At 37.8% G+C, this 123303-nt stretch overlaps 7 protein-coding genes across 9 annotated transcripts; 1 reads left to right on the top strand and 6 right to left on the bottom strand.

The window, feature by feature from the left end:
* Positions 1 to 1670: 1670 nt before the first annotated feature.
* On the bottom strand, positions 1671 to 22426 carry usp31 (ubiquitin specific peptidase 31). The gene is made up of 16 exons (XM_081388392.1): positions 21760 to 22426; positions 19195 to 19332; positions 16068 to 16162; positions 15904 to 15996; positions 11496 to 11631; positions 11120 to 11267; positions 10189 to 10363; positions 9900 to 10011; positions 9668 to 9762; positions 8891 to 8968; positions 8317 to 8446; positions 7005 to 7124; positions 6519 to 6744; positions 6250 to 6408; positions 3617 to 3769; positions 1671 to 3311 (listed from the first exon to the last, which is right to left on the bottom strand). The coding sequence occupies exons 1-16, from the start codon at positions 22288 to 22290 to the stop codon at positions 1813 to 1815; spliced, it is 3888 nt and encodes a 1295-aa protein (XP_081244518.1). The 5' UTR covers positions 22291 to 22426; the 3' UTR covers positions 1671 to 1812.
* A 6917-nt stretch (positions 22427 to 29343) lies between these two features.
* On the bottom strand, positions 29344 to 48328 carry kctd5a (potassium channel tetramerization domain containing 5a). The gene is made up of 6 exons (XM_081383172.1): positions 47919 to 48328; positions 43415 to 43523; positions 43209 to 43300; positions 40510 to 40605; positions 33168 to 33293; positions 29344 to 31703 (listed from the first exon to the last, which is right to left on the bottom strand). Exons 1-6 carry the CDS (start codon positions 48138 to 48140, stop codon positions 31674 to 31676), a joined length of 675 nt encoding a protein of 224 aa, XP_081239298.1. The 5' UTR covers positions 48141 to 48328; the 3' UTR covers positions 29344 to 31673.
* Positions 48329 to 52527: 4199 nt separating this feature from the next.
* On the bottom strand, positions 52528 to 65163 carry pdpk1a (3-phosphoinositide dependent protein kinase 1a). Of its 2 annotated transcripts, XM_081383153.1 has the most exons (14): positions 65044 to 65163; positions 57739 to 57963; positions 57519 to 57561; positions 57284 to 57421; positions 57024 to 57168; positions 56846 to 56943; positions 56493 to 56568; positions 56324 to 56392; positions 55801 to 55897; positions 55539 to 55712; positions 54461 to 54657; positions 54089 to 54146; positions 53171 to 53323; positions 52528 to 52904 (listed from the first exon to the last, which is right to left on the bottom strand). In XM_081383153.1, exons 1-14 carry the CDS (start codon positions 65065 to 65067, stop codon positions 52812 to 52814), a joined length of 1590 nt encoding a protein of 529 aa, XP_081239279.1. In that variant the 5' UTR covers positions 65068 to 65163; the 3' UTR covers positions 52528 to 52811. The 2 variants fall into 2 exon arrangements, with proteins under 2 accessions (XP_081239279.1, XP_081239278.1); XM_081383152.1 differs by lacking the exon at positions 65044 to 65163 and having other exon boundaries at positions 57739 to 58082.
* A 3104-nt stretch (positions 65164 to 68267) lies between these two features.
* Positions 68268 to 74047, bottom strand: LOC308689763 (BEN domain-containing protein 5-like). The gene is made up of 7 exons (XM_081363676.1): positions 71168 to 74047; positions 70427 to 70704; positions 69744 to 69871; positions 69500 to 69535; positions 69298 to 69344; positions 68570 to 68777; positions 68268 to 68453 (listed from the first exon to the last, which is right to left on the bottom strand). Exons 2-7 carry the CDS (start codon positions 70633 to 70635, stop codon positions 68326 to 68328), a joined length of 756 nt encoding a protein of 251 aa, XP_081219802.1. The 5' UTR covers positions 70636 to 70704; positions 71168 to 74047; the 3' UTR covers positions 68268 to 68325.
* A 10050-nt stretch (positions 74048 to 84097) lies between these two features.
* On the bottom strand, positions 84098 to 91560 carry il21r.2 (interleukin 21 receptor, tandem duplicate 2; the record flags this gene model as incomplete). Its single annotated transcript, XM_081374284.1, has 6 exons — positions 84098 to 84601; positions 85413 to 85497; positions 85615 to 85702; positions 89911 to 90079; positions 90259 to 90410; positions 91542 to 91560. 6 exons carry the CDS (start codon positions 91558 to 91560, stop codon positions 84098 to 84100), a joined length of 1017 nt encoding a protein of 338 aa, XP_081230410.1.
* Positions 91561 to 102700: 11140 nt separating this feature from the next.
* Positions 102701 to 111783, bottom strand: il21r.1 (interleukin 21 receptor, tandem duplicate 1). Of its 2 annotated transcripts, XM_081383528.1 has the most exons (10): positions 111613 to 111783; positions 110332 to 110405; positions 109267 to 109570; positions 108785 to 108905; positions 108288 to 108396; positions 107970 to 108166; positions 107212 to 107357; positions 106872 to 107122; positions 105849 to 105942; positions 102701 to 103980 (listed from the first exon to the last, which is right to left on the bottom strand). In XM_081383528.1, the coding sequence occupies exons 4-10, from the start codon at positions 108882 to 108884 to the stop codon at positions 103288 to 103290; spliced, it is 1590 nt and encodes a 529-aa protein (XP_081239654.1). In that variant the 5' UTR covers positions 108885 to 108905; positions 109267 to 109570; positions 110332 to 110405; positions 111613 to 111783; the 3' UTR covers positions 102701 to 103287. The 2 variants fall into 2 exon arrangements, with proteins under 2 accessions (XP_081239654.1, XP_081239655.1); XM_081383529.1 differs by lacking the exons at positions 108785 to 108905; positions 110332 to 110405; positions 111613 to 111783 and having other exon boundaries at positions 109267 to 109432.
* ube2ia (ubiquitin-conjugating enzyme E2Ia) lies at positions 110208 to 121220 on the top strand. Its single transcript, XM_081383552.1, has 7 exons — positions 110208 to 110635; positions 112909 to 113003; positions 113395 to 113478; positions 114076 to 114148; positions 114250 to 114359; positions 119624 to 119703; positions 119792 to 121220. The coding sequence occupies exons 2-7, from the start codon at positions 112938 to 112940 to the stop codon at positions 119850 to 119852; spliced, it is 474 nt and encodes a 157-aa protein (XP_081239678.1). The 5' UTR covers positions 110208 to 110635; positions 112909 to 112937; the 3' UTR covers positions 119853 to 121220.
* The last annotated feature ends 2083 nt before the right edge of the window (positions 121221 to 123303 follow it).

Genomic DNA, 123303 nt, shown 5'->3' with positions numbered 1-123303 from the left:
TCTCATATTACAATATTTATGAAATCAAAAGTTCGACAAGTGTGCAAAAAAGCAATTAAAAAACGGAAAATTCATGCTGTTTTCGTTTAAAAAAAGCAGACATTGATAACCAGACTCATCTTGTTTAGCAACAGTCACTTGCATAGTTAAGTGCATGCGTCAATGTAATCATGCAATACCGCTTTGTACAAATACTTCTTCAGTGCACACATAATATGGGCCTGTCGCAAAAAAAGAAAAAAGAAAAAAGAAGCGTGCTACACATTAGGTTCATTGCTAAAGTATCTATTTTAAGATATAGTGTGCTAAAAGGGAAGGGTTTTTGAGACCGAAAAGCAGCACGAAAATGAGAACGGTTCAACAGTGGCGTCAGCACCACTTGGATTAATGTTTTAATTACAGGGCAGCAAGCTGAACAGTGGCCAACGTAATAACACCATTATGCTAATGTAACAATAATGACTTGTTTAACCTTATATTTCTCCTGTCATATATAACATTTTGAATGAGTCCAAATTAACTTGTCTGAGCTTACTCGAGATGGAAATATATTTATGCCGTTGACAAGTATGCGAAATAAACAGGCCTTTCTGCAGAGCCATTTCAACTGGGTATTAAATCTCAAACTCTTGGCACAAAAAAAAAAAAAAAAAAAATTTAAAAATGAAACCCCATTATCGTGGTGGGGCATTACAATCCTGAAAATGATTTTGATTTACATTGATTAAATGTGTTTCATTACTATTGCATATGCACAGTATTTATCTTTTAAATAATTTTTCTTGAAACATTCCCGAATAGAGAATGTCAATATATCTGTTCTCCTACAAAGTGTTGAAAACTATTGCACTGGTTGTCCACAGATAAATATGGAGATAAAAACCTTAGCAGGGTTCAACTCCAGCTCACTCAAGCCCAAATGAAAACTGCTCACGTATATCGGCATTGGATTTGGCGGGCATGAAATGGTTCAAGTATGATTATGTGGCTTTCAAAATTTCATTATAAAAACAAAGATATACAAAACAATTTCATGCAGGGCTTACACTGCCTCCATTAATATTCAGATAAAGAGATCACACAGCATTTTGCTGGAATAAACTAAATAGATTGAGTTTAAAGATTGTCCTCCACTAATTTACCAATCGAAAGATCACATTCACACAGCAATATCAGCTATCGGCACATTTCTAAGGGCAGTAATGCTACTTGAACACTTGTAACTGCTCTTGTGTATAAAAGGATAGAGTAGGGGTAGGAGAGCAGCCTTTAAGAGGTACCAATGAGATTGTACACTGCTGAACCCCAGTAAGTCTACAGCTTCAAATGCGGCCAGGTTTCATGATGTTACTCTTCTCGATCTCATACTGTATCAGTGCCAGGGGAACACTGGACTGTAAATAGCACCAAGTGTAGATGTGGAGTGAATTGGTACAGTACTCCAAGGAATAACGCAAGAATCTAATTTCATCATAAGTGGCTTGTCCAAAGAAAAAGGAATGGTACCAAGATAAAAAGTATTGTACATATTGTCCATTACATCTAAGCATTATTCGAGGGAGAAAAAATATATACAAAGTGCTAAGTTAAAACATTCCTATTCAGAGTCATGAACAGTAGTAGATTAATTTACCATACCTTGCCAGAGGCAACGATTTGGTTCCATGGCAGGATAGAAAGGCGCTTTCTGATAATTTACATATTTTCTTTGAGAAAAGTAAAATACAGGTATATACTATATACTTTATATTCATCTTAGGCACATCAAAAAATAGCTGCATTACAGAAAATAATGGAACTGCTATTCAAATTTCATTGAGGCGTCTGTGTTGGCCGTGCAGATGATTGCATGCTGGAAGAAAGCTTTCTAGAGGATGCCACCTTTTCAAGGGGCCTTTTCCCATTGATGGGAGACTGAAGACTAGTCTCAGAATTGGAAGACTTAGACTTGCCTACTGGTAAGAGAGAGCGCTTGATGGGAGTGGAGGTCTTCGAGGACTCTTTCTCATCAGTAGCAGCCTTGCTGGAGCGCGGCTCCGGAGAGACCTGCAGGGAAGAGTTTCCCGAGCCTTCACCCTCGTCAGTATTGAGTTTGTTCTGGCTGCAGGACTTGGCACTCCTCTCGACAGCCTTCTTGGCGAGAATCGTGGTCTTGCCCAGATCGGCCGACCGCCGAGTCTCTTTCTGCCGAAGCGCGCTCTTGAAAAACGAGAGTCCCTTGTCCTCAGATTTGCTGCTGCGACGGAGGTCTCTTGAGGAGACGCTTGGGGAGCGCAGGCTGGTGACTGAGGAACTACTGCTGGAGCTTCTCACTGGCCTCCTCTCGGGCCCGCTTCCTTCAACAGTTCTAGGTTGGGATGTCCGTGGGGTGCCACTGACTCTTGACTTCTCTGCAAGGGGACTGGTGTGGGCCAAGTCCTTGCTGGAGCCTCTCTCCACCAGCTTCTTCTTGCCAGACACAGAGTTTCTCTCAGCCACCGAGGAGCTCTTCTTGGATGTGGGTGATGGAGAGGCAGAGGATTGGGGCGTGGAAGCAAGGGACAGCTTCCCCTTTGTGCCGCCTGACACTGGAGACTCCTGTGCCTGCAAGGACTCTTTCTTTCTGGAGGGCGTTCCTGAAGGTGTACCCTTGGTACTCTTGGGAGAATCACTCTTCTCTTTTAGATTGGTCGCTTTGGTGCCCTTTGCTTGAGGGTTGGAAGACACTTGGGAGGATGGAGATTTCGTTACAGAAGAGGTGCTCTGGCGCTTCTTGGAGGGCTTCTCTTGGTCTCCCTTGGTCTTGGTGGAGCTCTTCTTGCTGGAGGACCCTTCTGCTTTCTTCTCCGACCCGGAGCTCTTATGCTTCTGCTCTTTGGAGCGCACTCCGAGAGTATTCTGGTCCACAGCATTAATCTGGTTGTTGTTGTCAATGGGCTCACCTTTAGAGCTCTTCCTGTCAGCCTGGGTTGGAGCTCTACAATAGGCCTCATCAAGGATCATTTTCCCATTGCTGTCATCACTACAATTACCCTCCATCATAGCCAGCGGGGCCTTACTGCTGGGCTGACGTTCATGTCTGCTGTAGCCACCGAAGCAAGACGTGGACACTTTGTCGTCACAAGCTTCTCCTATCCTCTCTAGAGGAGGGGAGGAGCGCGAGTCCAAAGAGAATCGCGAGGGCGAATTGGACCTCATTTGTAGTTTTGCTGACAGAGACCAGGAAGGTTTCATCCCGTTTTCACTGAAAGCCAGAGGACTGGTAACCGACGATCTAGAGGACAAGCTCTGCCGTTGAATGCTTCTCACGAAGGGCCGCGTTGAAAATCCTCCTTAAAAAAAAAAGGACAGAGAGATTTAAACTAATGTGCTGGTAACAGACTGAATGAAAAGAGCATTGGCATGCAGTTTTGTCTTAACTGAGCAAGGCGGGAGATCCTGTGTTAGTAAGCGCTAAAGCTACAAGAGAGAGAAGACATAATAAAGAAAGGCAAGAGTAAAACACTGGCACAATACACAGAATAAGAGGACACAAGGAAGATGAGGGCAAAATATGGTACTACTTGGCTTCTAAATATTTATTAAAGACATCGGAAAGATAAACATCCATGTTAAGAGGCATAACGATGTTCCTCACCATCGTCTTCACTGCGATCACCGGGAAACTCCACTGACTCTGCCAATGAGATCAGAGATGTGCGTCTTGAGGAGGCTCCAGAGGCCAGGCTGGGCGGCCGGCTGCCTGGAAGCCGGTTAACCCAGTGTTCACATAAAGATGAGCTGGTGGAGCCTGAGATCACATCCAGGAGTTACACAAATCCAAAAACAAGGATCTTCATTTAGAGGGCCATGTTTTGCACTGTTGTAAAATTTTATTTTTTCCCCCAAAAAACATGTTATCCAAAATTTCTTTACCAATAAATAATAATAAAAAAAAAAAAAATAGTAGCACGTTTTCTGTTCACTCTCTGACTCGTAGAATTAAATGGGCTGTTTTGATACTGTACTTTTCATATGTAGTGATGGGCTAACCTATTGACTAACCACTGTGGCCATCAGGGTTGTTGAATACTGAAATAGATAGTTGTTGGTCACATGGCAGTTACTGCCATACAACGTGTGATATTTTTTTCCCAAAAGCAGTTTAGGTTAGGTATTAGTAGGGCAGGGCGGTATGACAGTATATATCATGACCACTGAATAAAATATATCCGTGTAGCACAGTACTACTTAAAGTTATATAAACTAGGGCTGTCAAATTTAGCGCGTTAATAACGCGTTAACGCAAAATCATATTAACGGCACTAATTTTTTTAACGGACGATTAACGCAGCGCGTATTTTCTGTTTGACCCGTGGCCCAAAACCTAGTTGGAGAAATGCAGATACACAGTGTTGGCAACTTAGCCACATTGCAGACCCCTTTAGCGATTTTTTTCCCTTCAACAAAGCGCCCAAACCTTATTTAGTTTCTGAGAATATACCGGTACCGCCGGTACTGCTCTCCCAGCACGCGCGCGCCTCTCTCTCTCTCGCTCTCTGCGTCTCACGCGGAGGAGCAGCGCTTTAATTCAGTTAAACACAGATATTATGTTGCTTCTCTAATTTTACAAATATAGCCGAAATCAGAGCACGGATATTGTCTTTAGCTTATGTGTATTTGATTTCACCAGACGACGGCTCGATTATCAGAATTTTTGTGCAGATTAACGTCTTGGAAGGGAGAGCTGGTTATGTTTATTTGGTCGCGTTTCAGTCACCATTTCAAATTCATTCCGTTGTTTGACAACAGAAACAGTAAAATATACGTTTTATTGAGAATGTATTGAGAATTTAGCTTCATCAAAATGGGCACAGAGAGAGACAAACTACAATGTAATAATAAATGCTAAATGTACATTTAGCATTTTCAGAAGAGCTGCCCTGTCATGCAAAAATCTAATCATGTTTGTGTTAGTAAATTGCTCAGTGCAAAGAAAGAGAAGTAATGGGAACCTGGTATTTCTTTTTTCTTTCTACATGTGTCTAATAGACATGAACAAGTTCTTTGAAAAACATCTATGACCTTTGAAACATGTCTCGTCTTCATGCTATATTGACTATGGTTTCAATAATAAACATACATTTGCATAAAGCATCTATATTTATCAATGCCCACGTTGATTAGAGTATTACAAACTTGAAAAGTATTAATTTAAGGTATATTTAGAACAAATAAAAAATGTGCGATTAAATGCGATTAATCGCGAGTTAACTCATGACAACCATGCGATTAATCGCGATTAAAAATTTTAATCGATTGACAGCCCTAATATAAACATAAGAGTAATAAAGAAACATGCATGAATGAGAAAGTAAAGTTGATGTTGAGCGCAATAAGCTGTGAAAAAGAACTCAATGCAGTTGGTGCTAGCGCTGACAGACACACAGCTAAAGCCTGTGCACAAAAAGTGGCCTCTTTCTGACAGCATGCAATCACAAATTCTGAACGATTATTATGTTTAATAAAGTTATTAAGCGCAATACAATGTGAAAAAGAACTCCATGTGGTTGGTGCTAGCGCCGAGTGACATACAACCGAAGTGCGAGCACAGAAAGTTGCCACTCTCAGACAGCATGCGATCGCAAATTCAGTTCTCTTTCACGTCTTATTGTGCTTGAATGGTCAGATAGATGCACAATAATGTCAAAATGCCCGTTGTGTGGAATATTCCTGTGAGCATATAGTCGGTTATGTCTTAAATTAACAAACAGTTAGGTGAAATACGAATTAGATCTGTGCATTCGTTCTTAAAGGGACAGCAGACTGGTAAACTGTGCTGTTAAAGAAAAAAAAAAAGTATGTCATACATTTTAATAATTTCAATTTTGGGGTTCCACGAAGTGGAAATAAAACTGAGAAACCATGATAGAATTTTCATTTTTGGGTGCATTTTTTTTTGTAATGTGCTCATGGCTCAGATGTCAATATTATGACAATTTTGAATGACCCAACTACATCTCCATAAATGAGCTGGAGGCCCATCAATGCAAGATATATGTTTAGACCGTACATCAAACTCTTAATATTTTTAATTGTTAATTCTCCAGAACATAATCTCTAAAAAGGCTCTTAAAAACTGTCATACTAATATGAAGCAGTTTCATTGGGCTGGAAAAGAGGGTCACTTGGATGATCACATGCCAGCACCTTCACAAGCCTTCTAAATGAACAAGACAAATGAGTCAGCAAACTGTGTCAACCCAAAACTTAACAAGGAACAGGAGTCACCTGCAACAGAGCTGTTTGCCGACCAGGAGGGAATAGTTGTCCTCCTTTGATAGAACAGAATGTATGCAGTCTGCTGACAGACATCCTCATCAGCTATAGGCTGAACCTCACTGTCATCAAAGCAATACCACTGCCCATCAATGGAGTTCTTACAGTACGCTGTTAAGAGTAAAAACAGGGAATGAAATATCAAAACCACCAATCAAGCCGTTAATACAATACTATTTTGAATACAACACTGAAGTTCCTATTTCTCTTTAAGGTGTTACCTGTGTAATGCCCTCCATGCATATTTCCGTGATGGTTACACACAGCATAGAGGTCATAAAGGTAGTCGTCTGGGTTTCGGCCAAGTCCGTAAGGTCGTCTCCATGGTGACCAGTGTGAGGGTAAGCTCCAGCTGCTCTGGCTTCTCTTCACCACATGGGGTGCCATATCCATGCCAATCAAAGGAAATCTCACCATGTTTTGCATCTTAACCCTCCTATCCCCTTCCTTAAACATAAGGCCCACATATTAGTAAGTAGGCAGTCATTTAGCACACACATTTATCCAAAGATATTGAATAGGAATGCTAACACATATATCTTTCCTGGTAGATATTCATGATAACCAATGGATCGCCCCCTAGTGGGGTATGAACCTTTAAGTACTAGTCTAGTCTAAACTTTAACCACAGTCCACTCTAACACACATTTGCACTGCATGTTGGGAGCACCATTTGCACAGGTGATGTGATTTGATTAGTACAGCACCTGTCTAAACCTCTTGAGATGCAAAATGAGAACATCAGGCAGGGTCCACAGGCTGAGTTTGATCCGACCCTGTTGCAGCTGCCTGCAATGAGGGCAGCGCCAGGCATCGTCTGGGGCCAACTGGGAAGCATACAGGAAGCAGACGTAAACAAAATCAGTCAGAGGGGTTTTACATTTTACAAATCTGGCTGTTTCTTCATTTTCCTTAAAGCACAGCCAGCTCCAGACCCTTTCATAATTGCCCACAGCCAGCTCTGGCTAACCACAGTGTATATTTATACGCTATGTGGAACTTAGGAACCAGGGTTACAGATGTGTTTGCAAAAAAACTAGCAATTTTAAAACAGCACTGACAGCAGAAATAGAGAAACCTTGACATATGTGTCTACTAAGGCAGCTCTAGAGAAGTGGAAATTAAAGGAGTGTGATAACTCTTTTAAAAAGACAGTTCACCCAACAATCAAAATTCTGTCATCATTTACTCACCCTCACATCGATCAAAAACTTTCTTCCGTGAACACAAAAGGAGAGTTTTAGCAGAATGTTCGAGCTGCTCTTTTTCAAAACGAGGAAAGTGGATGGGAGGAGTCAAGCTCCAAAAATGACAAAAGCATCATAAACAGCCTCTTGTGAAAGGAAGAGACATACTGTTCACAACTGGCAGGTTTGGTCCAGTTAAAATTAACTCTGGTGTGTTTGGTCCATTAGTGCGCACCAAACAAGCACTTCCAAACGAACTTTGATGCGGTTTGGCTGAAAATGAACACAACATGGACCAAAGACATCTTAAACAGAATGCTCAAGCACACCTTATTTTTCTCGTCATAGGCGCTACGTTGCCCATTACCGTTCGGTACAGGCATCAGAACCGCCATCTCCTTGTAGCAGATCTTCAGTTGGTGTGCAACGGAGGAATTCCTGGTGCTGTTTTGAATCCTTTACACATTTTACAAGTTCTCAGCTAGTAAAAAAATACCGTCGTATGTATGCACATACAAGTGCATTTAGCCAAGCACACATTATTGTTTTGGATGTTCGTTAAGTTCCATCACAAAATATACATCATACAAGCCAAACTACAAGTGTGAACACACCCTTAAATTGCTATTCACTGAAAATCTCGTTCGACAGCCTTGGTCTCCTTTCATTTTCTTTCTATGAAATAGTTTAGTAATCTCTCCTTTTGAGTTCCACAGAATAAAGTAAGTCATACGGGTTTGGAAGACATGATGTTGAGTACATAATGACAATGACATAACTACATAATTTAGGGCGAACTATCCCTTCAGTGTGCACCAAGCCAGACTTTTACCTGCTCCTCTTTGGTGTAGAGCTGGAAGCACTGAGCGAGGGTGCAGGCCTGCGGCTGATGGTGCTGCTCTCTGTGCAGATACACACTCTCAGCATCAGGGATGTACTCTTCCTCAGTGTGTCCAAACAAACTGCGGGAATCAGAACAAACACTGGAGACAAATCTCTAACCAGACTAGTCATGCATGACTTCCTATCCTATGACTTCAACATATTTATTTTGTCTCTGCAAGATATTTTTCCAATAGTCTGCCAGAGAATGTTTAATACATGCACGCGTGTTGAAAAAAAGTTTAAAAAACAAGCGCACATTCAAAAGTGATTGCAATATCCCACATATTGATTGCGGCTCCCTGATGCCCGCAAATTATATACAATATTCCCCCCTCTTTCACCAATTCAGAAACCCCCTGCAGTTCCCTCATGAACCTCCAGGGGTTCGCGAATCCTAGTTTGGGATACCCTTATCTATTTTAATGACTCAATTTTAAAGTGTGGTTTATTTTTCCAAATATATTGGGGGTCACTATATAAAAACTACAGAATAGTATTAATTATGGCTTGGTTTTACTTACTATTCCTTGGTCTCTTTGTCCCACTCCACTACAATTTTAACATGAGGAGGTCCTCCTGGTCCACAGGATTTATATGCTCTACAAAGGAGAGATTGAGGAAATAGGATTTATCAAATTAGTGATATAGTGATACAGATTACATAACCAATGAAATTTGTTGTTCTTCAGCACAACCACATTTTGATTATTTGAAACGCTATTACATCTATAAGATGTTACGGGGGCGTGTTATAAATATTAAGAACATGTTCAGTAGGTCAAACGGCCAGTGGAGTTTCTGATGAAGTGCTTCAACGTCAGTCATTACATGCTAAAGCAATGAGCGCTAGCTTTGCCACTCAAGTGCCTGTCAAAGCCAAACATCCCCAAGTCAGGGCCTGTCAACATAACTTGATCTACAATAGCAGTGAAAATAATTTTTATGCTTGGCTGAACTATCCTTTTAACAGATGTTTCAGTATCCAAAATGAAGCAGCCTAGTTTTATTTTGTTTTATTACATTTGTTTAATCTAATAATCACCCTTCCTGCAACACTAAAGCGGTTATAAACTTTTTATCTATGCTCATTAAAACATCTAGACTAATGTGATGTCTTTGGAGGTTTGTGTAGTTAATGGCACTTTAATAAAACTACTGAGTATTGCTGGCTGCACATGTAGCCAGCGGAAAAACTGTTTATGTGCACCAATGGTGAAACAATGTACTTGTCTTTTAAACCAGTCAGTTGGACACCTGAAATTTAAGTTCACACAACACAGTGGTCATGCATAACAAACCTTTCCACAGTGGGGTGACATAGTGGCTGCTCCTCTTGTGGCAAAAGATATGTGATCCCAACCACTCCGACCACACGCAGACTAAAAGGTCCAACCTAAAATAATCAATCCGATTTATTAGTGCAAGTTGTATGCAAGACAAAAAGTATTTATTTGTATTGATCCCACCAGACTAACATTAATTAAAACAAATAAATAGCTGTATTTTAACACCAGCAAAAGTATCACTGACCTGAATGTAAACCCCTGGCCTTAGTAGGTGACGCATTTTCTCAAGAATTTCTTTCTGTAAGACATCCCATGTCACACTGCGCTCTAGATACAGTACGAATGGAAGACCAAATCTGCAACAAACAGATTTTCCACTTACCATCTTGTATTGTCTGGAGGTTTTTGCATTCATTTTAAGACATTCTCCACATAAGATGTTGTGTCAAATATAATGGAAATTCAACTGATGTGTTAGCATGAGGGAAAGACAATAATCAGGGTGTTTGACTGTTTTCGGCTGCTGCTTTTACCTCCGTCCTTGATGGCCAGTGCAGGCTCTGTTACAGATCAGCAGAATCATTTTCTCACATCCAGTGTTTTTGTTGGGTGATGCTGGATTCATTGCACCCTGCATGAAAGATGGTGTTCGGCTGGTCTCCGCTCCATATTTCAAATTGTTCTGATTCAAATTTGCAAGGAGGCTCCCTGGAAATCGTTAAAAATGTTACTTACATCGTTTAAAACAAAAGAGACAGAACTAGTAAGAAGAGATCTAAGCTAAATTAGTTCCTATGTTTTCAAAGACAAAGGACTATCTTTAGTTTATTATTAGTTATGTTTCAATAAAGGCTGATTGGTTATGATTAGGATTATTTGACATGACTATACAGTTTTTCTTAAGCCCAAAGTATTCTTCGGTTTTTACGTGTACACTAGGGTATGCGTACAGCATGAGTGAGTGACAAAAATATTGTCATCAGCATGGCCTGATTTTTCTAACCGCACATACTCCGTATGCTCAGCTCACACAATTGCCATGAATTCTTTTTTGCACCAATTAGTTGGTTCAAACTAACAGACTAACTTTCGACTGTTAAATAACATTAGCCTGGCCCGTTTTTAATGTTGAAAAAGAAACTGAGACGAAACAACAAACTCTTGGAGATACAACAACAATAAACGACAACGTTGAAGAGTGATTGTGTAAAGGGGTTAAGAGATACACACAAAAGTAATACAATACATTTTCATCTGTAATAACTTCTGGAGAGAAATAGCACAGACCAACACTGGATAAAGATGAAATGTTCTAGTAGCATGCGTTAACCAGCTATGTTCACGCTTGCTACGAAACGGAGAATATTTTGAATACGTGTTTGGCTGTAGGCCTACAATAAGTGTTTGCGTCAAAACTGACGTATACTTTGGGCTTTAACCAAAGTGCAATTAATGAAAAAGTACCTCTTTTAGAGCGAATGTTTTCTAATCTAAAAGTCTCAGGAGTTTCAAAAGCAAAGACTGAGTCACTCTCTTGAATGATATCAAGATCGTCGTCATCGTCACAAAAGGAGCGGTGGAAACCGTCGTAATACATTTCAGTCAGGACAAACTGCACAGACATAAGGCAAACAAACAGGAAACGGCTTTGGTTGATGACGTTATATGGGAAGACGAACACACAAACAGCAATTACTGTAACCCTCCATCAGTGCCCACACTTCAATATTAATGGAGAATCAATATTGTATTCAGGGAAACAGCAAAGGCCTTTAAACCAAGACTTGAATGATGCAAAATAACACGTCGGTACTGTGCAAAAAACCTTTGGAAACTGCACCTGGTCTGGTGGGATCTTGGTCTCACGTGATACGGCCTCTCTCAGTCTGGACACAGTGCTGTTGAGTGGTACGGCCACACCAATCCTCATGCAGTGAGAGTACTTGCCTTGATAAACCACGGTCACATACAGAGGCCTGAGGAATGTCAAGTGATGAAACAAATTAATCCAAAGCAACTTTTAGTGCACAGAGACAGCCACCCTAGAGCAAACAAGGGCACAATAATGAAAGGTCATGGATCGCACCATGAAAAGTTCAAACCTACAGCCTTTTGGTTGCCAACCCAGATCATTAACCATTAGTCCACATCACCACCTAACTAGGGCTGTCAAACAATTAATCGCATCCAAAATAAAAGTTTGTTTTTACATAATACATGTGTGTGTACGGTGTATAGTTATTTTCTATATATAAATACACAAACATGCATGTATATATTTATGAAATATTTGCATGTATATACTGTGTATATATATTTATATTATATATAATTTATATTATATATAACTTTTATATATAAATAACACATTTTCTTAAATATATACATGCATGTGTGTGTATTTATATATAGAAAACAATTATACTCCGTACACAGAAATAAATTATGTAAACACAAACTTTTATTTTGGATGCGATTAATCACGATTAATCGTTTGACAGCCCTACACCTAACTAGGGATGCACGATATATCAGTATTGGCCGATATACATGTTCAATTTTAATGTTATCGTTGATAAATAATGGATTATTTCCTTCAGCTGAGGCAGTTCAGATGTGCACCGTATCCCATGATGGTTTTGAATTGCTTGAAATATTATTTAAATCACTTCAAAAAGGAAAATAAAAGTCAAGTGCAACATGTGCAGCACATACCAGTCTTAAGGTTTTTTAAGACTTTTTGGGCAATGTTGCTGGGCAATGTTGTTGTCAACGGGCAACCAGATTAGACACAGGGCCCACGACCGATCTAAATTATCCAGATATAAATGTATTGCCCATTTTCAGTGGGAAAGTGCCCAAGCAACAACCGCTCTGCAAGATTGCCCAGCAACATTGCTCAAAAAGTTGACCTGTGTATCATCACCTTTAAAGGCTACATTAAAATGAGAACATTATAATTGTGTGCTGGGAACATGGCTTTTAATGTTGAGACCTTTTTTTTTTAAATCAGACACTCAAATTCTTTAAAAATTTTGATTTAGATTTATCGGCCAATATATTGGTTATCGGCTTTCAAATATAAATAATTATTGCTATCGGCCAATTTTTTTTTTTATATCGGTTTACCCCTACACCTAACCAAAAACTCAAAGGGTGCGTTCTCCCCAAAATGAAAACTTCCATTCATCTTCCAAACACAAATGGAGATATTTTAATGAACCTCAGAGATTTCTGTCCCTCTACTGAAAGCCCACACTCAAAAAGTGCTTCAAAAAGTTCATGAAGACACCATAAAGTAACCAATGGGAATCACTTCACATGCAACAACAAACTTCAATGGTTACTGCTCGCCAAGCAAGCATGTTTGAGTTTATCATATTTGATGAGCTCTATGTATGTGGGTTGATCATTGTTAATAATGTGAATAAAAGCCTAAATTAAATCTGTTCATCACATAAAGCAGAGATGGGCAAACGTGGTCCTTGAAGGGCCAGTGTCCAGCAGAGTTTAGCTCCAACCCTAATCAAACACACCTGAACGATCTAAACAATTTCTTCAGGATTACTAGAAGGCTACAGGTAGGTTTGTGTTATCATAGATGGAGTTAAACTCTGCAGGACAGTGGCCCTCCAGGACCGAAATTGCCCATCCCTGATAAAGCAATTGTGTCTCTTCAGAAGACTTGGATTAAACTGCTCGATACATATGGATATCTTTTACGATGTCTTTATGAACTTTTGAAGCTTTAAAGTTTTGGTGGAATGGACATTCAATGGAGGGACAGAAATCTCTTAGGATTCATTTAAAATATCTTAATTCCTTTCAAAGATAATTAAAAGTCTTATGAGTTTGGAACGACATGATTGCGAGTGAATGATGACAGAATTAGCATTTTTGGGTGAACGATCTTTTTAAAAAGTAATGTTATTATATTCTTACCCGAAAGCATCTTCTAGAATTTAATTTTAGTGAGAGTTTAGAAAAAGAAAAAACATTAATTTAAAATCCAAGCAGATACACCGTAATGCACTACTTGCCGTCTTTTTTTTATAGCATTCAGCAGCCTGTAAAGACTGAAAGCATTTAGCATTGCTTTAATGATGCTTGATCACCTCTCCAAAAGCATTAGGAAGCAAACTCATCTCTAAAGAGGAAACGCAGTGTGCAGTGGCCCCAGAAGATGAACACTTACTGGCTAAATCAACAACTCTTCCTTAATATCTTCCCACGTGAAGTGGCATATCAAGGAAGGGTAGGGAATAAATGGCCTATGAAATAATACACAGAGATAACAGCAATTGCGAAGCATTGATAAACAGAATTAAGGAGAGGGCAAATGAAATCTACTCCCACAGACTGTGACGGCCAGGGCAACTATAAGTCAGCGCTTAAGTTGCACATCGTTGAACTTCAAGACGAAATTTCCTCTTTCTCGGATCAGTCATTCTTCATGCTGGCAGAGCATAAGCTCTAAATCTACTCTCTCTCTGCACTAATGTTTTTCAGAGTGGAGAGACGCCGACAGTGCAGAAAGCTACTGTGGGTGGACGGGTCAAAATAGCCCCGATTCCTCTTTATGATGTAGGACTTCTTGGATTAGGGATGATATGAAATCACTGGCAGGGTTTTACAAAATAATGATGTGGAAGTGAATCCTGGCCAGCTATTCTACTCTCCCTGGGGCTATTATTCACTGGTCCATCATCTCTGATGTACTATGAGGGGCAGGTGGGCTGTAAATCACTGTCTGTCTTCTAATAGTACGCCTTCTTTAATCATTAATGTGTACTAAATTAAATTCAGCAACTTAAAAATGCCTCTGGATTAAATCAAGTGCTCTCCTTGATCAACCACTTCACTGGCCTCTTAAAAATAGCATCACAGCACCTCAGGAGAGAAGCAGAACTGGATAATTGGAAGGGAAAAGTATATTTTTAGCACCTAAATCAAAGAGAAAATAGCAACTTCATAACTTTTGTATTTTATGAAGGAATATTTTGAGTAAAAGGAATTTAAGCACAGTAAAAAAAACAGACATATCTGTAGTATGCTTGTCAGTTTCTACAGAAAATGTTGAACCAATTGGTTTAAAACTGATTGCTAACCACCACAACTGGAAAAAGAGCAGCAGAAGAAGAGACGATCTATGCACCAAACCAAAACAACAGTTCAGATCTTGCTTGCTAGAAGCCTATGTGCTTTGTGATGCTTTTTCCTGTTGTACCAAACTCATATCGAACCGTGACCCCAAAAAATTGAGGTACGTAGCCAACTGCAACTGTGATTTCTGTGTAACGTTATTAAAAATACTATTAAAAATACTATTTGACATGGAACAAACTTCACTCATGTAAATAAGAGCAATAACTTTTCTAAAGTCCTATAACAAAAATATGAGATTCACACCTCTGTTTTTAAAACCTCCACTTCACTTGCTCCAAAAACTTCCATTTTAAGGTTTATTACAATGGAAGATTTTTGGTTTATTACAATGGAAGATTTTTGGTTTATTACAATGGAAGATTTTTTTTAAAGTAATTAATACTTTTATTCAGCAAGGATGCATAAAAATGAACAAACGTGACAGTAAAGACATAATGTAACTAAATATTTCTATTTTAAATAAATGCTGTTATTTTGAACTTTCTATTCATCAAAAAAAAATGATATGTATCACAGTTCCCACACAAATATTAAGCAGCACAACTGTTTTCAGCCTTGATGATATATAATAAAAGTTTCTTAAGCAGCAAATCCACATATTAGAATGATTTCTGGAGGATCATGTGACACTGAAGACTGGAGTAATTGATCACAGAAATAAATTTGATTCTAAAATGTATTTTAAACTGTAATGTTATGGTTTTTACTGTATTTTTAAAGCAAATAAATGATAGTGAATGTTAGTGAGGATATATCGTGGGCTGTGACACAGATCCACCCCAAAGTTTCCCAGAGTTAAATGAAGCCATTAGCTGTATTTGAATGTAAACTGAAAGTCCATAGCAGACTAAATTAACAACATCATTACAGCAGTCAGGAAATCGAAAGCTTAATCTAAACTTCGCAGAGATGTCCGAACATATTTCTTCATATTCATCCTACCCCTGATGATCAGCCACGTCATTAATAAAGACATGACGTGGGTCAATCTGCCTTTATGTCACTACAGATGAAACATGTTGCTGTCGTGAAAAAACAGAGCAAGGAAATTAAATCAGAGTCTCTCTGACATCAGTACTTACCGTGAGTGAGGTAATGGAATCGGGAGGGAGATGCAAAGAAAAGGATCGAAAGTGTTGCTCTGTTTCTGGCAGTGGGGACAGGTGAGCGAGGATCTGGAATCAACAGAGGTCACAGTGAGACAAATATTTAAGTACAGTCGACAGACAGACATGAATGATCATACCTGTACTGAGCTTGAAACAGCTCTTGGACAAATGAGCCGGCTGAAAGAGGAGGTGAGGGTCCCTCTAATGCTCCATCATCTTCCTCAATAGGTGGCTATGGTGACAAACATGAGAATGTTCACAATACTAATACCAGTAACTCAAGAAAAACATAAACATTTACCACACTAATAAATAAAATGCATCTGTACGGAGCCCCTAAAGGGACATGGTGAACCGCATTTACTTAGTTATAAGTCTCGAAATGTCCCGCTTAAACAGCAACTGACAGTAGCGTCTTGAATACTGTCTGTGTGGGAGTCAAGCTCATACTCTCTTACCAGTGACCAAAGTAGGTAGCACTTTATTTTACAGTCCTGTTTTGCATGTACATACTGTATACTTAATTACAATAAATGGTACTAACTAGGTACTAGTCTTAAAGATACACCTAATCTTAACCCATGTAAGTACACTGCAAGTACATTGAAAGTGCATGTACTGTAAAATAATGTGCAACCCCAAAGTAATATCAAAGATGGCAACGTCCATAAAACTGAAAAGTCTTATCACTTTTTACATAACAAGAGTCCAATTGAGCCATGAGTTCATCGTCAAATCTTCATTAACCGTCAGCAGCTTCAATGTAAGCGTGCTAGACGGACGTGTTTAACCGTTGTAGGCATCTCGCGCACACACACGTGAACAAAACTGATGGGAGCAGTTTCGGTGGAAAACTGACTGGATCTAAAACCTTCAGATGACACACAGCTCATATCTCTGTCTCTGTAAGTTACCGAAACCACACAGTGTGGTGTTCAGCGCAGAGCGGCTCTCTCACGCTGTGTGACGCGACTAACTAGTTGTCCAGTCCGGTCGCGTACACACAGCACGGGTTTTCCGAGAATGTGGTTGTGAGTCCTGGAAATGTATACGGTTTTGGTTATAGAATGCGGTTAACTTGTCACTCCCGTAAATAATCATACTATGTGCGAAAGGAATAACGTATTATGAACTAGAATACAGGACTGACAACCGTATTCTGCTGCTATGTGAACGTGGCCTATATAATAATTCATATAAAACTTGTGAACACATGATCAGATCACCATAAGGAATGTGTCAAAGGAAATTTCTTAAATAAATTTGTACTGGACAGTTCATGTGCTTTTTGCATGCTGCACATACACAACCATTTAAAAGTTTGGGGTAGTAAGATTCACTTAGATTAATAGGCTTAATAGATATTAATAAGTATTAATAGATTAATACTTCTATTCAGCAAGAACACATTCAATTAATCAAAAATAACAGTTTAGACATTTATGATGACGCAAAAGATTTCTATTTCAAATAAATGCTGTTCTTTTTAAGTTTATATTCATCAGAATCCTGAAGAAATAGTATCACGGTTTCCACAAAAATATTAAGCAGCTCAACCGTTTTCAGCAATGATGATAAATGCTTCTTGAGCAGCAAATCATCATATTAGAATGATTTCTGAAAGGATTATCATGTGACACTGAAGAAGACTGGAGTAATGATGCTGAAAATTCAGCTTTAACATCACAGGAATAAATTACATTTTAAAATATATTACAATAGAAACAAGTTATTTGAAATTTGTAATAATTATTCACTATATTCAAGTTTTTACTGTATTTTGATCAAATAAATGCAGCCCAGTGAGCATAATAGACTTGCACTTTTAAACCATCCAAAACGCTGCTCTTATTTGTTTCCACTGTATGTATGCTACTGAAACTTTGTAAAGAAAAATCTGTAGGATGAGTTAAAATTATTTTCTATGGTAAATCAACATAACGCCACAAAAAAATGCTGTCAACTGATCTTGACTTGTACTGACCCAAGAACATTCCTTAAAAATCCAGAATTAACATGTTAGACCTGAAAACATCTACTCAATCTAAGGGCACAGAAGAACTGTTGTCAAACGTCAGAGTAAAGGTGCATGCATATGATTATGCCGCACCATAAAGGAAGAACTTGAGTAAATAAATAAACCCCCAAGACAGTGTAAGTGATTGATAATCTGAGAGACTGACATTCTTTTATAAGTTTAAGATTCCAGCTAAGCATCTGACTCTCCAGGGCAGTGCAGTCAGTCAGCCAGGAAACTGTCAGCCTCGTGCTCCTTGGCACAAACTCTAAGAAACCACAACGTACATCTAAATCAATCAGACAAGCTGAATGACCTCATGCGAGGATGCAAGTGGCTGACCCTGACCAGGACACCACAGGCTGTAAAAAGAAACCAAACGAGCCCTCCTCCAAACAGGCCATAGGATGTGACTTAATGTCCCATGTATTTGATATATAATGCAGAATTTAACTCTTAACTCCTAGCGGCCATTCCAGGGCAGAATGGCCCTATAAATCCAGCCGCGTTTGGCTCTTCTCCTGTTCTGCCATTTAAACTATTGAAATCTCAAGCTTTTATAGACCTGCCGATACAATCCCCCTTCTGTGCAACCTTTGTAAACAGCAAGAGTGGTTAACGGTCTCCAAATTCAGCTGACCTTAAAGGTGCTCTAAGCGATGTTGGGTGACGTCACTTCTTGTTGACATTCGAAGTATTTGTGCGTTCCTTCTCCTTTTCCCTCTTCTTTGCTATTTGTTCATCGGAACGTCGTCTCTTTAGTCGTGAGTCGGCCATATCAAAATTCAAGAGAGTATAATTCTAATGTTAGTCATTGTCTAGGACGTCTTTCCTCTAGCTAACTTCCCTCTTCATGCTTCTCTCTCCACCACTCCCCACACCCCCCTTCATGTGCATGCGCACTAACCCCCCACCCCCACCCCCAAATCATTCTTGTCGGTAATTGGCTGGAACACTGTTTGTTATGTTTCGTGGTCCAGGCTGGGCCAGTTTGTTTTTCTTGACGTTTGTGGAGCCTGTGGTGTCTACAGAGACCGTGGTTTTTTACAGTGTGTTCAGGGGACAGGCAGCTAGCGGATAGTGAAGAGATGTTTGCTGTACGTGATGAAAAATGTCTAAATGCCTAAAAAACGCGTGACATCGCTTAGAGCACATTTAAGAGGAGAAAACTAGCCTATAACATCCTTAGACTAAGTAGCTATGCACCAGCAAAACATTCAGTCATTTCACTATGACATCAGCAATACCTTTATAGAGGCTATGATGTTAGGGTGTACGAGATGGTTGAGGTCTTCATGGACACGGTCCAGTAGCCAGAGAAGGAACTCCTGGGCATCGTGCTGGGCATTTCCCCGGTACTGCATGGCACTCTTGGCCACAGCATTCTACCAAAACACACACAGTGTTAGTCAAGTTTGGAACAACAAGGCATGAATGTTTCTGATCTCTAGGAGCAAGAACAGATATGGAACAGTTCCAGTCAGTGTTGACAACTGAGCTTTTTAGGGGTTTACCTAGTGTTTTTAACCCTATAAACCCTACCCTTATACTGCATCATATTTGATACATGAATTTCTAAGGTCTCTAAATTACCTCAACATAATCAAAGCTTTGATGAAAAACCTTTTGTACACAATCGACTTCATTCTTTCTGTCGTCTGATTGATAGTTTTGTTTTTCAAAGAAAAGGCATTTTAGTATAATTGTAAAAATGTCCACCTTAAGGTTGAGGTCATTTGCTGTAAAATCTTTAATGGGTTTTATAAAGTAAACTTTAGAATAACATATATTGTTACTAATATTTCAAAAATTAACACTTACTGGACTGAAGCAACTTAGGCTTAATTGATTATCCATAAACAAAACAATTTGTGCATGTATGATACATCAGTCTTTTGAGGAATGTTTATTTGTACTGTTCATCGCAGTCATCATTGTATTGCATATCATTATTTTTTGTTCCTCAATTAAAGAGCTTTGATAATATAACTGAGCACTGTTGGGATAAACATATTTATATGCATTTTATGCAAGTAGTCTGCTATAATGTAACAAAGATCTCACTGATTTACATTAGAAGCTAGAATTTCCTCTTACTTTTTGGCATATACTTTTTGGCATTTTTGGGCATATAAATAACATCTGCACCAAACTGCATATTTTTGCTTAGTTTAGTTGTCCTCTGAATAGGACTGGGGTGTTTTTTTCCCTCTAGCATGAGCTAGAGAACATGGGCCACAAAAGCCTGATGTTTTAAACACAACACAAAACAAAACTCACATGCAAACTTTTTTCATGGCTTGCTTATAGTTGTAAAGTGTGATATGAGAAACTATTTAAGTGTAGGCAAATCTTTGAAGCTGACTAGTAACCAAACAAGTGTGATTGCAAAGATATAGATATATATATATATATTGTGTGTGTGTGTGGTTTACAGACATAAGTAATGAGAAGTTAAACATTTCCATTAATCACTTCTTTTGAATGCTTTCTTTCTGAGAATAAGAACAAGTTCAAAACGAACTCACTCGTCATATAATCGGTTCTCTGCAAATTACGAAACAAACATGTCAAATTCTCGGCTTATTGATTTAGTGAAGGTATTCTTTGACTCATAAACGCTCAAACTGATTCAGTCCAATTCAACCGTTGTTTGAATAATTTTTTTCTTTTCTTTTTTAAGGTTGGCATGAACCGGATGTTGCAATACTCTTTTCTTCCCTATTGCGACATTTATCAGAGTGAAATGCTTCTCAAACAAGAATTCTTCTTAAAAAAATGCTTCTCAAACTTTCATGACGAAATGCCGCTTTGTCTGCCGCGGAGCTTGCAGGGTCTGCAAAAGTGCGCATCGGCCCAAGTATATTTTGGGCTTAAGTCTACAAGACTGCAAGTGCACATGAAGTGTGGCATTTGGGACAGGGCTAGAGAAGAAAAGTCGATCCAAAAGGGAGGGGAAGGTATTTTTGATTAAAGTTTACGGTTTCACTTTATTTTGATGGTCCCTTTAACACATTCTGTTGACTATAAGTAACACTGCACCTACATGTCTACTAACTCTCTGAGTGTTGGTGGAGTATTAGTAGACTGGCAGGGTTAAGAGAATAAGTTGACATGTAGTTGCAAACTAAGTTACTTATAGTCAGAATGTCTGTTGGCAGACCATCAAAATAAAATGTTGGCAGATATTATGCTACTAATACTCTAAGTATTAGTACTCTTAGTTGACACAAGTATTGCAAAGATACTTATAGTCAACAGAATGTTCAAAATTGACCATCAAAATAAAGTTTTACCAAGATTACAGTGCACATGAATTAAAAATAATAATTATAATTAGTAGACTGGTAGGGTTAATGACATGTAGTTGTAAAGTTACTTATAGTCCGTAGAATGTTGGTTGGGGGAGCATCAAAATAAAAAGTTGGCAGATATTAAGCAGACAGTCTACTAATACTCTAATGAGTTAGTTGACATGTAACGTTAGTTGCAAAGTTACTTATAGTCAACAAAATGTTCAAAATTGACCATCACAATAAAGTTTTACCAAGATTGCAGTGCACATGAATTAAAAACAATCATAATTATGTGCAGGGACGAATCATTTATAATAATTACGGCAAAATAACTCAATTGTGATTTTCAAGGTGACATGATTCATTGAAAAAGATCCGACTTCCACAGAGCTATGAAAGAGACGAGTGTAATTTTTTTGGTTAAGGCAGATATGTAAAATATCTCCAGGTGTGTGTGTGTGTGTTTTTGTGTGTGTGTGTACGACGTCGTCGTGATAATCCTTCGCGTGAACTTACTTTGAAGTCTCGACTGTGCTGCGGCGTGTACTCAAAAGTCCACAGGGCTCGGACCAACCCCGACAGCTGCTCGGTCACCTCTCCTTTGTCCTGGCCGCCCTTCCTCTGCACGACCCCGTTCGTCTTGGGTTTCTCCTCGTCGTCCGTCTGATCGCCTCGATACTGCTCCAGCGCCAGATACTCCGCGAACAACTCCGTGTTGCTCAGGCACTGCAGAATAGCGTTCATGAAACACGTATTGCCGTGGTTTTTCAACCCGGACACACCGGGGATTTTGTCCCCGGACAGAAACCCCCCGCAGTCGCTCTCGTCCGACGCGACGGACCCCTTGCCTTCTTTCTTGAAGGCTGTGAACCCCCCATCGTCCTTGTCGCCCACGGGCGCGTGCAGCTCCGAGCTGAAATGCGAGAGCGTGGACAGAGTCTTCAGGACTCTGCTCATGAAACTGCCCACGGAGCGCACCGAGCCCCGGCGGAACAGCTTCTTGCTGAAGCCGGACTTCTTCTCTTTACCCGAAGCTTTGCTGGACATGCTTGAAGTGTTTAGGGCATCCCCTCTCTCAGTGATAATCGAGTGCAAACGCTGGCTGCTTATTTAGAGCATGAAATCGACTCAAGATCTGGCATGTTACTTCTCAAAGGGCTAGCTAGCTGGAGGCAGTGCCTCTATTATCCAAGTGTTTGCTTCAGTGACACAACCCGAATTTGCCTTGAGAAGATGCATTGTGAAGCGCTCACGCCTGCCACTTTTTCAGATATTAAAAACCTGTTATGTGAAGTTGGCAGTAACCTAGCATCCGGTTATTAACTTGCAGCTGGTTGTCAACCATCTACAACACCCTGTATTATATGTTCACTGGCTCCCCGGTATTACTCGCTACTAAACAAACCGTTTAGGGTTGCACGCTGCCTATAATCCAGTGAAGTGATTTCTACTAGCTAACACAGTGGCTAACTAGGCCTGCCGAGGCTAACCGTTTGCCATGTCCATGAAACGACGGGCAAAAGTTAATTTCTACCGGAGATCCTGTCCAGCATCAGCATCAAACGCGCTTGACTGACGCGCGTGATCAAACGCTGTAGGCACGCAGATCACTGTCATAATACAGGACAGTGGTTAGCTCGCGCTGCTAGTGCGCTAGCAGCTGCCGCTTCTTCATGCATAATTGAACGATGCACTGCAACTCCACCCAGGCAATGACGCTCTGTTCCGATAGCTAAATATGCGAAGGCGAGATACTTTAGCTTGTTTTTTTGTGTCTATTTAGATTTTGAAGTCCATCCGTCGCACCGACCGCTTTCCAGCGCGAGCCCGATGCTACAGGACAGCAGCAGCAGATGCGCGCGACCGAGCCAGAGTTCGGCGTGCACCGCAAATCCGTAGCGTTTTCGCGTGTTCTCGTTGACTCGGCGGTTTTCTTTTAGCCCGTGCAGTTTGAGCCCAAGAAGTCTGGTGGATTCCGATAGTGATAGTGGTGTGTTGGTGGGCCGTCTTGTCCGCGAGAGCTTTTCTAAAATCACTGACACTGCAGGGCGCGGCGGTGCGCCGTGACGTCACAGCCCAGCAGCAAGTCTCGTTCAGGTAGTTTCTGGCAGCTACTGTTGTTAATGGATTAGGGGTGTCCTCAACCCCGAACGAGTCATAGGCTTTATTTTTCACTATCAGACTACTCTAACGCACTGGGTAGTGCACTACATTAACATAATGTTTTAAAACACGGTTTACCATTTTATGTATGTCCTTATGTAAGCCTCCTACTGGGTGGTACCCCCTCAGCCACCCAGTATAAGGCTTAAGTACGCCAAGGCCTTTATCAAACCAGAATTGTGTTCCTTTTACGCATATTATACTAGATATTATGTTGCATTACTTTGAATAATATTAAATTAACTTAAGAACAACCAGTGATGTGGAACTGCAACTGACTAGCAAAGATACTATTTAAAACATGGTCTTTGTTTACACCACAACTTTCGCCAATTCAGAGGGCAATCATAAAGAAACTTTGTGAGAAAGATTTAATGTTAAACTTTGTCAACAGCAAAGATTCAGGAGTAGAAGACAGTGACAGGACTGAGGACACTAAGCGTGCACACTTGTCCTGACCAGCAGCACTGTGCAATATCCGTGTGAGAATGTGAGAGGATATCTGAGGCTCTGTCGGTTACAGTTGCCACAAAGAGGGCACAGAAACCTGTTGTAGATTCATTTAGAAATCTTGTCAAACAGGATTTCAGCGCAATTAAATTTTGTGCTTTGGGAAGCAGCCTACTTCATGGTTTTGCATAGATCTATCTATCTATCTATCTATCTATCTATCTATCTATCTATCTATCTATCTATCTATCTATCTATCTATCTATCTATCTATCTATCTATCTATCTATCTATCTATCTGTCTGTCTGTCTGTCTGTCTGTCTGTCTGTCTGTCTGTCTGTCTGTCTGTCTGTCTATCTATCTGTCATTCATTTTATCTAAGGTATTTATTAATAACATGTAAGTTGATGTTGATATTTGATAATGTAAATATGGTATTTATAGTACAAACACATGCACAAGAGAACTGAGATGGGTTTTGGCCTGCTGCCACAGATGATCCAGTTGTTACATATTCAAGGTCATTTGACTGAGGTCTGGTGTAACACGAGACTAGCATCTCTATCCAGCAGAAACCTCACGGTGCCTCTCTCCCCCTGCAGCCCATCCGTCCTGCATAACACTAGATCTACACACAAAACCCTTCTCTTCTGCATGGCAATACAGAATGGCTGGGATGCTCAATATAGGACATGTATTAAAAATGTATGACCTTTAATGACTGTTCATTTATATCTTTATTGCTTCCCCCCCCCCCTGTGGATTCTGGTAATTCTGTGGATTCTCAAAGCACTGCATGATGTATGTCATCCAAGATCAGAAGCAGAAAATGACTCATTTATTTCAATGGCAAGTCATTTATCACCTTTTCATGTAAATGACAAGGTAAATAACTCTGAAAAAAAAAAAAAGACATACACGTTATATCATCAGTTATATCATTATGAGAGAAAACAATCTCTCCATAAACTTCCTTTGGCAACAAAACCACTGTTTTTCTTACTGGTATTTAATCAGGTTAAGATGTAACGGCAAATTCTCTTTAATAATGCTTACATCTTGTGTTGCTTCCCAACAAATCTATCACTTCTGACATTTTGGCCAATAGAAATCTGAGCTTGCTGCAGGTTTTGTGGAGGGATTGGCTGGCTTGTTGCTAAGAGTCAAAGTGCAGTAACTCATGGAGGAACAGGGCCTTCCCACACTGCTGAATAGAGCACGCACCCTGTAAGCAGAGAGAGATACACAAGGCAGAAGAGCGTGTCGCAGCTTGTTGAAATATCATGGGAAATTGCACAAGCGCACCTGTACCAAGCTCCCTGGATATGCATGAGCGAATGCACCCCAATGTTTTGTGCAATCAAACACATAAAAAAGGACACGTTTGTTAAAAACCAATGAGAGTATTTATGAATGCCCGAGTACTTATGATTTAACTTAGGACATTGTAGTGGGTGGTGTAGGTATTATTATTATTATTTTTTTTTTTTAAGTGTCCGGGATCTCCAAAGGGCCACAATGAGGGTGCAAGGAGGTCTGTGAAAACTTTTAGAGAGTGGGTAAAAAAGTTCAGTTTAGAATTTTTGTGGTTTTATTCTCACAAGATTGTGATTATTTTATTTATACAAAATGAACTGAAATCTAAATCAAATAGTTTTTAGCTCGCCTTCCTTGCAAAGTACAACCATGGACAAAAGTATTGGCAGTGACAAATTTTGTGTTTCACAAAGTTTGCTGCTTCAGTTTTTGTGGTGTTGATTTTTTTTTCGAGATTGATCAGATGCTTTTTAAATAATTGCCAAAAGCTTAATAGCCCACAAAAACCCAAATTTCAGTGTTTTTTAGCCCTGGTACAAAATGACCAGCTAGCATCACTTCACTAATCATATCGTCAGCGCTATCATTCTGATTGGATTATAAGAACAGACTGATTGATATAAAAGGAAGGAAGTGCTGCAATCATAGTGTTTAGGGATGCACCGATATGAACATTTTGGAAGATACCGATAAATCTTTATATTTGAAAGCTGATAACCGATATATTGGGCGATATATATCTAAATTAAAATTGTAATATCATTTTGAGAGCCTAATTACAAAAACAAAAGTCTCACCATTAAAATCCATGTCCCAAGCACACAATTATAATGTTCTCATTATGATTTTATGTAGCCGATATGACAGACTTGTGTTGCACTGAACTGGATTTTCCTTTTTTGAAGCGATTCCAATTATATTTCAAGCAATTCAAAATCATCATGTTGAACAGTGCGCATCTAAAGTGTCTCAGCTGAAGAAATTATTTATCGGCTTTAATATATCGGCCAAATTTTTTTATTGGGCCGACAATGATATCATTAAAAATGAGCATATATCGGCCTATACCGATTTGGTGGCCGATATTTCGTGCATCCTTAATAGTGTTCTTGTGTTACCAATCATGGTTACCTCCAAAGGTTTGCATTAAAATGGCCTCACATGCAAGGGAATTGCAGCAATGAATATTTCACCTGAAAGAACCATTAACTGAATCAAATGAGAACTTCAAGGAGAGAGGTTCATCTGCATTGAAAGCGGATTCAGGACAACCCCAGGGTGTCCAGCAAGCGCCAGGACCATCTCTTCCTGAGGAGTCAGGTAGAATCATGTCATCACAGGTGCAGAGCTGCTCAATATTGGAAGATGGTGGGTGTGAGAGTATCTCCACGCATAGTGAGACCAAGACTTTGGACAACGGAACGGTTTGGTCAAGAAGGGCAGCGAAGACGACACGTCTTTCCAAGAAAAGCATCAAGGACAGACAGAAATTCTGCAGGAAGTACAAGGACTGGACAGCAGAAGACAAAGTTATTTTCTCTGATGAAGCTCCCTTCCAACTGATTGTTACATAATGAAATATCGATTGGAGAAGAAAAGGTGAACGCTACCATGAGTCCTGCGTCGTGCCAACAGTGAAGCATCCTGAGACTATTCATGTGTGGGGCTGTTTTTCATCCAAGGCCGGGAGTGGCTCAAAAACACCAAAACACTGCCAGGAATACAGAATGGTATCAAAATGTCCTGCAAGAGCAACTTCTCCTAAAGACACAGATGCAATGTTGTGCTGATCCGTGCATGACAGAGCTCCATATCACAAGACGAGTGATAATGAAGCGACTCGGACATCATTACATTGAAATTTTGGAACTCTTAATTTCATAGAGAACCTGTGGTCAGTCCTCAAAACATGAGTGGACAGGCCGAAGCACAGAAATTGTGATGAACTCAGAGCACTAATAAGCCAAGGATGGATGGCCATCAGTCAGGGTTTGACCCAGAAGCTGATATCCAGCATGCCAGAGCAAATTGCAAAGGTTATGAAGAAGGGTAAACACTTAATATATTCAACAGTCAATATTTTACAATGTTTTTGCCTGTAAAAAGCCTTTAATTAATAAATATATATATATAAATATATATATATATATATATATATATATATATATATATATACAGTTGTGCTCAGAATTAATCATACCCCTGGTAAATATGATCAAACATGGCTGTAAAAAATAAATCTGCATCGTTTATCCTTTTTATCTTTCATTCAAAAAAATTGGCAAAATCCTAACCTTTCATTGAAGTAAAAGAATTGAAAGTGGGGGGTAAATCACATAAAATAAATGTTTTTCTCCAAAACACGTTGGCCAAAATTATTCATACCCCTAGAATGTTTTTATGAATAAAATATCTCTGAAGTATATTCCCATTACTATTGACCTTTTTTAGCACACCAGGGTGACTAGGAACATGAAGTTGTCCAGCTATGACTTCTTGTTTCACAGGAGTTTAAATATGACGAATACACAAAGGCCAGATTCCCTGAATCATCCATCACAATGAGTAAAACCAAAGAATATAGTTCTGATGTGCAGCAAAAGAATTGAAAATCCCCATTTTGACCATCAGGGCAATAATTAAGAAGTTATAATCAACTAAAGATGTTACGAATCCCCCTGGAAGAGGACGTGTGTCTATATTGTCTTAATGGACGGTGAGGAGGAAAGTTTGAGTGGCCAAAGACTCTTCAATAATCACAGATGGAGAATTGCAGAGAATACTTGAGTCTTGGGGGTCAGAAAGCCTATTAAAAAAAAAATCAAACAACCCCTACATTCCCACATGTTGTTCGGGACAATCTTTTCAAGAAAAATCCTCCTCGCTCCTCCAAAAACAAACTCCAGCATATTCAGTGGTCAGACACGACTGGATCTTCAAACGGCACAGGGTTCTGTGGTCAGATGAAACTAAAAAAATAGCTTTTTGGCAGCAAACAAGCTAGATGGGTTTGGTGAACACAAGGATAAAAAGTACCCCATGTGTACAATTTAATATACCATTGGATCTTTAATGTTGTGGGCATATTTTTCTGCTGGAGGTCCTGGACTTTTTATTCAGATACATGGCATCGTGGATTCTATCAAATATCAAAAGATAAATCAAAACCTGACAGCCTCTGCTATAAATCTTATAATGGGCCGTGGTTGGATCTTCCATCAGGACAACAGTCCAAAACAAACATCAAAATCAACACAAAAATGTGTTAGGGAGCACAAAATGAAGCTTCTGCCATGACCGTCCCAGTTCCCTGACCTGATGAGTGGAGTGAACTGAAGAGAAGAAGCACCAACATGGATCTGGGAATCTGAAGGATCTGGAGAGATTCTGTATGGAGGAATGGTCTCTGATCTCTAGTCAGGTGTTCTCCAAACTCATCAGGCATTATAGTAGAAACCCCAGAGCTGTTATCTTGGAAAAAGGAGATTGCAAAAAGGTATTTAATAAAAGGGTATGAATAATTGTGGCCAACGTGTTTTGGAGAAAAACAATGTGATTTCTCCCCCCCAATTTCAATTCTTTTACTTCAATGAAAGGTTAGGATTTTGCCAATTTTTTGAATGAAAGATCAAAGGGATAAACAATGCAGATTTATTTTTTACAGCCATTTTTGATCATATTTACCAGGGGTATGATTAATTCTGAGCGTATATATATATATATGCTTTAGTACAATGACAGTATATAATCTATTTTAATTTTTTTATTCATTAAAATATATGGCTATCTTCATATTTACATTTTTGGATCATCATTTTATTTTGCAAGCCTTTTGGGCCAGAAAACACCTGGTTTAGGATCTACGTTATCTTACATGTTTCAACTCTAAAATACATAAAAAAATGCCCTCTGCTGTGCCAGTTGTGTCACTACAGCGCAGCATTTCTTGATGTTCACAGGCTTAATTCATACCCCTTCCACCAATGTCCTGTACTCATAGATCATAAATTCATAATATTTCCAGCAATTTAAATCTCTGCTCAAAACTTTGAAGTGATACTTTTTTTTGTCGTTGTTTTATGCATTTAAGCCTGCGTTAAAAATGCAGAAAGGATGCATCATATCAGTATTTCAAGTAGAAGTAAAACATAAGGAAAAAAAAAAAACACTTCAGAATTCAAAAGTGTTTATTTAGTTTGACCAGGTTCTAGCATTACCATCATATACATTTTCCCCGGTCGTAACTTGCAATTACATATATAATATACTATGTGAATACACAAATTGTAAGCATAAAAAAAATACAAATACAAAAACATGTTATAGGATAATAAGTATAGGAACAGCAGTGACAAAGTGGAGCAAAAGACATTTCAGTCCGCTTCTGCCCATTTTCAAAATACATTTTGCAGATTGCACGCTTTTAATGGAGAAAGGCATGACATCAGACACCCATGCCCGCCTCAGGAAAAAACTAAACTGGCGCCCATCAGAAACGAGTTTATGTAAACGGGCAACTGAAATATTGACCGTGGCTGACAAGGGTCCAGCAGGCATAATGGAGACGTGTGATCGGTGCATCAGTGTGCACATCCTACTCTCTCCACCAAGATCTGGGAGGCAGGACGTAAAAAAAAAAAACCGAGTTTAAGGGCTGCAGCGCCCTACACAGTGATGATAACCATCACTCTCCAGTGTCTCGGCCTGGACGTCAGCTGTGAGCGATGGGTGTTTTCAGTGCGCTGTCTGGATGCCATGCACTGTGTGGAGGCTATAACAGAGGCACATTTCACCACGAGACACTGACTCAGTGAGCAAGCAACAGAACACTCCACTGATAAGGACCCAAACCTCCTCTCTAGCTGCTAAGACACAAGGTTGACAGTAACTAACTAGGTAATTGAGAGAGGATATGTAAACATACAGGTCTTGAATGAACCAAACTAGAATGTGGTGTCACATAGTCAAGGTAAGTAAACGTGTAGTATTATTGTTATAAAACACTAGCCATGTAAACTTCGCCTTGATCAGGCAATATATAGAGATCGGATGAATCTCTGCAAAAAATTATAGCTTGTATTCCACTAGTAAAAGCCCTTTGTGTGTGTGTGTGTGTGTGTGTGTGTGTGTGTGTGTGTGTGTGTGTGTGTGTGAGGATTAGGAAAAATAACATGCACTGAATATTATGCTCTTTAGTCTATATACACCATGTCAAATAGATATGCTTTTAGCCTAGCAAAAGTGATGTGTTATTTCCCTGACCACAATTCCAAATGAAATTCAGATCTTGTGTGGGTTCATTAAAGGCAACATTGTCAAAATATTATCATTTTTTAAATTAACTACAGGATTATGTATATTTTGAATCTAAATTCAACTTGAACAAGTTGAAACAAAGCAAAAAACTGCAGTGTTAAACTATGTGGATAATATTTTTTCACTCTTCTAGAAGCGCCCTTTCTGTCTCCATCACTTACCAAAGTGTGAACAAAAGAAGGCTTACAACACCACTAATTAACAGTCACTGTCATGTAAGTAAAGCGTTGTTCGAAACGGTATTGCCAAAACAAATCAGGCTCGATTCCTCTGTAGCCTTGCCTTAATTCTCCAACTAAACCAAATCTAGCTATAAACATCTCTTTCACAAAGTCAACGCGTTTCATTTGTTAACAGTGTCAGGTGTTTTTTTGTTTTTGTTTTTAACTTAAAAAAATTCCAGTTTAACAAAAATCCTCATGGAATGAAAGTGGGGATGGAAGACAAACATTTTTCTGTTCTGTTTTTAACCAACTCAAGGCAGCAACAGTAAAACCTCACAAAACGTGAGGAAACTTTGAGGCAAACTGTTACGGATGTTCTTTCACCCTTCTGGTATAAAAACTAACACTACGCAAGTCAAAAAATAAAAACAAAAATCAATAAAATCAATATCTCATCTGTTCCTACAAACATGCTAAAACAAAAATCCTTGCTATAAAAATCCACCATTCCTTACCAGTCAACGTTATACATAAGCCATCTGAATATTGTAATCTCAATCAAAAATACTTTTTCCACTCTCTTAATTATAATTTCAAATGATGAGATTTAACTTCCTGGCATAATATACAGTTTTAAATATATATATTTTTTTTTTCTTTTTTGACAAAATTGCTCACTGGACCAGAAATGACGTGATAAACATATTTTGTGAAAGTCGATTAGAGACCCTGAGTAAATATGATTGGACCAGACGTGATTGAGGCCCTTTTTGCTCAGCTTACTAATGACATGCATATTCCTACCTTTCAAACAAAACCATTCAGATAGATCTCAAGATGTCAAGAACCAACAGTCCGGTATAACTGTGCAGGCACAAACAAGTGTCTATTCTAAATCGAAACAGAACATCCACTTTAAATAGGTTGTCATCCCGCTTGTCAAATTTCTCTCTCGGTGTGATATGGTGCATGTTGTTTTGCCCGGCAACTGCAGGACCGGAGGAAATAAAACAGTTGTTTCACATTCGAGAGCCTTGTTCTTGAAGAATCTGTAAGAGAGGAACAACTGTTAATGGATGGAGTGGATGATGAAAGTCAGCATGTCTAGATAAAACAGGGGGAGACTTATTAAATATTCAAAATAAGATTTAAAATTCATCAAAAAATAAATAAATAAATCAGTTCGGTTCATTTCTGCACATCACTTCAACACTGAATCGACTGGCATTAGTCTCAAAGAAGTATCTGCAGAGTACATATAATTTATGAAAACATTTTAAATTATGTAAATAAACATGTCTGTATGCTTAAAATAATAATAATAATAATAATAATAATGGTTATTATTGTTAACTAAAATTATTAAAAACATTTGTTTTAATATGAAATGAAATACAATATAAACGTTAGTTGAAAAACTTTAAGTAAATGAATATTAGAAATGTTACCTTGGCAATAAACTACAATTTAATTAATTAAATAAAAAAAAAACACACACAAAACTACTAAAAATCAACCTAAATTAATATGGAAACTAAAAATAAAATCTACATAATAAAATATTAATAAAATTACAATATAACAAAAGAAAAACAAATAAATATATTAGTTTTTTTTATATAAATAATATAAATATTACAAAAAAAATAAAAATTTCAACCAAACATATATAAAAATAAATATATATATCATAAATAAATATTTCATCATAAATATATATAAATATATAACTATAACTACTTGACTAATGGCAGTTTGGTTGAAATTAAAAAAAAATATAATACTAAAAATATTTACCCTTAAGGCATTGCACAGCAAGTAAATAAATATGATACTGAATCTAAAAAACATATGAAAATCATAAATTACTTTTTTTGCTATATCCCCTGGCCCTAAACGTGAGGCCTTTGCCTATTTGTTCAAGCGATTGCGTGGACCTCACAGGAAGCGTACAACAATGCCTCACTCCAATGTGTTTATTACAGTACATGACCTCTGTTGACCTGGGGGTGGGGGGGGGGGCATTACATATTAAGCAGGTTTTCCATCATTATCTGGGAGAAAAAAGCAGACTAGATGAGCTAAGGATATAATTCTAGGGCTTTCTAATAGGCACGAGTATAGCCAGACAGCATGTGGCAAATTGAGCACTAGTAACAGAGACTCAGAGAGGGAGGGAGAGAGCGAGCGAGCGACACTGCCTTCAGCATTCAGCAGAGACCTAATTATCAGCTTAAGTGATATGTAAATGATGCCTCACCAAGAAATACTGAAAAAAAAAAAAAAAAGTAATTCCACATCCTCAGTGTGCACAGCAAGCAGGGAAACAAAACACTCAGGCATGAACACATTTGATCTGGTTAATCAACTCTTTGAGTATTGTTATGCCATGTGACCATCTGAAGAGCAGAGCTGTGGGATATTTTCTTACGATCTGTGCGCAAGTGACTATTTCTGTCCGTGCACGAGGGAAGAGTGCATGGGAGACTGTAAAAGGGTTCTGTTATCCTCACCTTGGCCTTTTCACTGGGCTCGCTGTTTGTGCCGTATGACTGATTGTGCAGCTCCTTAGAGACCACGCAGAGGAACTCAGCTTGATCCTCATTTCCATAGTTGTACGAAGAGCCGATACTAACCAACTGCCAGGAGAGAGGAAAGGAAAACACATGACGACAGTATTTCCATAGTGAACTGATTTGACTATGATAAAATACATTCAGTTGTTGCTGGTAATAATGTGTAAAACCGCAAAAATCAAAAGAAAATAAAGAAAAAAATGTTTGCATTAAAAGTAGGGTAGGCAATTTGTTTTACAAACATTTTTGTTATACTGGTTGATACTCTCTTCTCATCCTGATAGCAATTAATAATAAAAGTGGTCTAGGGGTGGGCGATATGGCAAAAATATCATATCACAATTTTTTTTTTCAGGAAAATCACGATTCTTTTTCATGTTGGTTTTACTATTTTGCAGGTGACTGAGCATTACAGCCAAACTAATGTCCCTATTTTAAAAACAAAGCCTTACAAGGTAACAAAATGTAAAGTAAAAAATAACTGCAGACATTTAGGCCAAAGTGGCGAAGATAAAAATCTTTGTCATTATTTGCTTTGTTATTAAAAAATAAGAACAAATGTACACACTAGTACACATACACAACTTAATATACATAGGACTGGGTATCGTAAAAAAAAAAAATAATTCAATACCGATACCGATACCTTCACTTCGATACCGGTTCCTGGACGATACTTTTTTCTATACCAATTTTATAAAATAATAATAATAAATAATCCGTTTTAACAACATTACCTCAAAAAAAAAAGTTTGTTGACTTTTTTACACTCATATTTTGAGTATGTAAAAAAGCACCAATGTTAAAGTTTTCTATGTATCCTAATCATTTAACATGTATTCTTTAAATTAGCTCATTGTTTCTGCCTTAACTGTTAATGCATTGTTTAACAATGAAACTGAATGAAAATTTAATTGAAATGCATTAGCCTACTTACACACAGTCACCTCTGATAACAGATCACTCTAAATTGTAATTTAGACACATGCATTTTCTGTAAAACTGCTTTGAAACGATATGTATTGTGAAAATTGCTATAGCTACAAATAAATGTGAATCGAATTAAATAGGCTACTGGGGGCGGAATATATGCCTGGAATATACCTAGGGTTGGGTATCGTTTTTTTTTTTTTCGATACTGGCGCCAAATTGCTACTTTTAAAACGGTAACGGTGCCTAAATGGTGCCCGAACCAATACTTAAAAAAAAAAGAGAGCCTCAAAACGACGGTGAATGACATTAAAGAACTTTTTTTTTATTGAAAAAAAAAAAAATGAAATAAAAAAATTCTTAAAACTGAATATATAAAAATTTTAGTTTAAATACAAAACACAACAGATTTACATAAATTCACAATAAAACCTAAGCCACCTAACCCAAATACAATAATTTAACACTAAATAACACTGCAGTAGCCTACTAATAACAGCAAAGTAGTCTTGGTATTCTTGGTATGCTACAAACCAGCTTTAAATTTCAGCAATTCTTTTCACATTTTTTGCCTTCTCTGGCCAAATACGACACCTCTCCTGACTTATTGCATGTCCTGCACAAGGTGAGCGTTATTTTAGAATGTAAGAAGAATGCTGTCATGTTTACAACTGTGGCAATAAACGTTCATCAGGCTGTATTTTCAAAAGTACGTGAGGTTCACGGCTCTATTGTTGCAGTAAACTTGCACAAAGTTCTTGAATAAATAATATATTAGATGTACGCCGGTCTGTTATCGTATCCTCGACTTTACATTTTCACAATAAACATGACGCGGAACAAATAACGAACTGTGATTGGTTGCGTTATGTCAGTCAGTCCTTGGCTGATATTTTTATTCTTAAATACATGTAAGTGAATGTGTTTTGTCATTTAAGAAACCTTTATAATGATCATGATTCATGTTAGTTGATCTATAACGCACAATGGGCGCTATTACGCACTGCAGTTTAGAGAATTTAATCTGTCAGGCTACAACACGTTAATTCATCCACTTCTCCCTAAATACATTAAAGTGGTTTTTATACTCATGCTGGTGAAGTATGAGAAGAATGTGGTTGAAAACACTGAAAGTTGTGATGACAGAGCTGAGCGCATCTGTCTCTCTGGCTCAGCGCCAGCCAACGCGCGGACGCAGATTTGAATTTAGAAGTTGATGATCACGCGATCTGAACATTAAGCACACTGGTGTGAACAATCGTACACGCTAAAGGGTTAACTAGCAATCACATGCGGTGATGATGTTTCTTGCATCCGTTTCGGAGAACCAGAGGGTAAATATTTCAACCGACAGCTGAGGCATTAAAGTGGCACCGAAATGAGGCACCGAAATCTGCGTTTTGATTCGGTCCGGTTACTTAGGCACTGGTTCCATATCGGTGCCCGGTTTCGGTACCCAACCCTAATATACTAATGAAATAATGTATTTAACAGTGGCATTCAAGAAATTTAATGAACAAATATGGGTCAATTGTGACCAGGAACTGTCTGGTTAGCCACATTCTTCAAAATATCTTCTTTTGTGTCCAGCACAAGAAAGAAATTAATACAGGTTTGGAACAACATTAGAGTGAGTAAATGATGACAGAATTTTCATTTTTGGGTGAACTATCCCTTTAGGAACAAGCAGCAGCATATTTACTATTAGGCTACTGTCTCTTTAAGACCGGACGCGACGTGTCTAATATACATGCATATGACACGCACCAGATTTTCTCTCAAAATTTCTCTGTTTGCTATCACTTTAGACATAAACAATTGTGTTTATGTAAACCTTGTGTCTATTTGACAGTATTAGAGATAACTTGTAACCAGGCGCTGTTTGACAGGCTTTTAGTGTGTGCACTTCGGTCACTCGGTTTAGTGTGACACAGAAACTTCCTCACACCTGCTACTGACTAGGGGTGAACACACTCGAACACCGAACCCCACATTCGCACCACAAATTACATCTTGTCCCTTAAACAAGCTAAGCGTAAAGCCTACACTTTGTTTCTGTGCTACCCTTCCACCACAAGCGCACGCATATGCAAAAATAAAGGCAAACAATGTTTAGCATGCTAGTCAAATAAAAGCAACCTTCCAAAATCATTTTCCTCTGCTCCTACTAGATGCACTGATGATATTGATCTCAACTTTAAACATTCATAGCTGCACCCTTTAAAGCAAACATTACATGCATCACTAAAAAACTAGAGGTTATTATATAACCGATACCAAATACATGCATGTTTATGTGCCCGTCTGCCCGATTGAACTGATATTAATTTATGGTTTTCTGTTTTTTGACAATTATAACAGCACTGAACACTTTTTAAATACTGTAATTCCTGCAATTACACTCCCTCCTTGCATACAAACCAAAACACACTTCTACAGCAATAAATAGAGTCTGATCGAGTCTGAAAGAGTACAAAACATTAAAAAAATATAGTGCAGTGTCACCAAAGTGCCTTTTTTAAATCTTTTGATCAACAAACAGGTAATGAATATGCATGTAAAATTATAACAAATAAAAACAAATATAAAACATTCTAAATAACCTGAATTACTACTTAAGTGTAGCTTAATAATATCCCAGATTCATCTTTTTATTTATAACAACAGCATTAATATTAACATCAGGAACAATTTACTTACAAAGTCTAATGCTTTCAAATGGAGAACATAAAATAAAGAACAGTGGAGTCTATCAACTCCCCATAAATGTAAGCATTCGTTTAAACTGTAGTTTTAAAAGGTTTGTGTGTTGTTCAATACACTAAAGGAGTAAAGAGAATGGAACACGCTGAATTTTGGAATGGAATTTTGCAGAAATATAAACAAAACAGCAAATTACATCCCATTCCATCTCATCAGGCATGTTATCAGAAATAATCATTTTTAGCTGGTCTACATTATGAAATACTTGCCGACAGAGCGCTGTTTTTATCTCTGCATTTACACATACACAGAACTTCTCTCATATTCTCTCAATAATTAATCATTTCCACAGAGCTGTAATTATTTAGATGTTCATTAGTGAAATAAAGGTTATATAGTAGATGTTTATATTACCGGTATTTAAGAAGTTTAAAATGAGTGGATCGTGTTAAGAGCTGCATACGGTGGCCATGCTGGAACATTCCTTCCATCAAAATGAATGGCACAATGAACGCAACTTTACATGACTAATGATGAGCATAGTCAACAGAGAGAGAATTAAATTCAGCTTTTTTTATTTCCAACATGCACTCATTCATGGTTACGTTACGTCTTTATTATGTTTTTATAGACATAGAAAATCACTCACTGCTCTTGACTGGTTAAGCCCTGAAGCAACTCTAAATATTCACTGTGCTATTAAATTAAATATACAATATGATAAGAGCAGCAATATAAACAGTAGCTCCTACCTAGTGTAACAGACAAAATAAGGCATGAAAATAACTGAAGGAAATATCTATTATTTTGGATTCTTTGCCCAATATTTTTAAAAGTTAAAAATGCAATGAAAGTACAGGTATCGGTAATAATCGGTATCGGCAAGTACTAAAAATAAAAGTATAGGTATCGGACTCGGACTTGGTCTGGAAAAAGTGGTATCGGGGCATATAGGCTTGTATTTTAAAAAAATTCAGATTCATTAAAATGACTGAATTTCATTAAAGTCTAATATTAATACAATTATACAAAAATAAGCTAATTTAAAATGTATATAATAATGTATTAGTAAATGTTAAAATTAACATTAACAGAGATTATGCTTTAGAAGTGCAGTTCATTATTTGTATATGTTATCTAATGAAACCTCATTATAAAGTGTTACCAAAATAAGAAATAAATAAAATAAAAACAGCATTTTTGGTTTTCAGCCAAGAGCATCCAGAATTTTCATTTCGGTGTATCCCTAATTTTTATTAAATAAATAAGCACTTAAAACACTTATAGAAACACACTTAATAGTAAGACAGAATTTCAACAACATTAATGGCAAAGTATTTTCCAATCTAAATATTTAACACCTGTTATGACGGACGGATGATGACATCTAACGCTGATGGAAACAACAACCCAACAGTGTATCTATTGGTGCTTCCATCCACAGCATTTTCAAAGGTGCATTACAGGGAATGCCTGGCATTCTGTCACCTTACAGCTGCCCATATAGGGTAACAACACTTCAGGACGAGCCAAAAGCAGGTCAGGAGAGCCCACACACCGCACTCGCTGCACTGGGGAAAACCCTCCTATACCACACGGTTCATTCATTGGTCAACGCCACCTCTTCACCACATACAGACAGAAAAACATCCCCATTCACTACAGGAGTTTTCAGTGGATGGGTGTCAGTTCATACAAACCTGAGCTGAGTTGGTTCATAGGTTTTATGAGAAAGAAAAAGCATTGATTTAACTGGCAGGTAAAAAAAAAAAGAAGTGTTTTGCAAACTGCCGTAAGATTAGTCAAATTAGCACCCCCAAAATTTGAATCAGTAAGTAACATCTAACCGCTGGCTTTAGATCACAATGTCCAAACCATCACATTTAAAGAACAGCGCATTAATCACGGTTGTTACACCCCGTCTACAACAGATGACCACAACAGCTTTAGTCAGTCACTAACACAGACCAATCAGCTGGTAACTATATATCCAGCAATGCCATAGCCAATGCCATATGCCGAGCGATAAATGGCTGGTGTTAAATTATATACCATTTTGTCCAAACCACTATAAAAAATAAATAAAAAATGAAATCTCTTATGCTCACCAAGGCTGCACTTGTTTGATAATATCAGCAAAACAGAAATATTGTGAAACATTACAATTTAAAATACATTTTCTATTTGAATATATTTATTCTAAAGCCATTACGCCAGTCTTCAGAGTCACATGATCCTACAGAAATCATTCTAATATGCTGATTTGCTGCTCAAGAAAAATGCATTATTACTATCATCAATGATGAAAACAGTCGTGCTGCTTGATATTTTTGTGGAAACTGTGATACAATTCAGAACTCTGAACAGAATGTTCAAAGAACAACATTTATTTCAAATAGAAAACTTAAAACTTTTGATCAATTTAAAGAGCACCTATTATGGCATTTAAAATGTTCCTAATATTGTTTTAGAAGTCCCCAACAACAGTTTTGCATGCATGCAATGACAAAAAAGACTTTAGTTTTCTTATAATATGCATTTATTTTTACCTGTTTTGACCGCGATTCTCAAATGATTCGTTTAGTGAATCACTTTTCAAAACCCCGCCTTTATGTGACGCTAATCTGCGGTGATTGGTCCGATGATGTTAGCAGTGTTTACAGAGATAATACTTATTGTTTAACACGGAGTACAATGATGCTTTTATCAATTAAATTGTGTTATAATAATGATTATAGTCCACTGCTTTGTAGTTTGTAGTAAAACATTTAAAATGAGATAAGGAATTTAATGTTATGTTAGCGAGCATAGCCCAGAGTTCATATTGTAAAAGCACAATCAGTCTTTGTTTGCGTTAGCCCGAGGCATAAACCTAACGTTTTAAAAAAAATAAAAAAATAATGCAGTTACGAGGTATTACTCTATTCTTTAAGACAACTCCGAAAACAACGACAAACACTTCACATATCTCAATACAATTGTCATTGAAGACCTAGAAGCTAAACGGTGCTTACACAACAAACCAAATAATTATTAAGCATGCTACATAAAACATAAAAGCAACAATTATTAATAACACTTACAGGTTGTGATACGGAGGAGGAAGCTGATGCAAATACACTTAGAACTGAACCTTCCTTCAATATCAGCCGGCTCGCGAATCCAAGTTTGATTGCATTTAAGTTGGTAAAGCAACCGTCTTCAAAATGGCGCGAACAAAGCACAAGGCTCGGACTATACTTCTGTGGTATAGTTGCATATGAATTGTAGCCACTTAGTCTTCAAATGCTTCAGAACACAGCGTCTCGTCGCCGTGATGTTTTCAAGTTTTCCCTGGCCTTGGAGCGCAGTAAGTGGGCGTATCGTATTCAAATAACTTGACGTCATCTAGTCAGAGAAAAAGCTTTGCAGGATGTTTTTGTTCACTTACATCTATGTTACACACTACATGAAAGGTAAATTTCAAAATTCCATAATAGGTGCCCTTTAATGTGTCCCTTTTCTGAAAAAAATATGTAGATATCTTATTGACCCGAAGTCTCGGCCACGAACCGATATAGTACAGATATTTTGAGCATCTCCAATTAAAATTCCTCAGAGTATGCTAAAAACAAGAGAGTAATCCCAGTGTTGTGTTTCTAATCACCTGTTCAAACTTCCAGCCATCTGACATGGTGGAGACCATCTGTGTCAGTTCCTCCTCCTGACACTGTAGGACTCTGTAGACGTGCTTCACAGGGAGCTGAGGGCAGAACAAAGACTTTGTGAATGCAAAAACAAACTGACATATTATTATGCAAAGTCAAGGGACACTTTTTCTTTTTGTCGGTGTCTCTGATTTAATTGTAAAATTATTCTGTCATTCCTGCAGAGCTACAAATGTCATCAGATTAAGGTGCTGAGAAGGCAGATTTCAGAGGACACCTTTGTCATGGGATACATTTTGAAAGGACCATGCAGACCGGTTAATATGTTTGTTTTGAATCAGTGGGCCTAATATGAAACACAAATACAAGTGTGTAAATTGTATAATGAAGAAAAAATATAATAATAATAATAATAATAATAATAATAATAAAAAATATATATATTTATTTTTTCATTATATATAATTATATATATAATTAATAATAAGTATATTATAAATAAATAATAATAATGATATATATATAATTATTTATTTTATTTATATATATATATATATATAATTATTTATTTTATTTATATATATATATATATATATATATATATATATATATATAAAATAAATAAATAATTATATATATATTAGGGCTGTCAATCGATTACAAAATTTAATCGTGATTAATCGCATGATTGTCATGAGTTAACTCGCGATTAATCGCAATTTTTTTATTTGTTCTAAATGTACCTTAAATTAATACTTTTCAAGTTTGTTATACTCTAATCAACATAGGCATGGATAAATATGGATGCTTTATGCAAATGTATGTTTATTATTGAAACCATAGTCAACAGAGCATGAAGACGAGACATGTTTCAAAGGTCATAGATGTTTTTCAAAGAACTTGTTCATGTCTATTAGACACGTGTAGAAAGAACAAAGAAATACAAAGTTCCCATTACTTCTCTTTCTTTGCACTGAGCAATTCACTAACACAAACATGTTTAGATTTTTGCATGACAGGGCAGCTCTTCTAAAAAAGCTAAATATACATTTATTATTTATTATTACATTAGTTTGTCTGTCTCTATGCCCATTTTGATGAAGCTAAATTCTCAATAAAACTGTTTTCATTGGTATATTTTACTGTTTCTGTTGTCAAACAACAGAATGAATATGAAATAGTGACTGAAACGCGACCCATTAAGACATAACCAGCTCTCAGCGCGAGACGCAGAGAGAGAGAGAGAGAGAGGGAGAGAGAGGTGCGCGCACGCGTGCTGGGAGAGCAGTACCGGCGGTATCGGTAGATTCTCAGAAACTAAATAATGTTTGGGCACTTTTTAGCGCAATTTTCCCCCGGAAATTGCGCTTGTTAACTCATGATTTCTGTTCTGTGCGTCTGTGCGCACCAATCTTGCACTTCAAGCAGTACTCCTCAACCAGACCACCTAGAGACTTCGGGTTTTCGGCATTATGTTAAGGAAGGTCTAATCTCGGGAACGCACAAAAAAAATCCAGGAAAAGATTTACTATCTCTTAGTGTTGTGATCCCATGAGGTGAGAAAATTGCGCTAAAACACTCACCGAGTTTTTATTACTTGTTTGAAGGGAAAAAAACGATAAAGGGGTCTGCAATGTCGCTAAGTTGGCAACACTGTGTATCTCCATTTCTCCAAGGGGTTGGGCCACGGATGAAACAGAAAATAATTAATCGCGCGTTAAAAAAAATTAGTGCCGTTAATATGATTTTGCGTTAACGCGTTAACTTTGACAGCACTAATATATATATATATATATATATATATATATATATATATATATATATATATATATATAAAACATTCCAATGAACATTTTACACAAGAAGTGTTTATGAAAGATTTGTTCTGCTCATGTTTCATTAAGTGCTGATGTGGAAGCTTGTTTCCAGCAGGGATTAAAAAAAAATTTAAAAAGGCATTTTTTTCCCCACAATTATAACTACTTTTTCAGAACTGTAGATTTATATCCCGCAATTCTGACTTTTTTCAGAATGGCGAGTTTATATCCCACAATTCTGACTTTTTTTTTCCAGAGCTACTAGTTTATGTCCCGCAATTCTGACAATTGTTTTTCACAACTGCAAGTTAATTTCCCGCAAATCTGAAAATTCTTTTTTCAGAGCTGCAAGTTTATATCACACAATTCTGACATTTTTCAGAATGGCGAGTTTATATCCCACAATTCTGACTTTTTATTTTTTCCAGAGCTACTAGTTTATATCACACAATTCTGGCTATTTTTTTTTTCAGAACTGCAAGTTTATGTTCAATTCTGACTATTTTTTTCACAACTGCAGGTTTATATCCCGCAAATCTGAAAATTCTTTTTTCAGAGCTGCTAGTTTCTATGCCACAGTTCTGACTATTTTTCTCAGAACTGCGAGTTTCTATTCCACAAATCTGACTATTTTTTCCAGAACTGCAAGTTTGTTAATTGTTTACATCCCGCAATTCTGACAATTTTTCTTCAGAAATTAGTTTATTTCCCACAAATCTGACACATTTTTTTCAGAGCTACTAGTCTACATCCCGCAATTCTGACTACTTTTCTCAGTATTGTGAGATAAACTCGCAATTGCGAATAAAGATATGAAAGTGAAAACACTTAGATTAGTTGTTTTGTTAAATATGACGTAGCACAATCTTAACATGACTTACCTGAGCCGTCTTACAATCCCGCTCCCTGATTTTGTCTTTAACCAGTTTAATCAATGAAGTGATATTGTAGAATTCAGCCTCTTCCAGCACACCTGAGAAACATTTTACAGATGAAATGTTAAAATAAAAACAAGTTACAGCTGAATTTGAAATCTAACAGCATGTCCAGACATATCTTAAAGTTCTTGATGGCATTCCCATCATACCTTCCTCTGCAAGGCCTCTGTTCAGCACCAGCTTCCCGTGCCTCAGATAGTTGAGCACCGGACCAAAATAAGTGGGATCACGGTCTATCAAATAAGCACCCGTGTCATCCTGGATGAGGAAAGAGCGTTATCAGTACCATGATGCTTGTCTCCAATGGGATTTCAGCATAATAAACATCATGCAGATCATTAAATCTGGCTATAATGATCTGACACACCACCTTTTCAGATAGTTTGTTCAGATTACAGAACATTTTAAAAGAAATAACAAACAGTGTTTTATCAGTACTCAAGAGTATCTGACTTTATCTGGACTCAAGGTGTGGCTGACATTTAACATACATGCTGCAGAGCCCATTGGGACGCTGATCCATCTCCAGCACAACATGATTACCACGGATCAATATTGAGGTCAGAGAAGAGAGCTTTATTCCACAACATTTACCCTTAAAAGAGAGCAATTGACAAGAGCAACTTCACAGTTAAAATGTCTTATTTCGTAACGAAAACATCTTCATTTATAAGAAATATTTTTGACTAAGCAGAGCAACATAAGAAATTCTTTGTCTTTTAGCAGCTTTCAACTGTCGTTGCCCTAATAAATCATGCATACTGACCTTTAAAAGTTTAAAAGCATGCAGGCAACACTATTTCTTATTGTGTCACATAGAAGAAACTAGATCATTAATTTAAAAAAAGACCAGTATATACTTGTATGACATGATAAATGTTCATATTAGTGCATTCACGAATTAAACCAGTTTAATTGGCTGGTAATTCTATTCAGGATCAATTCCTGCAAATTATTATGCATTGTGTGTGAGTATTAAAAGATTTGTAGTAATTAACTGTTTTGCTCACAGCTTAAAATAATAAGGTATAGGCATTTAACAACCAATAACACAATAGAAAAATCGAAAATAATAAATTACTAAATAAAAACCTATTTGATTTCACTAATATTCAATTATTATTTACAAAGTAAACTGACTAACAGTTTTCATTGTTTACTATAATACACAAACACTTGTGAAATATATATATATATATATATATATATATATATATATATATATATATATATATATATATATATATAAAAACAATTATTCTACTAAACCATATAAACAATATCAATATAATTATGGTTTAATTGGATAAACACTAGTTTAACATAATAATTAATATATTTAGATAAGCACTAGTAAAATATTTTATAGCATAAGATCACATACTTAAAGGCCCACTGAAGCGCTTTGGAACGCGCAGCTTTGTATGAAGCATTTACGTAATCTCCATCGTAACAGGAAGCTAAGGCGGGACATATTGAATGGCCCCTCCCTCTTTTCAAATAGCCAATAGTTTGCCTCACAGACTGCAAGTCGTACTTGACAGCACCATGGAAGCGAATCCGAGCGCTGAGTAGACGTGTAGTATATAGTAGACGTGAATAAATTCTAGCAATTTCATTCTTAAAGTCCCCATGAAATCAAAATTGACCCTATTTACTTTGTTAGCGCATATTACTAGTCTTGTGGTGAACAATTAATCCGTGCAAGAAAATATTTAAAAAAAAAAAAAAAAAATTACCATGGTAATCTTTAATCAAAATCTGAAAATGCCCCTCCCCTCTGCATTGGAGGACCTTCTCTGATGACGTAGGTTTGAGGAATTGGTTTGGGCAACGCTTAACCACTCCCCTCAAACCGTTAGTCTACTATGAGTAGAGATGGAGAGGAGGAGCGCTAGAGTAAAACCCTGCCCTCTGTTCAATATTCCTTTTCACTGGGAAATACGTCACAACACTGGAGAAAAGTCGTTTGCAACTTCCGGTTCACGGGGACTTTAACCAACGTACAGTTGGAAAATGGAATAAACCGAGCTCACATCTCCAACCCATATTGCTCAGTGACGTGTAAATGGTTGCTTTGGCCAGGTGATATTTATAGCATAGGGGGCGGGGCTTGAGATTATAGAGAGTATTTGATTGGACAGAAGATGTGATGAGAAGCTGAAGTCCGTGGTGATGTCATAAAATTCTGTGATCCATTTTAGCAGAAGTGAAAGACTAAGTTTTGAATGCTTATATCTCCTAAATGCGAATTTTGTCATTGTTTTTGAACACACCAGCTTATTCATAACCTTGAGGCTAACATGTTCATACTAAAGGCTTAAAAACTAAAAATTAATTCAATGGGCCTTTAACATTATATATTTTGCATTGTATATTGATGCATTAGATATTATAAATGAACAATGAGCAAACTTTCCAGCAATAATCAGCATTTAATAACCATATAATGTTATTAATAAATAAATGATCAAGAAGTGTTCCTTCATAATGCATTAGTGTTAAAATATTCAAGTCAATATATTCATATTAATGTTAATATTATTAATGTTCATATTCATATTAACTCAAAATATTCATGTTAAAATTGCACCGGAAGTTATCTTGACACGAACCAAGATTAATAAACGCTGTAAGAGTATTGCATATTATTAATTCATGTTAACTAATGATTTGAATTAACGGTAAAGACTTATTATAAACAGTTCCCAACATTTCAATGGTTTATAGCTAGAAACAGTCAGAAAAAAAGTGAAACTGTTACAGGTAAAAACTTGTAATCTTTGTAATATAACACTGAAAGTTCTGCATTTAGCACTTGACATGTAACGTTAGCATGCAAGTTTGTGCTGATATAATAACTATAGGCGATGTATTTTCATATTTAAACGAGCTAACGTTAATGCTACTCAAAATATACTACACGCAGCCTCTTTAAACATATCTGACAGACTAAAGCTAACTTTAATTGGTAACGTTAAACAAGCCACATCAAGTGTTATCAGTTAAGCTAAGCTAGTAAGCGGAGCTCCATTGACTGTAACTTTACTAGCTAGCCGTCTAGCTACAATATTAAAATTAGGGTTGGGCGGTATTACGGTAATATCGGATACCGCGGGATCTTAAAATAGCACCGGTATCAGTTTCAATACCGTCATTACCGGCACTTATATAGCCTATAATATATATAATTTATTTATTGGCTAAAAAATGCTTATGTGTGGTTGCAGTTTGGCAATATTTCTGGTTCCAACCGAATGAGAAGGGAGAGGCGGTAAATACTGATGAGGCAATTTGTAAATTGTTCCATAAAAAGGTGACCGCGAGAGATGTAAACACCTCTAACCTAATGTCGCATCTCCGAAACTACCACCCACTCACTGCTGCCAGGATGCATTTTGTTCTCGAGTTCATTAAATAAGCGCGTTGTTTCGTATTGGTTAAAATATTATAATGTTATTTTTTCCATCTTTCTTGATTATGAAAAGTGAACAGCACAAATAAGATGGGATGCATCGGGAGTCAGACGATTTGACCACTTCAATAAATTTCGTTTTGTAAAAGGCCTCTTTAAAACGAATTTCGTTTTGTATAAATTCTATCTTAATTTTAATAAATTTTTCATCAACCAATTGCCTATATATTTAATATAATCATGACATGATGGGCGATGGCATGCCGCGGTCACTTTAACCGAAACTTGGAGATGGCGATCGTCAATTTCTTTAAACAAAACAATTCAAAACGAAAAGAAATATAGGGTAGCCTACTCTCTGATTAATCCATGATGTGCATTTCTCTCTATGGCGTTCACAGAGATGGCGATCGTCAATTTCTCAAAACGAAAAGACAAAGGCCACTCTGATTATTTAATCCATGATGTGCATTTCTCTCTAGGCGCGTTCATACGGAGATGTGATCATCAATTTCAGCAAACGAAACCATACAAACCGAAAAGAAATAGACTAGCCTACTCTCTGTAATCCATGATGTGCATTTCTCTCTATCGTTCACTATGGAGATGGTGATCGTCAATTTCTTTAAACGAAACAATTCAAAACGAAAAGAAATATAGTCTGATTAATCAATGATGTGCATTTCTCTCTATATGCGCGCTCACTACAGAGATGGCGATCGTCAACTTCCACCTTTACAGAAAAGTTTTATTAAAAATCAAATGGACACGCGTCACCGGATTACAAAGGCACTTCTTGCTTGTTGCACGCACACAGTATTATGTTGAATAATGGTGGGCTCGGGCTCATAATAACAGTTAATGCCGTCGACCGGACTCAGACACAACGTGCACGGCTTGATTTTTTTTTTTTTTTTTTTGCCCGATCTGGCATTCAGTTTCTGAACTGTGTAGGCACAAACCAACAGTTTGGTGACGCCGTCTGAGCCCATTATGTCATCATTTTTAATTAGTCACGGTAATACCGTATACCCCGGTAAAATTGGGAGGGGGTTTGACGGTATCAAAATTCGAATACCGCCCAAGCCTAATTAAAATACATCAATATAACGAAATGTTAGACTATAAACCCATTATTTTGCGTCTACCCAGTTTAACTGAATTGCCTAAAGTCCGGATACGTGAAGTCGCGGTTAGTGTTCACTGTCATGCTAGTGAAGAGCTCGCGGTATAAATACCTTGTCAGAGTCGAGGTCGGGGTCGGCCTGGCACAGGCGGTACAGGAAAGATTTCGGGTCTCTGCACAGCGTTTGTCTCGTCGTGAGAAAGTACGTGCCGCCGACGTTCAGTCGAACCCATTTGGACGAGCCGCTTCCGGACGGCTGCAGTCTCTCACCGGGAAAAAGAGCGGGACACCTCCGACCATTCGAGCCGCTCGGGTCAGGGCTCTTCTCCGCCATCCCTCCTCTGCGCTCCCGCTGCCTTGACTGTCGACTGATGGAACTAGAGCAGGAAGTGTGTGAGGGGAGTTTGAGAGCCGCTGTGCCCTGAGCCCTCCCTCCCTACACAGGCTCCGTCACCACACACACAAAGCTGTCTATCTAGACAGCACTTTTGCCACCCAAGAATACTGCACGCGCCGTGATGCGCCTCCTAGCTAGGCAACTCTCTATACGGTTGGAACAATTATGTCATTGTTGTTTAGGCGTTTAAAACAGCCACATGATTATAGACATACATTTATGACTGTCAAAGTGTGTATTTACAGTAGTATTAAACACTAGTGAAACCACTTAGTAGGCTACTTAAGTTGTTTAGTCAGATGAACACTTTTTTTTGTCAAATTGTTCATAATAAAATGATTTTGGAGACAGATAAGTATGGAAGCCAATTTCTGTCACATAAAGGCATGCTTTGGTGAGTCATAATTACAACATAAAAAGTCAAAATTGGTGTGAGATAAAAAGACCACAAAGTAATTACCAGATGAAAAGCTGAAATTATGAATGACTAAATCAATTATGACAAGGTAAAATTGAGATAAAGAAAAGTCAAAATTATGAGGGAAAAAAGTCAGTTAAGACAAAACATCGAAATTATAAAATACATTCATAAAACTCTGATGATAAACCACGTAAAAATTCTGCCATATCATTATGAAAGTCGTAATCTTTGCCATCATTGACTCATAATTTCATCTTTGTTTTGTAATAATTTTGCTTTTCGCCTCATAATTATGACTTTATTTCATATTTATGGCATTTCATCTCAGAAACCTTACTTTTTATGTCATAATTATAATTTACAAAAGCATGTTTTTTTTTCTTATGTGATGGAAATGGTCTTCCACTGTGATATAGACAGTATTTGTATGGTCTATTCAGAAAAACACTAGTAAAATAGTTCATATTTCCAGAGTTTGGTTTGATAAACACAAGTAAAACAGATAACATTTCAATAGTTTAATCATATACAGGTAAAACAGTTCATAGACAGTTCAAATAAAAGTTCATATTTCAATGGCTTAGTTAAGTAGTGATTCAGTTCATATTTCTATGATTTAATCAGATTATCCTTTATCTGCGTCAGTGCTATGCAATGGTGTTCTCATGTGCAATCAGTATAGAATGAAGATCATTTGAGAGAGCCGTGTGAAGATTGATCATACAAAAGACAGTACAGTGAATAGCAGGCATTTATCATCACTTGATGGTCCTGCTATTGCTAAGTGAGATGCGTTTCTCATAGCTGATGTTTTTCTGCGTAGGAAATGCATGTGGGCATTCTCTCACTGTATATGTTTACCTAAGACCTGGAAAGCTGAACAGCGAGTTCATTCAGTGTGACCTGATTTCAGCGCTGCAAGATGTTGAGAAATGTAAACAGCCAGCATGCATGAGAGACCCAACTGTAAAAGACAGGGAAAGTCTACTGGGAGCTGTTGTCTTAGCACTGCTGTCTTGCACATGCTACCAACAGTCTGTCAGAAACAGAAGCAGAAAGATCTTACTCTTCATGTACACTTTTATTATGAGACTTTATTTTCTCCTCAACATCCTCCAGTTTCATTAAAGGTTTATGGAAGCTTGTTTCTGTCATGGAATAAAAAAATAAATAAAAGAGGTAATTGCGACTTTTTATTTTTTTATTGAAAAAATGTAACTTTTTTAACTTGCATTTGAGAGTTAAGTCAGAATTATGAGATATAAACTTGCATTTGCGAGTTATAAAGTCAGAATTATGAGATATAAACTCGTAATTGCGTGTTATAGTCAGAATTATGAGATATAAACTCGTAATTGCGTGTTATAAAGTCAGAATTATGAGATATAAACTCGTAATTGCGTGTTATAAAGTCAGAATTATGAGATATAAACTTGCATTTGCGAGTTATAAAGTCAGAATTATGAGATATAAACTCGTAATTGCGTGTTACAAAGTCAGAATTATGAGATATAAACTTGTAATTGCGTGTTATAAAGTCAGAATTATGAGATATAAACTCGCAATTGCATGTTATAAAGTCAGAATTATGAGATATAAACTTGCATTTGTGAGTTATAAAGTCAGAATTATGAGATAAAAACTCGTAATTGTGTGTTATAAAGTCAGAATTGCGAGATATAAGCTTGCGATTTTAAGTCAAGTCAGAATTACGAGATATAAACTTATATTGGCGTGTTATAAAGTCAGAATTTGCGAGATATAAGCTTGCGATTTTAAGTTAAGTCAGAATTACGAGATATAAACATATTTGCGAGTTATAAAGTCAGAATTATGAGATGTAAACTCGCAACTGCGTGTTATAAAGTCATAATTGCGAGATATATGCTTGCAATTGCAAGTTATGTCAGAATGATGAGATAAAAACTCGTAATTGCTTGTTATAAAGTCAGAATTGCGAGATATAAGCTTGCGATTTTAAGTTAATCAGAATTACGAGATATAAACTTATATGTAATAAAGTCAGAATTATGAGATATAAACGCATTTGCGAGTTATAAAGTCAGAATTATGAGATAAAAACTCGTAATTTTGTGTTATAAAGTCAGAATTGCGAGATAAGCTTGCGATTTTAAGTTAAGTCAGAATTACGAGATATAAACTTATATGTACGTGTTATAAAGTCAGAATTGCGAGACTTATATAAGCTTGCGATTTTAAGTTAAGTCAGAATTACGAGATATAAACATATTTGCGAGTTATAAAGTCAGAATTATGAGATGTAAACTCACAACTGCGTGTTATAAAGTCAGAATTGCAGGATATACGTTTGCAATTGCAAGTTATGTCAGAATTACGAGTTATAATCAGAATTACAATATAAACTCACAATTGAGAGTTATAAAGTCGGAATTACGAGATATAAACTTGCAATTCCGTGTTATAGTCCGAATTCCGATATAAACTCATAATTGAGTTATAAAGTCAGTATTGTGAGATTTAAACTTGCATTTGCGAGTTATAAAGTCAGTATTGTGAAATATAAACTCACAATTGTGAATAGTCAGAACTGCAAGATATAAAATCAGTCAGAACTTTTTTCTTAGAATTGCGAGTTGATATCTTACAATTTGGACTTTATAATTAGTAATTACCAGTTTATGTCTCTCAATTCTGAGGGGAAAAAAAAGTCAGAATTGTGAGATATAAAGAGTTAATATCCCGCAATTCTGACTTTATAACTCTCAATTATGAATTTATATCTTACAAAAAAAAAAAAATCAGAATTGTAAGATAAAAAAGTTGCAATTATTTGTATTTATTTATTGTTTTTTACTCCCTAGTGGAACCAAGCTTCCATAAAGGTACGTAGAAACCAAAGGGCATAAACATTGAATCTGATATAATTTTAGTGACCTGATTAGGACACATAAAAATCTTGCAAAGAATTACAGCAATCATTCACATTCAAAGGCAATATTCAATATTTACAACACATGGCCCCTGAATCTTAGAATTTAAATAATACAAGGTACTACAGGCTGCGCCACTGCCAGCAAATAATCTTATATAAGAATAAAATTATACAAGGTGCAAATCCAGTAACACGGTGTTACTTTCTGAATAATACATCATCTGTACATCACAGTTATTTTCGGTGACAAACCCAGTCGAATTATAAATACACAGTTGAACAATTCCTCAAAAAATGCAAGGAGGAAACGCAACAGAAGAGGAAAAACACACTTCTGTGCTTAATTCTCACTTGGTTACAGCATTTTCGCCTGCCTGTGCTGGACCAACATCCTTTTCAATGTACAATAAAGCGGTTAAAAACTGCATCTCCGAACGCGGCCCTTATTTACAGTTGCGATTCTCTTCACAGCTCAATTCCCGTAGGCATTACACCATATCTACATTGCAAGAGACTGACATGGTACGACACAATGTAACTGTCAACAGCCATCCACTTTTGCTGCAAAACACCGTGCCGCTCGCTTGCAGTGTATACTGTGTAACGTACCTTATCAAGTACTTGTTTTCAATCTAAACCAATGTTTATAAATAAAATATTATATAAAAAAATATATAAACAGCAGATTTAAGGAACCAAGTGCGAGTTTCACACACGTGAACCCACAAAATCCATTGCCATTTCATATTAAATATAACGGCTCAACAGTGATTCTTCCTCTGATGATAATAATCTCATGTAATATGACATACATGTGAACAAGATGACTGAGAGAATAAATATAAATATATTAACGATTTGTGTATCAATTTAATATTTACTTGACCTGTAGGATCATTTTCAGTGTCCTCTATAGCTATCCTAAAGCGCTCTTATTATTATTTAAAAGGCAACAGATTATGAGTGTTTTTTTTTTTTTATGTTTTTTTCAAGCTTTTGTGGATATTTTCCTATGTATATATACACATATATAGTGTACAAGTTGTGGGTTTGCTGAGTTTTACTGATCTTTGATTTTATGTTACAACTGCTGAACATGACAAAAACACTGCAAGCAAAACATATGTTGTCTTCAAGAAGAAATATTGATGCACTAGTCCCATAAATGAACAGATCTTCCTGTTTGGTAGTTGAATGGTGGAGGGCTGAGACCTCTCAGACTTGCCTTGACTCCAGAGGTCCTCTGTTGCCCAGTCATGCCAGTAGTCTTATGTTAGTGATAAATTGTCCCCCAGACCTCTTGAATCTTCTTACACCATTTGTCTGCGTTCCCACTGGGATCCATTAGATAGTATGTCCTGTTTGGCTGCATATGAGGAAAACAACAACAAGATTTAGCAGCATTTCTCAAAGTCCCGAGAAGTACCATGATATTACCATGTGTACTACGGCTTATTAATGATATTTAGTAATCATTCAGTATGATGTGTTTATCAAAGTACCATGATCCTACAACTAAAGCTGCCAGAGAAGCACTGCCTATTAGGCAAATGCTTATAAAAAAACTATAAACAGCTATACAAATATCTCTATATTTAACTACGTATATATAATAATAACTATAATTTGTACCGTGTGGACAAAAAACGTCTTGAAATTCTTGGCCTCGGGGCGCAATTCTGGAGACCATGGAATTTCCCCCTTCAGTACTTTATTCACAGGATCCACGTAATATAGATGTGGTCCTTCAGTCAGTAAAAGCTGACGGCGTCGAGCAAACAGTCCCTGTGAAAATTACAAACAAGAACGGGTCAAAAACTTCAGCACTGCCACTCTGAGCTTGACTGCTGATGTCTGAGGTAAAACACGCCCCCCTCATTAGCATACGGACAAAGAAATGTAGAAATAAAGAAATGTAGAAATAAATAAATGTAGAAATAAATAAATGTGGAAATAAATAAATGTAGAAATAAATAAATGTGAAAATAAATAAATGTAGACATAAAAACATATATACATAAATAAATGTGGAAATAAATAAAAGTGGAAATAAATAAATGTATAAATAAATGTATAAATAAAAAAAGTGTGAAAAAATACAATTATACATAAATAAGGAAATAAAAGTATAAATACTCATTTATTTGTACTTTTTTACATTTCTTTGTATATTTATTTATGTATTTATTTATGTGTTTTTGCTTTTTTACATTTCTTCGTATATTTATTTATTTATTATTTATAATTAAGTCAGCTTTGGCATTCCATAATAAGAAAGGGTCAAAAACTTTAAATTTATTTATTTTATTTTTTTTCTCCCTTGTTCCTTCTTGTTGAGGCATGTGAAATATTTTTTGTTATATGAGATATGGCACTGTACATGCTACCTGCTGTTGACAATAAAGCATTAAAAAAAAAAGGGTCAAAAACACTTACCAAAGGAAGCCAAAAGAGGGCGCTATTTGTTTTCTCACTCAACACTTAAAAAAATGTAAAAACATGCGCCTGTTTCATACCATATAAGATAAGAAACAGGAAGGAAAATGTTACCTTTCTTTTGTCAACTGGTCCCATTTTATATATCAAGTTATTTTCAACAAACTGGTGCCTTTAAGACAGAAAAAAACACAAATGTTAATGAATAACAAGCTGGCAGTGCTGCCCGTGTTGTTGACTGATTGAAACCAGAACTATAATGATCAAGAGTTCCTTTTACAACATGCAGTAAAACTCAACAGGAAATGCATGAGATAAAAACTAATCATTATTAGTGCATACACCCACACAATCCCTAACTATGTATAATAACGAAATGAATGTGTGTTTAATTGTGCTGTCATTACAGGATGCTAATTTAATATTTAACCAGAATGAAGGTTTAAGAGCAGGAAAACTAATTTCTGAATGAAGGTTGTGACATACCACGGGTTGCCTCTTGTTTGCTTCTGCAGCAGAAGTCGTTTCTCCTCACTGGAGAACTGCAGGTCCAGCTCAAAGGAGTTGCTGTCCAGGTCATGGATGTACTGCTCAATGTTGCTGCAGGATCTCAATGGGACGATCTGAGATGAGCTGGATGGAACCATCTGCAGGCTGCTGAACTGACTGAGGAGGTCTTCATACTGTGGGATTCAAAGCAAACCTTCAGTACACAGTGACAAGACCCAGTGAGCCTGCAATTGAGAGCTCACAATTTGTACCATTAACTGACCATACACACTTAAATATTTAACTTTATTTAACCAGAAGTTGTGGCCAACTTTACTAAAATACTGTGACGTAATTCTGAATATGACTGAATGTGGGAAAAATAAGAGTGAAGCTTGATTTTGGCGCACTTCCTCGCCATCTCTAGCTTACAGCCGTCTGACGGTTGGAGGGGAGCGTATAAGGACTCTCTGCCCAATCTGTCAAACTGACATCATCAGAGAAAGAACGCCATTCTAAAGGGGAAGCAAACTTTCAGATTTTAACGAAAGATTACGACAAAAACTTTTTTTTCTGTGCACAGATTAATTGTTCACCACAATACTGGTAATGTGCGCACATTAGTAAAATAGGGTCACGCAAGTAAATAAGGTCAGTTTTGATTTAAAGCAGACTTTAAAGAAAGCATGAAATTCTATCCGTAACGTAGGACATTTAATAAGAGGTCAATTCTGATTCAAAACAACAAAACAAAAGGTCCAAACAAAAACTACACAACAATAAAACAAAACGAAAAGCCCAAACAGAAAACAACAAAACAAAGATCAAACAAAAAACACAACAAAACAAAATCTCCAAACCAAAATCAACACAACAATAAAACAAAAAGGTAAAAAAAAAAAAAACATAACAATAAATCAAAAAAAAAAAAAAAAAAAAAAGTAAAAAAAAAAACAACAACAATAACAAAGGGAAAAAATAACACAAAAAAAGCACAAAAGACTATATAGTAATTTAAAAGACTAAAAGTAATTTTGCACAGTATAGTGGATAATATGTAAGATAAGTAACTAACATTGCCATAGTAGTCTTCATCATCTTCAGCCATGGCTGGCAGGTAAGGGGTCAGCTTGGGTGGGGTCTGAACCGGCAAATTCTCCCATGAGATTGTCTCAAAGAACATGTGGCCTTTTAGTGGATTGAACCCACCCATTTCCTCACATCCTAGCCGCTTTCTAGGGTCCAAAGACTGAAACCAGGAGATAAACAATGAATTTCTTTCAGCATAGTCATGCAACTCAAAGTGAAGGTATGTAATGAAAACAAACTATTATTACCAAAAGTCGCTGCACCAGATCTTTAGCTTTGGGGAAGAACTTCTCAGGAAATTCATATTCCAGCTTTGTTATCTTTTGGAAAATCAAGTACTCGTTCCTATTAAAAAGACAAAAGTAAATGACTAACTCAACCAAATCAATATCAACTGAACGGTTTGTAGTCTCACAACTGAAGAGCTCTTAGTAATCAGTTGAGAGAAGGAAAGGGTTAATTTACAGTCACATGGTTCAGTGTTTTGTTTTCAACGGCTGTCCGAGCCAATTTATTGGTTGTAATGTAACTAAAACTGCAAGCGGGTCATGTGACCCAGTGGTTGGGGTTTCCTCAGAAGCCCTCTGTACTGTCTACACAAACAAGTCATAAACACCAAAGCCAACATTTCCTGTTATTTCACACCATGTTTTTAAAAACTGCAATTACAACAGTGATCAACCACCAGCACTTCAGCGGTAGTGCAAAGCACCATCACCACATTATTAAAAACGTTTAATTGAACTAAATCTGAATTGATCAGTAACTCACCCAGCTCTAAACGGAGGTAATCCGGCCACCAGCTGATAGATTATGCAACCCAGTGCCCAGAGGTCCGAACTAAAAGAGAAATATCACAGAAAGTTAAAAACTAATTTGATGCAATTGACTAACATCTTAATCTGGTAATATTGCGCTATTTCACGTTAAATGCCGAAACCTTTTGCAGGCTGATTTTTCCGTCAGCAGCTCCGGAGAAACGTACTGTGCAGTGCCAACAAAAGAATTGGCTCTTGCTGTAAAGACAAATCTTTCAGGTTCAGATTCAGGTGGGACAAACAGCATCACATACTGTCCGTAACCCTGCTGACAACTCATATGTGTGCGTGAAGAAAAATGATAGACTGTCCCATATTTATGCTACTTGAGTACTGTTGTGTGTCTCTATAGATAACAAACACTTCATGCCTGACCTACAAGGGGGTTGAAGGAAGTTAACGACAGTCGTTATGAAAAAAACAACAACAGCCAGAGCAAAGCAATTCAATGAAATATTCACGAACTATACGTTACTTTGAGAGCTGTCCAAAGACAACTGTTTCGCTGTCCCGAAATCCGTAATATGAATGTGCATGTCTTCGCTCAGTAAGATGTTCTCTGGCTTAAGGTCCCTAAATAAAACCAAATAATTACAAATTCAAAAATGCATTACGGATGATTTCAATCAAAGTCATATTGTTAGTCAAATTACCTGTGAATAATTCCCAGTGCGTGCAAATACTCGAGAGCACAAACTATCTCAGCAGTGTAGAATCTTGTGCAAGTCTCATCAAATGAGCCTATTTTACGAATGTATCTAAGTAGTTCTCCATTCTTTGCATAACTGAGGGCGAAATCTGACGGATTAGAAGTTAAGAACATTTTAACAAAGTAATAATGAGTCTAACAAACACAGACCTGATTTCACAGCTTCACAGCTCAACGCCACAGTTTTACTCCCGAAAAGGATACAAAGTTTATGTGAGTCTTGAAACGTGAAGTAGAGCTTTACGAAAAAGGGATGATCTATGCTTGACAATATATCCTTCTCTCTAAACACATAGTGTGCTTTATTTTCTTTCCTGATGTGATTCTTCTCAAGAATCTTCACTGAAAAACAAATTTCAAATTGCATCAGTGTAGTTCATTTAATATATTACTACTATAATACATTTATATATCTCAAATAAAATAAATTGCCCATTACTTGCATATTCCTTTCCTGTGGCAAGTTCTTTTGCAAGCACAACCTGCAATTGAAATGTGTTCAACTATTACATCAAATCAATGGAGCCATCGTAAAAACTTTATTGTTATTCAACTACAAAAAATATCGGTCACTATACTGGCTGTTTGGACCTCAAATGTATTTGTTAAATTGCTAATGATTAAATCTTTCATTTCAGAAGCACAAAAATTGTACCCACCGTTGAGAAGGAACCCTCTCCTAAAATTTTGCCAAAGCTGAAGTCCTCCTTCTTGCGTGATTGTGGAGGCTTGAGGGTCGATGTCTTTGGCTGGGCGCTTGCCTCACCCCCGCGGACCTCCATACTTAGACAGTGAGGAAGGCTGGAGTTGAGCTGAGTCCTTACCATTGATGAAGAAGCACAGGAACGCAACACCACGCTAGGCTGGATGGGAGCAGCATCGTACTGAACGAGCAAAACACACACACAGAGCAAACATGACACTGACTCAGACATGCGGGTGCATGTGCAATGAGGAACAAAACCACCTTGGAGGCAGTAAACCAGCAGCTGATAAAGTACAGTAGAGCTTCCGCAGAGGGGAGGGCTGTGTTTGTTTTCACCCAGGATTACGAGTACTCAAATTCATTCACTCAGACCTGCCTTTGTTTACGCTGCAGAGAATGCAAAATATTTACCCTGCTGAAGTTACGAAAACACCGTTTTTGGTTAAGTCTAACCACACTTTTGATGCTAAGTAACCACGTGTATAATAGGCTACCTGAATTAAAAGTTTAAGGTGATTGATCGTTTAAAGGTGCAGTCAGTCACTTATTAAAAAGTTAAATAAAGATATATGGAGATGAATAGTACTTTGGAAAAATATCATGCTCACTCAAATGAGATGAAGACTCCAGTCATATTAGTAGCCTAATAAAACCAGCTTTATTTTACATGCAGTGGGGCGCCTCATGGGGGCAGACATGTTGAGATCACATGATACAACTAGTTTTATCCCAGCAACCACCCCTGTCCTGCTATTGGACCCTAACGTTTGTGGACGATATAAATGAATCAAGACTGACTGTGAATTATGCCTTTTTATAGCACTGGTAAACTTTTGCTTTGACATGATGCTACATCCACACCACTAGGAGGCAGTATAAGACCAAGACCACTGCTATATCAGATTCATACATCTAAGGGTACGTTTACATAGCCTGGTCCTACCAGACTCTCGTACATTTCATTTGTGCAGAGAGTCTGGCCAGTCTCCATTGACAAGCGTTAACGTCCTTGAAGGCGGGAACTCTGTTGAAGTTTAAAACTATTGGATCGGCCCAGAGCCACTCTGGATCTACCGTAACCAATCACTAACGTTTGGTCGTGACGTAACCCTACAACTCAAACAAGCGCACAACGTCATCGTTCTCAGCCACTCTGTCTGTTCGCTTAGTGGACCGACAAAAAATTGGCCGGAGAAAACCCAAGAATATACCGCAAATCCAGACGGAGTACTGAAGAAAAATGAAAATTGAGCGGAAGTACGTAGGAGGGCAGAGCCAGGCTAATGTTTACACGACAATGATATGCTTAAAACTGAGAAGTTTGTCGCGTACAGACGACACCATTGTCAAAACAATTCCCATTTACACGGATCCACGAAAACGACTAAAAACTATGTATTCTGCAGCAAGGCCGTTAGATGGCGATGAAACACTATAGACTGAACACGTAATACGCATGTGCATGACATCATCGTCTTCAGAGATTCGCGGTTTTGTTGTTTACACGGAGACCATTTTCAAAAACTTGCACTTTGAAACCCGTTTTCAAAAGTTTGCGTTTTCAGGCACCCAAAACGCCGTTGTCGATTAGGGCTGTGACGGTATGGGATTTTTTCTTACCGCGGTGAAGAAGCAACAAATATCGCGGTTTGGCGGTTAACCGACCACCCCCCCGGCCGCATCACACACTGCAGACGCGATCAAGACCGCATGTAGCTTGTAAATGACAATGGAAATGAATAATCATAGAGCAGTATTCTTTATTAAAAAAAAATAAACAAATTAACATTTATATTAAATTGTAAATATTAATAATTAACTATTAATTAGGTAGTCTTAAGGCCGGCGACACACTGGCTGTGTGGTGTGAGTGTGGCGTTTCTGTTGCGTGCCAGTTGTCTCTTTTTCTATGTCTTTGCACACCAGAAACAGCGCTGCTGCTAGGTGACACATACGCCTCATTGGTGATATATTCGACATATGGGGAGAGAGTTGTGGAGCTACTTAATGTTAAACATAAATATATAGCAGCAAAGACAGCGTCGGCACTCGGCAGTATTGACTGCAAAATAGGCTACAGAATATTTCGTTCTGTATTGACAGGTGCAATATTTGAAAATCGATAATTTTTTTTAAATTACATATCTACATTTATGTCAAAACCTTAACTTTCAAACATCAAAATGTAATTTATTAATATGTATTCATGTCAAAATGGCATACAAACATCTTTTCCTATTATATTTTGCCAGGAAACGCTTCCAACAGGCTTGCGTGTCGCGTGAAAAATAGGCGTTGGTTCTATTTCTGGCATGCACGCGTTTTCAGCGCGGCTCGTGCCGCAACTGAGAAGCGCGTCTCACGCTCTCAAGCTCTAACCTGTTAACATGGAAGCCGAAATAAAAACGGACACGCCACGCAGCCAGTGTGTCGCCGACCTAAGGTAGATGTGCTGCACTAAGTCCTGCAAACGCCACAGGACGGTTCATTTTTCTAAGATGTGGTCTAGTTATTGGTTAGTGGTATTTCCTCACGAGACGGATACTTTTGTGCGCCTTGTCCAAATTCACCGGCTTCCCCTTAATTGTCACCTGCCTCAAAGGCGACACAGTATTTGGCTTAGACACTAGATTCATGGCTATTTTTTGAATCAATCGGCTAGCGCCGTCAACTATTTCCTATACCATATAAGAGAGATCGCTACTTGCAATTAAAATCTAACTCCAACTGTTTACGTTATGCTTGTCTTTTATTCCTGTGTTTGTTTGTATTTAATTGAACAGTATCTGTAAACATCACAAAACCTAGCAGTTAATTAATAATAATCAGACACAAAAAAAAAAAAAATCCCCCATAGGCTATGTTTAACGGACTGTCCCTCGACTCCCTCCCTTGCACAGGAAGCGTTTTTTTTTCTCCAGAAACCCTTAAACATGGGACTCGCAGAATACAGTAAATTATAAGCAAAATATTAATGTGTTTATAGTTCATATCACACACCATATGCACTCCTGTAACTTTCAGCAAAAAAAAAAAAAAAAAAAACGTGCGGTGATGACCTCACACCGCGGTAGGCATCTCATCAACGCGATATTGCGGTGATGCGGTTATCGTCACACCCCTATTGTCGATCTTTGTCAAACGGCCAAAACGCATAAAGAGTTTTACGTTTTTAGCTGAAGACGGTGTCGTGTAAAACAGCCCCTGAGTTTAACGGATTAGCGGAAAAGAAAAAAAAACGTTAGATTAGGTTCTATGCATCATTTCTTAATTTGATTTTAAACTTTTAAATTAAACTAAACAAATGCACAGACGAATCATTCTCTATAACTAATACAATAATCTATAATAACATATAACAATATAACAAATAATCTATAACATACATTTGAATGTGAATAAAATACATGTGAATTTCAAAGACAAAGTTGACTAAATAAACGTTTAACAACTATACACAGTTAAAATGTACCAACGTTTTCTTCTGTGAAAATGAACAAAACAATACCGGGGACTAAACTTGCACTTATAGGTTTGACAAATCCAAGGCTCTTTCGAATAAGAACGTTGCTCTAATATAACCCGCTACTGATTAGCAATAGCAACTTATGGCAAATTGTGGTTCGCACCTGTGAATGATGTAACCTAAAAACAAGAAAACAAATGCACAGACTTCACCAAAAGCAACCTGAGACACAAGACTAAACCATCCAATTAAGAGCATGCTCATAAGTTATTTTTTATGCGATATTGCAGTATTTATCATAAATTTATTTATCCGTGCACATCATTATTTTAACTTCATGTAATCTTTAATCAGAATAACTTCCCCTCCCTCTTGCAGCAACATCTCTTCTCTGATGATGTGTTTACTAGAGAGGGCGGGGCAACCTGTCACTCACATGAGATCGACCAATAGCAAACCACAACCTTCCAATCAATTCCCCGTGGACAAAATAAGTAGTTTTACTCGATCACATCGCAACTTGTGTTTCATGCCTACTTTAGAGAAATATAAATATACTGAGGTAGTTTTAGCCTCAAGTCTGAGATAACACCCAAAGCCATGCAAATAAAGCAAGATCTGCTTCCCCACAGCAGGTTGATCACTCCTCATTTGTTTACTATGAGAACTGTGGAGAGAGAGAGAAAAAAAACAAATTCTAAATGGTTCTGTTATTAGTGTAAAACCTGGTACTTTCCAGACACCTGCTACATAGGGCACTTCTCCAATACCTCTTTGCCAAACACACTCAACCACAGAAACTAAAACTGGACTGTCCCTCCTGCCTGTAACTGACTAAATAAAAGGGAATGGATGCTACAGGAGCTTGACGTGAAGAGAAAAAAAAAATAGAAATCAGGTCATATGCACACAGCATATTGACATTTTGAAAGAAAGAATTTAAACTGTCTGCAAACAGCACTGAGAGGCACAAACAATGCAAAGAAATCTAGATCTTTATTATTAGTACTTTTATTTCATTTATTTTGTACATTTTTTAAATCTTTTAAATATATTATCAATTCAATGGTATAAAAAATGCATTATGCAGGAACAAAAGTTATGACAACAAATGTTTTTTACATTGTTTTAACTCATCAAAATAAGTTAGGCAATTTTCAACATTTTTTTTAAGTTATACAAGATTCAACTCATTTTTAAACTCAGTTTAACGTAATTTAAGTAGAAATGAATTAAATATCCAAGTTTGTACTTTAAAAAAAAAAAAATTTAACAGGGATGCTTTTTGGTTGATTTTTTGTTCACTATCCAGTCCAAATCATGTCTTTTAAGATAAGTAAAACTAAACTAATTAAAATGTTGGGTTTGTAAAGAAATTGATTGATTGTGTATGTTTGTATAAGGATCAGCCATCTGAACAGTTTAAGTAATTCAAGCAGACACAGGTAACATCACTTTCTTTATGACACACATTAATAAAATAAATGGGAGTGGCATAAACACAATGGCTAAAACAACAATGAAGATTACGAGCTGCGCAATACGACCTCTGGATCAATGGCATCCGAATGGAGTGACGCATCGTAATCTGATAGCAACGGCCAGTTTTCCTGGAAGTCGTATTTAAAACTAGATTAGGAAGTGAAGTTTGGATAGAGTCACCAAATACAATACACTTACATCTCTGACAGCCAGCACTGGATGATTTAAAAAGCAAATAGTGGCACTGTACGCATGAGAGGACAGTATAGTAAAGGTTGACAGGATGCCAAAGTAAGCGTGAATACAAACGAGTTGCAAGCTGGGTCATAAAGTGCCATCACAAGAAAAATACATTCATAAACGTCTAGACAAAGTGCTTTTATTTTTATTTTTTATTCCTTTTAATCATACTCCTATTCAAACAGCGAAAGACAGATGACTGTACACAATGTCAACACAACACTGTTCTCTGTAGATGCCTGATCTGTGTCGAGCTGCAAATGTCAGATCATATCTTTTAGACTGTAAACAAACACATTTAGCACATTGACTTCAAGTAACTCTTTCATTCAGTTGATTTGTAGGTAAGAGACGAGGCATGAATTTCCTGCATGTGCTGTGGCTCATTATCAAATCTGTAGCAACATAAACAACATCCTGATGCAGATGTCATAACACAATTTCCCCAGTACTGCTGGATTTGTGCAATTAAATTTAGTAATTATTAGGAGGCTATTGAATCTTTTGAAAACCTCATAATCTTTTCAACCTTGTATAACCTTCAGAAAACCCCAGATGACGTAAATATTAATATATAAAGATATTTACAGGGTCTATTCTTTTGGTGAATAGTTTAATTTTTATAATTTTGGAGTTAATGTGTAATACATTTAGTATATTTAGATTTACATTTTATATTTTTAGTAGATTTCCATTTGCATATTTTCCAATGATCATTAATTCTTAGAATTTATATATTTCAAATATTATTATTTTTACTGTCAAATAATATCTCTAATACATGAAAGCCCATTTCTGTCACATAAAAAAAAAACACGCTTTGGTAATTCATAATTACCAAATTACTAAGCCATAATCATGAGAAAGTATAAAGTTGAAATTATGAGATAAAAAGTATCTCATAATGGCTTTGTAGCTCATAAGTTTGACGTTTTATCTTAATATATTAGTATATCTTAAAATAGTTCCTATAATTATGACTGTGAATTTTTAATCTCATAATGAATTAGTATCTCGTAATTTCTACTTTTTTTATGATTTACCAAAGTATGTATTTTTTTGGTCAGAAATGGCCTTCCATAAGAAGACAGAAATGTTGATATTTGGATTATTAATTGATTTTATTCATTCCCACGACTCTTCTATGTTTTCCATGACCATGAGCCTAAAGGGGAAAACCTTTATAAAAATTATTTTGTGCGACAAATGTTCTGAAAATGAAGCCATAAAATGGTAACTTATTGGACGGAGTGATAGCCAAGGAAAAACAAAGCAAAAGAGGCACCCAAACATAGGTGAATATCTCTGAACGTGTTAAACAGAATAATCGAAAACCAGTTCATCCTTCTGCTTTAGACTCTGTATATGGGCTAATCTGTGGACATAATCATGTCGAGTTAATTTTAAGCATTGTTTGTTTTAAAGCAGCAGTGATAGTCAAATGTGCGTCTTTAGAGTTAGATTAGCTCGTGCAACTCTCGTAAAATTCCACGGTGTTGTTTATCAAGTGAACACGTCTCGCGTGAGAGCAGTTTCGTGAGGAGACTGTACGGACACCTTAAACAAATTAAACAAATCCATCATTAACCGACTCTGCGCTGCTGCGTCACTTCCTCTGGCATGTTCACGAGCACGGCTGTTTGTTTTTAGCCCGTCAGCTGACAAACTACATGTCAAAACAACCGTGCTAATTAAAATAAAATTATATATAATTAATGATGTCATTACATGCAATAACAATGAACTACGTTAAAGGACGGAAAGAGGTTTTTTTTTTTTTTTTTTACATTTTTTTTACATTTTTTTTTTTTTTTTTAGGAAATGCTGAAAACAAACAAGTGCGTGCTCTTCGTCTTTCAAAACACCCAAACAAATGACTTAAATGGTTTGAATTACATTTAGAGAATGCAACTTACTAAAGTGAAATCCCTCCCCAAACACTAAGCTGCTTAGCTAGAAGAAGATAGCAACTGGCTAATTTGAACACTGTAAATAAAGATGCAGGTCCATGACACCCTATCATTCAGTGTCACTCGGTGTCTAATGTTGTATTTGTCATCATATACTCACTGTTTGGCTCTTGGTCTTGGCCATGGACGTTCACAGGCAGATGTCTCAGTAATGTTGTCATTACAGAGCTGTTAGTGGATGGCCGCTGCTGCCTCTCTCTCCTGCCAGCTCTGACGTCACACAACAACAACGTCTCATGCAGTGGAGGAGCAGCAGCCGTGAGAACTGCAGTGCGGGCTCCCCGGACAGCAGAGGGCAGCACAGGACTGCCAATGAGGGAGGGAGGGGGGAGGCAGAGACCGTTTCCCTCATCCGACTGCCGGCGTAATCTCTCTGGATTGTTTTAGCCCAGTTGTGGATTTTTTTCTTTGGCTGTCCCTGCTGGAAAAACCAGCATAGACCAGCATAGCTGGTCATACCAGCTAGACCAGCATATGTTGTGTTTTGGTGCTGGTATGCTGGTGACCAGCATGGGATGCTGGTATGCTGGTATGCTGGTGTGACCAGCATGGGATGCTGGTGTGCTGGTGTGACCAGCATGGGATGCTGGTATGCTGGTGTGACCAGCATGGGATGCTGGTGTGCTGGTGTGACCAGCATGGGATGCTGGTGTGCTGGTGTGACCAGCATGGGATGCTGGTGTGCTGGTGTGACCAGCATGGGATGCTGGTGTGCTGGTATGCTTGCTGTATGCATTAATTAAATGCATCCCATGCTGGTCACACCATCACCAACATTGGATGCTGGTTACACACATTGGAAACTATGCTAGTAAACAGTAATAGATGTTAAGGATGGTAGCCTGTTCACCAGGGTGGAATGCAGGACAGCTACATTGAATTTTGGTATGATGAAAATCATGAAAATACAAGCTTACATTAATACATGTAACAAGTTCATTTAATAATAACAAATAAACATTAATACGTTAATACAATAATAACAATTATTTAACAAAAAACAACACTCTTCTGGCTCAACAAGCAAATTACAATAAAACGCATTAACAACAATTGATCTTAATTAAGTGCTCACTATGGGGTTCTAAAAATGAGTCGACTGCTTTGTGCTTTGTACTACACATTTGTCCTTGTCAACAGTAACCTGCTAACAGTTGCCTACTTTTTCAGATAAATTAGTATAAGTTGATGTGTATGCTCTCCGTTTATGTCGTTTTGTTCTGTCATCCTTACTGTATTGATCCTACTTTTTCAGGTAAATTACTAAATGTTGGATGTGTATGTTCTTTGTTTATGTCGATTTGTTCTGTCGTCCTCAGTGTCATCTTAACTGTCGTCTTGTTCTGTCATCTTAACTGTTGTCTCTTTCTGTCGTCTTGTTCTGTCGTCTCTTTCTGTCGTCTTGTTCTGTCGTCTTAACTGTTGTCTCGTTCTGTCGTCTCTTTCTGTCAACAAGACGACAGAAAGAGACGACAGAACAAGACAAGACGACAGAACGAGACAACAGAACAAGACGACAGAAAGAGACGACAGAACAAGACGACAGAACAAGACGACAGAACGAGACAACAGAACAAGACGACAGAAAGAGACGACTGAACGAGACGACAGAACGAGACGACAAAACGAGACGACAGAACGAGACGACAGAACGAGACAACAGAACAAGACAACAGAAAGAGACGACTGAACGAGACGACAGAACGAGACGACAAAACGAGACGACAGAACGAGACGACAGAACGAGACGACAGAACAAGACAACAGAAAGAGACGACTGAACGAGACGACAGAACGAGACGACAAAACGAGACGACAGAACGAGACGACAGAACGAGACGACAGAACGAGACAACAGTTAAGACGACAGAACGAGACGACAGAAAGAGACGGCAGAAAGAGACGACAGAAAGAGACGACAGAAAGAGACGACAGAACGAGACGACAGAAAGAGACGACAGAACGAGACGACACAGAGACGACAGAACAAGACGACAGAAAGAGACGACAGAACGAGACGACACAGAGACGACAGAACAAGACGACAGAAAGAGACGACAGAACGAGACGACACAGAGACGACAGAACAAGACGACAGAACGAGACGACAGAACGAGACAACAGTTAAGACGACAGAACAAGACGACAGAAAGAGACGACAGAACGAGACGACACAGAGACGACAGAACAAGACGACAGAACAAGACGACAGAAAGAGACGACAGAACGAGATGACAGAGACGACAGAACAAGACGACAGAACGAGACGACAGAACGAGACAACAGTTAAGACGACAGAACAAGACGACAGAAAGAGACGACAGAACGAGACGACACAGAGACGACAGAACAAGACGACAGAACGAGACGACAGAACAAGACGACAGAACGAGACGACAGAACAAGACGACAGAAAGAGACGACAGAACGAGACGACAGAAAGAGACGACAGAAAGAGACGACAGAACAAGACGACAGAACAAGACGACAGAACGAGACGACAGAAAGAGACGACAGAACAAGACGACAGAACAAGACGACAGAACGAGACAACAGTTAAGACGACAGAACAAGACGACAGAAAGAGACTACAGAACAAGACGACAGAACAAGACGACAGAAAGAGACGACAGAACAAGACGACAGAACAAGACGACAGAAAGAGACGACAGAACAAGACGACAGAACAAGACGACAGAACGAGACAACAGTTAAGACGACAGAACAAGACGACAGAAAGAGACGACAGAACGAGACGACAGAAAGAGACGACAGAACAAGACGACAGAACGAGACGACAGAAAGAGACGACAGAACAAGACGACAGAAAGAGACGACAGAACGAGACGACAGAACAAGACGACAGAACGAGACAACAGTTAAGACGACAGAACAAGACGACAGAAAGAGACTACAGAACAAGACGACAGAACAAGACGACAGAAAGAGACGACAGAACAAGACGACAGAACAAGACGACAGAACAAGACGACAGAAAGAGACGACAGAACAAGACGACAGAACAAGACGACAGAACGAGACGACAGAACAAGACGACAGAACAAGACGACAGAACGAGACAACAGTTAAGATGACAGAACAAGACGACAGTTAAGATGACACTGAGGACGACAGAACAAATCGACATAAACAAAGAACATACACATCAACATTTAGTAATTTACCTGAAAAAGTAGGATCAATGCAGTAAGGATGACAGAACAAAACGACATAAACGGAGAGCATACACATCAACTTATACTAATTTATCTGAAAAAGTAGGCAAATGTTAGCAGGTTACTGTTGACAAGGACAAATGTGTAGTACAAAGCACAAAGCAGTCGACTCATTTTTGGCACAAATGGAACCCCATACTCACATTTTAAAGTTTTTTTTTTAGTCTGTTAATGTCCATTATTTTTTCTGTGATGAACCGTCCGGCCTTTATCCATCTGGCCTGCAACTCTGTCTCCTCCACATTCTTTCTGTCAAGCCACTCCTTGAAGCAGACTGAAAAGAAATGAACAGATAAATAGTGATGCTTGTGTCGCACCAGAACAAATAAAAATGTATTACTCCATAACCCAGTACTTGGCATCCCACAAAGACCTTGTGGCTACTGCTACCTTTTAATGTCTGAAGTTTCTGGGGGGTTAAAGGCTGCCTGCTGGTTTTGGTTGTGGGGCATTCCTTCCCTGTGAGACTTCTTTCCCCCAGAGTCTTAGTGCCCCAGATTGCCACTGCCAACTCCTTGACAAATAAGGAATCCCGCGTGCTGTTTTGAATCCTTGACCAGGCCTCTCTGCGCACTCGAACATCTCCCCCCAAGTGAATCTGACAAAATTAAAAACAAAAATAATCAAGGTACTAGATTGTACAAATGCAAACAAAATTTATTAAAACTTTAAGTGTACTGTAGTTGGGGGTTCTTATATTAATCCATGCACACAGATGACGAGCCTTAGGAAAATATGTTTATTCAAGTGTTCCATTAGTATACTTCTTTTAAACTAAAAATAAGAATGTATAAGAACCGTATGTAAGAAATGTATTTCAAGTAATCATAAAATGGCCCTGATATGTCACTAGACATTAAGAAATCATGTTGACCATTCCTTTGAAAGATGGAGACGGCTGAAAACGGAGAAGAATTTGAAGACAGATGCCAACGTTGCAGCCTATCTGGCAACCTTGAGTCAGGGGGGAGGGGGAGGGGATACACCGCTCCACAGTAATTTGAAAGTGATTGCAGTACCAGTTTTGGCCACAATCTTACATACGGTTCCTTTAAGTATACTTTATAAAATGAACTTAAAGTATACTTCTTTTTCGTAAGGGGAGGGCAATACTGTACCTCATCTCCCTTTGAAGACACAGATGGTTCCACCAAACAGTCAGACTCTGCAACATATACAAAATAATGTCAATGTACTCAATATACATATTTACCCTCTTGCATCAGGGCCTATAGTTTGGTAAATATGGACCATGATAGATTTCAGATATCTGTGACTGTGAGTAATATATTTGTTATATATACACATGTATATCCTTACTTTGTAAGGTCTCCTTTGGGCTTCGGGCTCCAGGGTCTTTGACAGTTAGAAAGAAAACAAACATATCACAAATATGACAGATGATGGAAAACATGACAACAAAAAATATACTTATAAACCCTCAAAGATCACAGCTGAAGTACTCCAATAACTTATAGTCTTCCCCAATCCCAATGCTATTCCTTTAATTTGTATCTTATTAGCTGGTTTAAATGATGATTGGGGGGGGGGGTGTCCTCTTTACCACTGCACTTTGCTGTTGATGAGGATTTCAGTGCCTTCAGCAATTGTTGCTGCAATTGCATGTTTAGAGAACGTAGTTCTTTATTCTCTGCCTCAATTTCTGCTCTGAGTTTCTCCTGCTCCTCTAACCTATAATAGACGGACATAGTGTATGTCATGATTAGCTGACATTATAAGAAAGAAAAAATATATATATATTTTAATATATTAGGTGTTATCTAGATACTTATAGTATAACCACCTAGTTCTGCTATGGTGCTCTGACAAGCAGGTTAAATCAAACATTGGGCTAAAGATCAATTCTCTTGTCAGAACACATTAAAGGAGAAGTTCACTTTTAAAATGAAAATTCTGTCATCATATACTCACCCACCCTCATGTTGTTTCAAACCTGTATGAATTTCTTTCATCTGCTGAACAGAAAGGAAGATATTTAGAAGATTATCAGTAACCAGACAGTTTTTGGGTCCCATTGACTTCCATAGTAGGAAAAAAATATACTATGGAAGTCAATGGGACCCAGAAACTGTCTGGTTACTGATAATCTTCTAAATATCTTCCTTTGTGTTCAGCAGAAGAAAGAAATTCATACAGGTTTGAAACAACATGAGGGTGAGTATATGATGACAGAATTTTAATTTTAAAAGTGAACTTCTCCTTTAAGGCTATTCAAAAATCACTTACTTGTTTGTAGTTTCCTGTAGTTGTAGAGACATATTGTTTATTTTTTTTAGGTAGAGATGTTGCTTCTTTTTTGCCTCCTCAAAAAGTTTTTCTGGTACAACCCCACCATCATCATCATCATCATCCTCTTCTGACAATGAGTCAGACAGGGTTTGAGCTCTCATTATCTTGCTTGGAGTTGGGCAGAGTGGAGACTGTTTTCTTCTCATTTTTCTCTCTTTTAGCAAGGTTAAGAGATTATTTTGTTTGGCCTCTTCTGCAGCTTTTTTCTGATTTGTCTAAAAACATGGATAAAAGCATAATTAGGAAAAAGCATCACAGTGTATTGCAAGACCCCCACACATCCAAACAAAACAAACAAAGCATTGTAAAAGCAATTACCCTATATGATTATTGAATTGATTAATGATTGGAGCCTAATATTATCACCTGATAATGGTGATAATTTGATAACCTGTATGTGGTCAGAGACACAAAAATACATTGCAGTACATACATGGTTTATGGAGTACATCCCCCCCCCCCCCCCACCAGTTATATTTTCACTATAACTTGCATTCTGTAGTTACATTCAAGTGCCACAAGATGGCACTAGCTGTAATTACAGTTGGCAATAGCTGTAATTACAGTTAACAGGAAAAACGATAGCAGATCAGCAGCAGCCAATAACATTAATTTACCAATTTTACACAACTAAAAAGTTAGCTAACATCGGAACTATAACAGCAATATCAACTTTACATTTATTGCTTTGGCTTCCTCTGCCTCGGAGCGCGACCGTGGAGGCGTGGTCTCCTTCAGGAGTCTCACACGGACCCGCTTACCCTTGGCCAGTTCCTCCTCGATCTCTTCTCTGGACTCTGGAATGTTAATAACACTGAATGTAAGTACTTGAAAGCACCTGCTATAACGTTATACTCTGTCATGCAATACTAACACCGGTAGCATTGCGTCCTCTGTCCTAAGCGCTTACTAGCTTTGCTAGCGCGTTAGCCAAAACTCGTATCCCAGTAATAATAGACGTACTACTAACGTTAGTAAGTTATTAAAGTATTTCCAAGTTGGACATTTATGTTATTTATGAACTATTGGAGATAACGTTATTACGACTCACCCTTTAGGAACAATATTTGTCCCTTGAAAAACTTCTCTTGCCAGCGCACCCAGTAAGTTTTAGTGAGGTCACTAACGTTAAGGTCAAAGTCCTTAATGTAGGATATGGGGACGATTTCTTTACACCCGTCCTCTATATATTTCACATAGGCGAACATATTTTCTATTCTGTTGTATAGTTAGGTAGATTTAAGTAGATTTGTTGAGTGAAGTTGTCTGTAAAATGACAAGTAACGGTTACCTCACGAGCGAATTTAACTCTAACGGCGGGAAGCGCGAGATGCACTGTTGCCTTGGTTACAGACGTGTGTCTTAGCTCCCATTATAGAATGATAAAGTTAAATGGTTTATTAAACACGTCTGTATAACACAGCACAGTTCCACAATGATTATAATGTTGAATCAACAACTCTCTAAAGCAGTTTCAACAATAGCAGTATAAAGCAGTCTTATCATCTTCATGGAGTAGGATTTATTACAGAACTGTTGAATTGAGGCTGCATCAGTTGTACAAAATAATCTGGCAACTAAGTGTCACACTTTTTAGTGCAATAATCCTAGTTATCTAGTTGGCAAATTGCTGGTAAACTAAAAAGCTCAATTAATACAGACAGACAAAGGATTAGAAAACATTTCCAACAATGTTGCCTGATAAATATGATTTATTAATACCCTTATTTTAGTAACGTAAGTACTTTGTAAATTCAACATCCTATTCATGAATATGTCTGATAATTATTATGTCCTTTTTTTAATTTTAGAATGTCAAAACGCAAGTACAAATTGTACTTAGAGCCTAAGAGCAGAGTTACATTTCCCTGTGCAAGACTGAAAAGAGGACATTTGGATGTAAGTCAGTTCATGAGAAATATGTTGTAATCCTGGGTATCAATATTATATAATTATATTGTATTCAAAGAATGTATGACTTCAGTCTTACCTGAAGATGTTCTTTTAAAGGTGGCAGATGGTTCAGGAGATGCAGATGTTGAGGTGAGAGAGTAATTATTATTTTTTTAATTAAAAATACATAATTTCCCATTAGGCTTTACTACATTGAGTACAGTTTTTTTTACTCTGTGCTTGTGCCATCTCTTCATGATCCTGTGCAGACCATGTCTCCTTCTGGCGATATTCAGCTGGATCCAGATGACACGGCCAACATGGTGAGCTCTTCTACCAACCACACCTGCAGGCTTGTGGCATATTGTTTTTTGAAATTGTTGTCTAAAAGTTACTCCTGGTTGTTCAGGTTTTGGCTTTCACCGGTGACCACATAGATCAAGGGGACAGAATCAATCCACACCTGAGCACTGCAGATGTTGAGGTGAGAGCAAGGTTGCCCATAAGGGCCTGTGTCATAATGAAACACCCCCTTCAATTGTATTAATAAATGACAATTTATTTGCAAAATTGTTGCTGCATACCTTTCTGACACTGGGTAGTTTCGCCCCTGAGTCTGGGTGAGAGATGGATCTACTTTTTAAATTAGTAAAAGACATAATTGGGCTTTACTACATTTAGTACTGTTCTTCTTGATCCTGTGCAGACAATGTCTCCATCTGGCGATCTTCATCTTCAGCTGGATCCAGATGACACGGCCAACATGGTGAGCTCTTCTACCAACCACACCTTACAGGCTTGTTGCATGTTGTTGTTGTTGTTGTTGAAATTATTGTCTAAAAGTAGGGCTGGGTATCGTTTAAAGAAATTCGATACTGATACCTTGACTTCGATACCGGTTCCTGAATGGTACTTTTTCCGATACCAATTTTACGAAAGAAAAAAAAATCCGTTTTAACAACATTACCTTAAAAAAATGAAAAGTGAACAGAGATTATGTAAGGGTTAATGCCTGACGAGGTGTCCATTGTCAGGTATTAATGGACGACGGCGAGGCGTGAACCGTACGACGCTCAGCGTACTTCCGCCGAAGTCCGCTTATACCATGGTTACTTGCCAAATAACACATTTTTAAAACATTAGTTTATATTTTAATTAGTTTTACAATCGAAATCTAAAGTTTTTACAAACAATAACTTGGTTTCCCTGGTTACGCCTGACAGGTTATTCACTAGGTGTCCTCTATCACTTTTTAATGGACACCCTGCAGCCAGTCAGAATCGAGTATTCACCCAGACCATGGTATAAGCGCTGAATTAGAGACGGTAAAAATGAGTGGGTCACGCCCGAAAACCGCAACAGGCCAATCGTGGCTTAGCAACCGTATTTAGGCGAAGGGTCAATTCCGAGTCCTTATAGCAGCAGGAATAAAAAGCGGTTGTTAAACTGGATTGTTATGGTGGAAAAAAAGACATGTAGTGTCTCCTAGACTGTATCCTGCTTTTATGAGCCTTCATTTTAAAACACCCATTTGCTGTTTGGTGCATGTTTTGTTGAATTATTTTTTCAAATGTTTCTTTGTGCTTTCAGGTACTGCCTCTTGCTGCCAACCACGGAGAAAATGAAAGTGAAGTTAGACCAGGTTCAAGCTGCGCAAATCTTGAGGTCAGGGCACAACCCGTTCTGTGACAGCAGTCAGTAGGGCTGTACAATATGACCAAAATGTCATATCCTATTTCATACCCTGATAACGATACATATCCCGATAACAGGGCTCTCTGGTAACTTTTTTTTTATTAGGAGCACTTGTGCTCCTAATTAAAAAAATCTAGGAGCACAGTCCAAAATTTAGGAGCACAGATAATTGAACGTTTTTCAATGACACAATAGTACTGTGCCACATATAACATGCACAAGTATGGAGAGCATGAGAAAAGAGAATTCAGAAACATAGCATCTTACAGAAGTTTATGTGATGAAGTTGGGGTCGGCGTGACTGAGACTCATGCTTTTATTACTCAAAACAATAATAAACAAAAGGCGCGCACACAGCGCTTGCACCGTAGCCTCGCTACAGCATTAACGGACAAATCCAGTGAAAAATGCGTTTTCATGATAATCGAATATAAAGTGTTTTATCTTTAAAAACAGATAAGCCTTGTTAGTGGTAATAACTAGCGATTTACTTTTACTTACTCTGTGCCCCATATACTATTGTTAAGAGCTAATCTGTTTTTAAAGATAAAACACTTTATATTCGATTATCATGAAAACGCATCTCAGGGAACTATCGACTCGGTAACCATGTGTTAATTACCCCTAGGTTAATTTTTCACTGGAATTGTCCTTTAACAACACTTTTTCACTTTCTCCGATCACTCTCTCCACCTCCGACGTACGAGTCCTAGTCCTCCTCTCTCTCTCGTCTCTGAGTCGACAGCGGCTTATATCCCGTCTCTCCACGCCAATTACTGCAATAAGACACAGGTGTTTGTCATTTGCACTTGACCTACTTACATACCGCTTGTCTCCTTTCTCTCTCTCCCATTATAGACCGCGCAGAACCACGCCCCCCTCGCCACAGTTTACCTTTACCTACCTTCCTCAATTAATAAAATATTACCGTTGGAATTTCTGTAACTCATGATATTTATTTGCATCATAAAGGTTTATGGAATAAAGAATAAGTTAACGCTATAGTTTAACTGCTTAGTAAGGTCATCACTCTTCCAGTGACAAACATGGCATTAGCTAGATTTGTGGGTAATCTAATTTAGCAAATGTAAGCGATGTTAAAGAGTATTTAGAAGCGACGAATTAGGGAGAACCATTGTCATTAATTGGCTGTTATAAACCCCAATACCGATTTAAATTAAATTAGTTCAGATTGGCCAATAATATCGGACGGCCAATTAAAGGAGAACTCCGGTCAATTTTAACATTGAGCTCATTTTTTTTGTACATTTGGAGTGCTGTCAATACAGAGAACAACGACGAAAATCGGTGTTGCCTACACCGTGTTATCCTCTTTTTAAAATTTGCACCCTGTTGACTTCAATGGGGCAAGTTTTAAACCTGCTTTTAGCCTCTTAACATCCTTGATGTGTCATTACAAGTGCACAGGTCATGTGAGTGATTCCTTCTGAGTGAACACGGGTGGATCTGACTGCAGTAGATGTGAAAGATATGAATAAAAATGATGTTATTTAAGCCAGCGCACATACCTGTATTTACATCCTGTTTTCGGTTGAAGTCCAAAGTAGTCGATTGCCGAGTTCATGCGCGTGATCATAGGTAACTAAACCTATGCGCGTGAACTCGACAATCGACTACTTTGGACTTCAACCGAAAACAGGATGTAAACAGGTATGTGCGCTGGCTTAAATAACATCATTTTTATTCATATCTTTCACATCTACTGCAGTCAGATTCACTCGTGTTCACTCTGAAAGAATCACTCACATGACCTGTGCACTTGTAATGACACATCAAGGATGTTAAGAGGCTAAAAGCAGGTTTAAATATTGCCCCATTGAAGTCAACAGGGTGCAAATTTTAAAAAGAGGATAACATGGTGTAGGCAACACCGATTTTTGTCGTTGTTCTCTGTATTGACAGCACTCCAAATTTACAAAAAAATGAGCTCAATGTTAAAATTTACCGGAGTTCTCCTTTAATCGGTTGGGCTCTACGTCAAACGCCATATACCGTCATATCGCACAGCCCTACTGGTCAGTCATACATTTCTTAGTTTACTGTCATTGTATGCAGACACATGCACTCAGGAATGTTTTTTTTTTTTTTTACATTTTTTGTAGATGTCTTCATCTGGTCGCTTTCTGCTTACATCTGAGCTGCAACCAAGTGACATGGCCCAGCAGTTTAGTTGTGATTCATCATCTGAAGGCAGTGTTTCTGAAGTTGATTCGGAAATTCCAGATATTCCAGAAGATGATCCATTCAGACAGATAGGTTTTGATACAGACATGGATTCAGTACTAATGTCAGCAGGTACAACGACAAAGGCTGAGGCACTGCTCATGGTGATGAGTCATGCAGCAAGACATAATATAACAGGGACACAACTTCATGACTTATTACAGCTCATAAATACTCTGTTTGGCAAAGAGGTGTTACCCAGATCAAAATATTTGTTCAATAAGGTCTTTAAAAACAACTCCGACATTGTGGAGTTCCACTTCTACTGCAAAACCTGTAAAGTATACATTGGCACAAAAGAAGACATACAAGACAAAAACATTGCACAGTGTGCCATCTGTAGTGCTTCAATTGAAATCAGTTCCTTGAACAGTGCAAGCTTTTTTATCAACATACCAATTGCACCTCAAATCCAGACGCTGCTTGAAAATCCTCAGATTCAAAACAGCATGAGCTACAGACACCAAAGGCCACATAATGAGCATGTTATCTCTGACATATACGATGGTGAAATGTATCGAAACTTGTCAAGACCTGGTGGAATTCTGTCAGATCCAGACAATTTGTCGTATAATTTCAATTCTGATGGCTCGCCTGTGTACAAGTCTTCCAGATTTTCTATATGGCCCATACACCTGCATTTAAACGAGCTCCCTCCCAAAATGAGATTTCAGAATGTAGTGCTTGCAGGTCTTTGGTTTGGTACTCAAGAGCCAGTTATGTCTATTTTTCTCAGACCCTTTGTTGATCAGGCCAAAACACTGGCATCCAGAGGTGTGTCTTGGAGAAAAAATGGAACATGTGTGTACAGCAAAATTGTTGGGTTATGTTGTTGTGTAGACTCAAAGGCAAGACCAGCCATGCAAAACACCACACAGTTTAATGGGTACTTTGGTTGTGGCTTCTGTTTACATCCTGGTACTCTAGTAGAAAAACAGGTGAAGTACACTGTGACTGACACAGAATATCCTGACAGAGAAGCGAAGAAAATGCTGGCAGATATGGAGCAAGCAGTAGCACAAAACAGAAGTGTCAAAGGAGTGAAAGGTCCATCACCACTCATAAACATGCCCTATTTTGATATAGTGTGGGGCTTTGTTCCAGACTATATGCATGCTGTCTTACTGGGTGTCATTAGACAGCTCACAGAGCTTCTTTTGAACAACAGTGATCAACCCTATTACACTGGGAGTCCCAACACTATGAGGGTGCTAGAAAACAGGATCAAGGACATAAAGCCACCACACCTGATAACACGACTACCCAGACCCCTTGCAGAATGCAAGTACTGGAAAGCCTCAGAGTGGCGAGCATGGCTCCTGTTTTACAGCTTGCCAGTCCTGAATGGTGTACTTCAACCACGTTATGTGAAGCACCTAGGCCTTCTGGTATCAGCAGTATTTCTACTTCTGAATGAGAACATTACCTTCCAAGAAATCAACAAAGCAGATAACATGCTTTTTGAGTTTGTGGCAAGGTTTCAGTTGCTGTATGGCGAGGCATCTATGACATTTAATGTACACCTGCTAACTCACCTTGCAAAATCAGTGAAATTGTGGGGGCCACTCTGGGCACACTCAGCATTTGTGTTTGAAAATGCAAATGGTGGTCTGTTGAAACTGGTGCATGGAACAAAGTGTGTAGCTCTGCAGATTGTGAACAAATTCCTGTTGCACAGAGCAATACCACTCTTTACCACAAGGTATGCAGTTAGTGAGCAAGTTAAGGAGTTCTGTTTGGAAATGACAAACGACCGAAGAGTAAAGAGTTTCACAAAATGTCAAGACACAACTGTTCTGGATAGTGGCAGAGTGACAGAGACTACTGATGATGAAAAAAGAGCCTTCATTTCTGCACAGAAACATCCACCAGACGAAATGGTAGTGCACAGGAGAATGGTGCATAAAGGACTGGTTTATACCAGCAAAAGCTATAGCCTCAGTAAGAGACGCAGAGACTTTTTTGCAAAGATGAGTGATGGTGTTTATGGAGAAATCCAGAATATTGTATCCTTTCCTTCAGAAGGGGGTACAGAAATTGCTGTCCTTTTCAAAAAGCTCTATACAAATGCCTCCTTTCCTTTATCACAAGGTTATGGGTTTGTGTCACATATCCGACTAGTAAGTGGAAGCCTTTTTTCGCCAGTGTGTCTGATTTCAGTAGACCGGTTAGAGCAGAAATGCATGGTTTTGAAAACGGGTGATCAGACGTACATTTGTGACTTTCCAAATGCATATGAGAGAGACTAGTCTTAATCTTAGATGGTCATTCTGTGAGTTGTTGGTGTTAATATAAGCCCTTTCTGTTTAATATGATTTCTGGCCTTGAGTGCGAAGACCTTTCCATGAATGGAACTGGTTAAGGTGTCATTAGACGGCCTAAATGTGAACTTGGGTCATGTGATAACAGGAGGGGGTGGGAGAAATAATATCTAAAGTCCGAAGAAATATCTAGGAGGACATTCACACTCAAGCCTCTTTTTCTCTAGCTTATTGATCTCCCTTCTCTGGGTGACTTACTATTTCATATCTGTCTGATACTGTTTTGCCACTCCTTTTTTGCATTCTTTATTTGAGTCTGATACTTTATTGACACCTCTGTTCGACTATATTATCTTTGAGTCTGATACTGCTTCGACATTTCTGTTCGACTATATTATCTTTGAGTCTGATACTGCTTCGACATTTCTGTTCGACTAAGCTATATTATCTTTGAGTCTGATACTGCTTCGACATTTCTGTTTGACTATATTATATTTGAATCTGATACTGCTTCGACATTTCTGTTCGACTAAGCTATATTATCTTTGAGTCTGATACTGCTTCGACATTTCTGTTCGACTATATTATATTTGAATCTGATACTGCTTCGACATTTCTGTTCGACTAAGCTATATTATCTTTGAGTCTGATACTGCTTCGACATTTCTGTTCGACTATATTATATTTGAGTCTGATACTGCTTCGACATTTCTGTTCGACTATATTATATTTGAATCTGATACTGCTTCGACATTTCTGTTCGACTAAGCTATATTATCTTTGAGTCTGATACTGCTTCGACATTTCTGTTCGACTATATTATATTTGAGTCTGATACTGCTTCGACATTTCTGTTCGACTATATTATATTTGAGTCTGATACTGCTTCGACATTTCTGTTCGACTATATTATATTTGAATCTGATACTGCTTCGACATTTCTGTTCGACTAAGCTATATTATCTTTGAATCTGATACTGCTTCGACATTTCTGTTCGACTAAGCTATATTATATTTGAGTCTGATACTGCTTCGACATTTCTGTTCGACTAAGCTATATTATCTTTGAATCTGATACTGCTTCGACATTTCTGTTCGACTAAGCTATATTATCTTTGAATCTGATACTGCTTCGACATTTCTGTTCGACTAAGCTATATTATATTTGAATCTGATACTGCTTCGACATTTCTGTTCGACTAAGCTATATTATCTTTGAATCTGATACTGCTTCGACATTTCTGTTCGACTAAGCTATATTATCTTTGAATCTGATACTGCTTCGACATTTCTGTTCGACTAAGCTATATTATATTTGAGTCTGATACTGCTTCGACATTTCTGTTCGACTATATTATATTTGAATCTGATACTGCTTCGACATTTCTGTTCGACTAAGCTATATTATCTTTGAATCTGATACTGCTTCGACATTTCTGTTCGACTAAGCTATATTATATTTGAATCTGATACTGCTTCGACATTTCTGTTCGACTAAGCTATATTATCTTTGAATCTGATACTGCTTCGACATTTCTGTTCGACTAAGCTATATTATCTTTGAATCTGATACTGCTTCGACATTTCTGTTCGACTAAGCTATATTATATTTGAGTCTGATACTGCTTCGACATTTCTGTTCGACTATATTATCTTTGAGTCTGATACTGCTTCGACATTTCTGTTCGACTAAGCTATATTATATTTGAGTCTGATACTGCTTCGACATTTCTGTTCGACTATATTATATTTGAATCTGATACTGCTTCGACATTTCTGTTCGACTAAGCTATATTATCTTTGAATCTGATACTGCTTCGACATTTCTGTTCGACTAAGCTATATTATATTTGAGTCTGATACTGCTTCGACATTTCTGTTCGACTATATTATCTTTGAGTCTGATACTGCTTCGACATTTCTGTTCGACTAAGCTATATTATATTTGAGTCTGATACTGCTTCGACATTTCTGTTCGACTATATTATATTTGAATCTGATACTGCTTCGACATTTCTGTTCGACTAAGCTATATTATCTTTGAGTCTGATACTGCTTCGACATTTCTGTTTGACTATATTATCTTTGAGTCTGATACTGCTTCGACATTTCTGTTCGACTATATTATCTTTGAGTCTGATACTGCTTCGACATTTCTATTCGACTATTTTATCTTTGAATCTGATACTGCTTCGACATTTCTGTTCGACTAAGCTATATTATCTTTGAGTCTGATACTGCTTCGACATTTCTGTTCGACTATATTATATTTGAGTCTGATACTGCTTCGACATTTCTGTTCGACTATATTATCTTTGAGTCTGATACTGCTTCGACATTTCTGTTCGACTATATTATCTTTGAGTCTGATACTGCTTCGACACTTCTGTTCGACTATATTATCTTTGAGTCTGATACTGCTTCGACACTTCTGTTCGACTATTTTATATTTGAGTCTGATACTGCTTCGACATTTCTGTTCGACTATATTATATTTGAGTCTGATACTGCCTTGCTACTCCTGTTTTAATGATTGTTCTCAGCTTTGCTGTTTCTATTGTGTTTTATGTGTTGCTATGTAGGTACTATTTATTTATTTTTATTTTAATCTTTAATCTGGTTGTTCAACCAAAGCACTTTGGTCAGCCAAGTGGCTGTTGTAAACATGCTATATAAATAAAGTGACCTTGACCTTGACCTGAAAAAAAAAACAGAAAAGAAAAAACAGACAGGGCTTATCATTACTATCAAACACCCCCCAGTGTTTAATTTTTATTTTATTTCAAAGTGTTTTTATTGTTTTAAATGTAAGTGTTTAATTTTTGATTAAACATCCTCCACAATACATTGACACCGGATGCTTGTAGGAACATGTTAATGTAATCTCTTATATTGGTGTACATTGCTTGTTAACTGACTGTTTTTTAAACTTAAAAAATTCCCGGAGTTCTCCTTTAAGCATTATAATTTATTAATGTGAATACTGAATGCACTGTATATATTGTCTTGGTAGTAATGGTATCAAGTAATTCCTATAAATGTGAATGTAACATGTAAATATTCTGTTGGAGTAATAAACTTATTTCGAACAGATGTTAATGTTCTAAGAATCTTTAGTTTATTTATTGTAATGAATTTGTATGAGAAAAATAGTGTTATGTGTTGGCCAAGTATTTATGTATTTATGTACTGCCCTTAAAGAACTTCTTGACATTGCTAGCCTAATTTCTATTTAACTGTCTTCTTTTTTAGTAATTTAAACAAGTTAACTTATTAAATGGACCATGTAAGTACTGGCTGCATAAATGTGTACAAAATAATGAGCTAAAGTAAATCACACAAGACCATGCTGGTAGACCAGCATCATTAATGAGACCTTGCTGGTAGACCAGCATCATTAATGAGACCTTGCTGGTAGACCAGCATCACCAGCAAGACCATGCTGGTAGACCAGCACCATTAATGAGACCTTGCTGGTAGACCAGCACCATTAATGAGACCTTGCTGGTAGACCAGCATCACCAGCAAGACCATGCTGGTAGACCAGCATCACCAGCAAGACCATGCTGGTAGACCAGCATCATTAATGAGACCTTGCTGGTAGTCCAGCATCACCAGCAAGTCCATGCTGGTAGACCAGCATCACCAGCAAGACCATGCTGGTAGACCAGCATCACCAGCAAGACCATGCTGGTAGACCAGCAAAACCATGCTGCTAGACCAGCATTGTCTTGCTGGTCCACCAGCTAAACCAGCACCAAACCAGCATAGACCAGCATAAACCAGCATAGACCAGCATAGACCAGCATGGAAATTATGCTGGTCTATGCTGGTTTTTCCAGCAGGGGTTAAAGCAAATGGGAAGACGAAACATATGGCTGTTGATTTATGCTATCCCATTTGCCTCCTTTGAAGTTTAGCCTGGTAAAGGTTACTTTCATTCATTCATTCGCTTTTCCATTTACCAGAAATTTGCCCTAAAAGTAAGTGAGTGAGTGAGTCTCTGTTTCAGACCTTTTTCTCTAAACCCTATAGAGATCAGCAGTTTCTGCAATACACAGACCAGCCAGTCTGGCTCTAACAACCATGCATGTTCCTAAATCACCTTTCTTCCCTTTTCTGATGCTCAGTTTGAACTTCAGCAGATCCTCTTCAACGTGTCTACATGCATTGAACTTATTAGATATTTATTTATGTTAACGAGCAGTTGAACAGGTGAATAAAGTGGCCGGTGAGTATGTATGTAGCCTGTGTGTGTATGTATGTATGTATATACAGTACTGTGCAAAATCTTAGGCATGTTAATATTCCTGCAAAGCTACAGTACTGTGAAAAGTACTGGCACTTGTGTTAAAATGCTGTAAAGTGAGAATGCTTTTAAAAATAAAATCACAAATTGAATTTATTTATGATTTAACTTCTTTTAACTAATTCAAATCAATATATGGTGCAAAACGGCTTTTGTCCAGGTACACTTGCGCATGGTTTTTCAGGAAGCTTTGCAGGAAGGTTTCTTCAAGCATCTTGGAGACGTTCCCACAGTTCTTCTGGATTTAGTCTGTCTCAGTTTTTTCTGTTTCTTCATGTAATCACAGACAATCTCGAGATCAGATCATACCGGCTGTTGTCAGACTCCTTGTGCATACAGAAATCTCACTGGATTATTACAATTAATGGCAAAAATAATGTTTGGAAATGTAAACTGATATTTCCTACTGACACACTACAGCAAAAGATATAAATAACTGACTTAAAACCAGAGAGAGAGAGAGAGAGAGAGAGAGAGAGAGAGAGAGAGAGAGAGAGAGAGAGAGAGAGAGAGAGAGAGAGAGAGAGAGAGAGAGAGAGAGAGAGAGAGAGAGAGAGAGAGAGAGAGAGAGAGAGAGAGAGAGAGAGAGAGAGAGAGAGAGAGAGAGACTGAGTAGTTCAGACACTTGCAGGAAGCAGAGATCAAGATCCAAAGAAAGTTTATTTGAATACACCAACCAAAACACAGGAATTTGTATAAGAAAGCACTACACAACTTAACGACTAATACTACGACCAATACTAAGACTAACTCAAACTGAGGGTTTATATACACTGCAGACAAAGGGAGAAACTAACTAGATGATTAATGAAACACACCTGAACTGAACTAACACAATCAATTAGAAACATTACTAAATAACATATATTATTCTAGGTGAAATTGTTTTCACAAACAATACACAATATTTAAATTTTCTTATCTGTACAAATATATTCAGCACTAATGAAAAACAGAATCTGGAGAATCAAATCACTGCACACAAAACCTCAAACCTCATTTGAACTCTGCTACTTTTTGAGCTACTTTTACACCCCTTAGCCTGGACAACTTGTTTTCATTGAAGAATAAGAATTCCTTGATAACATTATTTGAAAAGGCCTTCACATTTAGCTCTACAGCATAAATTGTACACTTCAAAAAGTGAATAAATGCCTTATGTCAGTTCAGAATGACCACATGTCTACTACAGATGTCTTCATGCATTTAATCCCTGAAGGTGTTTTCATCCAGCTCTATATCTCTGGCGATGGTGGGGACGGGGCTTGTGGGAATGTCGGTGAGAGTGCAGTAGTCCTGTTTCGAACGCATAGGCGTTGGGTTAATGATAACTGGTGCTTCAGAGGCCTCAAAGTCCTCTTGACTCTCAAGACTAAGAGCAGAGTCATTTAGAGACAGAACATCACCACTCAGACACGCCACGCTGAGAGACTGCATGAAGTCATCCACTTCATCTGGCAACACTTCACAGAACAAAGAAAATTCCTCACATGGGATACTCGTCGCACTGCACGTATCGGGCATTTGGCGTGGGGCCCAGACCTCAGCTGTGGGGCCCACATAGGGTTGATGGCACTGTGCTGCGGGATACATGCCCGTTTTCTCTACCTGATCCTGTAGCGTAGATATGACCTCGGAAATCTTGTCGACTGTTGAAAAGTCTTCTATAGCATGAATGTCTTGTAAAGGACTTTTGGCCAAAACCCAACACTTTTGGGAAAAAAAAGAGGATAATAAAAGAGGAAATATTAATCTGTGAGGATATATCTAACACAATTATATATATAAATGTGTGTGTGTGTGTGTGTGTGTGTGTGTGTGTGTGTGTGTGTGTGTGTGTGTGTGTGTGTGTGTGTGTGTGTGTGTGTGTGTGTGTGTGTGTGTGTGTGTGTAAAAAATACAGTTTAAATATATACAATATTATACTGTAAATATACTGTAAATTAATTGATATTATACATAGTATTATAATAATTACATAATATTAGAATTAATATTATGTTTAAGAGGTTCTGAATGTTTTATACTTTTTTTTTCTTTCTTTTTTATACATGACTTATGTTACTTTGCGTTTTTCGTGTAAAGACAACATGGATCTCCATGAAAACGACTAAAATCTTTGTATTACTCTGCCAGGCCAGTAGTTGGCGATGTTACTTTGTAAAGAAACACTATATATGAAGAGTTCAGATGCAAAAGCCTCTAAGTGCCGTCTGAAATTTTCTTCTAGAATGATCATTTTTATCAAGCTCGTATATTTAAGTTCAGTAATTTCACTTAAATGACAATTAATAGGTAATTTTCATTGCCATTTAAGTGAAATTACTGAACTTTAATATACAAGCTTGATAAAAATGATCATTCTAGAAGAAAATTTCAGATGGCACTTAGAGGCTTTTGCATCTAAACTCTTCATATATATATAGTACAATTTTTCTCACACGTCCCTTGTTCTCATTTCATGTACCATCAACGGGTTCAAACCCTCGCTTGGGAAACTATTTGAAGTCTGAAATATTACCTGAAAATTGCCCTGGTAATTTTGATAAAGAGGCTGGAAGTACGTTGCTGGTGTCGGCACCATTGAAATTTCTTTCATCTTAAATCTGCAATGCATAGATGTCACATTTTATATCCAGTTATCTTTCCTGTCTCACCTGTTGGTGTACTGCATCATTTTGCAGAAAATTTGTGGCAATAGCAGGTGTATGATAAACAATTACCTTGCAGCAGGAACAGATAGAAGCAGAATTAAAAGTCCGAGTATTAAAAATGTTCCAATGACAATCTTGCCGACTTGATTGGGCTCATCTTGAACCAAAAAAATAAAATAAAAATAATACTATTAATAAAATTGAGAATAAAAGAATAAAATAAAACAAACTGGGATGGGTACAATTTAAAGGTGCAGTAAGTGATTTCTGAGAAACACTGTTGACATTTGAAATAATCCCAAACAAACACACACCTCCCTTCATTGCCCCACCCCCAAAATGCACGAAAACGCAATGCAAGAGCGGATGTATCTTTATTATAGCTGAAGCAAAGCAAAATAATGCTTCAATGACACTCAACACTGTCCTGTTACAAAGGCTAACAACAGCATATCTTTGTTCTGTGAATCAGCAAAGCCAATGTTACTCAGAAACAACTCAACCTCTGTGTCTGTTTTCAGGCCTACCCGCTTAGCTCTCTCCAGCGCTGGAAAGCTTTTCTAATATTAACACGGGTCCTAAAGCTCTTGCCTGATCATAACCCTTCTTTTTCCAGTGATTCCTCTGACCTTTTCTCTTTTGTAATGTCTCTCAACCATCAGTCTTTCCTTAAGGCCACATCCACACGAGGCCAGAGCTTTCCCTATCCAATCTTTTTTCCCTCGTTCTAAATAAAATTCCGTAAACACGGCGCTGTCTCAAATATCTGCGTACGGTACACACAAAACCACTGAAACCGACTCAAAACGATGCAGTATACATGCAAGACCAGTATGTGGCGCTGTAATTCTGCCACAGAGATACACTAAAAAAGGAGAAGAATTGGAGCATGCACATAAACCTTGAACGCTTTATACAATAATAGGCTCAGTAGCTTCTACTTTTTTTTTTAACCAATAAATTTATTGAACAATATAAATAACAACTATAAATTGTACAAAATATGAAATGTCTTAATCAGACCTTATTCCGCCCCGCCCACTTTTACTTCTGTCTAGTACTTCCGTTGTAAACCAACTTCCGGTTTAGCGGACCCTCATTCAATTTCGAGGAGAACTGCAGAGAAGTCTCACTGATAAAATGTCACATAAGATAAGCTAATTTGTGCCAAATGTGCTATGTACGTGTGTACCAACAGCACAGCAATGCACTGTTTCTCGGGGTAATTTTTAAACGACTTTTAGGTGTTTATATGACCCGTCTGCCTGTCTGATCGCAGCCCGGCCGATGTGTAGTGTTTAGCCTACATTAGCCACAAACATCTAATGTTGTAATGGTCTCACTACAGGACACATACACATGCTATACCTTGTTTGAAAGCTATGGTCCTCTAGAATTCAGTCGCTGGATTTATTTTACAGCCATTACTTGTGTTAGAGATCAAACCATAAGAAATTGCAGTTAGCTAAGCTAACGTTACCCTCTTGTTCATCTAGTTGAGGCTCTACTTTCTTTCTACACCAGTTCGTGGCTATTTTTTTCTCATCTGTTGGCTATACACTGCAAATGTATCTGGTGATTAAGGAAACAAACTGTGGTGTAATAATGTTTCAAACTTTACATGTAGTAGTGTTTGTGCACATCTTCATAACTAAGTAATAGCTATTAGAAAGACACAGCTATTAAATAATTTGATTGTGGCATTGTTTCAAAAGCTTCAAGTGAAATGTACTTTAGTACGTTGCAGCAGTTGTTAATAACCATAGGCCAACGCATTTGGCTATAATATTATAGTCTATCTACTTATATCAAGACAGATAACAGCTTGGACCAGGGCAAACAAAGCGCTAAGTAGCTAAACCAGGAAGTGAGATTACGCGGATGGCGCCACCCAGTGCTACTTCCGGAATAAGCATAAGAAAGAAAATATAAAGAAATAAAGTCAAATAAAGAAATAAAATAAAATATACGGATTAGCTGTACACACGGAAACGCAAGGGTGTCGTTTTCAAATTTATCCACTCTGGGATCCAGTTTAACCTTTTCACATGTAAGTTTTAAATATTCTGGCTGACGCTCCAGCGTGAGTTTTTCAAGGCGACCATTATTTAGAACCTGTCACTTTATTGTTTATATGGTGACGCGTCATTGTTGGTCACGTGACACACTGCAACAGCACTGAACGAATAATAATCTGCTTTTATGTCATTTTTCCTTTTTTATTCAAAACATTCACACATTTATTAGATATAGCATGACATATCTAATATTCCGATTGTCAAATATGTGCAAGTGGAAGTGTTTTGTTGTTTAAACACCTTTATATCGCCTTACTGTCCTTTATATTATAACACCTTTATTAAGATTATTTAGTAAGCCTACATAAAAGGAAGAAATGGTCACATCTTCATGACAAATTCAATAACACTAAATAATAGTCTCAAAAGCTTTAGATTTATTCACTATTAATAGCAACCATAATAATAATATAGATAATTTAGATATACAGGGTTTCAGGGCCTCTTTAGCCCTAAAGCCCTAAAAAAAAACATGTTTTACTACATTTATACCTGTATGTGAAGACGAGCGGAGAGTATAGAATACTATAGATTCAAAAATAGCAAGATAGCGAATACGTGCATATTAACAGCCTTGAATTAACCATAATTTAATATCATTACCATAACATAATTAAATGTTAAAAAATTAAGTGTATCAGCAATCATAAATCAAAGAAGAAATTTCAGAAATATATACGAAACAGCGCGGGGGCGCACCTGTGCTCATGATTTTCCGATGGTAAAAACAAATTATAGGCTATGTTGTTGTATTACTTATCAATATATTGTTAACATTATACAAAAGTCAGACTCAAATGCAGTTACGGGGTTTTTGACCAGCGAATGTGTGTAAATGTGCATTTTATCCGTCATTAAAATGGCGCCGGCGGCACCACATTACATTTTTATCAACAGGTTACAAACTAGTTTGTTTTAACTATATGGGAATTCAGTTTTTCCTGTTTTAAAATACATTTGGCCAAAATCTCATTTTATAAAAGATGAAATGCTACTGTATGCACAGGCTATTTAAGTGTGCTATGTGGCTATGACTAGATGGCAAATGCTAGATCTCTCTGTCAGGTCCCACATGTCTCAGTCAGACATCAAATAAATAAAATATGAGCCTTTATAGACATAGTGTTTAGTACTTAGGCCTACTCAAACAACAAGATCTTTGTTTACCCTTGCAAAACTTCATTCAGCGGCTGCTGCGGAACTTCAGTTAATTCAGTCAAGATAGAGAGGGGGCGGAGTTATCAGGCTTACTGAAAGTTTGAGGATCAAAAAAGATTTACACAAGCTCTTTTTAAGAACTTTCATTGGCTAAATATTTGTAAAATAGACAGACAGACGTAAAGGGTGACCAATAGCATTGATTTATTGAAGAAAAAAACACCACCACCAAAAAAAAGGGCACTTCGGAGTGTAAGGTCAAAAAGGGCATGTGCTCTGCACAGGTTGAGCCCTACCTGTGCACGTGCCTGCAGCCATGTTAGTTTCTGCCACAGTTCAGAGAATCGGATCTGATGGATTTACAAAATGTCAGTTCATCCACTTCTCCCAAAATACATGAAAGTAAGTGGCTTGTGAACTGGGAGAAGAATAGAGTAAACTTGAAAGCTACTTACACAATGTGTATCTGATATAAATAAAACATCTTGCCTAATTATAATGGAAACAATTATTATTCCGCTTCCATAGATATCAGTGTGTATTTTACAAACTCAAAATTATTGTTTTGCTAGTACTTATATGTCTGAAACCTAAAATAAACATCATGTGGTTCAAAACACTGAATAGTTGTGATATATTACAGTGCTGAGCGCGTCCGTCTCTGGCTCAGCGCCAGCCAACGCGTGTACGCACGGTTGAATTTAGCAGTTGATCATGTGATGCACTGACCGTTCCACACACCGTAAGTGTGATCGTACACCCCAGGGACCAGCCAAGACTGATCACACCGGCTAAAAAAATAAATAAAAAAAATAGCGGTTTCAGGCTCCCAAAACGCTGGATCCATCTGGACAAAATGGCAATACGATACAAAATTTTGTACATATACAGCTAAACGCGTCTAAAGGCCTAAATCTCCCTCTTGCTCACTCCCTCTCCTCCCCCATCATGAGTGGACACGCCCCCAACTGCTGATTGGCTAAAAGTGTGTTGTGCTGCTCTGGCCTATCCACTTTAAACAGCGTTTTTTTAAGAAATCGCTTACTACACCTTTAATCTCTCAGCAAACAAATATATTTATATAATTAAGTACATGAGAGTGTAAATATAGATCATTATCAGTATTCACCTCTGTATGCCGTATTCCATTTGACTGTGCTGCTCCAGTCGCTCCATGTTCCATTGTATCCGTCTGTCTTGCCTATCCCAGTCCTCACCATAGCAGTGTACGTAGTTCCAGGATCAAGCTTCATTTCATCAATCTGAATCATTTTAGTGTCTGGATGAACACTGACGACCTTCAAAAAAAAAAAAAAAAAGTAACGTTAATGTGAAACCATTCATAGAAAACATTCATTTTCAAAGCAAGAACACTCATATTGCGTTTTGATGTGGGTGAAACAGAGGATGTTCTCTGAGAACATACACTATGAATGGTGGACATTTACAGCTGAATCATCACTCTAATTAATCTTACGCTGTCATTTTCTCCATCTCTGTAGAACAGGAATTTGTACTTGATGGGTAGAACATCTCTGTATCTATGGCCTTCATATCCATTCTTCCAAAAGAAATGATACGTCCCATTTACATATTGTAACGTCAGATTAAATGGGGCTTTTGGCTTAACTGGGAAAAGAGAGAAGCTTCATGTACGTGAAATATAAGAAGACAAAAAAAATAAAAATAAATAAAGATTTACTCACTGTTTTTTGCTGGACTAAAAGCACCATCCATCCGAGACGAATAGTTACTGCCGTTTTCCAAATAATGAAGTGTCACAGCATAAACATGATAACTCAATATTTTTTTTACTGTGAAACTGCAGGTGTGATCTTCACGTGCTCTCTGGAGTGAGCATCTATACGACCTGTGTGTGTTGGCAGAATCTGGCTCAGTACAGGTAATGCACACAAATTCAACTGAAAAATAGTGTATGAATTACTAAACAGAATGGTAATGAATAACTGCTTACTCGTCTTTTGACCTTTGAAATTCCAGCCAGTATGATATGTTTCTAGTTGATGTGACTGGTAGTTTTAAAGAGCAGCTGATGGTTATCCAGTAATCTGTCACACAGATGAGCCCTGTTGTCAGAGCTGAAACATGAAACAGAAAAATGGCCACATATTTTTGGAAGTACTGTACATGTAAAATCCATTGTGACCAAAAGTGCAGATTTGAGAAGCCTGTTTTACCCTGTGAACTGGCATTAAGTTCCACTAAAAAAGCCAAGAAAATGCAGATCATTCCAGTGCGGTTCATCATTCTTGTGAAGGATTGTATGTACACACACTTCCAGATTTCAACACATAATTCCGTATGCAACTGAAAACACCCCATTGAAAAGTTAGCCATAAATGAAACAATAATTAAACTGATAGAGAAAAACTTTCAATATAAGTCCATCAGGTTCCATTGATTTAAGAACTAGAGTTTTACAAATTAGGTGATTATCCTGAATGTGTAATTAATAAATAATAAACATTAAAAGCCAAAACACAAATCATGTATCTTACATTCCTGTATTTAAGCTCAAATTTTAAAGAACACGTTACAACAGACACAATTATATCAACTTACCAAATTTATTCTGAAGCATTGGATTCATAGATAATAGCGTGAAAGTTGTCAATGGCAGTAAAGGGCATCAAGTTGGTTTTATATACAGAGAAGTTCCTGTTTATGTAGGAGGTCTAAACCTCAAAGTTATCTGAAATCTCTGATTAGTCGTTTAAGATGTCATCACAAGTTTCTCACATGTGACGTGGAGCCACATGTTTAATTCTCACATTAAAATAAACTGTCCAGGTAAACATAATCTTCTTAATGCCTGGTTCAGATTACACGATTTTTTTGTCTGTTACAATAGTCACTGTGTCAGATTACACGATTTTGACTCCTAAAAATCTTGCCATGTCGTGGACAAGAAACATGTCAGACTACACGTTGTTTTCGGACCAGACACTCATTCACTCGCACATATTCACGCACTCACTCACACACACGCTCACTCACTCGCACATACACACTCACTCGCGCGCGCACACACACACACACACACACACACACTCACTCGCACATACACACTCACTCACATACACTCACTATCTCTCTCTCTCTCTCTCTCTCTCTCTCTCTCTCTCTCTCTCTCTCTCTCTCTCACTCTCACTCACACACACGCTCGCGCGCACACACACACTCACTCACTCACTCATTCACGCGCCGTTGTCGTGGAGGACGAGGACCGTTAAAAAATCAAACATGCTAGTCTTTCTGTCGTGATGTTGTGAAGCATCGCAGACGCGACGTAGGTTGTCGCCCACTATGACACACTGTACGAGATGAACGATCGAATCTTGCGCCTCGGCGCCCGTTGTCGTTTGCGAATCCCCACGACACCCTACGTCAAACGGATCGTGCCAAAATCGGGCTAAAATCGTGTAATCTGAACCAGGCATAAGAGTAAATACACTAAAAAAAAAATTGTAAGTAGGCTACAATCAAATAAGTCATTTCAACTTAAATTACATTAAATTGACTTGAAAAAATTTGTTGATTCTTGCACAACATAATTAAAGTTGAAAAATGCATGTTGTCATAACTTATAGATCATATATTTTTTACAGTGTACAAAAATATAAAACAACATGTAAGCAGCCAGTCTATTACTTAAAGCACTGGTCTCCATTTCAAGTAAACAAGAGTCCAAACAGTCAGTAAATCCACAGTTCCAAGTCCTTCACCAGTACAGATTTCCTACTTGCATAGCATAGCATAACTTAGCATAGCATAACTTATGTAGGCCTAGCGGTCAAAACACCTGTCACCTGAAGGAAAGTTCCCACCTATATTCAGTAACCAATTACCCAAAGAGAGACCGCTACTGGACAAACACTTACGAAACAAAGTTTAAATAAAGACAAAATGGCTCTTTTGGCTCTACAATGTAATGTAACAATGTAGCGAAAATAAAGTTTCCTCACATTATGATACAGTAAGCAGCCTACATTTAAAGTTTACAGGTGTTATAGCAAAGGGAGGACCTGAATGCATTTTAAATAGCCCTAAACTTATTTTTGTTGTATTTTTTCTTAAACTAAATTTTCAGACAGAAAAAATGATTTGCCCATGTATGACTGATTCTATAAATGACTAACGTTTATTGCAGTGACTTGAAATGAAAAGATGAAAAGTTACAAATACGAACTTTCATTTGTGGCTTCCTACTGTATGTCACTGTGCCTTTTTCATCTCCTAGTTTCAGATGTTGCAGAGAACTTCTAGAGTGTTCCTGTGGCTGCGTGTCGAAAAAAATAAGGCCACGCATGTTGCTATACAAGTTTCTGTCTTATGCAACTTGTTAATACTTGACTATATAACTTTTAAACAAAATTAATTGGAAAATAATAAGGCTAAAGGCCCGTTCACACCAAGAACAAAAACTATAGATTACTATAACGACAACTATCCACACAAACCCACTATCTGAGTATTCAGTTTTGTCGTCGGCAGCTTTAAATGCTAAAGTGGTGTTATATATTTAAATGTTATAGTGGTGTGGATTCTGGATTCTTTTTATACTTTGAATGTTTTTTAAAACTATGTTTTTAACATTGTCCTTGTAGTTATCGTGTTAAAGGGCCTTAAAGGGATGGTTCAGAATAAAATCAACCTAGGGTCCTTGGCACCATGACCTCGAGCCAAACACTACCACTGCTACCACTAACCCGGAAGTCGAGGTCACTTCCGTGATTTGGGAAAAGCATGTCAAAGTCCTGGCAGAAAGCAATGCATAAGGATGTAGTGTACAACGCCCATTTCCAGGAATGCACTAATATTTTGTTGGTAGTACCAGTTTGCAACAATTATTAGTTGACACTAAGTTGTCAACACTTCGGAAAAAATAATAATTCGTTGTTACACTACATCCTTATGCACCGCTGCGCTTTCTGCCAGGACTTTTATGTGCTCCCAAATCACGGAAGTGACCTCGTCGTCCGGGTTAGCGGTAGCATAAGCCATCAGGCAAGTGTTATTTAAATAAACTCCTGATGTACTTACAAACTTTCCAATGCATCGTTTTATGAGTACAGAACCTAGTTTGGTACCATTCCATGAATTATTAGTGGGGTAATTTACGAGATACAACCTTGGATCCGTTAGCACCTGCACTTGTCATCCAGTTGATATCTCTAAATAATCTCTAACTTTAATAATGTTCGACCAAGGGAAAAGGGGGGGGGGGGGGGGTTGGCTCGGGGTCATGGTGCAAAGGTGATTTTACTCCGAACCATCCCTTTAAGTCATGTCTTTGTCAAGTGACCACAAAGTTTGCTTTCAAACCTTCCATTCTATTTGCAAATGAAATCACCTCCAACCATCAAAGTATTATGGGTATAGCCTAATAAATAATAAGATCATGAAAATAAAGTGCATTAAATCATTTCACCAAAATCAAAAGATATAGAGTATTAATAGAAAAATAAAACTCACAAAGCACTTGACCAAAAACAAAAACAAAAAAACAGACATTCTGCTGAGCTAATTATTTGGTCAAAAGATCTGATAAGTAGAAATACCCTTATTATTATCAGGTGCTTGGCATTTTGTAGATCCGTCTGTGACTCATGCCTTATCTTGCTCTGTGCAGCAAACACTGATAACTCCAACATTGTGTGCAAAAACCGAAGAACTGCACAGCTAATGTAATCCTCATGCAAAAAAGTCGCAAAGTGCATCATTTCTCAGTATTACCTCAATAGATAATCAGCATAGCATTGGTCACACCTCACTTCACATACTTCTGCTATACACGCTAAATGTATGTACTTCAGCTGATGTATGGCGGAATAGCAATTGAAGTTGGGAGCACTTTGACTCTGCGCAGTAAAAAGTCATGCTTGAAAAATCCTCTCCCTCTCACTTCTGTCATTAGAACCAACGTGACTTTTTACTGCGCCGCGTCGAAGTGCTCCCAACTTCAAGTGCTATTCCGCCATACATTATAGTTATCCTTTTTACCCGCTTAGAAAAGCGCCACGTTTTATTTTGTCACCATACTTGGTCGTGTAACTACTCGTGTAACTGTATTTAAATAGGGAAAACGTGGAGGCGTTTGGTCGCTTCTAACTTCATCTCTGTTTGGATCCTATAACTGGGCTAAGCTAAGTGCTATTAAAGTGTCGCCGTGCGTCAGAGCGATTGAGTGTACGCACTGAGACGAGAGAGGTATGTATCAACTCGTCTTAGTTAAGGGAATAACATAGTTTAATATGAAAAAACGGTGAAGTATCCCTTTAAACAAACAAGAGTTGACATTGATCATAACAGAGTTGACATTAATAACATTAACATTGACATTAACAGAGTTGACCACTTATAGTTAAAAGATCAAAAACAACAACATTTTCTGCCAGTGTAACAAGGCCCACTGAGTCGAGTTGCAATGAGAACAGTGCAGCTTTATTAAAATAAATTTATTCAAATAAATGTGAACAAAATAAACAAACTTGACATGGACATGACGGGGTCAGCCCTATGTTCCCACAGCCCTATGTTCCCACGGCCCTATGTTCCCACATTTCTAAGAATTCATTTTTTTTACGATTTGTCTAAACCCGTTACGAGTAGGTTTAGGGGTGGGGTCAGGGGTAGGCCATTTTTGGGAACATAGGGCTGTGGGAACATAGGGCTGTGGGAACATAGACATGCTCCCGACATGGCACTCCCTAACAGCAGTTTGAGGGAGCAAAGCTAGACTAAATATAATGGGTGACATGGATGCTATTTATACACAAAAGGCTTGTTCGACTTGAACCGGTGCTGCAAAGACTGATTTTACATCAAAACATCAAAATACAGCGAGAGAGATTAGAGAGCAGACGGCTCCTTATGCTATTCATATTTTTCTTGCATAGAAAAGTTTTAGCTTTATTTAGTATTTAAATGTGCACTATGCCCAACCCTAACCCTACCCCATGCAGTTCTAAAATTACAAAAAATGCACAAATTGAATATACCTTTAAGACACAATACTTTTGAAGTTATCTGTTGACAATCCTAACAAAGAACTTAACTTTCCTCGATCTACCTATGTCTTACCCTGCATAATGTTATATAATTATAGACTCTTGGACCTATAATGTTACCTGGATATCCGTGGTTCAGGATCTGGTTCAGGACTTTGTGGTGGTGTCATCTTTACAAGTCTCTGTTTTTCATCTCTGCTGTGCCTCTTTCCAATACCTGTGCTTGTACCTTTTCTCCCTTTCACACAGATCGGCCACTCTGCTTGTCTGCCCTGCATTTTTCCATTTGTGCCATCTATTTCTATCTTTTTCCACATTTTCTCCCTTCCTTACAGGGTCAGCATCTCGCTGTGTGCCCTGTATTGCCGTTGCCTTTCTGCTGCTGACAGTTTCATCTGTCTATTATTAAATTGCCTTGACCTGGAATTATTTATATAACTTAATAGAGTAAAACTATTTTAAAAATAGACTTAATTATTTCATGATAATTCAAGTTGAATGTATGAATCAGGAGGCAGAGACAGTCAATAATAGGTGGTGTGGGAGTCATTTAGTTAATATTGCCCATTAAAAAAAATCATAAATATACATAAAGCATTATTTTTTGTAATAGTGTAATGTAATTTGTGTTATTATTGAAAACTGATTCCAAAAAGTTTTTTTTTTTTTTTTTTTAAATAAAAGGTTTATCTGGGAGACTTGAAATGTACCCCAGAATGACTCATATGCTGCGTTTGCAACTGATCCGTGGCCACAAACACATATTCACTATTTTTATTTCAAATCCAGAAGTTATGCAGAAACTTTTATATATAAAAAAAGGTTTTGTCAGCATTGCGATTCTCTTCTCTTTAAACACAATTTAAACAACATAGGCCTATTATTACATGCATTAATTCTACTTATATTAATATGCTCAAGCAAGTGGGCAAATATTTAAAGGGGGGTGAAATGCTCATTTTCACTCAATCTCCTGTTAATCTTGAGTACCTATAGAGTAGTATTGCATCCTTCATATCTTCAAAAAGTCTTTAGTTTTATTATATTTATAAAAGAAAGATAGGCTGTACCGAGTCTTTCCGGAAAAAAACGAGCGACTGAAGGCGTGGCGTGTGGGCGAAGCTAAAGCTGTGCTAACGCGCCGAGCTAGTAACAACACATAGAGACAATAGAAGCAGTTTTACTCACCGAACCTTTATCATTGCGACTGCTCGATCCTTAAGCATTAGACGATCTGCAAATCCGTCGATCTGGGCTTTGTTTATAAAACAATCATCGTCGAAATGCAGGGAACAACAGTCTTACACAACTCCGTTTATGCTCAGGAAAAACAAACTCCATTCACGGGTGCCTTAACGCTGGGTTCTTTGGGAATCTGTGCAGGGTTGTCTTGCCCTGGCAACCAAAAACACACTTCTTTGGTGACATTGACTTCCCAAAAGCCGGGCAGGGCGCTTTGATGGTGACCTGCTTTCGCTCTCATGCTCTGGTCTACGAGTGCGCGCGCGCCCGTGATCTTAGGACCCATATAAGGAAATTCCGCTACATCTGACGTCACACATACCCATACTCGAAAAAAAACTTTCCGAAACTTGTGACAAATCGGAAGTTTTTGCCACAGAAATACTCCTTCAAATGTACAATTTAATTTTTGAAACTTTGTCCATGTTTAGCATTAGAATCCAACTCTTTAACAGTGTAAAAATCTCAGTTTGCATGAAATAGCATTTCACCCCCCCTTTAACCATATAGTCTACTTATTAATATTAAAATCCCAAACATTTTAAATTAAAACTTAAAATTTACAAAAACAGCCAACTCACATGCCTTTTCTTTTGCATTTAAATTTTAATACAATAAATCTTGCATATCACAATGAACTTGTTTTTCCACCTCCACGAATGAGAAATGGACACAGCGCCCCCATTGGATTCAACGGAGAAAAGTGCAGTCAATTAGAAGCTCTCACTTCCTGATGGCTGACCGAACTGCGCAGACTCAAACTGAGCTTGACGACGTAGATGTGACGTGAGCGACCTGTCTGTCTTCTAGTAGCTGTGCCAAGAGAAATCTGAATCATTCCCTTCCGAAACTTGCAGAGACGGAGAGTGTGAGTAGGAGGTGTCCATGAGCTAGGAGCAGGAGCAACTTTTGCTAAGTATTCTGATTAATTATTTTGTCATTTTGCCTCCACGTCCCCCCGATTGCCCGCAAGCTTCTCCTCCTGTCTATACGGTAATCTCTCTACTGTGCGACAGAGAGTCACGTGGTTATGACGCAATCGTTAGCCTATTTAAAAAAAACGGCTTCTACGGGGCCATAACGTAAGATACAAGGTAATGGAGCCTTTTATACATTTTCGTGTTTCTTTAGAAATAAATAATGGACAAATGGAGTCTTTACATGCCTCAGATGTAAAGTTATTCGCTGTCAAAGTGACGCCAAAATGAATGGGAGTCAGTGTATGCTAACAGCAGGTGGGGGTCAGCTAATCAATGGCGGCGCCCGGGGAAGCTTCAGTTTTTTCTCAAACATTACCCCCCTGCTACACACCGCAACTGTAATGGATCGATGGACTGCATCCGCGTGCAGTGTGAAAGCTCTAACCTGTTAACATGGGTACGGAAAAAAATCCGCACTGCATTCACTGCAAACAGAGTATGTAGGCTTGTTTGACTTCATGCAGCTCTGCGCAGACCGATTGGTGGCTGACTTGAAGCAGTGCATGCCGGTTAGAAATTTTGATATCTTGATACAGCGCCGACGCCACGTGACTGTGACGTATGCCATCAAAGTACCGCAAGAGCGATTCGAGAGTAGCCGGAGAACTCCAGAGCGGCTGCACGAGCTCTGATGACGACACAGCTGTTCCACGATTGGCCGGATTAACCGCATGACAATGATCACCTGTGTTTCGTGTTTATTCAAACACCTTTAGTTCCTCTAAAGCTCACAAATCAGTTTTTTATAACAGTAAACACTCTTTTCATGTAGTTGTGATATGTTTTATTGTGTCATGTTTATCAAATTAAAACTGATTAAAAAACGTAGACTCCATTGATAGTAGCTTATGTTGAACTTTATTCTTGTTCAAACAGACGCTGTGTGAAGCAGTACATAAAGTATTGAATGAAAATGTCTCTGAAACATCTGTGTGTCATTTGGCAAATATTGCATTTATTTCACTTCAGCTGTGGTAAAGTATGCAAACACCACGTGAGCGGTCACTACGGGAACCAGAATGTGTCTGATTTCACATCTCGGTTTGCAGCTCCTCCCCGCCTGCTCGTGGCTACTCTCGCCAATCGGTTACATCCAGCCGCAGCCGACGTCAAACACACCTGATGTGAAATGGGCGTCAGGTGGTCGAATAAGGAATATTCCCCTTATGACGACATAAGGGGAATATTCCAGATTCGACCACCTGACGCCCATTTCACATCAGGTGTGTTTGACGCCGGCTGCGGCTGGATGTAACCGAGAAAGGTTACCACCCCTTTCTCTGCTTAGCCGCAAAGAGAATTTGGCCCGCCCATGAGAAAATGAGCTCCGCGAGCGCGATATTAGGCTTGTTTGAGATGCGCCTTGCCTCGCCTGAAATGTATGCGAGAGTAGGCAGCTGCAGTGAGAAGAGGAGTGAAAAAAGCTCAGGCAAGCCGTACAGTTCTCTCTTCTCGCAGTAGATCTGACACCTGTGAGTTCAAAGATGGATATTGCGGGATTCACGCTCGTGCACTGTGTTGCTAAAAAACTGGATGTAATTTAAGTTCTGTTGCTTTTATATGAAAATAAATATGAACAAGACACCCAAAGTACTTATTTAATTCCCATTCCAGACCCATAATATGAGTTTCCCTAGCCTGCTGCCTATGGTCCCCCAGTGGCTAGACTTTTTGATGGGTGTTAACCAAGCCCTGGGTATTTTTGAGAAAATGAAAGCTCAGACGGGCGAATCTAATCTATGTCGTCATAAGGGCAAAGGTTACCTCCCCTTTCTCTTCTTTGCCCGCAAAAAAGAATTTGGCCCGCCCATGAGAAACTGAGCTGCGCGATATTGTTTTTTCCTCGAGAGACATCATGGCTTGCAAACGAGCGAAGCATGGCAGTTGCTCAGTGTTTGGATGTACAAATGAACACAAAAGTATTTTGTTAGTTCCTTCATCCGAGCCTCTGAAGAACCAGTGGGTTATGTGAATTTCTGATGTGTAATTGTTCAAGTTCAGACTGATAATCTTTTTTTCAAAGTCGTTCAATACTGTTTATGCATCAGTAAATCAAGCCAGTGACTAAACGATCAACTTCACGTCGTTTCTCTTAGTAGGATGAACATAATCTTATTTAAACTGTGATTAAAATATATACAGAAAGCGATCAAAGAACAATCCCTTTCCAATCGCCCAAGCTGTCAATCACACAGCGCGATTTTATCTGGACACTTGCCAAAACTCTTAATGAAATCAATGACGCTGTTACACTGCACAACGAAGCTCTTACGGTACTTACCTCATGTTTGCATTGGTGAAAGAAAGCATTAGTGAGAGAGTGCAGAAACTGTGCAATCAATGATAAGATCTTTATTCACGCGATCAGCAATGCTCATCACTGCAACCTTTTATGTGATGGGAATGGATCTAAATACTTTAAAAACTTCTCACGAGTCGTTAATCTCGATAGCTGTAATAGTAAAAACGTATAATAGCTGTAATAGTAAAAGTAGTCGAGAGAGTTCCACATGTAATGCTAGCTATTTCATATGCAGGCATGTCAGCCAATCACAGCAGTGAGCGTTTACACTGAAGTCTCACAGCAGACACGCCCCTTCAAACAGAGCGCTCAAAGCAGAGGCTAAAATCAGGCTAGGAAAAATGCCTTTTATTTCTAAATTATGACAACTTTTGAACTAAAAACATACTAACATTATAAGGGCACCCCAGGAAACATTATAAAATAATAAAATAATCCATGCAATGGGACCTTTAAGACTTTAGTAAATCTTCGGAACACAAATTTATGATATTGTAGGAAAGAGAAGATCCAAGGCACTCTTCTTCAAAATGATTTAAAAAGCCTTTATTTAACTGGCTATATCATGGTAGAAAATTGAAAAGACATGGGGGAAAAAAGCAACCCACGCGTAGTGGCACAAACAGCCTTCTACACCCTAAAGAGGCTGTTTGTGCCACTACGCGTGGGTTGCTTTTTTCCCCCCATGTCTTTTAAATTTTCTACCATGATATAGCCAGTTAAATAAAGGCTTTTTAAATCATTTTGTAGAAGAGTGCCTTGGATCTTCTCTTTCCTACATTTATTTGAATTCCCGACCCCAAAGAGCACCTTCAAACACTTTTTATTGAACTCCCTGAGCACCCTGGACATTTGTTTGTCTTTCTAACAAATTAAGATATTTTTGATGAAATCTGAGAGCTGTCTCACTCCCTCATAGGCTGCAAGGTAATTGCATCTGCCATCCCAGAAAAGTTAGTAAAGACATTGTTAAAATAGTCCAAGTGACTACTACAGTGGCTCAACCTTAAGTTTATCAAGCGACTACTTTCTGTGTGCAAAAAACAAAACAAAATAACAACTTGCAAACTAACAAACTATTCATTATCTTCCTAGTGGGCCTCTGACGTGAGCTCTGACTCTGTGGTTTCTCACGATTTGGGCATCCAGGAAATGCAGTTTAGAACCATTTTAAACACTACATCGAGACCCATCTGTGTCATCTTCTCAGTTCTCGCGCGTGCGTCGTGACGCTCTCGTGAACTCACGTCAGAGGCCCACACAGAAGAAAATGAATAGTTGAATAAAGTCGTCATTTTTGGGGGGGTTTTGCGCACAAAAAGTATTATAGTCGCTTGATAAACTGGTTGAGCCACTGTAGGCACTATTTTAACGATGTCTTTACTTACTTTTCTGGGCTGGCAGATATTGATTACCTAGCAGCCTATGAAGGAGTGAGACAGCTCTTAGATTTCATCAAAAATATCTTAATTTGCATTCCGAAGATGAACGAAAGTCTTACGGGGTTCCCAGTGAGCAATAGCCGTCATTTCATCGTCTAGGTAGACCCAATATAGTCCGGCTATGAGTAACCCACTTCTAGCCAAAATAACCTTGAATTTGGTTACATGTCGTTTTTCCCAAATCACGGAAGTGACCTCGACGTCCAGGTTAGCGGTAGCATAAGGCATCAGGCAAGTGTTATTTAAATAAACTCCTGATGTACTTACAAACTTTCCAATGCCTCGTTTTATGAGTGCAGAACCTATTTGTACTACTGTAGAAGTTTGGTACCATACTGGGCATTATTAGTGGGGTAATTTACGAGATACAACCTTGGATCCATTAGCGCCTGCATTAAGCCATTCAGCTGACAACTCTAAATAAGCTCTAACTTTAATAATGTTCGATCAAGGGAAAAAAAGCTTCTGGGGGGCTGGCTCGAGGTCATGGTGCAAAGGACCCTAGGTTGAAATTACTCAGAACCATCCCTTTAACTTTTGAACGTTCAGTGAACTTAAATAATGTTTTCATAACTTAATGGGAATGCAAGCAAAACGTTCTTGGAACCTATTTTTGTTAACTGGGATAGTAAACCACCCACGCACTTTTGGTATGCTACAGACTATGATTTAGGACACACTAATTGTACTTTTGCATACCACAGGGAGTGGTTGTGTTAACAACATTCCCAGAGGAAGAGATGTTAATTATATAATTCTGTAAAGGATAGACTCTAAGGCAATTATGACTTTATATATCACAACTGTGACAAATAAAGTCATAGTTGCCTTTTTATTTATTTAGTTTTACTCTGAGACTTTATTTCTTGTAATTGTAACTTTCATTTACTACATATTTCATTTTTTTTCTTTTTCTTTTTTTAACTCTGAAGTGAAAAGGGATTCCATACTTATTTGGATTCAGAAGTGAAGCATAGGGGAGGAAATTGACCAGGAGAGAGATGATTTGAAAAGAAAAATGAAACATTTCAAATATAGTTTAGTGGAATAAATTCATGGGATTTTGTTCTGTATCGTTGCCACAGAAGTTCTTGTGATATCAATGTCACATTAAAAATGCCAAGCAATACAATATTTTACTGACAGATACAAATAGAGCATGACAGAAAATGTACAATTAGAGTGATGGATAATGATTATTAGTTAGGCAAACTCTGATCTACATGATTGATAGTATGCCAATTGAGATGCATCCACACATACTGTCCTGCAGCCAAATGTAAACCAATGTCCTGTGAACGATCATACAGCTGACTAACATTTAGTCTATTTTGTGGCATTGTGCCACAAATACAGTGCAGTGTAAGGAGAAACTGCTCACATCAACACATTATGAGAAAATTAGATTCAATGTCTTCAGATATTTCATAGACGCTTTCACCATCTCCTGTTTATTATTCAGTTGAAGTTGATTCAGTTCAATGTAGTAATAGAAACTCCCATGAACAGCTACTTTCCAGTGCTGTGGGCATCAACTTGAACTGCTGTAAAAGCCACCCACTGTTTGACATAATTCGAATGGGAGCCTCCCACGCCATCCAGTGAATCAGTCTCTATCTGCTCGTTCCCATCAAAAGCCGACGGGCTTGAACAGTCTGACTCCAGAAATCCACTGTCTATGGTATCTAAATCCAATCCCATTTGTGGGTAACCATCATCGGACTCCTCATTGGAACCGTAAGAGTCCAGCGAGACCTGTTCAATGTTCTCCAGGTCGTGCTCCTGTAGATGCCAGTCATCACAGTCTAAACCCTGTAAACTCCCGCTGCCTTCAGGTACAAGAGGCTGTCTGTCTGCGACCTCAGCCGCTCTCTCATTGGTGTCTTTGTCATCGAGGAAGTTCTCTAGGCTCCGTCTGCGACTGTCACCGGACCAGTCGGCCATGACGCCCTCCTGACCAGACACTGTAACGGTGTCCATCGATATGTGTCCGCCGGAGTGTGTGACGCTGTTACTGTTGCCACCAAGGAAGTAGAGTTTTGATGAGTTTTGACCCGCCAGACCAAAGTCCTGCTCACCGTTCCTGCTGTTACTAGGTTCCTCTGAACTGTCATTCTGCTTGCTCTCACAAAGCACTTGGAAAGTGTTGCTCTTCTCATGGAAATCGAAGTTATTGAACGTCAGGACTGGTCCAACCCACCTCTGAAATAAAACACAAGTAGATCATTTTATTTATTTGGTCATGATGAAAATAAATGACATTAAATTAAAGTCTGGGGGGATCAACATCAAGTATGTGAGAAGTGTGAAAGTTTTCTGGCTAATTGGCGAGACAGTCACTTCCACAGTCCTACCATATTACTAAATGATACACTTCTTAATCTTGTATTCGTCGGTAGGTCAATGACAAAAAAAAAGTTAAAAAAAAGAAAAAATTCTAAATATATATACAAAAAAACATTTTAAATGGTCCTGCATCAAAAGACTTGGATTAGCACAACTTCAAAACTGCTTAACTTTTTCTTTTTCTTTTTTGGAGAAATTATAAAAACATTATGCCAAATGATTATACAGTATTAAAGAATGTCATTATTTTAATTAGTTGTTTGTCTTAATTATGATATTAGGACATGTATCACTCTAACATTTTTAACATTATGCCCCCTCAAACATTATTACCAAATTTTAATTCTGAAATTAAAAACATGTTCATTTTAATGAGGTGCATTCAAGTCATTGTATTGATTATGTGAAATGTATAAACTACCATTCGAAAGTTTGTGTAAAAGAAGTCTCTTATGCTCAACAAGGCTACATTTATTTGATCAATAATGCAGTAAAAATGTATGTGAAATAATATTACGGTTTAAAATAACTTAAAAATGATTTATTCCTGTGATAAAGCTGAATTTTCAGCATCACTCCAGTCTTCAGGATCACATGATCCTTCTAACCCACTAAATGAACCCGATAAACCCCACACTGCTTAATGTCAAAGCGCTCAAAACAACGCCTACGTGCAGATTATCTTATCGTAATCATCATTTCCTGAACTTTAAAATGTGTTAATAAAAAAATTGTAACAAAAATCATTCATTAAAAGCTTTTTCATATTCATGAATGGTTAGTAACGTTAAATGCTTTTAGACGCATGAAGTAAAATTGACTCAAGCATTCAGGTGCTTTGTGCACACCGAATAAAAACTAATATTATGAACGCAAAACAGCACAACTACAAAACAAAAGACATAACATGCAGGTAAAAAAAAAAAAAAGATTATTGAGTCTGTAGAATTTTCCGAGTAATCTATTTTAGTATTAAGGGGGGTTGGAAAATTACACAGGGTGTCATGGAGCGATTAACAGATCAAAACACTTACCCCCATGACACACCTCTACTATTTTCACAATGTACTGGGTAAATAGATCCTTCTAAACGTTTTAAAAACTTGCTAATGCAGCCTGTTACTGACCTCTACTGGAATATGTTAGAAAATAAAGATCAGCACATAGCTGCCACGATTTCCTCATTTACTGCCATTGTAAAATAAAGCTGGAGCCTCGAGTCTTGCAAGTTCACGACACCGTCACATTTCCAAACGCTAATGTTTCAGAGAAATCCTCATCAATATCTTAGAATTACTGAAGTGCTCCGAGGGACAATAACAACAAGAAATAACTCCTTTTTATTTTGTTGTTCTGAGCTTTCGATAGAGGGTAGTATTTTTCAGCTCACATAAGCCTACCCAGTGGAATATTCACTAAATTCCCCTTTAGTTAAAAACAACTATTTATAACTACCCACCTTATCAGAGTTTGGGTTTGAACTCATAGTACTTTCCATTAGAGGGGAAAACTGCTACTTTCAGTTTTCATATTTAACACAATCGCTACCAAATGTTAAGCGAGCCCTCCTGTTCCTTTGAAGCCCCTACAGACTGACTCATTTGAAAAATGTCACATTCCCCTCTTGCGAGTTAGGTTAAGTAAGTCGCATGTGTGAAAGTCCCCAAATGTTACACGCACAGAGACTTCTGCTTATGCACAAGACATTTAGAAACATAACATACCTTAAAGTCTCCTTGATGTGTATGGTAGAGCGGTTTGAAATACTCATACGGGCTTGGGATGTGCTGCCATAAGGTCGGCTTTTTGATGCCCCCTCTATACATGCAAAAAGACAAAGTGTTATATGAGTGGAGTGTAGTTTGGTGGATGCATTTAAAACAGGCTGTCATCTCTGGACATGATTACGTGCTGAAAAACAAATGAAAACAGCAGCTGTCACGGAAACTGTCGAGCTCTATGCACTTGCAGAGCTTGTAGCTCTGACTTCCTCCAGTTTTTTGACCTACATGAAAATAGACCGTCTGCACAAACATATCTGCTGCTGTTGTGGTTTTTGTGAACGTAGGAGGTGAGAAAGGACTATTCATATACGGTAAGTGCCGTCATATCGATTACTGGAATACTCATTTAGAAGGCGCTATCGAAATTGAAGATCACACTCGTCTGTAGTCTTTTATTAAGCCCGTCACTATGTGGGATATCAGGCAAACTTCTCAGTACATAATCTTTCTGATTTTTAAGAAGGAGTTAACTAAATCTTGATGGTTTGAAAGGTTAATATAAGCCTCAAAGGCATATGACTAACAGATAATAAAGATACTCCTGTGACTCATAAATGAAGAAACAGTCATAATGAGAGAGGTTTGAGTTTGCTTCACTTCTCCATATCCCACAAAGTGACTTCTGTATGAGCTTGTACAATTCCCTAAAGTCTTAAAAGTGTACCTCATGGCCTCCATGAGGAGCAAGACCTTGAACTTTATCTTTGGGAAGTAAACAGTTAGAACTGAGATTGCAATTTTTTTTGACAAATACAGATCTGAACTGGAACATAAGTGCCAGTTTCACAAGCCTAAACATATCTTAAAACACATCAGTGCCATTGTTTTGTCTCAAGATGCACACCATCCCCCTAAATGAACGTTTATAAAAAGCTACTGGAAGACCTACTGCTGGCTAAGTCTAAGCCCAGTCTGTCAAACCAGGCCAAGATGAAATACTGGACAAATAAAAGTGATACTCACAGTTTCCCACTGTACACCAGCAGCACCACCGCTACAAGAGGAAGAGCCAGCAGCAGGAAATAGTACTGATCCGTCTCTGGAGAGTCAGATGTCCATTCAACACTGTCGCTCCATTCACTCCACATGGATGTGAACCACCTCGGATGTACAGCGACCTGAATGTCTGCCACATATTGCCTCCCTGGCAGGAGTTTTTCACTGATGATAACCATGGATTGTTGGTTCTGCTGCGTAGTGTAAATTTGCCCCTTCTGTGGAATAATCAACATATTTATAAAAAAAAAAAAGTATAAATATGTGTAATTTTCCCTCCATATGGATAGACAAAATGATCTTTTACCTCATCCGGGTCACTTTTAGTTCGTAATCGTACTCTGTAGTATAATTTTTTACACAGACCTTCCCCTTCATAAGCCACATTCCAAGTGAGGTTGAAACCTCCATCAAGTTTTGCAATTGTTAGGTTGAAAGGTTGCGTTGGCTTAACTATAAAAAAAGAAAACAAAACAAATGTTAGTGAATAATGTACATAAGTAAACAAGGCCTATGAATTACATTGGAGTCCAATAAGTCTGAGATCACATTAAACATCTGGGATTCAAATCCAATTCCAACAAAAAGGTTTAAGGGACTTTGAGGAAGGTTATCATGTAAAATTAAGTAGTGATATTCAAGATTCTGCACAATGTCTATGTCACTAATCAGTGATGTATGTTTGACGATGATCATGTGACTCTTTGTACAGCCAGTCAGATGTTCTTCTTCCACTGAAGCTCAAGATTCTCTTTGGATCATCTTTAATCATGCTGGAGAACATCTTTGAACTTGAAACTTGAAGCACAAACTCGAAAGCAAAAGAGGACAAACCAAAGACGGTGAAAATCCTCATACACTCTTAAAAATAAAAAGTCCCAAAAGGGGGTTTTTGCAGCGATGCCACAGAAGAACCATTTTGGGTTCCCCAAACAACTTGTTTGAAAAACATTTTTATAATTTTTATTTCACTACAAAGCACTTTTTGCAGGGATCTCAGATTTGGATTTCACTGTAAATGCAGCTTATTTTTACACTGCTGCTGAAGTGGATAGAGGAACTTACTAGATTTGTATAAAACAAATTCAGAGTAACGCCTTGTCGGGATCTCCATATTGCCTTGTTTGACCATTTGTGTTACTATGATAGAGCAGTTTGTATCATATAACGCCATCACACCATCCACATCCTCTGGTTCCATTGTGCACCAGGATTGTGGCGATTTGATGCTGCAGTTCCCTTTTACGGCCGAATATTCATCACTGCGAGACATGAAACGTGCTAATTAAACAATATGTTGACCAATGGAAATAGCAGAGGCCAGACAATGATTCAGTAGATTCACATTCTCAAAAGTAAGAACACAGTGTGCTAGATCTGTACCTGCAATCTGCCACAATATCACACGAAGCCGTTCCTGCCGAGTCAGAATTAGAGCAGTTCAGCTTGGAGATGAAGTCTGTGGTGCAGGTCACACTGCACGCAGCGTCATCTGCAAAGAATAAAGTGAGAGGAAATGTGGTCAAACGAGCTACAGAAACGGTACAGCGTTTCTTCTCAAAGCAACACCTGCTTAGGTCAAAGGAGACAAGGCAAATCATACTGTTGCAGCTATATCCTTCTGAGGATGTTTACACCTATTTTACAAGATGATACGAATTACTTTCACTGTAAACAATTATACGTATATTTTTACATTGTTTTAACTCATCAAAATAAGTTAAGCAATTGTCAACTTGTTTTTAAGTCAGTTTAATGTAATTTAAGTTGAAATTACTTAAACATCCAAGTTGATTGTACTTAATTTAAGGCAGCATCTTTTTTTTATTTTTTTTTACAGTGTTAGAGGAATGGTAATATTGCAATAAATGCAAACTTACTGCACTCAATAAGTCCACAAACAAGCAAGAATATGGCTTGCCATAGAGCCATTGTGGAGAGACAATGACACAAACTGTGGTGAGCCCTGCTCAAATGCATTGTACAGAGCCAACATGCAAACTGCGAAGGAAGCAAACATGTTATTTTAATACATAACGGCATTTAAATCGGTAGTATATAACCAAATTTATATTGTATTTTAATTAAATTCATTTCAATTGTCAAAAAGATCCAACGTTATAACTACAACAAACTTAAGAAAACATGGTAATTAATAACACATACACATAATAACATATTTATACATATAAAATATAGAAAAGCATCACAAACATTTAAGATGTTTATCATCATATTGTTTAGTCTATAAGCAAAATTATGGTGATTAAACAAGAAAAATAGATGATTGAGGTTGGGGGGGGGGGGGAAATACAGGTAAAACTGACTTTAACAGAAGAAGTAGAGAAATTCTAAAACTTACCTTGATAATATTCCCATCGAACCGGTTTACAAAAATATAAAAGTTTTCTGAAAATATAAAAATATGCAGTTTTGAATCAAATACCAGCTCCACATTGCATTACTCCACCTGACATTCACGCTATTCCAATCTTCTACTGATCTACATGCACAGTCAGAGTGCTTGTGACGAAAATATGACATGAAGGATGTGGTTGTGGTTAAAACAAGATCCCATTTGCAGATGTTCCGCCCCCAATGAGACCAATTAAGGATAGTTCCTGTTGTTGACGTTGGGCCGGATAAATGTGCAGTGTCATCAGAATCTATTTTGGGGGGTCAATATAGCAGAAAACAGATAAATCAGGGCTTGGCATGGGTATAACAAAAATGAAATGAATAGCCTAAATAAAAATGAAAAAGCAGTGATATGTGTGACATTTTATATTATGGTATGAGTGCTGTAAAATGGTAGTAATATAGCCTACAGTAGGCCACTGCATAAAAAAGAGCCGACTGTGTTTTGAATATTAGACTAATATTTATTCACATTTGTATCCTTAATCATATGTGCGCTTGAGAGCTAAGACAACATTTAGGTGTCCAAGAACTGCCTGACCAAATTTTTTTAAATCTTAAAGGGATAGTTCACTCAAAAATGAAAATTCTGTTGTTTACTCACACTCAACTTGTTCCAGACCTGTATGAGTTTATTTCTTCAGCTGAACACAAAATAAGATATTTTGAAGAATGTGGGAAACCAAACAATTGACAGCATTGACTTCCACGGTATTTTTTTCTGCATAGGCTACTATGGAGGTCAATGGGGTTACCCACATTTTTCAAAATATCCTCCTTTATCTTCAACTGAAGAAAGACATTCATACAGGTTTGGAACAACTTGAGGGCGAGTAAATGATGACAGAATTTTTATTTTTGGGTGAACTATCCCTTTAAATCAGTGGGTTTCTCTGACTCGGTAAAAACAAGCAGCAGAGAACATGCAGTGTTATTGAACTAATCACAAAATATGCATGGTTTAATCAGCTACATTGTTTAATTAATCAATTAACTGTTCGTGTTTTACCTTAAATTGGACGTTCAGGTGATATCCATCAGTTTGCGTTTATAGAGAAGAATGTTACCTTGCAATTCGTCAGCCTGTAATTATAGGAAACAATCCATTCAATTTCAACCAGTATATATGGACATGTTGAAAGTTTCATTCAGGCATCTGCGTGTGCACTCACGGGTCCTAATTATCTTGGCTAAATGTCTGTGTTTTCTTTTTTTCCAGGAGGGAAACTTCGCTAGATTTTTGCTTTGAGTTTGACGCGAATTCCCAATTAAACGGCTCTTGATAGAGTACAGTACTCATCTTCACTGACGAGGTATGTCTGGTGTAAAAGCAGGGTTAATTTGTGGACGTTTACTGTAGTTTGCGGTGTTTTGTTTGCGGGTTTTGTTAGCTATCCAGCTATGCTAGGCTAACAGCCTATCTAGACTACACGCGACGCGACAAATTACAGCGCGCGCTTGTATTATAATAATGTAATTGCACACATGCAGATATACATCTATGTCCGTGTAGTTTGACGCGAACAGTTAATCGCAACAAAGCGTGATTTGGTTCAATCAGCGGCTTATGTGCGCGCAGTGAGGAATGCTGTTGTGCGGCATCGCGCAAAAAAAATGTGCATCTGACAGATATATTCATTCAATCCGGTTTATTTGCTCTTTACTCTAATCAAACCTAGGCGGGCAGCATATTCATTTTAATAAGTTGTTTCGATTGTGCCAACTATGGAAACCCTGAGTAATATGCTTCATATATATATATATATATATATATATATATATATATATATATATATATATATATATATATATATATATATATATATATATATATATATATATTAGTATTCATTTATGCGTTGTTCTCTCAGCGAATAACTTTACTATACACTTTCAACTTAGATTTTAATTTTCAGCTAATTATTTTACAGCGATTTATTGAATTTGTTTGTTTGATCATGTTTATCAACTCTTCTTATTAGAGTTAACGGCCCCTTAATTTGACACTTCGTTGGGTCGGATTACACAATTTCCGCATGCGTTTATGAAAACATTACTCATTTTTAATTTTCTCACTTCTCCATTTATACATTATCGACTCACCGCACTATTATAGATTGTCATTTTATGCAAAAACATTTAAAAGTAAAAAAAAAATATTTTTTTTTAAACAGTCTCAAAAACCAAGTAACAACCTGATACAGCGAATCAAATATCAACCCTTTTTTTCCGTTTCCGGTTAATCGTTAGTCGTCTCAATATGGAATAAAAAAATAAAATAAATAAACACTCCTAGTAAAGCGGCGCAGGTCACTCTCTACCATCCAAATTACGGTAGTTTTGGCAGGAACACAGCATAAGCTTGTTTTGGTTCAGGAGGAACTGTAAAAGGTGGCTGCTGTTTCGGTTGCGGTGCTCGGTGACTGACGTCTGTCTAACTCAGTGGTTCTCAATTCCAGTCCTCGGGACCCGCTGCTCTGCACATTTGTATGTCTCCTTTATTTAACACACCTGAACCAGATCATCAGCTCATTAGGAGAGACTCCATGAACTGAACTGAGTGTGTCAGATAAGAGAGACATACAAAATGTGTAAAAAAGGTATAAAAATAGCCGACATGCAGGTGGGACATTGTGTCATTGCTTTTGGACCGAATACAATGATGGGGTGAACATTTAATGGTTCCACACAGATGGTAAATTCATACATGCGTACATTTGGACCACTTTAACTTAGCGATTGCTATCAGGATGTGAAGAGACTTTCAACCAGCAGTGCAAAAATGTTTCTGGAGCAAATCGCCTACCCTGCCTTTAAAAAAAAGTTGTAAACACTCTGAATCATGCTTCCTTTGACTCATGATGATCAAACCCTCAGAGTAATTAATCATAAAACCATCTTGATGTTTTTTATTTTGAACGTCATTGAAATGAAGAGAGATCCGCCATATGTCATTTTATAGATCCCAGAGGACATGTAAATAAGTTTTAGAAATGGATTATTGGACAACCTGATCAGTCAAATGGTTAAGATGTTTAAATGTAATAACCTTACCACTACTGATATAATTAGCACATATTGCGGGACCCTTAGGTTGAGAGAACCAGGATTTGTTTGATTCTGTCAGATCATACATCTCTCACTGAGAGAGATTGGGAAATGTGCAGTTATTCTGTACTAGAACCGTAAACAACAGTGTGTATCACCACCGCTACAGTTTCACTACTGTATGTTCTTATGAAATCAAAATCAAAAGCTCCCTAGATATGTTTCATACTCTAATGACATTTCCTCATTTGTATAAACCCACTGAACCCAGTTTCAAGGTTTACCTTTTAATGTTAGTCTCAACCTAACAATTTATTTGTTTATTATTTTTAATTTAAAGGTCAAAATGGAAGCAAATCCTGATGAATGTTATAGAATGTCCCCCCCCCATAATTCTTTATCGTAATAACTAAAGGGTTGTTATTATCAGCGAGTTAAATATTGATAGTAAATAAGGAAGAACATTGCATAAAGACTGTGTATAGTTTTACAGATTCGTGGATCTTGCTTGACGAGAAAATATTGTTTCTTTATCCAGGTTTTCAATCATTAAGTGGGCCGCAAGTCATGTCTGGTATAGCGTTAAGTCGTCTCGCACAAGAACGAAAGGCTTGGCGGAAAGACCATCCTTTTGTAAGTATGATTTTTCCGATGTTATATAGTATATAGAAATCAAGAGAGCGAGATGGGTTTTGTTTTACTTTTAAATGTTTGAGAAGCAACAGGCTTTGTGCAGAACCATGGAGGATCTTTTTGTATTACATTTTTAGAGCTTCAGTATTAACCTAAAACTTTACTAAAGGGGAGTGCTTTCCATCTGAGTTGGAGCCGTTATTTTAAGATGTTGCTTTTATTTTAATTTATTCAGCTGAGAAGTCACTATTGAAACTGTTGGGGTGTATGTGCTTGCAGAAACGAGACCATAGATTAAAAAGATTCTAGAGTCTGACATTTTGAAACTTTTGCAGCCACCCACAGGATTTAAAAAAAAAAAAATCTTCTTTTTTCTTTTATTTTCTTTTAGGGTTTTGTAGCCGTACCGACAAAAAACCCTGATGGAACGATGAACTTGATGAATTGGGAGTGTGCCATCCCAGGGAAAAAAGGAGTAAGTGCCATTTCAATGTTTATAGTACAGGCACGCATACATGTTTATGTCTGGTATACATCATATCAAAAGCTGCTCCTGTAAATTCTTGTCTTTTCAACTACTACAGAATGTCATTTGTATGATTGGAAAACAAAATGTCCCCCTGTAGTCAATTTTATCCCTTAACTCATCTTTGATCACCAAAATTACACATTAAAAAAAAAGAATTCTTTGAAAACATTTCTTCATGCCTTGAAATAGCTTGAATGTAACTCTACACCCTTGCCTCATTTAGTATATGTGGTTCTATGAATATTCAAATTAGCCCTCAGTCACACCAGCACTCGTTGACCATCGCACGTTGACGTGATTGGTTACAAGGTACTTTGTGACGTCAGAAACACCAGCGATTTCAAACTGCGTTTTGAAGACTGTCTTTGGGTCACTGCAGTTTTAAGGAGAAAATACTCCACAATGATTGTCTTATCCTTTAAGACAAACCATGTGCAAATTCATATTAAAAATGCCACGTAGACATGATCAACATTTAAAAGCTGGATTTTTTCCACAGGGGGACTTTAAGTAAATAAGTACTTTTTCTTTTTCATTTTTCAGACACCGTGGGAGGGAGGCTTGTTCAAACTTCGGATGCTGTTCAAGGATGACTATCCTTCCTCTCCACCAAAGTGTAAATCAGATGTCTAGTGGAGTTAATCCATTATCTGTACTTTGTATGCACATTGTTTTTTTTAATTATGCCAGATTCTTATAATGTGACTTCTTCTACAGGTAAATTTGAGCCTCCTTTATTCCATCCGAATGTATATCCGTCTGGTACCGTATGCTTGTCTATTTTAGAGGAAGACAAAGACTGGAGGCCTGCCATTACAATCAAGCAGGTAAGCTGTGGAGCTTGGATCTTCTTAGACTTTAGTTCCTCTTTGGAACACATGTGAAGATATTTTTAATGAAATCGGAAAGATTTCTGTCCCTCCAGTGACAGTCTAAGCAACTACCACTTTGACGCTTTAGATCGTTAAACTAATCCATATGAATTGAACGGTTTAGTCCAAATTTTCTAAAGACACGATCGCTTTATATGTTGAACAGATTTAATTTAGGCATTTTTTCACTTAAAAATTCATCAATGCACACATCAGATATGATAAACGGAAGCTCAAGCATGTACGCTTGACGTATGAGAACCAATGAGGTTCATTCTCGTGTTACGCAGCACGTTTGAGCTTCAGCAAGACCCAATGAGGTTCATTCTCGTGTTACGCAACACGTTTGAGCTTCAGCAAGACCCAATGAGGTTCATTCTCGTGTTACGCAGCACGTTTGAGCTTCAGCAAGACCCAATGAGGTTCATTCTCGTGTTACGCAACACGTTTGAGCTTCAGCAAGACCCAATGAGGTTCATTCTCGTGTTACGCAGCACGTTTGAGCTTCAGCAAGACCCAATGAGGTTCATTCTCGTGTTACGCAACACGTTTGAGCTTCAGCAAGACCCAATGAGGTTCATTCTCGTGTTACGCAGCACGTTTGAGCTTCAGCAAGACCCAATGAGGTTCATTCTCGTGTTACGCAACACGTTTGAGCTTCAGCAAGACCCAATGAGGTTCATTCTCGTGTTACGCAGCACGTTTGAGCTTCAGCAAGAACCAATGAGGTTCATTCTCGTGTTACGCAACACGTTTGAGCTTCAGCAAGACCCAATGAGGTTCATTCTATTGTTACGCAGCACGTTTGAGCTTCGGCAAGAACCAATGAGGTTCATTCTTGTGTTACGCAGCACGTTTGAGCTTCAGCAAGAACCAATGAGGTTCATTCTTGTGTTACGCAGCACGTTTGAGCTTCAGCAAGAACCAATGAGGTTCATTCTTGTGTTACGCAGCACGTTTGAGCTTCAGCAAGAACCAATGAGGTTCATTCTCGTGTTACGCAGCACGTTTGAGCTTCAGCAAGACCCAATGAGGTTCATTCTATTGTTACGCAGCACGTTTGAGCTTCGGCAAGAACCAATGAGGTTCATTCTTGTGTTACGCAGCACGTTTGAGCTTCAGCAAGAACCAATGAGGTTCATTCTATTGTTACGCAGCACGTTTGAGCTTCGGCAAGACCCAATGAGGTTCATTCTCGTGTTACGCAGCACGTTTGAGCTTCAGCAAGAACCAATGAGGTTCATTCTTGTGTTACGCAGCACGTTTGAGCTTCAGCAAGAACCAATGAGGTTCATTCTCGTGTTACGCAGCACGTTTGAGCTTCAGCAAGAACCAATGAGGTTCATTCTCGTGTTACGCAACACGTTTGAGCTTCAGCAAGACCCAATGAGGTTCATTCTCGTGTTACGCAGCACGTTTGAGGTTTTGCAAGAACCCAATGAGGTTCATTCTCGTGTTACGCAACACGTTTGAGCTTCAGCAAGACCCAATGAGGTTCATTCTCGTGTTACGCAGCACGTTTGAGCTTCAGCAAGACCCAATGAGGTTCATTCTCGTGTTACGCAGCACGTTTGAGCTTCAGCAAGACCCAATGAGGTTCATTCTCGTGTTACGCAGCACGTTTGAGCTTCAGCAAGAACCAATGAGGTTCATTCTCGTGTTACGCAACACGTTTGAGCTTCAGCAAGACCCAATGAGGTTCATTCTATTGTTACGCAGCACGTTTGAGCTTCGGCAAGAACCAATGAGGTTCATTCTTGTGTTACGCAGCACGTTTGAGCTTCAGCAAGAACCAATGAGGTTCATTCTTGTGTTACGCAGCACGTTTGAGCTTCAGCAAGAACCAATGAGGTTCATTCTTGTGTTACGCAGCACGTTTGAGCTTCAGCAAGAACCAATGAGGTTCATTCTCGTGTTACGCAGCACGTTTGAGCTTCAGCAAGAACCAATGAGGTTCATTCTCGTGTTACGCAACACGTTTGAGCTTCAGCAAGACCCAATGAGGTTCATTCTCGTGTTACGCAGCACGTTTGAGCTTCAGCAAGAACCAATGAGGTTCATTCTCGTGTTACGCAACACGTTTGAGCTTCAGCAAGACCCAATGAGGTTCATTCTCGTGTTACGCAGCACGTTTGAGGTTTTGCAAGAACCCAATGAGGTTCATTCTCGTGTTACGCAACACGTTTGAGCTTCAGCAAGACCCAATGAGGTTCATTCTCGTGTTACGCAGCACGTTTGAGCTTCAGCAAGACCCAATGAGGTTCATTCTCGTGTTACGCAGCACGTTTGAGCTTCAGCAAGAACCAATGAGGTTCATTCTCGTGTTACGCAACACGTTTGAGCTTCAGCAAGACCCAATGAGGTTCATTCTCGTGTTACACAGCACGTTTGAGCTTCTGCAAGAACCAATGAGGTTCATTCTCGTGTTACGCAGCACGTTTGAGGTTTTGCAAGACCCAATGAGGTTCATTCTCGTGTTACACAGCACGTACAAGAACCAATGAGGTTCATTCTCGTGTTACGCAACAAGTTTGAGCTTCTGCAATAACCAACGAGGTTCATTCTCGTGTTACGCAGCGCGTTTGAGCTTCTGCAAGACCCAATGAGGTTCATTCTCGAGTTACGCAGCACGTTTGAGCTTCATCAAGAACCAATGAGGTTCATTCTCGTGTTACGCAGCATGTTTGAGCTTCTGCAAGAACCAGTGAGGCTTGTTCTCGCGCGTCAAGCAAGTACGGTTGAGTTTCTGTTTATGCTCGGTGATCATGTGAATAAATCTAATCTTTTCATAATTTAAAGTGATCATGTCGCTTCAGAAAACTGACTAAACTGACTAAACCACTCTATATATTACAATCTATTCTTTTTTTTTTTTTTTTTTTTTTTTTTTTTTTTTTTTAAAGTGGTAGTTGTGTAGCTGTCCATGGAGGGACAGAAATCTCTCAGATTTTATTTCAGATGAATGACAGTCTTACGGATTTGGAACGACATGCAGGTCAGCAAATAATGACTTTTTTTTGGGGGGGGGGCAAACTAACCCTTTAATAATATCAGTAAATGGTTCAAAATTTAAGTAATTTTCAAGATGTTTTAAAACGTTTGCTCTATGGTTGAACGACACGTAATTTCACTTTAGTGCTTAATCCAGTTCTGTACAGACAGTTCAGTAATTAATGGGAGTGACAACCGCATTCACAAAAATTCTACGCAGTGTGTACGGAACCGAATCGAACAACTAGTTGTTATGACATGGGATGAGAGATGACAGACAAGGGGTACATCTCTTATGCGTATCTTAACATGCATCGGAGATGGATCTCTCATCTGTATCACAGGGCCCTACGAGCAACAAGCCCATAAAATAAATTGAAATGCTTTATTCTGAAAATAAAACCGAAATATGTACACCCTAATAACTCCATAAACTTGATCTCTTTATGAGCCAAACTTAAAGGGCTCATACGGTGGTTCTAAAAAGAACATTATTTTGTGTATTTGATTTAATGCAATGCGTTTACGTGGTTTTAGGATAAAAAGACATTATTTTACACATAGTGTACATTTATTGTTGCTCCTCTATGGTTCTGAAACTGCCTTTCAGAACCGCCCTGCCTTTCTGAAACTCGTAGATTTTTACAAAGTTCATCGTTCTGAAAATCACTGTATGCTCTGATTGGCCAGCGATCCAGTACATTGTGATTGGCCCAATAACCTTAAGCGTGTGATGGAAGTCAAGTGTCACACCCCTTACCATATTTGGAACATCAGGTCCCAAAGCAATAATGGCAGGTGATAATGTCGTCACTACCTTATCAATTCAAGCCCGAATCTGAACCGGAAAATGAGATGACCAAGCTGATCAATCAAATTTGCAAGTGCGACTGGGGGAGAACACTGTGTAAACAACTATGTCTGCATTTGTGATCGTAGAAACAACAAGCAAGCGCTACTCTATACTGCTCAACTTGCATTTGAATAGTCGGTAGCAAATTCTTAAAATATGAAAACATACTTACAGGCTGTGTCTGTGAGTCAGAAGCGCCAGAATGTACATGCAAAGATGGAATTGCCCCACTTTTCAGAATCAGTCTTTGTGCACAGCCTGCCTTGTATTGTTCTGGAACTGTGTTGTAAATAAAGCTTAAGCACTCTCTTTTATAATTGTGTCCTCTTTTGGAAAGTCGTTTGGCTTTCGCTACGACAGTGTCTCCACGACATGCAGGCGGGAATAAAGTTACGCCGCCTTTCTTTGCATGTACATTTGGGCAGTGTTGTGAACTCTGCCCCCACATACTGACGTAGATTTGTGGGGGTGTGTTTGAACGAACCGTTTTAGGAAGGCGTGGCTGAGCCTTAACTTTTATAAAGAATATCTCTTTAGGTTTGACACGGAGTTTGTAAGTCTGCAGATCTTATACATGCACAAACCGCTACATAACACACTAAAAAAAAAAGGAAAACCAGAAATTGCATCATATGACCCCTTTAAACAAGCCCCAAAATGCCAATAATGCGTGGACATGGCAACACTGCAAGAGCGCACTCTGTCTAGCAGCGTTTCCAAACATGAGGCCTCCGTCGGCTGCTTCCGTTAAAATTGCTGAACACAGCGGGTCTTTTGTCGCTGTAATGTTACTTTGGTCAGAATAGTGGAGCTGGAGACCAAAGACTAGATGTCAGAACGTTGCTATGGTTACCCCGGTGTCAATCATCGCAGTTTCGGGAGTCGTGTTCCGTACATGCACGGAATGGTAACTTACTCACTCCCGCATTTAAATGCGGTTGCCACTCCTGAAGTGTATGTGGCCTATTTGTGCACGTACAACTAAACCATTTAGGTATCACAGATACTTATTCTTTCTAATTTAACTTAACAGTCTTGGCAGTTGACGGTTAATGATCCGTTAACAAGCGTCAGTTGTCATTCTGGCGGAAAAAAAAACAAACCGAAATGAACATCCCTAAAATTGATGCATTGGTCCATTTAATTGGTATATCCAATAACAACGTGTAGTTCAAGATCAATTTAAGGATTAACTATAGTTTCATTTTTGTATTCAAATTATGGATTTGATTTTGTTTTAGAAGATTTGAACTGCAAATGTTGCATGGGTTTGTGGGTTGATTTTTAAAATCTCCATAAGCCAAATGTTCAATGCATTCCTGAAGAGGGCAGTATTATCTCATGAAGCACCACAATTTCTCTTATATCTTTTTAGATCTTGCTAGGAATCCAAGAACTCCTTAATGAACCAAATATTCAGGATCCCGCACAGGCTGAGGCATACACAATTTACTGGTACGCACCTTCAAATATAGTCTTGCCTATTGAGACTGAAATTCGTATTGCCTTTGTTATGAATCTTGTGTTTGCATTTCTGTTTCAGCCAAAACAGAGTGGAGTATGAAAAAAGGGTCAGAGCACAAGCCAAAAAGTTCTCGCCGTAAACCTCAAGATTTCTCACTTAATGGAAATGGGTTTTGACCAGGTCTCCTCACCCCTGTTACAGCCCACCCCCCACCTTTCAATTCATATCCACTTCATACTTATTTACTGCTGGGCTTAAAGAAATGAATGTGTTGTGCCATTGTCAATCCACTGATGTTCATCCTAACAAACTTTTCCTGGAAATTTTAAATTTGGTCTTTTGTATAAATCTTTTTTTCTTACTTTTTTTTCCCCTTACCAGTTGGGCAAATCCTCAGCAGAGGAGTTCACACTAGGTTGTGTGATGTGGCTTTTTTTTTTTTTTTAAATGATGGGTGGGGTTGCTTTGTAACAGTGCTACATATTTGCAACAACAAAAAAGGCACAAACATCCACATGCAGAAGAAATGATATTCCACAGATGCAGAGGCATGAGCCTAAAACTTTGGTTTCGCTTAATCTTTTTTTTTTTTTTTTTTTCAGACTGGCCTCCTTATTCTCTTTCATGGTTTTAATGATTTAAAACTTGCTATTAATGTCAGTATTTCAACTGCTGTAAAATGATACTTTTATACTTTCTTTACTTTGAGTTAGTGTCTATAGAGAGATTTCCATTCCTGATGCAGGCAGTGTACTAAGCATGTACCGTTCAGTATGATAGCATTGTGCTGCCTCGGCCGTCTGTGTTTCACAAAAAGAAAAAAGAAAAAGAAAAAAAAAAGACTTGCGTACAAGGCCCCTGAATCAAATGGTTAGTTAACCGCTGCATCAGTCTCTTTGTGTTTATATGGTGTTTTGTTCATGTAAGTGTATAGAGTAAATAAAAATGTTTATACAAAGCCAGTCGTGACTGCAGGTACATTTTCCACTTGCTTCACACCATGAATGGATTGATTTCAATGTGTGCTTGAAAGGTCTTCTCATGGTTCATGGTCACTTTATGTATGAATATTTCTATATGACTGGAATTAATTGAATCAAGAGGTTGAATTAGAGAGAGAGAGAGAGATTTTTTTTTTTTTTTTTCTTCAAATTTCTGTGTTTGTTTAGTATCATATTTGATAATTAGAGATTGGCAAATTATTGTTCCCCAAAAGCCTGTCGTGTCTTATTTAGCATTTGTATGTGTATTTGATTATATGAATAATCAAGTAAATCCAAGTTGATTTAGTCCTGTAAATGTGCATCTTGCATGTATTTTATAGAAATCATTAAAGATTTCTCAGCAAAAAAGACTTTCAAGTAAAGAAAAAAAAAAAGTATGAACTATCAATCAGAGGGCATAGTAGATTGTGTACAACAGGTTTTTCAGCAAATTTATGGTTGTTATTTTTTTAGGCCCTAGAAATGTGTGTATTAAATATGATACAGTAAACTAATATATTCATAAATATGTATTATTTTTTTAAAATAATTTTAAAAAGACTGTTTTCTAGTTATGAGAGAATAATTTGTCCTGATCGGTGTTGGGGAAAGTTACTTTAAAAAGTAATGCATTACAATATTGCGTTACTCCCATAAAAAGTAACTGTTACTTTTTTTTTAGAAAAGTAATGCGTTATGTTACTTTGCGTAACTTTTTTCACCTGGCTTGTTTTTTGTTTTGTTTTTTATAATAAAAAAAGTTATATTTTACTGGAAATATAAAGACCCCTTCACACCAAAAGTGAAATAATAATCCTCAGGCTGAAAGAAATGCAAATTCACTTGTGTACAGTTGAGGGCGCACCTCAAACCTTTCAGCTGTGCTGCCATTCTGGATAACAGAAGAATAAGCTACAGGAGAAAAAAGTTTAACATTTACTTTACCAATAAATAATATTTGCTTATAGTTAACTGAATCACCGAATGTCAGAAGCTAGTACATTGGTCAATAATGTGAGATTAAAGGCATACAAATGAATGTTTTATTTAACATGTTTAGTTATTGGATATTTGCATATTTTTTGTTGTGCAAGTGAGATGAGGAAATGCACGTTCACATTTAGTCTAGAACTACAATAACCATCATGTTTGCACATAACGCCTCTGCATTTCGATTTGTCTCAACATGGATTCAAGAGAGTTGTCAGTCAATAAATGGGAAAACAAAGTAACCTGCGTTACTTATTTGAAAAAGTAACTCGGCTATTTTGTAAATTTTAAAAGTAATGCATTACTTTATAGTTACCTGAAAAAAGTAATCTGATTACACGAGTTACTTGTAATGAGTTACCTGATGATTTGGAAAATAACAATAAATAAATGTATCTTTATGATCTTGCCCATTTTAGGGTTACATATTAGCTAACATTACTAGTTCTTTTAATTTTTTGCCGTTTTATTTGATTTAAATGCAAATTTTAGTGAGAAAATAAACTTTTAGATATCTACATGTGCAATGGACATCGATTATACCCATCTTTGCTTGCTCCTTTGAAGGTATCTTGAGTAAAACAGCTTTACATTTAACGAAAAATACCTAAACCAGAAGCAATGCGACCTGTTTTACAGAATAGACCTTATTCAGAGCAGCGCCATGACAGGTACAGTATGAAAGGAGGCTGTGAGGGATAGACTTGCCGTGTTTCAATGGCATCCAAAGCTGTACAAAGCTCCCAGATCACTTATAATTTCCCATAGCTCATGTTGTCTGGAGTTCTGTGTATATGTATGTGTGTGTCTACTGAAATATCTTGGAAATATATTTTTTGCAGTGTTTTGTCAGCAGAACTATCCAAAAACACATTAATTAACAGTACAACTCACTGAAGAGATGTATGTCTATCCCTCACAGCGTCGCTTTTATTCCTGTTAAAAATGCAAACAAATATGGCCTAGCTGTGAATAAGGTCTATAGGTTTTGGTTCATGCGTATTGGCTTATAACTCCCATTTGCTGAAATGAGAGGCAGCAATTGTGGTTAGATGTTCTGTATTGGTGGTATGGTTTGAAACCGCTTAAATGGGATGGTACTCATTTATATATCAGATTTAGCAGATTCGCTCCAAGGTTGCTGCCTATAGCACAGGCCACGGGATTCGTTGGGTTGTTAAGAGGAAGCTAACAGCCAGAGAGCTATTATCCCCATGGGAAAATGCCCCGTATTGAATTTTAAAGGTGAAGCAATAGCTGGCCCTGAATTTGATAAGCCTCCTCTCATTGAAATGAGATTAAAGCAGGTGATTTTAAAGCAGGAGATTTTCCATGCTAATTATGTATTCTTCCTAACAAAGGTAATGTTTAATCACACTGACATTAACTTGGTAAGGTGTTCTGACTGCGCTCATTCCCATGAGAATTGTAGAATTAGGTTCTGTGAGCTTGTCAATGCTGTTCTGATGTGAATGAGGAAACGCTGGCTGGACTCCAAGCTCTTGCGGGGGTCAGCACAATTATGAATATGAATATTTTCAGCATGATTTTATAGTCTTTAATGAAACTGGCTAGAAACTATTAGTGGGAAATCCTGTCAGTGGAGAGGCAGAAAGA

Source organism: Scardinius erythrophthalmus (genome assembly GCF_964197995.2).
Source record: "Scardinius erythrophthalmus genome assembly, chromosome: 1".
NCBI classification, from domain to species: domain Eukaryota; kingdom Metazoa; phylum Chordata; class Actinopteri; order Cypriniformes; family Leuciscidae; genus Scardinius; species Scardinius erythrophthalmus.
Note: the sequence above shows the minus strand (reverse complement) of the source record. Positions and strands in the feature narration are given on the sequence as shown.

Bases quoted from the DNA above. Each gene is read 5' to 3' on its own strand.
- il21r.1 (XM_081383528.1), bottom strand. From the start codon at position 108,884: ATGCATTTGAGCAGGGCTCACCACAGTTTGTGTCATTGTCTCTCCACA. The intron at 107,358-107,969 runs GTAAGTTCCTCT...CTTTTTTTATAG, and splicing joins ATTTGTTTTATACAAATCTA to TTAAGCCAACGCAACCTTTC. The intron at 105,943-106,871 runs GTGAGTATCACT...TTGCATGTATAG, and splicing joins CTGGTGTACAGTGGGAAACT to AGGGGGCATCAAAAAGCCGA.
- LOC308689763 (XM_081363676.1), bottom strand. From the start codon at position 70,635: ATGAGAAGAAAACAGTCTCCACTCTGCCCAACTCCAAGCAAGATAATG. The intron at 69,345-69,499 runs GTAAGGATATAC...TATATGTTGCAG, and splicing joins CCCAAAGGAGACCTTACAAA to AGTCTGACTGTTTGGTGGAA. The intron at 68,454-68,569 runs GTAGCAGTAGCC...ATTTCTTTTCAG, and splicing joins GAAACTTCAGACATTAAAAG to TCTGCTTCAAGGAGTGGCTT.
- pdpk1a (XM_081383152.1), bottom strand. From the start codon at position 58,014: ATGTCTGAGTCAGTGTCATGTTTGCTCTGTGTGTGTGTTTTGCTCGTT. The intron at 57,422-57,518 runs GTAATGGGCAAT...TTTGTTTTTCAG, and splicing joins CACAGGAAAGGAATATGCAA to TGAAGATTCTTGAGAAGAAT. The intron at 56,569-56,845 runs GTAACGTATAGT...TTGTCTTTACAG, and splicing joins GTCTTTGGACAGCTCTCAAA to CAAGAGCCAATTCTTTTGTT.
- ube2ia (XM_081383552.1), top strand. From the start codon at position 112,938: ATGTCTGGTATAGCGTTAAGTCGTCTCGCACAAGAACGAAAGGCTTGG. The intron at 113,479-114,075 runs GTAAGTGCCATT...TTCATTTTTCAG, and splicing joins CCATCCCAGGGAAAAAAGGA to ACACCGTGGGAGGGAGGCTT. The intron at 114,149-114,249 runs GTAAATCAGATG...CTTCTTCTACAG, and splicing joins TCCTTCCTCTCCACCAAAGT to GTAAATTTGAGCCTCCTTTA.
- usp31 (XM_081388392.1), bottom strand. From the start codon at position 22,290: ATGTCCAGCAAAGCTTCGGGTAAAGAGAAGAAGTCCGGCTTCAGCAAG. The intron at 16,163-19,194 runs GTATTGCTGATG...TTGTCACCATAG, and splicing joins ACATCATAGCCTCTATAAAG to CCACCTATTGAGGAAGATGA. The intron at 9,763-9,899 runs GTCAGTGATACT...TGATTATTTTAG, and splicing joins GGCCAGGGGTTTACATTCAG to GTTGGACCTTTTAGTCTGCG.
- kctd5a (XM_081383172.1), bottom strand. From the start codon at position 48,140: ATGGCGGAGAAGAGCCCTGACCCGAGCGGCTCGAATGGTCGGAGGTGT. The intron at 43,301-43,414 runs GTATGATGGGAA...AATGTTTCTCAG, and splicing joins CAGAGGCCTTGCAGAGGAAG to GTGTGCTGGAAGAGGCTGAA. The intron at 33,294-40,509 runs GTGATTAGAAAC...CTCTCCTGGCAG, and splicing joins ATGGCTGGAAGTTTGAACAG to TTGGTTAGTATCGGCTCTTC.